The sequence below is a fragment of the Lissotriton helveticus genome, chromosome 4_1, assembly GCF_964261635.1.
Source record: "Lissotriton helveticus chromosome 4_1, aLisHel1.1, whole genome shotgun sequence".
Classification (NCBI taxonomy): domain Eukaryota; kingdom Metazoa; phylum Chordata; class Amphibia; order Caudata; family Salamandridae; genus Lissotriton; species Lissotriton helveticus.
The window spans coordinates 1,942,494,425-1,942,638,603 of NC_136063.1; positions in this window are offsets into that span (position 1 = coordinate 1,942,494,425).

Consider the following 144,179-nt stretch of genomic DNA (forward strand, 5'->3'; position numbering starts at 1 on the left):
TCTTTATTTTTAGGTTGATATCATGTTGGAATTATCTAACTTCTATGTGTAGGATTATTTGTTCATATTGAAATTGTTCTGTCGGTTTTATCGAATCATGCTATAGTAATTAAGACATTAAGCCGTCAATGAAATTAAGTACATACATTGTATTGAGAAAGTGACATAACCGGACTACTCTGTATGTGTGTCTGTTTTCAAGCTTTGTGATAACTTAAAAGAATGTATTTTATGGAAAAAGAGAAACCCCCCCAAAAAATTCTAAAAATAATAAATATGGGTTTATAAAATATTCCAGTTGAGTAAATATTGTGGGGACATGTTTCATACATGAGCCTTAGTGGCCAGCAATTGTAGTGCTACAGGGCAGTTTAGAGGTATTGCAGTTTTTTGTTGTTTCACCCTCCTCTAGGATCTAATATTATTCAGGGGGTACTTTCCTACTTATCAGCAAAAAACATGACTATGCAACAGGTTAAGTGCTGACATTTGTAAAAAGATTCTGCACTCTGCAACAGGAATTGTGTAAAAACAGAAATTTACAAAGCCAGCAATCAGGTGTCAAGATATTCATTATTGACCTGAACATAGACAGGGAGGTTTCAGTGGCTGGAAAAACCAACGGAACAAAATAAGCATGACAAAGAGGGCTTTTTAAAGGTGAATTCTTACTGCTAAAACAGGCTAAAAAACCACAATAGTCAGGAAGAGGAAAGGTCAAATATAGAGAAGGAAAAGGCAACAAAAAAGTAAAACATGTAGCTGAAAGAGAAATAAACAAAACAATCAGTATATCCATAATAACACCTCTGGAAACACAGATTCAGAAGAAATGAAAACTGTGTACGGTAGTCAGCATGTGCTTTAAAACCTTAACTGAGAAATAGACTGATTTTCTTGAACTAGACCTATCCTTTTGCCCCAAAGTGATTTTTTTCAGAAAGATAATGGCCTTTTTTGAAATATCTGGAAACCAAAATTGACAAAAGCACATACAATTAGGAAAGAGAAGATGCCCAATGGACCTATGAGCATGATCACTGAACTACAAAAGGAGTTTTACTTGACAATCAGGGGTGTGGATATTAGACACTCTATAAGAGTTGTAGATAGAGAGTGACTTATCTGAACATTGGGAAATCACTGAGTGGGTGTTTACTGGTACAGGTGGGGATAGTGGCGTTCATGTCAAATCTCAATATATACAAAACATGGAAACAGGTTCAAAGACATTTTCCATCATTCTGTGATTCAAGAATTCAAAAATTAAGAAACAAGAATAGACAATTGAGACACATTATTACATGGACAAAATAGAAAGCTCTACGGGAATTAGAGAGAATGATGACTTAATTGTGATTAAACCATCTGCTAATGGAGAATGTGGTCAAGTGAGCTACAGAATCATAACCAAAGAAAGTGCTGCCTCAGCTCAACGTCCTGTTTGTTATGAATTCATTTTCAAAGATGGATACCAAGCCTTGCTAAAGAAGTAATATGATCTACTCAATGAATGGAAGGACATGGTCTATTCGACCTCGAAAAGTATAGATTGTAAAGCAAGTCCATACAAATCCACTGTGCCCATCAAGTCAGCCAAATGTCTGTCCAGTTGGTGTCTTCTAGAGAACAGCTCAAAGTATGTTGATCATTTTTTCCTTTTTGTAGAAAATCTCAATTCATATATGAAAAATAGTAGGGGTTTTGAAGAAAGATCTTTGATATCAACGGGAAAGAAGGCCTAATTCTGCTGTATGGATGTGGATAATCTATACCAGTAAACAGATTTAGGAAGGTTTTAATACTTGCAAACATTTCCTTAAGACTTGATGTTTTAATTATCTGTATAACACTAACAAGCTACTATCCATAATGACGTCATCAACAGACATAAAAGAGAATCGGCAATTGGCTCTTACTTCACTCCCAACTATGGAAATCTGTTCTTTGGACTCATGGGAGGAGCCGGTGGTCTACAAAACTACGTTAGAACATTGTTGGGAATAAATAGCATGGTGACTAAGGTATATAGATTACCAGTTTGTCATCTGGGCAGGTATGAAGACATTGGCTAAACAGTTTGTGAAAGCTTTGAATCAGAATAGTCACAATATTTGATTGACAGCCCAAATAAGTGATAACAAGATTAAATATTTGGTTATCTTGTTTAATGATACTTCATTCAGAGTCATTTCTGTCAAACTGTTAAGGGTAATTTGATATGTAATCTAATCAGTATGACGATTTGCAACACTTACAATGGAATATTTTTAATTAAAGATGACTGAATGAGCATTACATTGGGTGTGTGAGTTCCCTTAAAATTCTATGTCATAGGAGGTATTTAACAGGCACATCTCATTAAAGTGAATACTAACCAAAGACTGTTTCTGAACATTATTCAAAGTTTAACGCATTGCGGATCTCATTAATGTCTGAAAAGCCAGGGCATTTCTTTCATATCTCAATGGCAGTAAAAAAGAGACAATTCTATGTACTTAATGTGGGTGACTGCAAAGGCAGGCACCATTTTCTGATTGTTCAGCTTGTTGCAATAGGATATGCTTTTTAGTGCTATAAATGTGACTGAAATTGTGGTCTATGTGTATCTTGCTGAATACCTTCCAGTATGAAAATCTTTTAGCAAAACTGTCATATCCATTAGATTATGTCATCCATGATGATATCAGTTTTGTCATTTGATATGTCATGAGTAATGTCATCAATGATGTCGTTTAGCATTTCATGAGTTATTTAATATGTGAGGTCATACGCTGTGCATGATGGGTCATAAGTTATAGTTACCTCAATAAAGTATAACTGGTGAATGTTAGTGGATGTTTGGTTTTTCAAACATTTGTTTTTATATTATTACAACACCTTACTATCAGAGCACTTTACAGATGGTCAGAACCAAAAGGAAAACAAGAACGCAATCAACAACATAATCATGAGTGGTAAAAACAGTGTAGGTGTACAGATTGGGGAAAGTAAAATCTCTAGGACAAATCGACGGGATACTGAACATGGTCCAACAGTCTAGTAGTAATCATGGGTGTAGATCAAAGGTCCAGGTGATCAGGAAAGAAAAGAAAGCAAGAAAGTAAACAAGAACAGAATCAAGTCTAGTACAAACAGTGAAAGTTCTCAAAACGAAAGTAATATTGTTAGGACAGGTGAACTGGATAACTTTAAGCTTTTGTTAGTGAATTTCCTGGTTTTTTTAATGTAAGCTGAAATATTATTACCTTACATAACTGTCGCTTTAAACTTTACTTAAAATGTATTTAGGGAAGTTCTGAGGCTTTTTCAACATTAAGTATTATCTTATTACCATTCCTAACTATAAAGTCAATGTAACCTCTGATAGTCTTTCTAGTTTATTTTAATGTAAGTTAAGATCTTATTATAACCCTTAACTAAAATATCACTTTAATGTTTTATTTTTCAGGTAGTTTCTTGTTTTAAAAAAAATCATATTCACCCAACTCCCTTGCTGAGCATAACTGCAGGGTCGGACCGGCCAAGCCCCCATGGAAGACCAACACCGGGCTGTGCATAGCCTTTGGCCATGCACAGCATGGGGTTGGCCACACACCCTGGCATGGGGCCATGATCTGTATCAAATACCCATGCGAGTGGCCATCCCCGCCATGGGCAGCCAACCCCCCCACCACACAAGGTCTTTGAGCATGCATGGCATGGGGGTGGATGCATGAGGTCAGGGCCTGCAGCCAGTACCCTGTGGGCAGCCAACACCTCGCCACATTTGCCCTTCGGCCATGCATGCCGTAAGGTTGGCTGCAGAGCCTAGCCTGCGGGCAGGCCCTGCAACCTACCTTCTGAGAGTGAGCAATGCACCAACACACATGGCCATCCTTGTGTGGCATGTGGTTGGCTACAGGGTCTGGCCTGTAGCCAAGCCCAGCAGCCAACCTCCCTTTGAGAGGCAAACTCACAACTACACAGGCCTTTGGCTGTGAACGACATGGAGTTCACCACAGGATCAGACCTGGGTCCAGAACCCGTGCTCAATCCCCCACTGACAGCCATGGCTCCCTTGGGAGACCAACCACCCATGGACCCCCCCACACCATATTTTTCTTTTTATAGTTTTTTCGTGGTACCATGGTACTCCAGTGGCACTCCTGTGGTATCGCAGCTCAAGCACCAACTGTGGTACCTCAAGACTACACAAGCTTTACTTGTTGATGCCTGCATGGTCTTGCAGTACCACAGCTTCTGCAAGAATACTGTAGTAGTACACGGAGGCAATGTTGGGTCACATGGGAATTCAGCAAGATCTGCAGCGCAACATATTTTTCAAATTATTTTTTCAAATTATTTTGGACCACCCACAAGTGCCAGGCGGTTAGGGTTACCTTTTTCTTGCCCCCTTGTTTCTCTTTGTTAATATAAACACAGGACAAGGGTTCCTAATCCCCCAAATCCTGCAATGTCAGCTGCATCGTTTCTCTTTACGTTGCAGCCAGCCAATCAAATTGCTTTGTCTCACGGGACTGGCACCCATCCCACTGGACCAAAGGGACCAACAAGAAAAAAAACTCTCAGCCAATCAGAATGCTCTATTTTCTTAAATATGCTGCACTGCAAGAGTCATATGATTCTCCCACAGGCCCAACCAACTAGACATCACTATACTTCTAATACTAATTTCTAAAAAATGGCTTAACGGATATCCACCGTGGTAATCTCAGTGTGGTTATAGTTCGGTCTTTCCTCTGGTCAAGTGTTTTTTTGTTTCACTAATAACTTTATAAATCTACAGAAAACTTTCCTAAACAAATATTAATCCACCTCGGCTTCCTCATGGACATTTTTGTGCCGATTCTAAAAACCGAGACTAAGAAAAAACGGTTTCCCAAGAGTGCAATTTCCCAGGTTTATTTCCATAGGAAACGTGATTCTCGGATACAGAAAAATGGCTGAATAATACCAAATATGTCAAAACCTAGGACTATACTCAGAAAGCATGCTTTTCATGATTTGGTATAAATATGGTAAACTTTTTTTGAGATAATAGCATTTAAAGAAAGGCTCGGATATGGTAAACTTTTTTTGAGATAATAGCATTTAAAGAAAGGCTCGGGTAGGGCATGATGGGGTTAAAAAGGTAAGCATATCAGTACCATGGGTGTTCAGATATGCTTTGATTAGTGAATTTAAAGGGGACTAGTCAGTCCTAATTGATTGACCACAACATGAACAATATGTTGTGGCAGCCATTACAGAACTCAGTCACATGATCCCTGCATCCTAAAAATGATTTAACAAAATATAAGGGGGTGGGATGAGCGCACCCCGACCCTTATGAGTATATGGGGAAATCCCAAACTGACCCCTCTTGATTGGCTGGCCACAACATGGACACCATGTTGCTGTAGCTATTACAGGCCTCCGGGGCATGGTCCTCATTGAAATGGATTGTAGGCAATGCAAGGTTTTCAGGGCCACAAAATGAAGCATGTACAATTGGTAATAACAGATTTTAGTGACAACATAAATCATTTGTTTGTTTGAGGAGGTTTACTCAGTTTAGTGATTCTAGTGAGTTTTCAGGTGATTTTACCTGGGAAAAATGTTGATCCTCTGCTGGGATTTAATGACCCATGTTCAAGAGTAAATTGTTTTCTCTCATGATTTTATCTTAAAGTTTATAGAGTTCATAGAAGCTGCTCCAAAAGCTAAAATGAAAGCACATTTTCTATAAAGTTCACACTATTTTCAGAAGCAATGTGTGAATAAAGTCTGATATTCTGAGCAAAACCTGCACTTCCAACAGCAGCAGCCTGTCTGCTGATTCCCTGGTGTTCTACTGTGGCGTCACCTCAGTGTTTTAATGATCAACTAGACAACTAACATTCTGCATTTATGCGTGGCCCACCTGAATGCCATCTTCATGTAATCAATGCTGTGAAACTGAGAGCATATCCTTTAGAAATGAATACCATGAGGGGGCTCATTTTGTCATAAAAATTGTGAACACTGCTGTGGAAAGGAAAAATGAGTTTGAATTTTTTATAAGTTCACGTTATCTTCTTAAGCCGAGTGAGAATAAAGTCTGACATTCTTGGTAAAAAATGCAATCAACTGCAGCATCACCGCAGAGCTCTAATGAACAACCAGAACACTAACATTTTGTATTCAAGAAGAAGGTGAGGCACTTCTGAAAGGCATTTTGTTGGAATGGGAGCTGTTGCATTACAAACCTATCCTAAGGAGCACTGAGATGTTAATGGAGATATGAACCCGCCAGGTTACAAATGCGAGGGGAGTTGTGGGTTTAAGTAATGTGAGGCATAATGGGACATACTTACAAGAGCTTATCTTCACCAGAATGTCACTTTTTGGGACTTTCTGGAGGTGATAAGCCCTTCGCCTTATTTACAAGGTAGCGATAAGTCACTTATTGTGGTGTAACGCCGCCTTGTGAATAAGGCCCCCTTGCAAGCAGCATTTAGCGTGAAAGGGCCAGGAAATGGATGTTGCGTTTGGGGTTCCGTCGCAATGCCCATTGCTTTTTGACGCTGCCCCCTATTTACAAGGGTTGCTTAAATATGGGCAGCTTAGAAAAAAGACCAGGGAAAACCTGGTCTTAACCTGATGAAACAAGGCAAATTTATTAATTTCTCCTAGTTTTTTCTGTTTCTCTGTGTTGTGAATACTACAGCACACATAAAAACAGCAAATCACCACTAATGATTGTTCATTTGCAGGAAGGTGCCCCTTCTTGCACATAAACAATCATTAAAAAAGGAAGAGTTGCAACTTCTATGTGTGCTGCACAAAGCAGCACACATTGAAGTTACAAATCGCCATTAATTATGGTTTATGTGGAGGAAGGGACACCTTCCTGCACATGAACAATTATTCCCTGCAACGCAGGCACACTTGCACTTTAGTGCTACGGTGCCTACGTTGGCACTAGGCAGCTAAATTTAGCACCAGTGCTAGGGGATTTGCAGGGGTGCACCACATTCTTGTAAATATGGCGTATCCCTGCATTTGCAAACTGTCAGATCGCTGCGTTAGCAATCTTGGTTTAATGTCATGCTCCGACAATTTCCTTCACAATATGTCCCAGTGTATTTTCAAAGGGGCTGAAAATAGTTAAACATAGAGATTTCTGTATAGACACTGTATAACCTTTCCATACTTTACTCAGCCTACCTATTTGCCCAGTACTTAACTATTCTATAATTTAACACTCTTTGACATTTTGGTAGACAACAATATATGTATAAATATATATATTTACTGAAACAGCTATGGATACATTGACTTTATATTTAAGTGCTAAGACCCTAACGAAAGTTAAATGAAAAAAAAATCTAGAAATTAATTGGAAAAAGCAATGTTTAAAGTGATGGTATTATAAGGTGCTGAAATGAGACACAGCCATTGTTAAAAAAAAACTCCAAAACTACTTGAATAAACCTGTTTAGAATTCAGTGAACACTAACTTGCATTCCATCATGCACTGCTAATGATGTCCAATCACATCACTCATGACTTCGCAGTCACAACCCCCAGCTGGTCCAATTGACATCATGAATTGGACGTAGTGCCTAGGCTTCAGTAAAGTCCCTTCACCCAACATTCCTCATGCATCAAACCTCCATTTCACAAAACATTCAGCCATACATGTAGCAAGTTTGAGACAGGACTTAATCGGTGGCCGGGATCTGCACCCACTCCTCTACAAGTGGCTAACTCCCACTGTGCACAGACTTTGTATATCCACAGTGGAGGTCGTCTGCAAGACCTGGTATCACACAAGACTCCAAATTTCTTTCGGAATCAAGCATCGTGACCTTCTCTCACCCCATAAGATGTACAGCTTTCAGCGGTTCTTCCTTCACCAGTTTGACCAGATGTGCTGGCGTTACATGTGTGGTATCCATCCACACAATTTAATGTTCCCATCCAAACATACACCGCTGTGATTGTTTGGCTGCAATTCACTAGAGGTAAGTCCTGGCAGTAGAATCTGTGGATTATCCTCATGGACGGCTGTTTTCCCCAGACTGTTCTGGCTTAGACAGCGGTCCCAAGACTGTCGAGTCATTTATACTATTGTACGATCGATACAGCATAGTCAGTATAGTCCATATCGTTTAATTTTAATTTAGGCCAATACTTGAAACACTCTCTTCTATTGTTTTGCATCACTAGAGGCGCTTTCGGTGCGATTGGCCGTTTAACAGCAGTCTAAACTCACTAAGCATCTGCATATAAAATGTATAGCTAGCATTGACATAATTTTGATATAGCTATAGCTATACTCTGCCCAGCATTTATATTCCTCTATGTGGAAAGCCACTTTAGTCTATCCCGGCGCTCGGGCAGTAGCTTAAGCCTGATTTTGACAACGTCATATGGTTAAAAATGTACCCATACTCCGTACATGTACGATGACTCGCCATCTTTCTGATCTGATAGATACAGTTGACATTTCAGGTATATACTCCTTTATGCCCAATCATCCTGGAGCGCAACAGAAGAACACTTATATCATCTTTCTTGTGGCAGCCATGCCCAGAGTGAGCCTGTATTATTGACATGGTAACTATGTCTACCTTTGGCTTCGTCTATACCCAGTTTTCAATAGCTACCCAATTTTGATATAGTGCTTAGCTTTCTGTTCTAGAAAACAGAACATATATAAATTGAGTGAGACCTCTGCCGGACTCTAGACAGCCATCCATTGTGGGCGGTCCTGACTATCATTTATATTTTAAGCCCATGGATATTCGCATAACTATTAGGAAAGCACCTGAATCATTAAATGAACCACTTCTGGTCATATGGTATATGGATCTTCTGGGCTATAAAAGGCACTACACCTTTGTATGGGTATCTGCGTTTTGCACAATCTCCTATTAATAATCCACTTTGAGAGCATGTATTTTTGAGAGAGCACCCTGGGCTTTTTCGGGTTTTTCTTTATCTTGCCTTTTCTATGAATAGCTAAGCAGTGTCTCTGTGTTTTCAAGATCTAGCCACACTTTTTTCATTCGTCTCACTCATTTTGGGGATGTACTTTACATGAGCATCTTTGTTCAAGTTTAAGGTTTTTAAATGTGGAGCATTTCATTGTGCTTTTTTAACTGGAACATTTATGTTTTGAAACTCTATATATAAAGAGTAGAGACACCTTAAATAGCCAATATGTTTATACCCACAGACCATACCTGCATCTGCGGTGGCTTTCCTGAAGAAGGCATGTATGTGCCGAAACACGCGCAGATGACATGAAACCACCCGGGAACTGCAATCGCTTCATGACACAGATATATTGTACTATGTTGAAAGTCTAATCATGAGACTGAAGTTTGTATAATGCTGAGACAACTATCTATATTATAAAGTGTCAATGTATACACATCTGTCCAGTATATCTCTGTGTAGAGAATCAGTCAGTATGAAAATACACAACATTTTGACTGATTAGTATGAATGAGCAGTTAGATGAATGTGGCATGTATGTGGTTTGCTTTTACGTATGAATATGAATTCTGTTTAAATTATCAATAATAAATGGTATTTGTGTACATTTCTATCTAGGTGTTCTCTCCTCCTCCATTGCTTTTGTGTTCTTTTTGTAAAATGTGTTTGAAGTTCCATAGGAATTTCACAGTATCACACGAAGCTCTAGGACATATTTACGAGAAAATGTTGGCGCACCGAGCTGTGCCAAATTTGGCAGCGCTTCGCTCTAACATTTTCAAAATGCAGGGATGTGTTGTATTCACAAGAATACGACAAACCCCTGTGTTTTCCTTAGCACTCGCGTGAAATGTAGCTGCCGAGCAACAACGCAGGCACCCTTGCATTGTAGTGCAAAAGTGCCTGCATTGCAGGGAATGATTGTTTAGGTACCCAAAGGTGTCCCTTCCTTCACATAAACCATCCTTAATGGCGAATTGTTTCGTCTATGTGTGCTGCAGAATGCAGAACACATAGAAAAAGTAAACATGAGGAGAAATAAAAGTGTTTCTCCTTGTTTTGCCATTCTAACGCCTGCTCTTGCATGGCATTAGTTTTTGGCGCTGCCTCAGATTCGCACCTCCTTGTAAATTTGGGGCAGTGTCGAAAGCAATGGGTGTTGCAGTGGAAGGCCGACAGCAACACCCAGTACATGTTCCTTTCATACTAAGTGATGCATATAAAGGCTCTTGTTTACAAGGCGACGTTAAGCCACAAAAAGTGGCTTAGCGCTAATTTGTAAATATTGAGACGGGCATCTCGCCATCATAACGTCACTAAAAGTGACATTCTGTTGGTGATATCCCCTTGTAAATATGCCCCTCTGTATCCAACATACAATAAGGTTTGGGCAATGACCAGGCCATATTGCCAGACCCTGCGCCCAAAACACTCTGCATGTGGACAACCCATCCTGCGCATGGACATTGAATATACACTGCGGGGTTGGCTGCAGGACATTGCCTGTGGCCAGGTCCAGTGTTTACCCCTCCTTGACCACCTTACCCCCGACTTGCTCAGCTGTCTGCCCTTCACAGCAGTTGATGACCAAAGGGTCTGTTGTACAATGATGTTCAGTGGCCAGCTCTCTGCAAGTGACTTACTCCCACGACACCCATCCTGCTGATGAATACAAGTTCAAAGTCAATGACATCCATCAAAAATAGATCACAATTAAAATATTAAATTCATTTTGCATCTTTTCATAGCTGACAGACACGCTTGTAAGTGTCCAGCCATCAAATTAGGTTGTTGTGGTTCTCCTCATTCACAAAGCCTATAGCACACTGTCAGAATCATTATTTGATCTCATTAGTAATTTTAATCGGTTCGGAACTGAAAAACAAGCAGTGAAGTATCAATGCTGCCATTTAACATGTCATGAGTGCTGTAATATGTGGGGTTATAAGCAGTGCATGATGGGGGTGTAAGTCATAATTAGCTCACTAAAATAAAACTGGCATATTTCAGTGTTTTTTGGGATTCTTACCAAATATTTAAAACCCTTAACTTCTTCGCTCTTGTGGAGGAGTGAGGCCTCAGACCTCTTTTTACCCATTACCCTACATTTTCTCAAAAACCCCAAACCCATGTGAAAAACCCTTAACTTATTTGTAGGGGCGGGAATTAAGACCTCCCTGCACCAATTTTACATCTAAATTCATGACACTACATCAGGCGCAAAAAGCCTTGACCCATTTAAAAAACCCTTAACTGTTTTGTTTTGGGTGCTTTAACAACTGCAGCATCCATTTGAACCCTGAACTTAGCTATGCTTACCTATACTTACTTGTGCATGGAAACGGCTGTATTTTCAATGTGTGGTAACAACTTGTGTTATAACTGGCTGTAGTAGAGCAGAAGAAATAGGTTGTAGGTCCCAGTGCTATCAATCCTAGTTTGATGGGTTACATTTCATAGGAACCAGATGTCCAAAATAGAAGTCCCCTAAAGTATTAAAACAAAGAAATTTAAATGGGATGGAGGACACAGCTAGAAATTAGATCTGTTGGTGAATCTTATTCTTGAATGGGTAACCATTTCAAGTGGTCATGAGACTTTTTAGAGGCTTTTTATTTTGTATTGCTCTGATAGTCCAGAGTAGGAAAGCAAACAAAAATGCAGTCAACACGTGTTTTGCCCCTTCTTGGTGCGCAAGTCGCTGCATTTTCAAGGCTGAGCATAAAGTGTGTACATTAACGAAGCAAGAAAATCGGGGCTGAGGGTAAAGCAGCAGGTAATATATAAAGAGAAAAGAAAAAACAGAAAAAGGTGAAGAAGACCAAAATAGGTAAAATAGCCAGATGCCAAAGTCACCCCATTCAGCATAATGATGAGGAGGCAAGGGGAATAAAGGCAACAAAGGGAACAACACAAATAATATTTCCAATCCATAGGGAAAGAAGTTCCAATCATCAAAATTATCATTTAGAAACATAAGTAAATAGAATGTCAAAATCAGTTCACAGGCAAGTTTGTAAAGTAATAGCATGTAGAAACATGTCAGTGAGAAAAATCAATAATAACAGTCCCCTCTGGAGATGAAGGTGAGTTAATCAACGGTTTGAATCAGCATATTTAGCAACCACCAGCGGTGTCATGCCCCAAAGAATACATAAATAATAATTTCATACAGTACACAGTGTCAATGATAAAGATATCGTGTAATAATTGAAAAACGAACAAATGTTGCACATACAGATCCCAATGCATGTAAATTGTCCAACATGGAATCCAAGGAGGCATCAAGTTATCCATACAAAATATAGACAGTAAAATCAGGTGGAGGAGAACCAAGACAATAATAGTTAAAAGGAAGGGGGGGAAATGGGTTAGTTTTTTTCATTTGAGGTCACACCGTAGAATGCTGGGTTAGTATGGGTGCAAACCATATTTACTGGTGCACCATGATCACAACGGTACATTACTTTATTTTATATCGGAAAGTATTGTGAGATCAGCAAAATAGACATATAGAGAGATGTTAATTAACCGTGAGTAAAATAATTTCTGAAATGAGGTACTCCTACATTTCTAAGCGCTCAAAGTGCCCATGGTTTACATTAACCATACTACCCCCAGGGTACACAGTGAGCATACAGATTTGTAAATGTGCTTGAAATTAGAATATCATAAAATGTGTTACCTGGTAGAATTCACCCCTATAAATATCAAGTTTGTGTCCTGGAAGAAATTAAATAGTGACATTAGCTCATCAGTGGACTATGTAATGGGCTATGGAGTGGACCAGAGGACGAGAGATACTTAGGGCTCAGGGCTGAGATGCCCTGAGCCCTATGCTTAAAATTGCCCTATTAGCCAACGTAACCATAGCCCTAACCAATTGGAACCCTAAGCCTAAAACCTAGAGCCATTGGAATACCTGGCCGTGCTAACCAATCACAGCCCTAGCACTAACACCAAATCAAAGTCAAAGCCCTAATCCCCAAGTCCAATAAGAATTCCTAGCCCTAGTAGCCAGTCAGAACCCAAGCACAAACATCCAATCGGAACTCAAACTCTTAGCCCTTAGTCCTATAGAAGTACAAGTCCTAGCAACCAATCACTGCAGCAGATGGAACAACCCATAGAAAACATATGTAAGAGCCAAGTGATCTTAAGCCCAGACGTCTGAGGCAGGGAAGTGCTCCTCTATTCTGAATCTCCTTGGAAACCTACATGCACAATCCACACTTCTTAGCTTCCAGAATCTATCTACTTTTCAGGTAAGGAACAATTTTGATGCCACTGAAACGCTGCTTTTTGCATATTTAAACTAATCACTTTACAAGCCAAGAGTGCTGCATACACTTTCCGAGCACAGTTTAAATCAACTGAGCAGTCTCCTAAGCACACTCTGGTTAGTCACTGAGGTTTATGGGTGGTGAAGCTTAATACAATCTTTGTGAAAAACTAAGAGGGAAATGCAAACAGTCATGGGTAGAACAAAATAGCAATTTGTAAATGCCAAGTTTGCAGATAGACAAGAGGTAAACTCATATAGACAAGGCTATAACAAAGCATCGGTTTAAAAATACCAAGTTTGCAGAAAAACAAAGAGGCAAATGCAAACATACACGGGCAGAGGAAAAGCACTTTCAAAAACTACAACTGAAAATCTATGCTGCGGTAAGGGGTTTAACTTCCTATGATGATTCAGGCGTGTTAGCCAAAATTGACTTGAACATGCACTGCATGTGGTTTATACATTTGAGAAAGACTTGTTAGGCAACAACATATTGCATTCTTGGATTTTAAGGGTTTTTTTAACTCAAAAATCCCTGCTTGCAAATCCCTCATTTCGCTCATCCACACTAGCAGCTTTGAGCAGTGGTCCACTCATTCCAGTGGGCCCACAACAATTATGGCAAAAAGTTAAAAGGGAGGGTGAGGGTCTGCCGATAATTTTCTTAAGGTGACCTGGGAGGTAGCCACAGTCTTCTAGTCCTGTAATCATTCAGTTCCTTTTGTCAGAAAAATATCTTCCTCACTGCAATTTCGTTTCAAACGTAATAACTCACCCTTTGGGATATTACATATATTGTGATTAGAGTGATAGCTGTCAGTATGAAGTATTGAATTTGCTGCTGTCTATTTCCTATGCAGACATGTATGGAGTTTGTTGTTCTTAATGTATATAGTGAGATCAAAGAACTCTATTTCCATAGTGGAGAACTTTGAAGATGTTTTAATATTCCACACATTATTGTCCAATTGGTTGGAAAAAGGTTTGAGTATTTCTACAACTCATTGTCATATACAGAAGTGTCATCTATGTAACAACCCAAATGTTTATCTGAGATGTGTATTCTGTAAACCTCTCGTCCAACAGCCAGAATCCTTCCACATGTCCTATGAAAATACAGGCATCTGACAGCACAAATTCTGCACCCATCGCAAACCTGCAGAGCTGCTGTCAATAGTGTTTATTAAAACTGAATATATAGTTATTGAGAGGGAAGGTGAGGATATCCAGAACCAATCTGGTTTGTTTCCATATAGTTTGCTGGCTTTGTCCCTAAAGCTTGCCATGTCTCTTCTATGCCATCAGTGAGTCTAATGGGTGTGTATAGACCAATAATGTCAATAAACACCAGGACAAAATCAGGTTCCCATTTGATATTCTTTAAAGAGATTAGTAGATCTTTGGTGTCCTTTATGTATGATTGAAGGTCCTTTAGAAGGGGTTGTAGGTGCTTGTCAATGAATTCACTTATGTTAGAGCAAATTGAATTGATCTCCGCAATTATTGGTCTGTCAGGTGGAGTGTGACATTTCTTGTGGATTTTTGGTAAGAGGTAGAATGTGGGCATAGTCTGGGTCATCACTTATCGGTACTTTTTTCCCATCATCTTCCAAAAAGTCCAGTGTGTGTAAGCCTTCCAGCATGTTTTTGATTTGCGATTGCATCTCATGTAGGGTGATGATTGAGCATTTGATAACATGTGGTGCCAGACAATTGGCAAGTCTCCTCTAAGATGCAGTCGTTGGTTAGTTGTATCACCGCATTTCCCCTTTTGCCCGCTTCTTTAATATTAATATCTTTGTGTTGTTGTAGCGTTCTGACTGCCTTTTGCTTAATTTGCATTCTATGCCTATATCAGAAAGTATTCTGAGATCATTTGATTTGTGAATTGCATGTGCGAGCATGTGAATGGATTTTTACATTCTATTGGCTTATTTTTCTAAATGACAAGTCAAACAATTTGAACTTCTTTTTCTATGGTTTGGAAATTATACTTTTGTTGTTGCCTTTGCTCCCCTTGATTCCCCATGATTATGTTGATTGGGGTGATTTTGGCATCTGGCTGTTGGACCAATTTTGGTCTTCTTTGCCTTTTTTTCATTTTATTCTTTTCTCTTTTTATATTGGCTGCCATTTTATCTTCACCCCCCTTTTATTTGACTCCTTAATATGCTTACTTTATACTCATCCTTACATAAACCCCAGGCCTTGTGCTAAGAATGGGCAAAACACGTGTTGACTGTATTTTTGTTTGCTTCACTATTCTGGACTATCAGAGCAATACAGAATAAAAAGCATCTACAAAAACATATGACAACTTGAAATTGTTACCCATTAGGTAAACAGATTCATCAGAAGCTCTAATTTCCAGCTCTGGTCTCCATCCCCATTCAAATTATAATTCACTGTGCAGTATAACTGCATTGTGGAAAAGGTGATGTAATAATATTACTGTGCTGTAAATCTTATATACTGATTAGAATATTGAGGAAAATGAGAGATAGTTTAAAGATCTTTAGTCATATATAATATTTCCTAAGGAGACCTCTTTTGCTACAACAGCTACCAGTTCCATTTTGTTCAGAACTGTTGGAGGTCACCCAAAGGTTATTAAATTTGATAATTGTGCCATGTCTGAATCAGAAAGCCAAAGACATGTATTATAAATATTTAATAGCTGTAATACGTTCTAAACCTAAAACATATTATTTCAACACATACAATGATGAATTAATAAATGCCTTAATTACTAGGCTCAAATATGTTTAGCCCTCTAAGTTCTTAATTAAATATGCACATTCTGGATCTGAATTGTGAAATAGCACAATTTACACTCAGAAGTATTTGGGTGCCAGAGTGGTGGCAGGTTAAAGTTCTGAAACACAATTTCTAGTTCATATGCTTCCAATCCAAAACTACTTCTTAAGGATTTGCTTCAGAAGAGGATTTTCCTCTACCAATTATTGTCATTTGCCAGATTAGAAATGAGGTTGAAAGTTATCTGCAGCTAAAACGGTAAAGTAACTGAATAATTATACCATTGCTGTGGTTCCTCTGCTGGAGACACTGCCAGTTAAAAAGGGGGCGGAAAGGAAATGACACTTGGGAGCATATTTATTAAAGAGTTGCATTGTCCTTGCACCACACAATAGGGCACCATGGCAATGCAACTCTTAAGTTAGATTTATCAGGCTTGATAAATGGGAAGTAATGCAAAGCAATGCAAGTTCCTGCGTTGCATTATTCTGTGCCAGGGAGGTGTTCCTTAGGTGGAGGGTGTGTGTCCCCATGCGTCCACCCATGGATTTTGTTGCATTCACAGATTTACCAACACTGGTTGATCTGGAAACGTGTCAAAATGCTACGCCCCTCCATGGGAAGCATGACAAGGAGAAATATCTTTATTTCTCCTCATTTTTTCTCTTTCTAAGTGTGCTGCGTTACATGGAAAGAGGAAAATGTATCTGAGGATTGTTTTTCTGCAGGAAGATGTGTCATCCTGCACAAAAAACAATCCTGCCTATAACACAGGCACTCTTGCACTATGAAGTAAGGGTGCCTGCATTGGCATTAGACAGTCGAAAAAGTGCCAATGCTAGGAAAGGACAGGAATGCATCATATAATGTTAAATCCAGAACATTCTTGCCCTTTCCCTGTCATGCCGCACAGAGCAGCTAGGTGGCTGGCTGTGTTACACTGCATGAATAAGTTATACATATTGGCCTGACGGATGTTGTGTTAATAGTGGTTTCAAGATCATTTGGTAAGTTCCATAATAAAACACACTGCCACGCTAAATTAAAATGTGAATAGTATGTTGTTTGTGCGTGGAACAAACAAATATAAAAGGTGCAAAAATTAAATTGTCACTTTAATTGACTTGTCATTGATATGGAAATCTGCATACTTGCAAAGGTAGGCTGTGTGCAAAAGCCTAGATATTCACAGACACAGAGAATATACAAAAAGGAATTACTGTTGTTGATGAAGATAGAAAAATGTTAAAGGAGGGATCATATAACCTGACACCTGAACACATTCTTTGTTTCAACAAGATGCACATACACCCTCATTTCTGCTCAGAAAATTGAAATGTGCATTAAGTGAAATAACAAGTTAAAAATCCTAATGGTTGTTATTTGGTTCATGGTTTTATTAAAGTACCAATAATTACTAGAGAGGAAGGGTGCTGGTTAAAGATTAAAAATCAGGTTGATTTCAAATACTGAAAATAAAACGGTAACATTCAGTTGGAATTATAAATATGACATGCATTGTTTATCTCAAGATAAACCTTTCTCTATCAAAATAGAACAATGTTCTAATGTCCTGAACACTTCACTTAAGTGTCAGCAAACAGCAATGCATGAAGCTTTCAAACCATCCCTTTTGGGGATAGATGCATACTAACTACCACATGTAAGCTGTCATTGTCTGGATTAAATCTTTTTTAACAAATAGGTCACACTAAGTATAAAGTAAACACAATTATTGCAAAATTAAACAAAGCGTAAATTACATTTTAAATGTAAAGTGGTAATATATGTTGTAATCAAACCAATTTTCCAGCAGCAAAGACAATCATTGAAGCTCCTTCTTGGCACCAGACACAGCCAGGCCAACAAGTAGTGTCAACATAAACACACTGGTTACTGTTATTACAGTTTTTACATCTAGGAGTGCCCCACTCAGAAGTTCATAAAACATACTGATTCATGTCACAAATGAAAGTGTATTAAAAGTAAGTCATCTGCTAGAAAAAACCTATCCAAGCAACTTTGCAGGTGTGTTACTCATATTCATGCTTCAAATGCCTTCAGAATTGGATCCCACATAGGAGAGTTTTCATCATATTTTGACAAATCGTATAGTAGGAGGCCTCTTTTGTGGAGTATGTCTATTTTTGGCCCAGGATTGCATATATTCATTGATTGTGTCACTATATGAAAATGAAATACATTCTGTCAGCTGAAGTACGTCAAGACATAGTTAGAAAGCTGCTGACACCATCATAACTGGAATATCTTGCACAATTCTATGCTTTTGAGTTTTCAACTGATAGAACCTAGACAAGTGACACCTATTTTCAATTATTTGAAATATGCTACAATGATAATGCTGAAGTTACCAATCGAGGTGAGATGTGGAATTCACAACAATCTGATGTTAATAATTGGAGCATCAAGATGATTTTTATATGAAGGTGAAACTTTCTGTAGTTGGAAAAGATGATGTCAAACCTGGTATCATTATCCAGAAGGGGAATGATACTGGTGAACCATTGTAAACTTCTATAGAGAAAACAAAAGAGACCAATGCTGAAACAAATTCAGTTTCTGAGTGTGCTCTTAAATCCGTGAGGATTTCTCCAACAACTTCAGTGAGAACTGTATTTTAAAGTGCTACTCACGAATATGCTGCCAATACAGTGGTCACAAGATTAACACAAACTCCTAGTATTGACAATGTGTTTGTTTCAAGATCAGCTAAAGCCATTGGCTGATTCATTGCTTCTTACAACCCGACAAATGCTGAAGTTCAAGACACCATAATTCAAACAATTAGTTATATGACACCATCATTAAATGTGACTGAAACTGTTTTGGTGACTGTCACTGTAGGGGAGGGGAATCAACTGGGACCAAATGCTGATCTGCAGATGCCAAATAATCTGGTCATCACTTCTGCATGAAAGTACTGCCACACGTCTCCAGCAATTTACTAAGTGTCCACGACCACTTTGTGGGGTTCTTTTGTCATCACTTCAAACCCGTGCTTCATTCAATGATGCAGAAGTGTATCTTTTATTTGAATCAACACCTGCATGGATGCATTCAAGTTCACTACATTGGTAAATGCTCATGTGCCATTATCACTGTAATCTCCATAAATAATACCAAGTAGCTGGACCTTTTCTTTAGCTGTATTGTTGTTCACTACACAGTGCTCATTGCTACAGCTCCTTCTCTTAACTGCCTCCTATACAATCTAAAACTCCCTAACCTTCTAATATTGATATACTATTTCAATATTCTTTTCCAATATTACATCATTAAATTTCTCCCCCTCTCCTCTGTTTTTTTAACCAGATGGAAAAAAATTGAGAAAAAAAAGAAAAAGAAGAGAAAAGAGAAAAAAAACCCAATAAGAACAAAATTAGACACATTTCAATAATCAAGATTGAGTGTTAGATCAGCTGTTAAAAGTTGTTGGCATATTCATTTCTTCATGATTTTTTCTCAAATATGAATATATCATAACTATAAATCTTTAAATTTTTTACTGGTCTTATGAAATTTTTTATGGTTTCCTGAAAGAATTCAGCAGCTAAGCATATGCCAAAATTCAATATTTTGTATCTAAATAGACTTAAATGTGTCGAGAATGTCGTTATATAATAAGACTGATCATCACTTCCAACTGATGGTATGCGTTATATAAGTCCAATTCTGAGAAGACAATTGCACCACTAATGCTACTTTTCATGTCATTTAAATGCGGACCCAGATGTCTCTCCCTTTCAATTGCTGTGTTGGCCTCTCTCATATCTACACAAATTCTTATATCTTCTGTATCTTTTATTGGGACTACTACAATTGGAGATATCCATGGTGTTGACCCAGAAACAGGTTCAATAATATTTTGCAAAAGAAGAAGCGATTTTATTTCTTTTTCTACTTTTTTCTCTAAATGTATCAGAACTCCTCTGTGAATTTATGCAACAGGTTTAACAGCTTTGTTAATATGCAAAGCTATTGTTTTGTCTCTGTTTTCCTAGACTTGAACATAATTGTGTATACTGTTTTTAAATAGGATGATCCGCTGTGACATTGCAAGTCATAGATAGCAGATCCATAACCTGGGCTGTGACATTGCTCAACAAACATGGTATAGGAACTTCACCTTCTAATACATATATTTCTTTTCAAATGGATTTCTCTCCATACCGCACAGTTTCCTCAAATATTCCCAAGCGCAGGACAGGGTGTTTTGCTCCCCACTGAAAAATGCTTACAAGTGATGGGGTTAGAGACAGTTGTTTCTCCATGTTTTGATACCCAGTGACACATATTATATTACATGTTGCACCACTATCTAACACAAAAGGAACTTTTTGAGAGCCAACTGTGATATCTAGAGACTTAATTTTTAATTTCCTCTGTTCTGATCGTAATAATTTGTTTGAAATTACCTTCTTCAGACATCATACATAACATTTCTGATTGTTCAGGTTCTTCATCCTCAAAACCATGTTCAACACCTTGCATTTGCCTTAAATATTTAACATTAGTTTCAGGCATAATTTGCTTGTTCCAATTTTTCTTTTTGGTCCACACTTATTCTTTGTCTCTTTTTAATCTGCATACACTTGTAAAATGATTAAGGAAGATACATTTTTGTATGTGGGAAAATTAATCCAAATCTGCACTACTCTCATTTTCCACCTTGAGACACGTGGTCTCAGCCACAATCTTGGCTAGGCTGGACTATGGAAACTCCCTGTATATTGGCTTACCCCAGCGGCTGCTGGATATGCTACAGGGGGTTATGAATGATGCAGCCCGGCTGATTTACAAGAAACCTAGGACTGCCCACTCTTCCCCTCTGATGCAGGAGCTACATTGGCTCCCGATTCGGCAGAGGATCGTATTTAAAGGATTGTGTATCGTTCATAAGACGCTGTACGGTAATGCTCCAAGATACTTGAAATCCCGCCTGTCCCCATATACTCCGAGCAGGACTTTGTGCTCGTCGGACGCTACCCTCTTGTCCCAATCCCGTTTTAAACTGGCCACGGTGGGGGGACGTGCTTTCTCCAACACACTCCCAGCTTTATGGAACAAACTGGCCCCAGAACTACGGAAGGAATGCAATTTGTTATCCTTCAGGAAAAAGTTAAAAACCGCACTGTTCAAGCAAGCATGGAGTAGCCTCTAGGCGCTGTGTTAAGATCAAGTAAATACTGAATCCCACTACGCAATCTGGACAAACAGCGCTTAGAGACCCCGGTGGTTATAACGCGCTATACAAATTAAATAAATAAAATAAATAAATAAATAAATCTTTAACACAATCTTTTTTCTTTATTTTGCACATCTGTTTTTTCTGTATTAGTATCTTTAACATTTGTTGTATTTGTTCTACAGTTTTGTATTATACCCTTTTCTATATTATCAGCATGTTTTGGTGCTTGTGTCTCTGCTCAAGTCATGCATATATTGTTTGCAAATCATACTCTTTTCTAACATCTTTTTCCTGACTTTTATAGAAGAACACCATTGAATTAACCTTAGTCTTATTAGTTTTTCATTATTGAACTTCTCAAACTCACAAAAAGTCACCAGCTTCCTTAATCTTATTACATATTGCTCCATGGATTCGTCCTCATTTTGGAAAGCTACACTGAAATTATATCTTTCAAAATCCAAATTCCTTTGTGGATCAAATTTGTTATTTAGACATTTAATGAGTCATTTGTAAGTTGTTCTTTCGTCTTCTGGAAAAGTGACAATTAAGTCTTCAACATCATCTCCTACTAAGTTAAGTAAGAGATATTTCGCCTTCTCATCTTCTTAATACCATATAGCAGGGCCGTTTCTTTAGATTTTTTGTTGTTACACTATGCAAGGATGTTTGCCACAGCTCCCTTACTTAACTGCCTCCTATAGATACTAAAACTCCCTAACTTTCTATTGCTGACATTCAATCTCAATATTCTATTCTAATATTACATCATTACATTTCCTCTGTTTTTAAGTAGAAAGGAGCAGTACCCTCATTAACAAACAACTAAATTAACTTGTACACTGTGCATCGTTCATTGCCTTGTGGAAATGTGTGAGTGAGGTGTGATCAATTAACCTGGTAAATTGCATGATTAAAACGTTACCAGAAAGCTATTCATCAGAAGAACAAGTAGATTGGAAATTTTAGTCCAGTTCCATTGCTGCTCACTTTGCAGAATTACAGTTAAAGCACATTTATACCATTATTTCTATGGTCCGAGGCTTGCTTTTGGCATTTTTACTGCTTTTCAAGTTTCTTTGGCTGCTTTTCAAAGAGAAGCATTTCCTTATGCCAATGATCCGGTCATGCGCAAAGAGAATCATCAATATAAAAGTATCTCAGCATCCTGGGAAATGTTCCAAGTGTTGACTCAACACTGATGTAACTATTAATCAAAGTTAAACACCAAGACTAACGAAACATAATGTCAGTGTCATGCTTGCATTTTGAACTGTATCGTGATGCAGATGTCTTTACCAGTCATAGAAGGTTTGCGGAATTTCCGGGAACTGCAAACAATTAGACATGAAATCATCAGTGATAGCTCAGACTTAAAGATGAGATCATTGGAATTGGATCACAATTAATGAGAATTTGTGAGGGAAATTCCTGAGGGGTGTCTATCCATAAATAGAAGGAGTGGGTTAATGCCCTATATAAACCCAAGGTTAGGAGGTTTGATTTCAGAACTCTGGGTCTGGAATGTTGCTACACTGAAGTCAAAGAAGCTCTGCGGGTTCTTTCCCTGCAGTCTACAGCTGACTGAGAGTTCAGCTTTGCTCCTTGAGATTCAGATGCATATCTCACATAACAACGAGATACAAGAGAACTGCAATGACCACTCCTGCCAGGCATGCCTGTTTTGCTGTTCCAAATGCTAAAATGCATACATATGTGTATCTTTATGTATCCTATCCATGCTTAGCGCAGAACTACTAAATGAGGAATAGGATAGCTAGAATATGTTCTAGTAAGACTACAATTTAATGTTTCTGGAACTGAATCAATCAGTGAAACATGTTTAATCTATTGATGACAAAATAATGTCCTCAGTCCAATGTATTATTTTAACTGCTCTAAAGCTTTCCAGCAATCATTTAATGCTCACTATTATTCTGATCCAACAAATTCTTCTGACTCACCTATCACTAGCAGTCTCTGACAGTTAAAACTATTTCATGTTCAAAAGTACTTTCTTTCATATAAGTGGGAGTGGGACAAGATACGCTTATAAGCTTCCTTTTCTTGTTGCACGAGTAGATGTCATATAGCAATGCCCGGGCCTCCTGCACTTGTGGGTTATGGATCCAAGCCCTGGTGTGCCCTCCCTGTAATTAAACTATAGAGTTACAACACTGCAATGCTCATCTCTCTCTCAAGTATATTCCTGTGAAAGCATGCTATGACACTCCCACTTATTGAAGGGTGGGTAAACAATTCACAACAATATTGAGGAGAGATATGCTTTTAGGACTGAAGGACTTTGATATGTCCGCTAAAATGAATTAATATTGTTAAAAAACATATATCAAAGCCCCAAAAGATGAAGATATTTCTGCCAGTATAAGCTAATACTCTGAATTGAGTCACAAGCATTGGAGAGCAAATAGGTCTTGCCTTAAAAAGCTGTATGTCAAGCTATTGGTTTTGCCAATCGTTTTCTTTACTTCACCGCCCTAAAACAAGAAACCGCAATGATAGATTGATAAACTAAAAAAGGGAAAATGAATGCCGGTACATTATGGGGTATGTTTTATAATGCAAACATAAGCATACATTGTGAGGCAAAAACAAAATGTTGCTAAACTTCGGATTTTAAAAAACCAACAAAAGATGGCCGCCATGAGGGTACATGTGTTGCATGCATAACAACACCAGTGGCTATTTTGGCAATTTTGCCAGTGGCAATTTTGCTTTACTTTACCATTAGATCAATGCAAATGCCCATTTTAGGACAGTCAATTGAAAATAATAAAATAAAGTACATGTAATAACAAAAATTGTAATGTTCAACTAGGTTGCAGTTTACATCTGCGAGGCATTCAGAAAATAATCTGCAAAATAAAAAACTGAGTGCAGGGCGCGGAGGGGAAGGGAGCAAAGATGAGCATGGGTGAGTGGTGGGCTGCTAATAAATAGAGAGTGTGGTGGAGGAGGCCCCTGGGGATGAATATGGTTATGAATTTTAGTAGTGTCTTGAACTTATTTTATAGTACCTAAACTGCAAAATGCTGTTTGATGGTACTATCAATGAAGAGCAGTTCGCTTGGCCAACGCCTAAAGCCAGCTGAACCACATCCACCAATAGCTGAAAGGGGCTGTCCAAAATTCCCTTTTTAGTATTTATGTGGGTGCATGTGTAGTTTGTGTATTTTGTATTTTGTTGTGTTTTGTGTGATGACATGAGTTCTCGCTAGACTGCTAAAGCTGTCTGTAGGTGATAAAGGAAAGGCTTCTGCATGTGCAGGTATGCAGTAATAGCCTACCTCCACAGAGAAGCACTAGTGCTCAGAAGAAGATACACAACATTTATGATGACTCCTTAAAAGAGACTATAATGCCAAACCCCTAGTCACGGCGGATGAGTCGGGTAGAGGGAAGTGTAGCCATGGGCTCCACAGTACTACATAGGGGCCATGGAAAACCACAGTGACTAAATGACTCCCTAGCATGGCCATATGCTTTGATTTGTGTCATTTTCTATTGCTTTTACCTGATTCCTTTGTTATTTGTTGTATCTGCTATTTTTTGTAGTCTTTGCTGTTTCCCCCCCCACCCAGTCTCTTCCCGACATTTTTTTATCCTATTCAATCAAACTAACAGACTCTTATGTTCACTGCTCAAAATTAAGTCGTATTTCTCTATACAAATCCAACACTTATCCTCTTTGGGTTCTGGAACAGTATTCTACTCACCGAAAAGGGGCAGTAAGTGCTATATAAATACAATTACAATTACAATAGATATGGGAAGGAAGAAGAGGGGCTGATGTGATAGACGACTGTGAAAATAAGTGATCGTCATCAACAACAGCAAACCAATTTCCCGGAAATGGGAAATGTAGGAAATTAAATTTAAATGTAAGTTTAATTTTGTTTTATTTACTTCATTTGCAGTAAATGGGGAAAACTAAATTGAATTCACAATACTTTTATATGCAAGCTGCCTTCCATAGTCTGAAGCTGGAGTAACATCCTGGCTCCACTTAATAACTGGAGATGGTGGAAGGGGGAAAGAAAGGGCTTGGAGATCACAATTCCAGCCTCAGGTACCCAAGCATTTCTTAGAGCAATCTGCATGCACATGCCAAGTAAGGCCTGTCTTTCTCCCTGATTCCTTTGTTATTTGTTGTATCTACAAACATTATCTGCATTCAACAGCATCAGAAAGCCATTGCAATTGACTCTTTCTCAATCAAACCTCAAAAACGGTAGTACGGAACTTGAAGGGAATGCTTGGCCTCATCGTTGGCTTCTTGTGCAATCTCAAAGGAGTCCAATAACTACTCTTCTGTTAAGCGCTTAAAAAGGACTTGGCCTCCCATTCTAAGTCACCTTCTCCTCTGGCTTTGAAGGGTATTATGGAAGAAATCAGAGTTCTGAGACCATTTGCAGTTGAAACCATCTTTGCAATGAATTGAGGCAAAAAAGTGTTCTCTCATGACCAGCAGATTTCAATGCTTGAGCGGCATGTGAGCAATGTGGAGGATTCCACTCCCGATATATCCCAGATGGCAAGAGAAATCAAATAACTCAAGAGATTGACAGAATATTTGGAAAAAAGGATCTGAAGGAAAAACCTTAGACTTTTTGGTATTCCCGAAGGATCGGAAGGCTCCATCATGATCGCTTTTCTACAAAATGTAATCCCTTCAATAGTCCATTAACTAACTCTGTCTCCTCTGGGAGTCCAACAGGCTCATCATCTTGGTCCCAGATCATTCTTCTCATCAAATTCACGTTCCAGCGGTATCATTGTTCTATTCCTTCAGTTCACAGAGCTAATGCAGGTCCTCCTAGCAGCAGAAAAAGCTGTAAGCCTTCAGTAGTCTGGCCACAAGGATATCGATGGAAGCAATTTCTGGCTCTACATCCTCAATAGAGATTTGTGAACATCAGATATAGGTTACTTCATTTTTACATGTAAAAAGTCACCTTCAAGGGCAAATCATACAGCTTTGAAACTCCTGCTGAACCGCAATCCTTCATTAACCAACACAGACCCAAAGAAATGGACTGAGGAGGACTGCCTGGTACTACTTGATCCTTTGTACAATTTATGACTGTTAACTAATGTACTTTCTTCTGTTTTAGGAACTTGTTTTTCTTGTACGCCATTAACTGGGTCTTCTTTTCTTCATTTATCCAGTTTATCATAGATTTGGACCTTGTGTGGATCCCTCGTATTGTTGTCTTACATACATTGTCATGTTATTCAACACCCCAACAAACATTCTCATGACTTCAATGGTAAGTCTCTTATTTCCCATTTTCATAAACAGTTTAATACCTTTAATACCATGTGACTCATATGTCTTATCAGAAAAAACAAATGGGAGAGCTAGAACTGTAAACTGGCCATCCTTGTCCCTTGGTAAGTATTGAAAATCAACTTTGACGGACCAGTCTAGAAGGTTGTCCAATACTGTAGTGCCTGGCACCACAAGGGTTTGTTAAAAGAACCCTCACACACCAACCTAGTTGAAGTTATGCTTCATCGGTGCGGCGACACCTGGTTACAGTGGAGCTGTTTTTTGTTGCATGAATGCGGTGAAGTGGTGGTTTAAAAATACCTCTGGGGCTGTAACTAATAATTAATTTATTCCCAGTGGTCCAGGGTATGTTTAACAACGATGAGTGGATAATGTATAAAGACCCAGTGTTATCCAGGGCACAGTTGGTCCATTACTTTAGGCACCATAACCTATTGTCCCTGCATATGTGCTCTACAGTGGGAAGACTATCAGCTGAGTTTCTTCAAGTAAAATTAGAACCAAAAAAGGAGCACTTTTTAGATCTGATTTACCCCCCATTGGCGAGGAAACTCTATATGCAATTTAGGATTGGTAGTCTCCCGCTTAGGGCATTCACCAGCAAATGGGACACTAGTCAGAACCCCGTGTGCCCAGCGTGTAAATACAATCATGAAGATCAACTCCATGTCCTCTTTTTTTGCCCTGCCTATCAGGCCACACGGAAATGCTGGTTGATACCTATTTGTAGAAACTTAGGTTTCAGACAGTGCACCCAAGCCTTCAGAGTCCTAAAGTATGACACTCATCCCCTCATTATTTTTGCTGTTTCGCGGTTCCTAATTGGTATGTGGCACAGACGTAGTAAATTTACCTAAAAACTCATTGTCAATAGGATATTGTACCAAATGTAATGTCTCGATAACTATTCAATGTTTAATTCACTTTTAGATGTTCTATTTCTCGTTGTATATATGCTATTATTTTTAATCCTTGTGCGATGTATGTATTTTATTTGCAGTTTTATGGTCCTTTGTGACCGAAATAAAGTTATTGATGATGGTATAAAGAGTGGTAATTGTGTCTTAGTTGATCTATGTTTCAGCCCTTGGTAAGAGTTGATAGGGCTTTCTTCAGGACCTCTTTCACAAAGAATTAAATAGTGAAAGTGAAAAAAGTGACAAAAGTGAATGGTAAAAAGTTTAAACCATGGGGTCCATTACGATGTCGGGCGGTTTGCCTCCGCCAGGCTGGCGGTGGGCACCGCCGGCCTGGCGGAGGCAAACCGCCCGACATCGCAAGCCCAAATCCCCTCCGCCAGATTAGGATGGCGGAGGGGAAGGCGGCGGTGAAAAACACCACCCGCCTGTTTTCCGCCCCGGTCGCCTTGCGGCCGGGGCGGAAAACCTGTAACATGGTGGCAGTGTCTGTAAGACACCGCTCGCCATATTACAATGGGCTGTGAGGCAAGCCTTTCCGTGGCGGCAATGCCGCCACAGAAAGGCAGGCGGTCTTCACTCTGGGGGCCCCTTGCGGGCCCCCAGAGTGATGGACAGTAGGGGGGTGCACACGGGGGGTACCTGTGGTACCTCCCTGCATTTGCATAATGAAAGCGGCAGGCACCGCACGGTGCCTGCCGCTTTCATTATGCAAATGGTGAAAAGCATTTTCAACATTGTGGCGGGCGTTGCAGAAAGCACCGCCCGCCACAATGCTGTAAATACAGGATGTGCCCGTCACTGTGGCGGGCACATCCTAATCTCACCCCCGGGACCCCCTCCCTTATGGCGGGCGGTCCCATTCCCCACTATGGTGACGGGCGGACAAAGTCCGCCCATCATCATAATGACCCCCATGTGTATAGGCATTTTCAAGCACACACACTAAGGTGTGCTATATATGCCTTGTGGACTGACCATAATTTGGGTCCGCTACAGTGTATGCTCCTGTAAAAGAAAGCAAGACAATACAATACAGTACAACATATAACACATAAAGTACGCAACCTGGAATACATTGTATGCCACATCCTTGACTCATTTCATATATCAATGTGGTGGTTGCTAAAGCACTCAGTCAGGTAAACATGTAGCGCCAATCATACACATAACATGCATTCAAATACAGTAAAGGAAGTCACATGCATGTGAAAGGGCTAGTCAAGGCACTAAGTTAAGAAATATCGATAAAGTGCTAATCTGCGTGAGGAGTGATGCGAAGAAAAACACGTGGATTATTAGTTGGATGCAGTTATTAGCCCTAAAAGCGGCAATCAAGAAACCACATGTAGCTGGTTGGGATGCGCAGTGCATACTTAGCTATATCACTATTTTTGGTGATAGGCAGGGTTAGTGCGATTTGTATAAACCAATGGGTATGTTGCCCTTGTTAAAAACAGTAATGATGATATTTACGTAATTTACGGAAATACAGTTTCGATCTGGTCCCGGGACAGGTGAGCCCCTATTGTCACACACTATGGAGGAGTAGAGGAAATATTGTTGGTCCCGTAGTATACTGCTGATTCATTGTTATAAAGGAATGGGAGGATTATGAAGAAAGTGGTTACTGCATTACTGCTAGTTACACATATTGTCAAGATCTTACTTCATCAAGGTGCTTGCCCGCATTGCCACCTACTCTGGTCTCCTTGGGAACAGGATGTTTCCCGGGACGGCAACCGGAGTTGGTATTTAAGTTGTATTGCCCCAGGAAGACTTCCTGTTGTCTACGTGACAAGTAGGGACGTCCTCTGATCGTGCGGCGTGAGATGTCTTATCTTCATTCTTTTAATTTTCTGCCATTTATTCTTCTGTCTGTCTTAAATTTCTTGTGTGTTTTTCCTCTGCTCTCTCCGTCCTCTTGTTGGGGCTGCAACGGTGTTCATTTCTCTTAGGTGCTCTGCTGTCCCTTTACCACTTGGGGTATCCTTTTTCTTTTTTTTGCAAAGCCAGCATCCAAGGACCTTAGTCTCTTTGATGCGTCAAATATCCATTCAACTCTATTGGAGAATGCCACCATCTGTTTTTTTTTTATTGTGGTTCTCTAACTTATTCTTCCTTTCTCTTTCCTCTCTGCTTTTCATTTTATCCTCCTGTTTCCTAACTATGTTACCAAATGCATCTTCCAAGAGTCAAAAGTTATTACTTTTTGACTATAACTATGCAACTTAGAGTAGAATGTTATGGCGTTGAAAAACCCAATCAGTCAGAGGTTGCCAAGGTTAAAAAACAATATGTTGGTGAAATCTTCTTTTTTTCTCCTTAAATCTCCAATAAGAATAGTCTGATCATTCCCTGTCATAAGAATCTAAACATTACATTATTTTCTCAACATCATGGCTCAGACGCTCGCTGGATACTAGTAACACTAAAAATCTCTCTCGAACCATTTTTGAACATGCCATTGAAAATTGTATGGTGAGGATACTGAAACCAGATTCTGGATCCGTTCATGTATAGAAACTCTAAATCTAGATTTGCTCCACGCACTTCCCATAAGGCTTTCCAAAGCACCATTTCACAGCACGCTTTCTGACTCTTGAAGGCTCTTTAATCCAGACCTCAATTAATACTCTTTTTATTCAGCTGCTCATTACTCTCACATATTCCTGAGCAAATGTTTACTACAAAACGTGGTCATTTTGGAGATAGGTTCTATTTTAATGTCTAAATCTAAACATTAATGTAATGTTTCAGACTCTCGAGTTGAGCAAATGCTTCCACTCTGTAATCGATTTGCGCCCCTGGCATCCCTGGAGGGAAATGATTAACTGGCAAACAACTTAAGGCTCAACCCACAGTCCTGCAGAATTATGACCTGGAACATTGCCGGGATTAGGGCTAAAGGTGAAAACGAAATTTGGATTGACTTTTTGAAATCGTTTGACATCTTGGCATTTCAGGAGACTTGGGACACATCGAACACTTTTTCTTTTATTGGTTACAGATATTTTTCTATTCCAGCCACAAGTAGCGTGGCAGGTAGAGCAAAAGGAGGTTTACTATCCCTGTTTAAACTTGATTTAAAAGGAGTTCTAACCCAGCTTGACTCAGGCTGTCAAAATTGTTTAATTGTTGAATTGAATTCCCCCGATTCATCAAATGTTTTGTTTATTAGCTTTTATAATGCTAATGCCAATGAAAGTACCAAATATAATTTGGTTTATCTTGATAATTTCTTGTCGGTCTATAGAACCAAAGTAAACTATTTAGAGATAATACTCTTAGGTGACTTTAACATTCACCCCTGTAACCAGCCTTGTGCCAACTCAGTAGAAGAGGGTCCGCCCTGTTCATCAGTTATGCACTTTGAACATTCAAAAAGAGGGGAGGCACTTGAGGATTTCTTGGCAGCGGGGAATCTTTATGAATCTGGTTGCAGTGAGGATGAACTTAGGGTCCCTACTTTTAAAGGATTTGGTGAAGGTACAATCATTGATTTTATTTTCATGTCCTGTTACATATTAGGTAAAGTTGTAAGGTATAAAACAGTGGTTTCAGTTTTTAGCGACCACAACCCAGTAGAGGTGGAGGTATTGTCTAGGGATTTTTTAACCATGAAACTAACGCTACATAAGGGTGGCATAAATGTGACTCCCATAGACCGAGGCCGTAGGTTAAAGTGGTCTAATATTAATCCGGAAATCATTGTTCAGGATGTTCTGGCTAGGGCTGTGGATGATGTAGCTATATGTCTTGGTTTGGGGACATTAAGCACTCAAGTAATTGTGGCGTTCGATAATAGCTGCAAACAGATCAACCATAGTTTAACCGGGGCAAAAGGGCCCCCTAAACATCATGCGAAGAGATGGTTTGATCATTCGTGCTGAAAGGCGCATGCTGACTTACTCAGAGCCTTGAAGACCAGCCCAAAAGATCGCGCCCTAATAGCTAAATTAAGAGTTTGCTATAAAAACACCATGCAAACCAGGAAGAATGAGCTAAAAGAAAAGGCTTGGTTAAAACTACTTGATCCCGAGACATTGAAAAATAGTAGTCAGTTCTGGGAAGTCGTAAACGAGCCACTTTTCTCGAATGAGGAAAATCGCCCACTTGAGTCCAACATCCCTGATGACGCATGGATTAAACATTTCGGGAGTATATATGCTAACACTGCCAATCAGGACCCTCTACAAGACATTACTTATAGAAAGGAGGGTTCTTGTGTTATTTTTGATGTGCAAGAAGTGGAAAGGGCAATAGACCGGACTCTGAAAAATAAGGCACCGGGACCCGATGGGGTCCCTGACGAAATGTTTAAATATGCCCCAAAACTGTGGTCAAAGATCCTATGCAAGGTTTTTAATGCACTTAATTATGATAATATCCCAGCATACTGGAAAGAATCCGTTATCGTTCCAGTCTTTAAAAAAGGTAACAGGGCAGACCCAGCCTGTTACCGACCAATTTCTTTAATAGATTCCTCCGTCAAAATCTTGGGGCGGGTCATTTTGTACAAATTACAGGAGTGGCTTGACGATAAAGGAATACTGTTGAACGCGCAATACGGATTCAGATCCAAAAGAGGCACTCTGGATCAGTGCCTTAATTTACAATTGCTGGTGGATAAATACACTAAGGCTAAGGATGGGTCCCTCTACCTGGGGTTTATGGACCTGTCCTCAGCCTTCGACCTTGTAAATCGCACTAAACTTTGGCTGATTTTAATTGATTTAGGACTTGACCCTGCCCTGGTAAACTTTTTAGCTGATCTACACTCTGGTCTCTTGGCCTCTGTCAGGGTGAATGCTGAGGGGCGTTGTTCTAGTCATTTTAAATCAGAAAGAGGGGTCAGGCAGGGATGCATTATGGCCCCACTTCTGTTTACAGTTTATATAAACGCCCTTGAACCCGTGCTTAGGGAGGCCGCGTCCGACATACCGCATATAGGGGAACTTGGTATACCAGTCCTCCTGTATGCGGACGACGCTGTCCTCCTAGCGCGGACTGGCATCAGCCTTCAACGTATGCTGGATGCTTTTGGCCTTTTTATGACCTCCCTGGACCTTAAAATAAATGTAAAAAAATCTCAAATTATGATTATAGGAAGGGGCAAAAGAAACACAAACCTGAAAACATTCTTCTGTTGCGGGGAAGAACTTAGTAGAGTCCCTACATTCCCGTATCTGGGGATCACCTTCGAGGAGAAGGGGAACTAAGGACCGCAGATTAAAAACAGAAATGCGGCCTTCGCTAGAACCTCCTCTGCAATCATGGGTTTTAGTAGAAAACTGGGGGCTAGGCCCATAAAGGCCTTGTTGAATATTTATAAAGCAAAATGTTTGTGGGTAGCAACATATGGGTGTTCAATATGGGGGTATAGTGTAATAGACTGTTTACAAATCACTGAAAATAAATTTGTGAGAACTATTTTATCAGTGCCACAGTCTACCCCATCCTATACGATTCACTCAGAGCTAGGGGCCGGTTTTATCACAGATGTGATAAGAGTGGCCCCCGTAATATCTTGGTTGTAGACCTGGCTGAATGATGAACTCTCATTGAATCATGTTATTATTAAAGATTGCCTCTTACTAGACAATGTAAATAAAATTAAGTGGTTATCTTATGTTAAACATTGGCTTTATAAATTAGGGAGACCTGAGCTCTTTCTCTCCCCTGACAAAATAACCCGTAAGGACATAGCTCTAATAAAGGGGGCTATGCTACAAATACTGATGTTGAACAGAGAGGAAGTTGAGCTCAGAAAACCAACTGTTAGGGCCAATCTTATTGTTGCTAATCCCCCTGGACCTGAACTTTACCTTGTTTTAGTTAATCGTCCGTTCCACAGGTTTCTTTTAACACGTTTTCGTTTTAATATTATTCATTTGAATCTAGGTCACTTTTCTGAATGGAGTAGTCCTGATCAGGCACCACTGTGTTCCTGCGATAATTTTTCTCCGCAGGACACAATACATTTTTTGATGTTTTGTGGTCATTACACGGCAATAAGGACCAAGTTTCTCGTTCCTATCCTTAAAGATGCAGGGTTCATTCAAGTCAAGCCCGCCCTCCTATATCTTCAATTACTTAACAGCCCCAGGATTATTTTTCATGTCGCTAGCTATTTGGTGGGTGCTGTTAGGGTTAGGAACAAGAGACTGATAAACTGTAAGTGATTGAACCTTTTTGTATTGTATATATTGGTCTTTTATTATAATATGTAAATAATGGTAGTCATATTTTTGTAAAATGTTTTTCTTAACAATTTTATGAATCCTGTTGGGATAATTCTTTGTAAATATATGAATTGAAATTGTTTTTAATGTGTATTTGATTGTATAGTATGCTTCACCATCTTTTTATGATATTGAATTATCGAAATAAAGTATTTGACTGACTGACTGACAGTGATGGTGGAATTCAGTGTGCCATCATCATAGACTGAACAGATGTATTCTCAGTTCTGCACAGTTATTGGTTAAGCGAAATAGGATATGGATGTCACCTACTGTTAGTCTTACATTGCTAAGGCTTCACTCTCAAACAAGTAGTTATAATTTGTATCTTTACTTACCGTATCGTATACATTATCACGTACAATTTGACATAATAGAAATGTTCATGCATAGATTATGTTTTCTTGTTACTTCTTTTTGTGTTTCATACTACAATTTGACTCAATAATTGTACTCATCTTATTTTCTTTTCTCCCCTTCTTTTTCTTTTTGCTCTTTTGTTCATCTTATGCTGACCAAATGTACTGTTTGCCTGCAGCATTGCCTATATTCCATTTTTGTTTATATATTCTGAGACTTGCATAACCCTTATCTTCAAAAAAGTAATAATACAGTGTAAAATTGGCCTTGATTCTTCTACACCCAGAATAAAATATGTGTGGAAAACATTATCCTCTCATAAATATGGTAATTCTGCTCGTATTGACAGCCCATGTCAGGCATTAAAATTTTAAAAGATTCAACCACTTGCAGCACGTTGGGTGGAGGGGGGTTATTTTTTTCAGATGTACACCTTATACTTTTAACCTGTTGTGTGTAATATCTTTGACAAATGTAGTCCAAAACGAACTAGAATTGCACAGAAAAAAAGTTTTCCACCGAGGACATTCCATCACCATATCACGTGCCGTCTGAGGCGAGAGACAAGCCGTCCACGGTAGGTTTGGTTTACCCACTGTCTCATGTTTTTGCATCATTTGAATTCCAAAGTAACTGCAATACTGTGGTAAAGTCCAAACCCCAGCAGTTGTCAAAGGGTTCAGGACTCCGGGGGCTGACCAAACAATTCCTCCTTCCACTCCTCAGTCCTTTCCTCCTGGTGACCAGGTACCAGCTACAAACCATGCACAATAATCTTTATCTGGTCCGTTGCCTTGCTCTTGGAGGACAGGTCCTCTACTGGTGTAGGGGGCACCTCCTTTCTCCTGGCTGACGTCCTGGGGATCCAGGCCAGCAGTGACGCCTCGGGCTCGGGTGTGACGCTCTAACCTGCTGCTTCTGGCCCAGCTAGTGCTGCCTGACCTGATGCCTGTTTGGTGCCAGGCGCTGCTCGATGCACACTGCTATGGGCCACGCTGCCTGGGGTGCAGCTGGCAGATGCTGCTCCTCCATCACTCAGAGCTCTGAGCGTCAATAGGAGCAGAGGGACCCCGGTGGCTGGCATAATGTAGTGTTGCTGCCAGTGGGGCGTACCACTGCAGCCCACGCCCCCTCCCACCTATTCCTGTGTGTTCCCCCCCTGGGACGTGCAGGGTATTGGTTTACCCCTTACGTGAGCGCGGTAGCGCGCCTGGTTGAATAAATAGCCCAGAGCTCTGGGCGTGGTCAGGAGATAACTAACCACCACCTTGAATGCGTGTGTCTCTGTACCTCTGTCCAGCAGGCCCACTCTGGGACACTACATTGGCGACGAGGGTGTCTATCCCCGAACCATCGCGTGCCCGGATACTCTGTGACCCTGCCGGTCACCCTTGCCTGCCCGCAGCCTCAGCGACGCCTCCATCCCTCGCCCTGCCCACCCGTTCCTCGGCGGAGGAGGATTCAGCGTTTGCGGCACCTTCCCTGGCATCAGCCTACCTGCCGGCTGCCGGCGCTGCCTTCCGGTGCCTCCACGTGGCCATCTCTTCACATTCGAGGTACGGGCTGCTGCCTGCCGCTCCACACGGCTGCCCCCACGCCCTGCCTCAGTCTCACTCGCTCTGCCTGGGGCCCGCGCTCCGCTCCGTGCACGCCGCCGGACCCGCACGTCAGCCCGGCAGTCCCGCGCATGCGCGGTTCACACGGGAGCAATACCTCACGCATCTAGCGTGTCTTCGGGATTCCGGGGCTGCAATTCCTCACGCATCTCGCGGAAATAGGCCTGCCTGTGCCCCAGGGGTGCCTGCTCCTGCCTGCTGTGCCTGGGTGGCCCGAGACGACCTGCATCTGCCTGCCAGTGCTGTGGGTGTCCCCCGCCTTGTGTTCCTACTGCCAACATGGCCAATGTGCCCCCCCTGGAGCCATTTTCCGTCACCGGCACGCCGCCTTCTCAAGCATCTCGGTGGAAAAAGTGGGTTGAACGTTTGGAGACCTACTTTATTGCAGCAGACATCGCAGTAGGGAGACGCCGAGCAATGCTCCTGCACCTAGGAGGAGAGGCTATCCACGACATCTCTAAAGACATCACGGAAGGCGACCCGCCGCACACGTACGCCACCCTGCGTGATGCCATCACCAGGTATTTCGAACCTTTCACCAGCGCAGACTACGAACGCTTCCTGCTCCGACAAGCGCGCCAACTCCCGGAAGAGTCTGTCGATGTATTCTACGCGCGTCTGAAGAAATTGGCGAGCACGTGTACACTCCCGGACGCGGAAGACGAAATTCGCGCCCAGTTCATTCAAGGGTGCGCATCTCTGAAACTGAGAGAGAGAGTCCTCGAAACTGATGCCATGCCCATGCGCGACATCCTCACTCTAGGACGGTCCAAGGAGCTCTCCAAAGCCCGAGCGGCCCACATGGAGCCAGGTCCTGCTGTCAAGGTCAAATCAGAACCCGTGTGCGCACTCAAGACACAACGACAGGATAGCAGGCCGAGGCCTCTGAAGCCCGCTCAGTCCCAGCAATCACAGTCCACCCGGGATCGACCCTGCATGTGGTGTGGTGGCGCCACTCCGCACAAAGGAGCCTGCCCTGCTCAAGGTAAAATCTGCAGTGCGTGCGGCAAAGCCAACCATTTTGCGAGCGTCTGTATGTCGTCTCAACGGAAGAAGCCCAGCGGCCCACCCAGGAGGGCGCGACAGGTGGCGCCGCTCCCAGACACGTCACCCAGCAGCGACATGGACGACGACGAAGATGATACCGCGTCTGTCCACGTGGTGCGCATGCTCAACACCCTGACTGCCGCATCATCATCCGAGCCGATGTGCACTGTCCAAGTCCATGACCAAGCGATCAGAGCCCTCATCGACACCGGTGCTACGATAAACCTCATGGCGGCCAGCGTGTACCGGGACCTAGTGGACGCTCCCGCCCTTCACCCCACCAGAGTGCAGGTGTTTGCCTACGGGACTCGGCGGCCCCTACGCCTGTGCGGGGTATTCAGAACAACCATCTCCCACGACGCCAGGCAACTACAGACGAAAGTCTATGTGTCCCAAGAAGGGTCTGGATTCCTCCTTGGCTGCAAGACGGCACGTGAACTCGGACTCATCCACTTTGCCCTTACCGTGCAAGCCCAAAGCCTAGACCATCTGGTCACCGAACACTCCTCGCTGTTCGAGGGCATCGGATGCCTCCGTGGGCCTCCTGTCCAGCTCCACATTGACCAATCCGTAGCCCCTGTTGCTCTGCGACACAGGCGGATCGCATTCCACCTCAGACCCAAGGTAGAAGCCGAGCTGAGAATGTTAGAACAAGCAGGAATCATCGAGCGAGTGACTGGGCCCACCCCGTGGGTGTCCCCCATCGTGGTGGCGAAGAAGCCGAAGCAGCCCGATGCAGTACGGATATGTGTGGATATGCGACTTCCCAACCTGGCCATCAAGAGGGAACGTCACCTGACGCCGACCATTGACGACATCATTGGGGAACTCGCCGGGTCCAAGTGGTTCTCCAAAATGGACCTGAGATCGGGATACCACCAGATCCCGCTTCACCCAGACTCGCGCCCAATCACAACGTTCTCCACACATGCCGGCTTGTGGAGGTACACGAGGCTCAATTTCGGCATCTCCAGCGCCGCCGAAGTGTTTCAGAACATTATCCACAATGTCCTTCAAGGCCTCGACGGGGTGCTAAACGTGAGTGACGACATCCTGGTGCATGCCCCAACTTTGGATGAGCACATCCGGCGCGTCCACGCAGTATTCGACCGCCTGAAGGAGAGAGGGCTGACTCTTCACAAGGACAAGTGCGAGTTCCTGCGGAGAGACATAAGTTTCTTCGGGTACAAGTTCTCCGATCAAGGAGTAGGCCCAGACCCGGAGAAAGTACAAGACATCCACAACGCGCCCGCACCCACCTCAGTAACCGCAGTCCGCAGCTTCTTAGGCATGGTGACCTACTGCGGGAGTTTCATAAAGGACCTGTCTGACCTAACTGGACCACTCCGGGATCTCACGAAGTCCAACACTGCCTGGACGTGGGGTCCGGACCAACAGGAGTCGTTTGTGAACACGAAAGCAGCTCTCTCAGCCGACACGACACTGGTATACTTCAACCCTCAGAATGAATCCCAACTGCTTGTAGACGCCAGCCCCACCGGCCTGGGCCCCGTCCTGTCACAGCGTCAACCATGTGGGGAGTGGACCCCTGTTGCCTACGCCAGCCGCACCCTCACACCCACGGAACAACGCTACTCCCAAATAGAGCGGGAGGCCATCGCAATCCTGTGGGGGTGCCGCCATTTCCACATTTACCTCTATGGACATCCCTTCTCAGTAGTCACTGATCACAAGCCTCTGATACCCCTCTTCCAAGGCTCTTCCTCTCGCCCTCCCCCACGGATCGAGAAGTGGGTGCTGCAGTTGCAGGAGTTCCAATTCACAGTGGAGTACCGGCCAGGCTCGCGCAATCCTGCGGACTACTTGTCGAGACATGCCCGACCTGTTTCTGAGGCAGAGGCAGCTGAAGCAGCAGACACCGAAGAATACGTTCGACTGATCGTCGAAAGGTCAAGACCACGTCCCATGTCTCTGGACGAGGTGTCAAGTGCCACCAAGGACGATGATTGCCTCCAGATCGTGATCCATGCCATAGAGAGTGGAGACTGGAAAGCGCTCCAGAGCCCTGCATCATTCCGCACATCGGATGCCCAAGCCGTCCTGAAGGCCCTGTATCAAGTTCGGCACGAACTGTCCGTATCCACAGAAGGGTGCCTCCTGCGAGGCCCTCGCCTAGTGCTGCCCAGCAGTTTGACCCAACAAGCCGCGGTCCTAGCACACGGATCGCACCAAGGCATCGTCAAATCCAAGAACAGGCTCCGAAGCAAAGTGTGGTTTCCGGGGCTAGACAAAGCAGTGGAAGAAGTGATCCACAGGTGTCCGGTGTGTCTAGCGACAAGCCTCCCAAACCCTCCGGCGCCAATAGTGACCGAGGATGGCCCCACGTCCCCGTGGGTAAGAGTGAGTGCGGATTTCGGTAGCCTCCCTGGGGGCAAGTACATGCTCGTAGTGGTGGATGACTTCTCCCGATACCCGGAAGTAGAGATTGTGTCGTCAATCGCAACGTGGGAAGTGATACCAAAATTCGAAAAGATACTGGCCACCCATGGGCTCGTGAAAGAAATCCGCACCGATAATGGACCACCCTTTAACGGCAGCGAATTCACGGAGTACCTCCACGGCCAAGGCATCAAGCACAGACGGATCACGCCCAGGTGGCCTCAGGCAAATGGAGAGGTCGAACGCCTAATGAGGACTTTGAACAAGACTATACAAATTGCGGTCGCAGACGGCCAATGTCTGGAGCTTGCAATCTACCAGTTCCTCAGAGAGTATCGTTTGACCCCACATTGCACTACAGGAGTCTCTCCAAGCCGACTCTCTTTCAATAGAGTCGTAGTAGACACCATCCCGCACCATCCTGCGTGGGAAAGCGCCCCGCACCCAAAGAACCGGTCCATGGAACAGCGCACCAAAACCAATCAAGAAGCGTCCCGACGACGGCGAGCAATGGACAGTCCAATTCAAGTCGGAGATAGGGTCCTAGTGAAAGACCGTCACCCCGGAGGGAAATTCCGCATGCCTTTTGAACTTGATCCATGGACAGTGACAGAAGTAAATGGAACTATGATCACAGCTACCAGGAACGGCGAGTCTGTCACCAGAAATATCTCGTTTTTCAAGCAAGTGCCTGAAGAGAACATAGACTATGACCAGGATGAGTGGTACCCGACCACTCCTCAGCGGCCCTCAAGTTCCGAGGACATCAGCACTGCAGCAAGCCAAGTAGGGGACAATGCCCCGGGCATCCAGGTCACGCAGAGACCTGTGGATGACTCCACTACTCAGGAAATCAGAGACTCGGAAGAATCACCTGCAGCCTCCGGGGAGAGTCGACGCCAGACAAGATACAGCCTACGTCCGTGCCCAAAGCCTTCCCAGAGGTATCGCGACTTCGTGGCACAGTGCTGGCGCTGAAGTGATCGAGATGGCTGACCCCGCCGAGATCTGAAGTAAGACTGTTCTGTTTTTGCAGTTAAAGTGTTATATTATGTTGCCTGTTGATCAGAGACTGAACCAGAGACAGTTGGTGAACTATCACATGGATGTCACCGCCCCATGCCTCCACACGGTCGCTGACCGGATAGACTTTGGAGAGATAGACTTTGAACATTTTGAATGTTTTGCATACTTCTGTTTTTATCCCTAGGTAAAGGAGGAATGTAGTGTTGCTGCCAGTGGGGCGTACCACTGCAGCCCACGCCCCCTCCCACCTATTCCTGTGTGTTCCCCCCCTGGGACGTGCAGGGTCTTGGTTTCCCCCTTACGTGAGCGCGGTAGCGCGCCTGGTTGAATAAATAGCCCAGAGCTCTGGGCGTGGTCAGGAGATAACTAACCACCACCTTGAATGCGTGTGTCTCTGTACCTCTGTCCAGCAGGCCCACTCTGGGACACTACACATGACACATTAGTCCTTTTCCCACCACGCAGCACTCAACTAAAACCTCATTAGGAAACAGCTGGCGGTTAAAAGTCAGCAGGCACTCTGCACTACTCATCCATGCTTTTCAATGGAAAAAAAAACACCAGCATACAAATCAAGGTTTCATGTTTAACTGCACATGGAAACCTCAAACTTTAACCAATTGTACATGCATTCCGACTCAACCCTGAGACAGAATTTTATTGGAGTACATGCATGGTCATAACTTCATCAGCATGCACACACATGCATGGCCGGTAATTCACAGTGCTTCACCCTCCCTTTTCTCTCAGCCCATGTGCAGCATTGTGCTAAGATGGAAAACAAAAAAGTGATTGTTGGAGTGCTTACTCAATGACGCAGCCCACTCCATCATTTTTTTGCACAAAGTGCCACCACAGACAGACCCCAGTAATATGCAAATGAGTTTTCTTCATGCTTCAGTAATAACAATCTGTCCTGAGCTGTCCAGAGAAGTCCCCACTGAACCCCAGAATGGTTTATACCTAGTTATATCTCATCAGTCAGGTATGGTTTGAGTTAATTGGCACAAGGTGAGGCCCACGTCTGGGGATACCTGTAGCATTTAGGATGCTGCATTGAGGGGACAAAAGTGATGGGTGGAATGCTTTAATGATTCTCAACCAGTGGTAAATACTAGGGGGTCCATTAGGATGACGGGCGGACTTTGACCGCCCGTCATCCTAGCGGGGATTGGGACTACCCGCCATAAGGGCGGGGGTCCCGTGGGGGGCATTAGGATGTGCCCGCCACAGTGGCGTGCAAATGCATTTCAGCATTTGCATAAACAAAGCGGCAGGCACCGTGAGGTGCCTGCCTCTTTGTTTATGCAAATGTGGGGGGTACCACAGGTACCCCCCATGTGCAGCCCCCACCACTCCTTCACTCTGGGGGCCCACAGGGTGGGGGGCTACCGCCAGCCTGGCGGGGGCAATGCGCCCGACATCCTAATGGGCCCCTTGGTGTCACATTTGAGCATGCCCATTGTCGAAAACTATCCACACATTAATACTATGGTGGATGCCAGCAGCCTGTTCTCTGCCTCTAAAGATGCAAAAGTTCTAAGTATCTCGTAGTATGAACAAAAAAGTATGTTTCAGACCTAGGGGAAACAGAGAAGAGAGCATTCAAAAGGAAGAAACAATGCAACACCCGTAGGCAATCCCATCATCTAGAAGAAAAAAAACACAGATTTGAGTAACATTAAGTTCAGATGTTGTGTATTCATATAGAAGCACACAACAGTTGGCTCAATACTAAACCTATTACTCTAGGTTAAAGGGACGCTTGACCCACATCAATAACCAGACTGGGCTCTAGGTAGCACAGGCGAGGAGGCAAAGAAGTACAGCAGAAGGAAAGTCTAGGTGTGAGTAACATCACGTTCAGATGGTGTGTATACATATAGAAGCACACAGCACTTGGCTCAATACTAACTCTATTACTCTAGGTTAAAGGGGCTCTTGACCCACAGCAATACAGACTGGGCTCTAGGCAGCACCGACTAGGAGGTGAAGAAGACCAGCAGAGGGAAAGTCTTCACTCATTTGCAACTGTTAGGATAAACAGAAAGGAACCCAAAAGGGAACAACAAAATAACAAAGTGGTCTGTTGGAAAGAAGGCCATTCATTGATGGACTGCACTAATGAGAGGATCCCAAGACGCACAGTTGGAAGGTAACTTCTGCTGTAAGTGCTTGTTCTTTTATCACTGGCCTGACAGGTCTGATTCGGAAATTCCTTTAAGGGGCGGAGGTGGCATCTTTATTTGGGGAAAGTATAGCACAGGAAGTCGCCATCTTGGTCTGGGAAGAGTGCCATTTAGACACCGCAACTGGGAATCTGGACACCTCACACACCACCTTCGTGTTATTTTGTTCCTGGGTCCCTTCTGATCTAGTTGCCAGAATCTCGTTGCAACTCGGTGAGACCGATTCTTGGCACCCACCTCCTTACTGTGCGGGGTGGTGCCTGTACTACGCTACTGTCTGTGCTTCTTACCTCTGCACAATAGAGGAGAGATTCAGCACTGCGGCGCGATTTGCAGCCAGACACAGTGGAAAATGGATCTTAAGTGAAAGATCACAGCTTTCATTAAGTTAATTTGATCCATTGGTCAATATTACTGCTTTGAACGAAATTAAGTTACTAAGGCCGTGATCATTGTCATCCTTTTCAATTGTGGAATTCGACACGTGACTAAAAGAAGACAGGGAGATTCAGTTATTTAGATCAGTCTCGCATGTCATATTACATTCTTATGTCATTTTTAAGCCTGATTCCTTGATGATGGCTTTTTTGTCAACGGCCTTTTCTCAGCTACTTTAGATGTATCCATTACTTTCTGGATGAGCCTATTCTTGCTGGACCAAGAAAGATAGACCTAAGACCGAGCGGATTTGGCGCAAAAGCATGTTTGATTCCTCCTTTCACGGTTACTCTAGTCACATTAATTATTCTTGGTCAGAATTACATAGATACCACTTCTTATGCTTGTGATATTTTGCAGAAACATTCGGGCTGGCTAATCAATGAAATATAAATTGCACTGGTCTGCTAGTCAAAATATTTTTGTTTTTGTATTTATTTAATTTATTTATTTATTATTTATTTATGCGATTTTATATAGCGCGAACTTTACCCGAAGGTGTCAGAGCGCTTTACATAGGACCCAGTTACAACCATAAGGACTGAAGGTTACATTCGGAAAAACAAAATTGCAAATTTTTGACTTACATAAGAACCAGTTGAAAACATACGGACTTAGGATTACATGCGTTATAAAAAGGTACAAACAGAAAAAAATTGCAAATGTACAAGAGATAAACAGCCTGATTCATCAAGCTGATTTGCGCTCGCAAAGGGCCAGATTCTGAGAATCTGGCCCTTTGCGAGTGCGATTTTTGCATTTGGTATTCATCATCCCAAATGCAAAAATCACTATTAGCGAAATCGCATATTTGCGAGGAATTGGATTTGAGGAATCTCTAATAGAGATTCCTTAAATGCAATTCATCAACCAAATAGAAATAGCGAAATCGCAATATTTGGTCTCAATTTACCACCAGGTCTGACTTGGTGGTAAATTGCGTAAATAGTGTAAAAAGCACTTTAGTGCATTTTTTTCTTTTGCATGTTACACACACACATGTCCTTTGGACATGTGTGTGCGCAACACCTGTTCAAATGTGCATTTTAGGGGTGCTACAGGGTGTCCTTTGGACACCCCTGGCACCCTTAAAATCGCTATCTGATTTGCGAGTAGCAAATTGCTACTCGCAAATAAGGGATACTCCCCATTCATTCCTATGGGCCTTTTGGCCCATAGGAATGAATGGGGAGTTATTCCTTTTTTTGCGAGTAGCAAATTGCTACTCGCAAATAGAGAACATGTAGGAATCGCTATTTATTTTGCAATTCCTACATGAATACCGTTTTGCGAGTCCTCAATAGCGAGTCGCTATGATTCGCTATTAGGGCCACGCAAAACGGCCCGTTGATGAATCAGGCTGAAAGTCCGTATGGCAGTGCTAATGTTGGCGCAGAACTGCAGTGGGCTCTATATCTATGTAAACCGACATTTTGTGTTTAGTTGTGGTTGAATTTAAACTTTTCATGAGCAATTTCTGAGATTGACGGATTAAAAGATTAGACCTTCATAACAGTCGCTTTTTATAAAGCTCCCGTTAACCACCAACACGCTATCGAAACAAGCTGATTATTCACAGCCAACCTAGCGGTACTCGTCTTTTCATCCTAAGCAGGGTGAAAGGCTAAGTGCACACATGAGGAGTCGTGCGTGTTACCTTCGGGTTTACACATGTATCTACATTAGATTCATTACTCCACTGAGCTATCTTACATCTGACTTCGACTCAGAGCCGGCTTTAGCGCTGGTGGCGCCAGGTGCGACAACGTTTGTTTGCGCCCTTGCAATGACCCCCTCCATCACAGGTTCCTTCATTACCACCCTGTACTGTGCCCCTCAAGTCTCCATAACCACTCTCTCAGATGCATTGAATTCGTTTTATAGTGCGCTGGTACCTTTGTAGGGTGCCACAGCACTTTACATCACACACATATTACACAGAGACAATCAATCATGGGTGTGTAAATCAGTGTATAGGAAATGTTACATTGAACAGAAGACTACAATGTGCCGGAGTCACATGTGATCTATACTGATAGGCAGAATAGGCAGAATAGTGCTTGTTCTGGAGAAGCACAAACTTGGAATTTAAAACATAATACCATGGTGAGGATGTGGCCTATTGGCGAAGGCGGTCGACCTTAAATCTGGGGAACCAAGTTCGAGTCTCAGCAACTACGATCAACATCCAGTGAATCTAGGCAAATCTCTTAGTCTCCCCGTGCTGAACAAAAATTGATGCGTCCTTCTGTAACGCAACTGGTGTTCATGTAAAGTGCTCTGATACCCGATACTTTCGGGTCAAGTTTGCGCTATATATACCATTGGAACAAAAAAAATGGTTGGGTGTTCTCTTTAATAATAAAAAGTAATTTGTACCCAAATGAACCAATTTTGCAACCTTAGGATAATCAAGGACTGGGGAAAAAAATCAAAACGCTGTAACCTATACCTTGCAGTTTCAATGGAGCATTTTGATGACAGTTAGTTGCTTACTGTTCTATATTAGTTTAGTTATTTTCATTCGCGGCCTGTTCAGGTAAGATCGGTGGGGCGGGGTGGGGTGGGAGGAGTCAACAAACAACGACTTAAAGAACATTTACCTTGGGCTCGCCGCATCACTGAGCCGGCAATGCGGCGAGTGCAAGGGACGTGTTTCTTTTATTTTTCATTTAATTTTACTTTGTCGTCGTCTGTCGACTTCCACCCTGCCCTACCTCTCTTTCCTGCACAGGCCGCACCAGGCTCTTTTAACTTATACACTGCAAATAACAACCTATTTTCATTATATGCACTTGGTGGTCTGCATGGTACATGTTATTTGCAGCAGGCATCTTAACCATCTGAGTTACCTTACTGTGAGTCAAAACGTCCTTGCCACAAACCTCTGATCTTTCTCTCTATGGGAAGAGCATTAATCACTATGGTTAACTTGGCATTTTTTTTGCTGCCTGAACATTTCTGGAGGCAAAGAATGCAGCAGCAATTGCATTTAAAACCATAATTTATGGTGCCCCTACCCAAAGTCAGCACCCAGTGTGGTGGCACCAGTCGCACCCAACTAGCGTCGGCCCTGCTTTCACTATAATATGCAGCTGGATTCAGGACCACTGGAATCATGTGGCAGAGGGGGGCAACATAATGCACCAGGGTTGAATACATTATGTGGCAAAAAAGGCATATATTTGCGTTGTAATGCGGCACATTTTGTGATAGTATTACTTCATCTTGTTGCCATTTTTTAAAACTTAGTAACACTTTGTACCTCAGTAGTACCAGTTTAACACCCAAATACAGAAATAAGCAACTGAAAGATGACTAGTCAACCTTTGAGATGGTCCTTCTACTGCACAGGTACACGTGTCACTCCATATTTATGCTGAAAACACAGAGGCAGCTGAATCACATAATTATAGTAGCCTTGGCTATATCAATTGGATCCTTTTGCGTACTTGTAATAGGAAATTTTTTATTGCATTCCATCGTATCTATGACCACCGTACATTAACTTACATTCTTACCCCTGGCTTAACAAATAGTGAACAGTCTCTGGACATAATGACCAAATCAGATAGTTTTTATTTCCATGCCTGAAAGATAATATTACCCTTTACACTTGCTGAACAGCCTATGATCTGCAACACTGAATTATTGGATATGAAACAGCATTACTGGTGGGCACTTCAAGACTGCACTTAACCCTCTCAAGATTGTCTTTCACTCAGCAGCCGAACATGCATTGTAAAAGGAAATATGACATCACATCAGCACTTAGGAGATCCTCAAGAACAATTAAAAAATAGTTGAAGTTGCCCCTGCCTCTTCTCAGGGCACCATCAGGAATGAAAGATAAATGCAAAAAGCGTTTGAAGGGCATTATGGTTTGCTCCTAGAAGGAGCAGTAAAAATGAAATTAGCAGGGGGCTGTTGGACAATTGACTGAGTGTTGTGCTGGAAACACTCACCCTTGGGAGACTGCTGCTGCTGCTGGGCGCTGGGCTGCTGACGCCGTCAGTGATCCCTGTGGACGGCGCCAATCACCATCTCGGCTGCCGAGGGGAGGAACTACGGTTCCCAGCGTCCCTAGCGGCCGTGCACCACCACTTCCTGTCCCGCGCACCAGGAGCTGCTTAAAACCACGGAGCTCCCTCGGTGGAGCGGGGGCTGTTGGACAATTGACTGAGTGTTGTGCTGGAAACACTCACCCTTGGGAGACTGCTGCTGCTGCTGGGCGCTGGGCTGCTGACGCCGTCAGTGATCCCTGTGGACGGCGCCAATCACCATCTCGGCTGCCGAGGGGAGGAACTACGGTTCCCAGCGTCCCTAGCGGCCGTGCACCACCACTTCCTGTCCCGCGCACCAGGAGCTGCTTAAAACCACGGAGCTCCCTCGGTGGAGCGGGGGCTGTTGGACAATTGACTGAGTGTTGTGCTGGAAACACTCACCCTTGGGAGACTGCTGCTGCTGCTGGGCGCTGGGCTGCTGACGCCGTCAGTGATCCCTGTGGACGGCGCCAATCACCATCTCGGCTGCCGAGGGGAGGAACTACGGTTCCCAGCGTCCCTAGCGGCCGTGCACCACCACTTCCTGTCCCGCGCACCAGGAGGTGCTTAAAACCACGGAACTCCCTCCGCATCGCGGATGCGCGCGGACGGCGCCGGGCGGAGCCCGGGCAGAGGGCGGGCCGTCTGTGGCCGTCAGTGGACTGCAGTGGTCGGGCGGGCCACCTCCCCAACATTGTATACCAAAGGTGAGCTCACTATCAGATCATTAAAATGGGCGATTGTCCTGATACCCAGGGTGTTGATACCTTCGTCTCCCTTTGTACATCTTTTGAGACACTGATAGATACAGCCTTTAATGAGATTGTGGAGACCGAGAGGAGGTTCTCCATGGGTCCATTTACTTTCAATACTAAATCGAGTGATACAAGCAGCACAAGCTGTACAAATGGGAATATACACATAACCCCTGCAGTTATTGTGGTCAAACCGTCTCATCCTCCTGTTAAAGTGCCCACCGTCTTGGACGACGAAAATACTGTCACTTATATAGCACCAGACTCTGCCTCCTTAACACCAGCTGTTGTTATCCCAAACACGGTATCGATACCAACACCTCCTCTATCTTCATTGATTGATATCGTTCCTACTAGTACTATTGCTTCCCAGGCCGACGTTATCATCGTGGATAGCATGGAAGAAAGCAACAATCAGGGAGGGGGAAAACGCAAAAGAGGTTCTACTAAGCACGGTGCCAATAAAAGGAAACAACCTATAACCCATAAGAATCAGCCGACACCACAAAGCCTGTGGAACAAACAAAAAATCTTGGGGGCTGAAACTGGTGTTATTACGGAGGACAAAGATTTATCAGACACGGACAGCACTGCTGCAGTTTCCATTATCCACTCGAGTGGGAACTATAATTCTGTATGGACCCAAACTACAATAATGGGAGATAATTATAATCTCTCAAAACAAAATGTGAATCTCATAGAAACTATAGTGGACACTGTTTTTAATCGGTTAGAAAAGCAAATGATCGGCAAATTTAATGACGTTTTTAAAAGACTTGACAGACTAGATAACCTGGTTAAAAATGGAGAAACAAAAAGGAAGGGGTCCGTCATTCTGGATCAAATTAGAGCCGACCGTCTCCTAAAAGAATTGGAATCTGTAAATAACATACTGTCATTAAAGAAACAGGAAACTACCACCATTTTGGGTGGGGCTATGAGTAATCTTGGAACTTTACTGCCGCCTATTGCATTATCTACTACTCAACCCCGACCCTCTAATGGAGGGTTAAACGCGACAACATCCAATTTACCTATTAAACCTACACCTACACCTGCTCCAAGGAAAAATATCACCCCCACTATTAGCAACAACATCGCTGCCAACGGTAGTAATGGTCCAACTCAACCTACTATAGCATCAAGACCAAAGGTTGCTAATAACAATGAGGGTAACGGCCAACAAGGGTCAAGCAAACCTCTTAAACACCAAGGGCCTGCCTTACATCTGCCCCCGGATGCATGCCCTTTTGTTTTGGTCCTTGCAGGTGTACCGCCTTTGAGGGAGGACCAGGGGGAATCATGGGTGCAACTGCGTAATAAAAGCATAGACTGGCTGACCAAGCATAAAGGCGTTGGATATGAGATCTCCAGAGAGATTCTATCAGTCCGCAGGGTGTCGTGGGTCGGGCCCCTGATTAAAGATAAAGAAGGTGATTGTATAGTCCTCAATTTTCAAAATCCAGGGACTGTGAGAAACCTCCTTAGCAGGGATAGTAACTGTTCCGCCATTTCTACTGTTGTTACTATGTTACCTCTGAGTTATTTCTACAGACAAATGGCAACACAATCCCGGCCCCCTTTCATGCGACCTCAACCTTACTCAAAGCAGTTTCAACCATCACCTATGTACTGTCAGCAACCGCCCATGCAATTTCAACCTGCCCCATTCCAATTTAAGATGTTTAACAGATTTGCACCCTTGTCGTATCTGGATATGCAAGATTGACCTTCCCTGACTAACCTTGCTGCATCATTCTTGTTACCAAACCCAGAACCGCAGGTTGCTCCACAAGCTTTGCCACGGACTGTTCCGAGTCAAAAACCTTCGACTCATAGACAGCCGTCCTTGGATTCGGAACTATCCCTTGTCAGCTGGAATATAGCAGGACTAAAATCCAAGCTGAAAATTGGAGAATGGATAAATTGGGTTGATAGTAACTGTGACATACTAATGCTACAAGAAACCTGGTGTTTAACGGAACCAATAATGGAGGGATTTTGTTGTTACAACGTAAAGGCTTCCCCCTCTAATATGGGTCGGCCTAGTGGGGGCCTATCCATTTGGTCCAAAATAAAATCCGGGGTGCAAACTAAATTGATCCCCACACCGGGTAACCATTTTATGGCTATGAAGTACATTAACAGAATGAAATTGTGCATTATCAATTTTTATAATAATGATTTTGTAACTTGGCCTAATGTTCATTTTATTTTATTGTTTACTTTTATTGACGATATTATGGAAGGCCATAAGTACGGGCCTTTTGATGGTATCTGCATCGGAGGGGATTTTAATGCCCATATGTATCGCAGGAGCCCACCGTGTAAAAACGGTGAGGAGCTGAAAAACCATCTAGCATCCCGTGACCTAGTAAACGTAATGGAAATTGCAGGTTCCAGTGCAAATAGCATAATAACACCTACTTTTATAGGTCATGGTTGTGCTTCTACGATAGACTACATTTTCACATGCCCAACATTAAGTGATATAATCATAAAGGCAGAAGTCATCTGTTCCGCTTACAGCGATCATTATCCGCTCAGAATATACCTACATATTCCACAGACCTTGAAGGTTGTAGCAAAGCTAGAGACTGGACTACAAAATCTGGCATTGTCCACCGACAGGTTAAGACTAGTATGGAAAGGGGTGGATAATAAAGATATTCTAGCAGGAGTAATTAGAAAACAACCGGAGATAGTAGAGACCTGTCTGTCACACACGAGTTCTGGTAGAGATGTGGTTGATGCTTTTGGCAATCTATGTGGGGCAATTAAAAGAGAATCTTCAAAACCATTTAGGCAGAACACAGCTCGTGGTCCCCGCTGGTTTGATTTGTCCTGTTCTAAGGCCAATAGGGACCTGAGGACTGCTTTAAAAACTAATCCTAGGGATGTTTTAATTGTGAGGGAACTAAGATTAAAATACAAAATTGCCCTACATATTAGATCTGAGGCTTTAGTGATTAATCACTGGGAATCTCTCACGCGTACTGCCTCATTAAAGGACACCACAGGTTTTTGGAGAGAGGTTAAGTCCTTAAGATCTTTTGGCTCTAGCATCAACCCAATTAATTGTAACATAACGGGTGAGGCATGGGTAGAACATTTTTCTCAAATTTATGCTACATCAGATACTCTTTTAGACATTGTTCCCCTACCCAATAGCGCTGAACCTCTGGCCTTCACATTAATGGAGGTCGAGGATGCTATAACTGATAGCGCCAGCAACAAAGCCCCCGGCCCTGATGGTCTTTCTATTGACCAGATTAAATCAGAAATTAACTTTTGGGCCCCCCTGTTATGTAACCTATTCAATAATTTGTGTAACAGTTCAATCCCCGAATCTTGGTCTAACAGTGTCATCGTTCCGATATTTAAAAAAAAGGCGACAGGTCGGACCCCGCCTGTTACCGTACGATCTCATTGATCGATAACACGTTAAAGGTTCTTGGAAGGGTAATTTTTAAACGGATAAGGAATTGGGCAGAGGACAATAATGTGCTCCATTGTAGTCAATTGGGTTTTAGAAGCCAAGTAGGCACAGTCGAACAATGCCTAAACTTAAATTTAATCATGGCCAAATACATTATTGTAAAAAAATCCCCTCTTTATCTAGGTTTTATGGATTTGAGTTCCGCTTTTGATTTTGTTAATCGTTCTAGGTTGTGGTCACTTTTGCTTGATTATGGTTTGGATGACTCACTGGTGTATTTTCTTTCTGACTTACATCGCGATTTAAAGGCGAGAGTACGAATTAATAATGATGGCGATTTGTCCAATTGTGTTTTAATTAGCAGAGGAGTTAGACAGGGCTGCGTACTCGCCCCACTGCTTTTTATTTTATATATTAATGGGCTGAGTAGCACTCTGTGTAAGATCTGTAAGGATGTCCCAATTATAAATGGCTCCCCCATTACTACCTTACTTTATGCGGACGACGCAGTATTAATGGGGCGCACACCGAATGCTTTACGCATTTTAATATCTGGGTTTGTAGCCTTTATGTCAGATCTTGGTTTAAATACCAATTTTAAAAAATCCTTTATCATGAATTGCGGACCAAAAAAGTACAATATTACCTCAATTAAATCTGGCAATAATATTTTAAAATGTACCAACACTTTCCCCTATTTAGGGCTGTTGTTTTCCAACTCAGGCTCATGGCAGCCTCATGCTGCCCATGCGAGGAATAAAATTAGTAAGTCAATTAATTCAATTTTATCTCTCCGACAACCCAAATTGGCTGATGTTGTGACACCCTTGCTTAACATTTACCGTACTCAATGCCGGCCAACTGGGACATATGGAGCAGAAGTGTGGGGTTATTCTAACACCTCGACTCTCCAGTTGGAGGAAAATAGATTTTGCAGGAGGGTGTTGGGGGGAGTTCCCAGTGCCCCTACTTTCATTTGTCACAACGAACTGAGGTTGCCATATATTGTTGATTTCATAAGGTCCAGGCCTGCTCTTTTCTGGATCAAAATATGGTTAAATCCGGCAGCATCCTTAACGCGCAGCATTATATCTGACTGTTTGTTAAGTGATAGATCCCATCACATTCCCTGGTTAAATGCAGTCAAAACTAGCCTGCAGAGTGTGGGTCAAGGTTCTTTATTTAGTTCCCCCAATTCTATTGTACCCGCCCACAAGAATAATATCAAACGGGCATTGTTTGCCTCATATAAAGAGGAACGTATGAGCTTAGAATCCAGTAAACCTGCTGTCATTAGATATCTGCGTATTATTGACCCAGGTAGTGATAATCTGGATAGTTTTTACAGATACCTATCAACACCATTAGGGAAGTGGAATCGGAGCCTTTTGTTTAGGTTTCGGGATGGAAGCATAGTAAATTTGCTTAGCTTCCCCCTTGGCTATAACAAAGGACTCGAAGAATTGGACTGCCCCTGTCCTCATGGTGGGAAACAAAGTCTGTTGCATTATTTTTTCTTTTGCGGCCATTACAAACTGTATACTTGTAAATATTTAATCCCGATTCTCCGCAAATATAACCTCAGAGACTACAATCTTGCATTAAAATTTTTCCAAATGTTGCACATTGATGATGTTATATATACTGTAAGCTGCTTTATAAAAGCTTGTGTGAGATCGAGGGCCACTATGGAATATGGATAATGGATAACAGTATTGTGTAACCTGACGCATCCCTTGCACTTTATTAATCTGCTGCAAATTGACTTTAGATTTAATTGTATATGTGTTCGCATATAAACGATCATTTTTGGAAAACATAAACTGAATTTGGTTATTATGTATCCCAGAGATTATTGTCCCTATTTTTAATATGTATTTTGCACTTTATATTGGTACATTGCACTTTATGATATATATGCTGCTTAGGCCCTATTTTATAATCTGTTTTTAATTTTTTAAACATGTTTTTAATTTGTTTTTAATTGTATTCATTCTGTATGTACTTTTATGGATGTACTAAAATCCGAATAAAGATCATTTGACTTGACTTGACTTGAAATTAGCAGTTACTCCACTCATTCCATATTCTCAACTTGCTGGGATCTTTTTTTCTGTGTGTCGCAGTTCCACCCCGGACACCCACAACATTTCCATCGATTGGTGGTTACAGAGGGATGACCTGATGGCCCTCACATCCCTTCTGGCTCCATGTACACTGCCCATGTTCTAAGCGGCTGAGGGGGAGTAGGCCACGCTATATTTGTTTTTATTTATTTTACAATTGGATGTCCAGGTCCCATGTGCTCACCCAACAACTATACAAAACATTGGGGTCCGCTGAGGAAAGCCATGGCCCCCATTAACCAGTCTTCTTCCCTGCCAGCATCCATCCTGGGTGGGGCAGGAATAAGCTTGGTTTTCTTCCTCCTGCCGGGTGGGACTGTTTCCCTTTCCACAAGAGTGCGGGCAGTAAAATATAGAAAGGAAGGCTTCCCTGCCCGCACTCTCTAGTGGGCAAGGAAATATGTCCAGGGGGACACCAAGAGTGAATCTGCCCGGGGGGTTGGGGTTCCTGGGGTCATAATATGGCTTGGGAGTCGGGGTCTCATGCCCTGCCCCAAATAAATGCAGTTGGCCAGGGGTTGTGGGGTTTTCAGGGCTAAAACATGGATCAGGGAGGGATGCCCCCACACCCACTTCCCCAAACAGATGTGTCAGACCCTAAAAGGATTGGGTCTTCAGGGCCACTGGATGACCCAGGGAGATGGCCACACATGCACCCCCTCTCCTTTGTCAGCAGTGATATCTCTGACCATGTCATGAGTGATGTAATATATGAGGTTATAAGCAGCACTTTGCAGGGATACACATTCTAGTTAACTCAGCTAACTATAACCCCTGAATTTCTCTGGTTTTGTATGAGTGAAATCTGATCCTAACTATAACATCCCTGTAACCTTTGGTTTTTTAGTGAATTTCTAAGGTTTTTTAAATTCTATTTTCTAACTATAACGTACTTGTAACCTTTGTGTTTTCCCGTGAATTTCTAAGGTTTTTCAAAGCTAATTCTTAACTATAACATCCCTGTAACCTTTGTCTTTTTAGTGAATTTCTAAGGTATTTTAACTCTCAGTTACATTTGCAGAGTGGTACAGAAAGGGGGCAGGGCCTCCGACCAGCACTCAGGCATTCTGCTGTGTAGGGCATACAGGAGGTACCAGGAGGGCTTCTTGGCCACCAAGGACGTCCTTGGGGGCCAACTACCCTCCTAATACCTCCAGTAAGCCCCATACAGCAGGATTGTTGAGCGCTAATAGCAGGCCACGCCCGCTTTCTCCAGCACTCTACAAACGCACCTCCAGACACACTACTAGTAGGGAGATGAAGTCCCCTTGGCTATTGAGGGTCCTTGGGGCCAACTACCCCACCTGTTACCTCCAGCAAGTCCCACACAGTGGGTTTGCTGAGAGGTTTTTGGTGGTCATGCCCTCTTTCTCCTCCACTCTGAAATTGCTCCTCCTGACACACTACTATTTGGGGGATTAAGTCCCCTTGACTCTTGAGGGCTCCTGTGGGCTATCTAGTCCTCGTGTTACCTCCTGTAAGCCCCACACAGCTGGATTGCTGAGAGGTAGTCAGTGGCCATGCCCCATTTCTCCACCACTCTGCCAATACACCTCCTGGTGCCCTGTTGCTTGGGAGATGAAGTCCACTTTATTCCTGAGGGCCTCAGGAGGCAAGGGTACCTCATCCCCCACCAGCACTGCACCAAGAGGCTAGTTTGCAGAGTGGTGAGAAAAGGGGCATGACCTCTGACCACCTCTCAGCAATCTCACTGTGTGGGGCTTACAGGAGTTATTAGGTGGGCTAGTTGGCCCCTAAGCACCCTCAGCAAGGAAGGGGACTTCATCCCCTGCCAAGACCGTGCCAGGAGGTGCATTTACAGAGCAGTGGAAAAAGGGAGCAGGGCCTTCAGCGAGTATCTGGCTTTTGATTATTTTTGTCTTTTAAGGAGTGGGGGGCTGAATTGCCCCCATTCCCTTGACCATGTTGGGTCCCGGGGACCCCATCCCCTGGGGCCGACCTATTCTTTTTACATAAAAAAATAAAGCAGGAGTTGGGCTGCAAGGTCCCATTCCTTTGGCTGATTTCTGCCCTGGGGATCCCATCTCCCAGGGCTAAGGCTTTATGTATTTACCATACAAATAGGGAGGGTGCCACATAACCCACCCTCCCAGGCCATTTTCAGCCCCGGGGACCCCATCCCCAGGGGGCATGTCATTGCAAGCCACAAGATTTTGTTGCTCTGGTCTGATGGATTGATCCGGAGATAACTATGCTGTTTAAAAACCAGCATAAAATAAGAAGAATTGATAGAAGGTAACAAGCTTGCGCTCTATTGTCAGCAGTAATGAGTAGAACTTATTTGAATTGCTACTAGGGATAAAAATGACGTCTATCACTCGTCATCAACAATGTAGTAAAAAACCACATCAACAAATTGCATACAGTGTATCCCGAGCAAAATCACAAAAATTATTTAAAGCACATGTCAAAGTAAGACATCACGTTCCAATTCAGGTGTCAATCTTCTTCTTTAATGTTCGTTACAGCATCACTTTGTTAGCTAACAATCAAAGTGATGCTGTAACGAACATTAAAGAAGAAGATTGACACCTGAATTGGAATGTTAACGTTATTTGAATTGCTACTAGGGATAAAAATGACGTCTATCATTCGTCATCAACAATGTAGTAAAAAACCACATCAACAAATTGCATACAGCGTATCCCGAGCAAAATCACAAAAATTATATAAAGCACATGTCAAAGTAAGACATCACGTTCCAATTCAGGTGTCAATCTTCTTCTTTAATGTTCGTTACAGCATCACTTTGATTGTTAGATAACAATCAAAGTGATTTAAACATTTAAACATTTATTCTTCCATCGACCTTTACATATACATATATAAAACATATTTATTTTTCAGAAAGACACACATTCACTGGATGGTGTCATCAGTGATGTCATGAGTGATGTCACTGACCATGTCATGAGTGATGTAATATGTGACGTCATCAGCAGTGCATTGCAGGCGCGCAAGTTATAGTGAGTCCAACTACCTATAACGTGGGAATTTCAATGGCTTTATGTCAGTAAAATTTCCAGCTAACTATAACTGGTGTCAAACCTATTGTTTTTTCAGTGAATTTAATAGTTTTTTTAAATGCTAATTCCTAACTATAAGTGGTGTGAAACCTATGGTTTTTTCAGTGAATTTCATAGGTTTTTTAAATGCTAATTCCTAACTATATAAGGCCTGAAACCTATGTTTTTTTCAGTGAATTTCAAATGTTTTTTTAATGGTAATTCCTAACTATATAAGACATGTAAGCCCACCAGGAATCTCCAGTATGCGCCAGGGGACTGCTTTGCAGAGAGATGTAATGAAGCCACGCCCCTTTTTACACCTCTCTGCAACGCAGCCCCCGTGCATGTTTGAAGAGGGGGAACTAATTCCCCTTGCATACTGGGGGCCCCTGGGGGCCAACTAGCCCCCCTGGAACCTCCAGTATGCGCCAGGGGGCTGCATTGCAGAGGTGTGATGAGGCTATGCCCCTTGTTACACCTCTCTGCAACGCAGCCCCCTGCCGCGTTTGCAGAGGGGGAACTAATTCCCCTTGCATACTGGGGGTCCCTGGGGGCCAACTAGCCCACCAGGAGCCTCCAGTATGCGCCAGGTGGCTGCATTGCAGAGAGGTGTAATGAGGCCACACCCTTTTTTACACCTCTCTGCAACGCAGCCCCTGTGCATGTTTGAAGAGTCGGAACTAATTCCCCTTGCATACTAGGGGTCCCTGGGGGCCAACTAGCCCACCTGGAACCTCCAGTATGCGCCAGGCGGCTGCATTGCACAGAGGTGTAATGAGGCGATGCCCCTTTTTACACCTCTCTGCAACGCAGGCCACTGGCGCGTTTGCAGAGGGGGGACTAATTCCCCTTGCATACTGGGGGTCCCTGGGTCATATCTGCCCAAACACCGATATTCCGAACGATTGAAAATGACTTTTCTTGAGAAGCGTTTGGATTTGGATTATCATGTCCTATACTTTGGAATTTTTGAAAGACTGACTTTGAGGATGCTATAAATTACTCAAGTCTGCCCGAATTGTGTGGGTAAAATTGATACCTAGTCACTTTGAATAAGAATGTACTTACGTCTCGTCTAACATTTGGAAGAAATATCTAGTTATATGACAACAGGATACCGACATAACTTGAAGGAAATAAGAACTCCCTGAAGAAGTTCTGTTGTACAGAACGAAACGTTTCGGCTGGCTGTGGTACATAAACTTAAGGAAAATAAAAGCATTTGAATATACACCAAGATTCAGCGCTTCAATAAGGACTCTAAGTGATATGATTTGATTGGACTTATTGTGCAAGTGGTGCTGTGCCAAACGTTGGAATATTCTCCACTACTCTCTACTACTTACTCTCTCCTACTCCACTACTCTCAAATACTCACTCTCTACTACTCATTCTCTGCTACTCTACTACTTTCTCTCTACTACTCACTCCCTACTACTCACTATCTACTACTCTCTACTACTCACTCTCTACTACTCACTCTCTACTACTCTCTCTCTACTACTCACGCTTTACTACTCACTCTCTACTACTCTCTACTACTCACTCTCTACTTCTCACTCTCTACTACTCTCTACTACTCACTCTCTACTACTCTCTCTCTACTACTCACTCTCTACTACTCACTCTACTACTCACTCTCTACTACTCTCTACTACTCACTCTCTACTACTCTCTCTCTAATAGTCTCTACTACTCACTCTACTACTCACTCTCTACTACTCTCTACTATTCCCTCTCTCTGCTACTCACTCTCTACTACTCTCTACTACTCACTCTCTAGTACTCACTCTCTACTACTCACTCTCTACTACTCTCTACTACTCTCTACTACTCCCTCTCTACTGCTCTCTACTACTCACTCCACTACTTACTCTCTACTACTCTCTACTACTCAGTCTGTACTACTCTCTACTACTCACTCTACTATTCACTCTACTACTCTACTACTCACTGTCTGCTACACTCTCTACTGCTCTCTACTACTATACTAATCACTCTCTACTCTCTATTACTCACTCTCTACTCTCTACCTCTTTACCTCTCTCTACTTCTTTCTCTACTAGTCTCTACCTCTCTACCGCTACCTCTCTACTCCTACCTCTCTACCTCTACACCTCTACCTCTCTACCTCTCTCTACACGCACACATATACACATATATATGCATATATATGCATATGCAAATATATATGTGTATGTGTATGTATATATATATATATCGCTACACAATCCAACCTGTCCAGGTCAAGAAAAAACAGCAAGCACTCCGATGTCGTGATGGATCAAAGTTTATTCGTATCCAAACCCTCCTTCACCCCTGACAGACGCGTTTCGCCAGTTAGCTTCGTCAGTGTCAGTTTGTGCAAAAACTCCATAGCCATTTTAAACTCACCGCTAGATTTCATTTCATAGACATAGATGATGGTATTTGGTCATAGCTGCGGCGGCCATCTTGTAGTGTACTATTTACACCTATTTACATCAGGTTTAAACATGGCATTTGAATAAAGTGCTTTAGTGCAAAATTAAAAACGGTTGACTTTGACAAACTTTCTATGTTTCTTGTGCATACTGAAATTCCTTGATATATTTACAATTCCTATGTACATTATTGGAACCGGAGATCTTTTCCTAGTTACATCGTTTTTTATAACGGGGTGTATCCCCTACTTTTACATTAAGGGTTCCTCTTTTCCCTTTTTTCCCCTTTTCCTTAGCTTTCAACATTAATGATGTTGTGTTGTTTTGAGGCCCTGTATGGGCTTTGGTCTTAGGTTCCCATATTGTACAAAAATCTACATACTGATTCTGCTCACACCTGGTTTTCTGCCTGTATTAGCCAATATATACACATATGTACACACATTCCTACGACCTTCATTTTCTTCAGTGATATGATGTACTAGTTTCATCTTGTATATATATACATGTCTAACTCTATTTCCAAAGTAAACCCTAAAGGTATAGCCTCATCCTCTTCTACAGGTGCACCCACATTTCTGCATCATTGTTCAAACCCCACGGTACCATAGTTTTTAGGTCCAGAATGTATTTAGACTCTGTAATCCTCAGTCTCTTTTCTCTATCTCCCCCGCGTTCTGATTTTGTGATTTGGTCGATGCAGTAAAATTTAAGTAAATCCCTATCACTTTTGTGAAACTCAGCAAAGTGCCGGGCTACCGGGTAGGTCTTATCATTATTCGCGATAGCCCTCATATGCTCCAGTATTCTTAGTTTTGTGGGTTTAATGGTGCTACCTATATACCGCTTGTTACAAGGGCATTCGAGGCAGTATATTGTAAAATCAGAATTACAGTTAAGATGTTTCATGAATTTCCTATTGGGTTTACTTTCCCCTGTTCTTCCTGGATATTCTTTAACTTTTTGACTATGCTTGCAGGCTTTACATCGTAAGCACGGGAAAAAGCCAGTGACCTTATTTGCTGACTCAGATGTTTTAGGGGGAACAAAGTGACTGTGAATCAGGTGATCTGATAGTGTCTGGCATTTCCGATATGTAATCATGGGTCTATCGGAGATGTATCTTTTCAAGGTATTATCTGTTTTTAATATATGCCAGTTCTTTTTAAAGGATTGTTCTAAATCTCCTGATTTCACATTAAATGTGGTTATCATTCTGACCTGATCATTCTCACCCTGCTTTTCTTTCACCAACAGAAGATCCCCTCTGTTGATGGTGTCTGCTTTAGCGGCTGCTTGCTTTAATACATCTTTTGCATAGCCTCTAGCCTGAAACCTATAAGTAGCATCAAGCTGGGCATTTCTAAAATCTATTTCCGCTGAGCAGTTTCTTTTTAAGCGTAGGTATTCGCCATAGGGTACGTTTCTAACTAGACTTTTCGGATGATGGCTTGCCGCGTGTAGTATGGCGTTCCCCGCCGTCGGCTTCCTGTATAGTCTAGTGTGCAGATGGTTATTCTTCACAAATACTTCTAGATCAAGAAAGATAACATACACTAGTATCACTTATTGTACTTGTGAATTTCAGGTTCAGATTGTTACTGTTTAGCGCAGAGATGTACTTCTCAGCCGAGATCTTGTCACCGCGCCAAACAATAAAAAGATCATCGATGTATCTAGTCCACATCAGTATGTTTTCTTGCCATCTTTCGTTCTCTTCTCCCCAGGCCTCGTTGCTTCTCCCACCAGCCAACAAATAAATTCGCATAGCTGGGGGAGAGGCACGATCCCATCGAAGTTCCCCTTGTTTGTCTGTATAATTGACCAGAAAAAAGGAAAAAATTGTTGTATAGGCAAAAACGCATCATGCATAAAATCATTTCACTATGTGTCCGAAATTTCTCATGTTTCCTATCTAGGAACCACTTTGTCGCACTCAGTCCTTGCTCATGATCTATGCATGTATACAGATTAACAACATCTAGTGTTATTAACAAAATGTCCTCTTTCCAGATGATGTTGTCCATGATCCGAAGGAAATCCTGCGTGTCTCTTACGTAAGAGGGTAAATCCTTCACAATTGGAGCCAAATAAGGATCTATGAAGCGAGAAGTGTTCTCCAAAAGGCTGCCGATTGCCGAAACAATCGGCCTCCCTGGTGGTCTTTTGGCATTCTTGTGGATCTTTGGCAGGTGATAGAAAGTGGGGAGGACCGGGGAATCACATGATAGAAAAGAATGTTCTTCCTGGCTGATCATACCATCCTTTTTCCATTGTTCTAATAGTCTGCTGAATTCTATGGTACTTTTTACATATTGTTCTCTTTTCACCATAGCATAGCAGTCTTTATCTCCCAATTATCTCAGTGATTCCTGTTCATAATTTTCTTTGCTAAAGACAACAATATTCCCGCCTTTATCTGAAGGCTTGATCTCAATTTTCTTGTCGTCTCGCAGGGTTTTTATCGCTTCCCATTCCTTCCTAGTAATGTTGGATGTCTTTATGTTCATTTTTTTGTTTGCCATTCTCTCCAAGTCTGCCGTTATGGCTTCACTAAAAACATCAATAGCATCATGTGATGTATTTGGCAGTTTTTTTTATTTATTCCTGAGATTACTTGGATCTCTGACCTGTGTGTTCTGTTCTCTTTGTTCTTGGTCCAGTAACTCTTGTGTTGGGGTTAGCAGGATATTTACAAGACTGTCCTCTCCTGTCTCTACCCTTGTTCCTTCCACTATTTCTGGGTTTGTCACATTTTGTTTGTTACTTGGATGTTGCAGAAATATTTTCTTAAACTTCAGTTTCCTTATATATTTAAAAAGATCTATTTTGGTGTCCACCAAGTTAAACTCACTTGTCGGGCAGAAGCTCAAGCCTTTCTGAAGTACTTTGATCTCATTTATAGACAGGTCCCTTTTTGATAAATTAATGATGTTGTTACCCTGGATTTCAGTTATCTTCTCCTTCGATTGGAGACACTTCGGGTCACCATCGGTGTGGTTCTCTCTTGTGTATCTCCCCTTGTGCCTCTTCCTCCTCCTCGTCCTCCGCTTGGATTTTGTTGGGGGGGGTGGTTCCTCTGCTGTGGTCTCTGGCGAGTTTCCTTCATAACTTGGAACTCGTCGAAAAAAGTTTTCTGTTTTTCATGTTCTTTTTCTTTTTTTCTGCCTGCAGTGGCATTCTGCTCCCCATCAGACACTTCCACTTCAGATTCTTCCGTGTCTATTGGCGTTGTTTTTTCATTTCCTTGAGCGAGTCTTTTTCTTGTGGCATCATATTTCCGGGCGAACGTTAAAATCCTCCCCGATAGATAGTCTTGTTCGTCCCTTTGTAACTTAGTTTGCTTTCTTCTGCGTATGCCCATTTCATAGTCCTTCAATCTCTTAGCCATAGCTGTTCTCAATTCCTCACTGGCTCTTGTATCTTTCTCTTTTGCAATAGTGTTTTCTAGGTCTGCCATGTCTTTTATACACTTGTCCCGGTCGCTCCAAGCATACTTAATGAGCATTCTAACCATTCCCTTGGCTGACTCCACGGTGTATTCTGCCCAGTCTTTTAATAGGGCCGGGTCCGGGTTTTCATATGATGGGATTGTATAAATTTGCAGTCCTCTGGGAATTCTATTGCAGTCAATGTATCTTTCCAGCGAGGTGCCCTCCCACCACTTCCTTATTTCCCGTTCCTGTAATCTCTCCAGTTGTTGAAACAGGCTTTTCAGGCTGGATACTTGTGCTGTTGGTGTGATGGCATTATTTGAGCTTGTCGGTCTCTCTGTTGCCGACATAAACATTAAGTCAGCGGCCGCCTTTCTTTCCCCCGTGAGTTCCCCCAGGGTGGCCATTTTCAGTATTATAGTTTCTCAAGTATGCACTCTATTAAATTTCAGTTCATTTCGGGGCGGTGGTAAGCCACTTCTGTCTTTTCGGGGTTTTGGAAAAGTTTGTTATGACATCGTGCGGGACCGAGGTGGAGCATACATTTCTACAGTGGTCATGTCGGCAACACGCTGAAATCACTCACCGCACACGTTGTTGTCGTTCGTTGGGTTCCGACTCTCCGTCGGCGCCCTCCGTTCGTGCAGCGCGGAGTGCGGGTGATCAGCGGTTCTCCAAACTGTTCCAATCTTTCCTCGTCGTCGGAGGTGGATCGTCCTCCTTGCTCCTTGCTCAGTTAGATTCCGGCTCCATATTCTCGGGTCAGACGGCCAAAAAATGTTTAATGCACAGGTCCTTCACCGCCGCCGCTCCAGATGTCCCGGGTGCTTTAAGCCGGCGCTGATAAGGCGCTTCGATATCGCTACACAATCCAACCTGTCCAGGTCAAGAAAAAACGGCAAGCACTCCGATATCGTGATGGATCAAAGTTTATTCGTATCCAAACCCCCCTTCACCCCTGACAGACGCGTTTCGCCAGTTAGCTTCGTCAGTGTCAGTTTGTGCAAAAACTCCACCGCTAGATTTCATTTCATAGACATAGATGATGGTATTTGGTCATAGCTGTGGCGGCCATCTTGTAGTGTACTATTTACACCTATTTACATCAGGTTTAAACATGGCATTTGAATAAAGTGCTTTAGTGCAAAATTAAAAACGGTTGACTTTGACAAACTTTCTATGTTTCTTGTGCATACTGAAATTCCTTGCTATATTTACAATTCCTATGTACATTATTGGAACCGGAGATCTTTTCCTATTTACATCGTTTTTTATAACGGGGTGTATCCCCTACTTTTACATTAAGGGTTTCTCTTTTCCCTTTTTTCCCCTTTTCCTTAGCTTTCAACATTAATGATGTTGTGTTGTTTTGAGCTAAAAAGCCACCTCATTACGAACAGAATGGCTTTAACTTAAATGAGGGCGAGATCTATTGCATTTTCAATGCTTGTTTACTTTGGTTCCATCAAGAAGGCATTCAGATGTGTCACACATTTGCCATAAATTCTGAATGTTAGCACTCTAGTTGCTCATTAGATCACTGTAGTAAAGCTACTGCTCACCAGGGAAGTCTGCTGCTGGTATTCAAAGTGCATGTTTCAGTCTGCATGTCAGAATTTTTTTAATGAAATAGAAGAGGATTTGAGAAGTCACTCAAAATGATCCCTAATTTTTCTTTCTGAAGCACTAATCATACTTTCTATGGCAAAATGAACCCCCTCATTTTGTTCCTTTTTAAATTAAATGTTTTTAGACTTACCACTTCATTCCAATCAAGATGGCTTCTGGTGTGCCATACTTTTGTCATAAGTAAGACTGTTAGCGCTCGAGTTGTTCTTTAGAACACTCTGGGACATTCTGTCATTGGGCTATACTTGGGCTACATCTGGGTGATATTTGGGCTACATTTAGGCTCTTTTGTCTCTGGTGGCCATCTTGGGACACTGTATGTCAGAATTTTTTAATGAAATTGAAGAGGATTTGAGAAGTCACTCAATATGTGCCCTAATTTTTCTTTCTGCAGCACTAATCATACTTTTTATGGCAAAATATACCCCCTCATTTTGTTCCTTTTTAAATTAAATGTTTTAAGAGTTACCACTTTATTCCAATCAAGATGGCTTCAGGAGTGCCATACCTTTGTAATAAGTAGGACTGTTAGCGCTCTAGTTGTTCTTTAGAACACTCTGGGACATTCTGTCATTGGGCTATACTTGGGCTACATCTGGGTGATATTTGGGCTACATTTGGGCTCTTTTGTCTCTGGTGGCCATCTTGGGAGACTGCATGTCAGAATTTTTTTATGAAATTGAAGAGGATTTGAGAAGTCACTCAAAATGTGCCCTAATTTTTCTTTCTGCAGCACTAATAATACTTTCTATGGCATAATATACCCCCTCATTGTGTTCCTTTTAAAATTAAATGTTTTAAGAGTTACCACTTTATTCCCATCACGATGGCTTCAGGTGTGCTATACCTTTGTAATAAGTAGGACTGTTAGCGCTCTAGTTGTTCTTTAGAACACTCTAGGAGGCTGCAGTAGAACACAAAGGAATCAACTGACAGTCTCTGTCCTTGATGGATGTACATGTTTTACTGAGAATGTCAGACTTCATTCTCACATGACTGAGAAAGATAATGTGAATTTACAGAAAATATGCTTTCAGTTTAGCTTATAGATCCCCTTCCAAACCACTGTGGGAAAATCATGAGATATTAGTTTTCTTTCAAACATGATTCATGATATCACAGCAGAAGGCTTTTTCACATGGTAAAATCACCTTAGAACACACCACAATTCCTAAAATGAGTATGGTACCATCAACAAATGATTTATAATGTAACTAAAGTCCTAAAACCCTCTATTAACTACAATGCTTTTAATGAGGTGCTATCATGTATATTGGTCCCAAGATGGCTGCCAACACTTCTTGGATGAAGTGCTGACAGCCAATCAGATCAGATGTGTGGTTAGGCTCCGCCCAGATATATATATTTTTTTGAACCTAAATTACTCAAAATCCACTGGAGCACATATCTTGAGACATAGCAAAGGCACATCGGGCTACCAGTCCCTACAATTTTGCCAAGTTTTGTGGAAATCCATTCAGCCGTTCGGGCTAAAAGTGAGTCCAACCGCCCTATGGAAATTAACATGGGGAAAACACGTTTTGGGACCCACCTTTTATCTCGGCCCCCTCTTTACGAATCCCCCCAAACTTTCAGGGAAGGAGCGGAGCGCAGCGAGGCAAATTTAAGGAAAATTACAGGCAGATTTCTCAACCGGCGCCAAAGTTATTTCCAATAGAATGTTGCGGATTTCCTATAGAAAACAATCCTAACTATAACTACCTACTGGCGACCGCCAGTAGGTATATATATATATATATATATATATATATATATATATATATATATATATATATATATATATATATATATATATATATATATATATATATATATATATATATATCCAAAAGAAAAGGGTTGCCCACATTGAGGAAGCCACACGCATGGGGTAAGTATTCACCGCTTTTATTTGAAGAAGGCTGCAACATGTAATCAGGACACCTCCAAAGTCTATGTACCCGACGCGTTTCGTGCACCCTTGCACTTAGTCATGGGTAATGAAGTCAATTGAGCAGCCCCTCGCATTTTAACCAGCACCTGATATTCATGATGAGGCACGCCTCAAAGGGAGTTCCCAGGCGCACTGCATGCTGGCTCCTGTAGTGCTCGTGTCATCCTACTCAAGTGAGCTGCGGGGCACTGCCACCATTATGACTAAATAAAATCCCAAGTGGGCTTGGAACGAGTCTGCTGAAAACCCTGCAGCACCGTAGAACCTTCTCAGCGCATCCCCATGCCTCTTCACAGCAAGGCGCCCCCAGGCGCCGGCATGAGACCAACTGCCCTGCCAACTGCCTTACCCATGACTAAGTGCAAGGGTGCACGAAACGCGTCGGGTACATAGACTTTGGAGGTGTCCTGATTACATGTTGCAGCCTTCTTCAAATAAAAGCGGTGAATACTTACCCCATGCGTGTGGCTTCCTCAATGTGGGCAACCCTTTTCTTTTGGATGTATACGGCCGGTCCGGTCGGGAGGAGGCTCCGCCACGCAGTTGGTCAGATGCCGGCGCCTGGGGGCGCCTTGCTGTGAAGAGGCATGGGGATGCGCTGAGAAGGTTCTATGGTGCTGCAGGGTTTTCAGCAGACTCGTTCCAAGCCCACTTGGGATTTTATTTGGTCGGAATGGTGGCAGTGCCCCGCAGCTCACTTGAGTAGGATGACACGAGCACTACAGGAGCCAGCATGCAGTGCGCTTGGGAACTCCCTTTGAGGCGTGCCTCATCATGAATATCAGGTGCTGGTTAAAATGCGAGGGGCTGCTCAATTGACTTCATTACCCATGACTAAGTGCAAGGGTGCACGAAACGCGTCGGGTACATAGACTTTTGAGGTGTCCTGATTACATGTTGCAGCCTTCTTCAAATAAAAGCGGTGAATACTTACCCCATGCGTGTGGCTTCCTCAATGTGGGCAACCCTTTTCTTTTGTATATATATATATATATATATATATATGTCAAAAAACTTCTCCACAGGCAAGAAGAAGGGGCCACAAGCGGGGAAACAGAGGAGTTGCCTTTAATGCTAAAAACAACCTAGTAACAGGGCGAATGCATTTCGGCTTGATGTGTAGCCTCTTCAGCGCCAGAAGGTTACAGCAGGATGCGGATGTAGTTCACCGGTATAAATACCAACTCCGCACCTGCTAGGTGACAAATAGGCTCCGCCCCCGAACAGCGAGAAAGTTGAGTGGCTGTAAGTTCTTAAAGTTGTAGGACGCACAATGCGCCCACACTGCAGGTCCCAGGATGCTATGGGCAGATGTAATGCAGAAACGGGAGAAATAAGTTTTACGAGCCAAAGTCACCTCTGTAATAACACTGCTGGCATCCCCTCGTCTCCCCAAACCACACCAACCATAGATTCCCGGCATTGATGTCAGCAGGGGCAAGTCCGGAAATCCAGTCCGCCCGGCGTGGAGCGAAATCACTCCAACACTGCTCTTGTCGTTTGCCGAGTCTGAAGGTGGGCGCCAGTCCTCCCAATCACTTGGGTGCGAAAAACTCCACAACAGCAGAAGGACCAGCGTGACCGGGGCCAGCTTGCAATGTGGGGGCCTCCTGCAGCGTGATGCTGGTTGTCACGCAAATTAAATGTCAAAAAACTTCTCCACAGGCAAGAAGGAAGGGCCACAAGCAAGGAAACAGAGGAGTTGCCTTTAATGCTAAAAACAACCTAGTAACAAGGCGAATGCATTTCGGCTTGATGTGTAGCCTCTTCAGCGCTAGAAGGTTGCAGCAGGATGCGGATGTAGTTCACCGGTATAAATACCAACTCCGCACCTGCTAGGTGACAAATAGGCTCCGCCCCCGAACAGCGAGAAAGTTGAGTGGCTGTAAGTTCTTAAAGTTGTAGGACGCACAATGCGCCCACACTGCAGGTCCCAGGATGCTATGGGCAGATGTAATGCAGAAACGGGAGAAATAAGTTTTACGAGCCAAAGTCACCTCTGTAATAACACTGCTGGCATCCCCTTGTCTCCCCAAACCGCACCAACCATAGAGTCCCGGCATTGATGTCAGCAGAGGCAGGTCTGGAAATCCAGTCCGCCTGGCGTGGAGCAAAATCAGTCCAACACTGCTCTCGTTGTTTGCCGAGTCTGAAGGTGGGCCCCAGTCCTCCCAATCACTTGGGTGTGAAAAACTCCACAACAGCAGAAGGACCAGCGTGACCGGGGCTAGCTTGCAGTGCGGGGGCCTCCTGCAGCGTGATGCTGGTTGTCACGCGAATTAAATGTCAAAAAACTTCTCCACAGGCAAGAAGGAAGGGCCACAAGCGAGGAAACAGAGGAGTTGCCTTTAATGCTAAAAACAACCTAGTAACAGGGCGAATGCATTTCGGCTTGATAGGTAGCCTCTTCAGCGCCAGAAGGTTGCAGCAGGATGCGGCTGTAGTTCACCGGTATAAATACCAACTCCGCACCTGCTAGGTGACAAATAGGCTCCGCCCCCCGAACAGCGAGAAAGTTGAGTGGCTGTAAGTTCTTAAAGTTGTAGGACGCCCAATGCGCCCACACTGCAGGTCCCAGGATGCTATGAGCAGATGTAATGCAGAAACGGGGGAAATAAGTTTTACGAGCAAAAGTCACCTCTGTAATAACACTGCTGGCATCCCCTCGTCTCCCCAAACCACACCAACCATAGATTCCCGGCATTGATGTCAGCAGGGGCAGGTCCGGAAATCCAGTCCGCCCGGCGTGGAGCGAAATCACTCCAACACTGCTCTCGTCGTTTGCCGAGTCTGAAGGTGGGCGCCAGTCCTCCCAATCACTTGGGTGCGAAAAGCTCCACAACAGCAGAAGGACCAGCGTGACCGGGGCCAGCTTGCAGTGTGGGGGCCTCCTGCAGCGTGATGCTGGTTGTCACGCAAATTAAATGTAAAAAAACGTCTCCACAGGCAAGAAGAAGGGGCCACAAGCGGGCAAACAGAGGAGTTGCCTTTAATGCTAAAAACAACCCAGTAACAGGGCGAATGCATTTGGGCTTGATGTGTAGCCTCTTCAGTGCCAGAAGGTTGCAGCAGGATGTGGATGTAGTTCACCGGTATAAATACCAACTCCGCACCTGCTAGGTGACAAATAGGCTCCGCCCCACCAAACAGCGAGAAAGTTGAGTGGCTGTAAGTTCTTAAAGTTGTAGGACGCTCAATGCGCCCACACTGCAAGTCCCAGGATCCTATGGGCAGATGTAATGCAGAAACGGGGTTAATAAGTTTTACGAGCCAAAGTCACCTCTGTAATAACACTGCTGGCATCCCCTCGTCTCCCCAAACCGCACCAACCATAGAGTCCCGGCATTGATGTTAGCAGGGGCAGGTCCGGAAATCCAGTCCGCCTGGCGTGGAGCGAAATCAGTCCAACACTGCTCTCGTTGTTTGCCGAGTCTGAAGGTGGGCCCCAGTCCTCCCAATCACTTGGGTGTGAAAAACTCCACAACAGCAGAAGGACCAGCGTGACCGGGGCTAGCTTGCAGTGCGGGGGCCTCCTGCAGCGTGATGCTGGTTGTCACGCGAATTAAATGTCAAAAAACTTCTCCACTGGCAAGAAGGAAGGGCCACAAGCGAGGAAACAGAGGAGTTGCCTTTAATGCTAAAAACAACCTAGTAACAGGGCGAATGCATTTCGGCTTGATGTGTAGCCTCTTCAGCGCCAGAAGGTTGCAGCAGGATGCGGATGTAGTTCACCGGTATAAATACCAACTCCGCACCTGCTAGGTGACAAATAGGCTCCGCCCCCGAACAGCGAGAAAGTTGAGTGGCTGTAAGTTCTTAAAGTTGTAGGACGCACAATGCGCCCACACTGCAGGTCCCAGGATGCTATGGGCAGATATAATGCAGAAACGGGAGAAATAAGTTTTACGAGCCAAAGTCACCTCTGTAATAACACTGCTGGCATCCCCTTGTCTCCCCAAACCGCACCAACCATAGAGTCCCGGCATTGATGTCAGCAGAGGCAGGTCTGGAAATCCAGTCCGCCTGGCGTGGAGCAAAATCAGTCCAACACTGCTCTCGTTGTTTGCCGAGTCTGAAGGTGGGCCCCAGTCCTCCCAATCACTTGGGTGTGAAAAACTCCACAACAGCAGAAGGACCAGCGTCACCGGGGCTAGCTTGCAGTGCGGGGGCCTCCTGCAGCGTGATGCTGGTTGTCACGCGAATTAAATGTCAAAAAACTTCTCCACAGGCAAGAAGGAAGGGCCACAAGCGAGGAAACAGAGGAGTTGCCTTTAATGCTAAAAACAACCTAGTAACAGGGCGAATGCATTTCGGCTTGATAGGTAGCCTCTTCAGCGCCAGAAGGTTGCAGCAGGATGCGGCTGTAGTTCACCGGTATAAATACCAACTCCGCACCTGCTAGGTGACAAATAGGCTCCGCCCCCCGAACAGCGAGAAAGTTGGGTGGCTGTAAGTTCTTAAAGTTGTAGGACGCCCAATGCGCCCACACTGCAGGTCCCAGGATGCTATGAGCAGATGTAATGCATAAACGGGGGAAATAAGTTTTACGAGCAAAAGTCACCTCTGTAATAACACTGCTGGCATCCCCTCGTCTCCCCAAACCACACCAACCATAGATTCCCGGCATTGATGTCAGCAGGGGCAGGTCCGGAAATCCAGTCCGCCCGGCGTGGAGCGAAATCACTCCAACACTGCTCTCGTCGTTTGCCGAGTCTGAAGGTGGGCGCCAGTCCTCCCAATCACTTGGGTGCGAAAAACTCCACAACAGCAGAAGGACCAGCGTGACCGGGGCCAGCTTGCAGTGCGGGGGCCTCCTGCAGCGTGATGCTGGTTGTCACGCAAATTAAATGTCAAAAAACTTCTCCACAGGCAAGAAGAAGGGGCCACAAGCGGGCAAACAGAGGAGTTGCCTTTAATGCTAAAAACAACCCAGTAACAGGGCGAATGCATTTGGGCTTGATGTGTAGCCTCTTCAGTGCCAGAAGGTTGCAGCAGGATGGGGATGTAGTTCACCGGTATAAATACCAACTCCGCACCTGCTAGGTGACAAATAGGCTCCGCCCCCAAACAGCAAGCAAGTTGAGTGGCTGTAAGTTCTTAAAGTTGTAGGACGCCCAATGCGCCCACACTGCAAGTCCCAGGATGCTATGGGCAGATGTAATGCAGAAACGGGGTTAATAAGTTTTACGAGCCAAAGTCACCTCTGTAATAACACTGCTGGCATCCCCTCGTCTCCCCAAACCGCACCAACCATAGAGTCCCGGCATTGATGTTAGCAGGGGCAGGTCCGGAAATCCAGTCCGCCCGGCGTGGAGCAAAATCACTCCAACACTGTTCTCTTCGTTTGCCGAGTCGGCAGGTGGGCCCCAGTCCTCCCAATCACTTGGGTGCGAAAAACTCCACAACAGCAGAAGGACCAGCGTGACCGGGGCCAGCTTGCAGTGCGGGGGCCTCCTGCAGCGTGATGCTGGTTGTCACGCGAATATATATGCCTATATGTATTGAAGAATGAGTGGGTGTATAAGTGTCTGGATTGAGGATTTAGTAGGTGCGTGACTGACTGTACAAGTGAGTGATTAAATGTATCTTTCTTAATGCATGGGTTAGTGAGTAAAGTGTGTGAATGCCTGTATCAGTCTATCTATTGCTGTGTAAGAGGCTGCATTCGTTGTTGAGTACCTACATGAGTATCTATATGGATTATTGATTGGTTGCATGAGTATTTATAGGGGTGCCTGGCTGTGTGTGTGGGCGGATGGGAGGTGTGTGGCTCTGTACATAGATGTGTGAGTGCTTCATTCACTTGGTGTATGGGTTCAAGAATGCATGTGGGGACAGCTGTATGAGTGGGTGAGTGTGTGTATGGGTGTGTTGGTGAGTGAATGCATATCTCAGTGCTACATGTCCAAGTAACTGCATATGTAAAACAGAGTGCATGTGAGAGTTGGAGTATATAAATGACTATACATGAGAGCCAATGATTGTGAGAGTGGCTGTATTTTATCAGTGTGTACTTGTATCACTGTTTGTATAAGAGAGTAAGTATATGTTAGTATCTGTATGAATAAGTGAGGCTGTGTGTGTATAACTGTATAGGTGAGCAAATAGAAGAGTGATTGAATCATTGCATGACTGACTAGGTGTTTGAGAACCTCTGGATGAGTGATGGTGAGGTGAGTGTTTGTATAGTTGTATGAGTGCCTATTATAGTATGTATTGATGAGTCACTTTATCTATGAGTAACTGTATGAATGAATGAGAGGATGTGTGTGTAGACTTAGGAATCCGTGAGTGCATACTTAATAACTGGTATTGGTATCTCTATCCTTTCGAAAATGGTAGTCTGTATGTTAGAGTTGGTGTATCAAAGATTGTATTAAGGTATGAGGAGATGCATTAGATTTTCATGTGGAGGATGTCATCAGTGATGCCATCAATGATGTCACTAACTATGTCATGAATGATGTAATATGTGACGTCATCAGTAGTGCATTACGGGGGCGGGAGTTATAGTTAGCTCAACTAATTATAACAGCGGAATTTCTATGGTTTTGTATGAGTGAAATGTCCAACTAACTATAACATCCCTGAAACCTATGGTTTTTTCAGTGAATTTCAAAGGTTTTTTAAATGCTAATTTGTAACTATAACGTCCATGAAACCTATGGTTTTTTCAGTGAATTTCAGTGTTTTTTTAAATGTTAATTTCTAATTATAATCTTCTTTAAAGCTATAGTTTTTTCCGTGATTTTAAATGATCACTTTATTATGAACCTAGTAACAGCTGATATCTAACCCTGGGCGGGCGGCTACGTTCCGTGCACGGAGTGTGCGTAGTGCCGGCTTCTACGCATTTTGCGTAGCAGGCGTAGAATCCGGCACTATGCACGCTCCGCAGACGGAGCGTAGCTGGCCGCCACCCGCCTCCCTCCCGCCCTCCCTAAATACTTTAAATTAATAGTGTAAAAGAATTAAAAGGCACTTACCTTGCCCGCCGCTGCCTGCCGCGTCCCCGGGGCTCGCTATCTTCATTGCTTCCGTCTTGTGTATCTAATGCGCATGCGCGAGCGGCCGCGCATGCGCATTTCTCACGAGAAATGCGCATGCGCGGTCGCCCGCGCATGCGCATTAGTACACAAGACGGCAGCCATGAAGATAGCGAGCCCCGGGGACGCGGCGGGCAGCGGCGGGCAGCGGCGGGCAAGGTAAGTGCGTTTTAATTCTTTTCCACTTTTAATTTAAAGTATTTAGGGAGGGCGGGATGGAGGCCTGCGGTGCGTAGTGGGGCTACGCGGAGTGCGGAGGTGGGCGTAGTTTCTCGCCCACTTCACGTAGCTCCACGAAGCCCCACTACGCCCACTACGCCCAGGGTTACTGATATCCCCAGTTTTCCAACAATAGCTTCCACAAATTTTTTTTTTGTCACAAATGAGAACAACAACTAACAGTAATAAACGCTGAGCGCCAAGGGTACTACTAACTCAGTGCACCATAAGTCATCGCCACGTGGCGTTATTGAGGCAGAATTCAATAGACAAAAAAAATTGATCCAAGTGCGGCCCCCCCGGGCCACACATCATCGCAGGGTATGTACACGCTGAGCGCCAAAAGTACTATTAACTCAGTGCACTATTAGTCATCGCAAAGAAGAGTGAACAGTGTTATGTCAGCAGTGAGGCATACTGTCACTTGAAAATCACCCAAAAATACTTATAATATAACAGAAGAATCGAAGTACATTAATGATTACAATCCGGTGATTTTGAAGATGTGGACATACTATATGTTACAGATAACTCAATTGCTGTTGCTCGCTATGTCACGTCATATATTGCTAAGTCTGAGAAGACAGAATTGAAAGAAATGTGGGAGAAGGTAAGATCCCGGCACCGGACTTCACCTTGATTTATACAATGTTTGTTTACGTTTTAGCACTACGCTAAGACACTGTTACGGTACATATTGTTTAACCGCATGCTGCACAATGTTTTATCAACTAAGTCCCGCTTCAACCAAACACACCTTTGCATGGCACTATTTTTTTGATATCCATAACGTGAAGCATGGTAATCCATTCTTGATCGACATGTAATTGCACCTGCACTTTTCATGTTCAACACTGCGTCACTCATGAGATTTTTAACAACAAACACACCGAACACCATTTTTCACATTTTTTGCACCTTTTGATAATCATTTGGCAAGTCATGAGATACAACCATAGTGCACGGCGTGCACAATCTTTTCTTTTGTAAATTAATGTGACAGATATTGTTTGAACATGTAATCATATGTATATTAGGGTGTGAACCCTCATTTAGGCAATTTTCATTTTCATTTAGACTTCCCCTGATGAAATGGTTATGAAAGCACAAAATGCATTGTGAACAACTATTCAAATGTTTTACAGACATCAGAAGATGAATTAATCATTGTATATATACATGGATACACACATGGAGTGAATAAATATTAATAAATATTTATATTCATTGAACAACTTGCATCATTAAATCATTGGATATATATTCATTGAACTAAAACAGTCGCATACGCCATTCAAATTGCAGTGCCCAGAGGGTCGTCATCTAAGATTAGAGAACGCTTGTTATGGTTCATATAAACACTCTGTAGTCCAGAGAGTGATACCTCTGTGGCACGCAACAATAATTTTAAACTGAATACAAGAGCTTGTAAGCAGACAAACTCCTCATAGTTTTCATTAATAGATGTTTTATTTATTACAGAGAGAATTGTACTCTTTGTGCTCGAACTTTGTTAGGAGGAAGTGACTAAAAACATTCCACGATGTCTGTGCTGACTACTGCACCTGAGAGTTGGAGAACGTTTACGATACCAGATGTGATGTGGCAGAGATCATACTTGCACCTTTCTTTATAGCTGGACGAAGTTACCAATAAATTATCACTGAAATTACAAATACATCTGTGTAGTGGTCACTACAACCCTTTATGATAAAATATTTTGTGTATAATTTCACATCTGCTGTCCTACCTCTGTGTACCACAAGTCATGAACCCTTTACTACAGAATCTTTTCTGTATTATTTCCTATCTGGTGCACGTACCTTAGTGCAGCACAAATCATTGACCCTTTACAATTGAATCTCTGTGTCTGATCCAATGATTACTGTTGTACTTGTTGCCAGCACCAATTATTCCCGGAGGGTTGGCTTACAATCACCACACACTCATCCACCACAGACGTCCCTGGACATGTGACCCTGGTAATAAAAAGGAGTCGAGGGCACGTGCCTGTACCCAGTTCCACTATCTATCTGTGTCTGTGTGTTCATCATGTGTGCAACATGCTGCCCCTGGGCCCTAACACATTACATAGTGCTCTGGACAGCGTATGCAACCATCTTACCTTTGACAGTGGGGGAAAACTTTAGTTATGTAACTTTGTCTCGGTCATTGTACAAGTACGTATGTAGAGACTGCATAACTAGAGTACTGCAAGCAGAGTGTATAGTGAATTTATCAGTGCGTGAGGATTGTCGAAGTGATTGTATAAGTATGTATGTTGTGGCCACCTAACTCCGACAACGAGCTTGTCTCTAATTGGCTGCCCTCCATGTGCCAAAAACTTAAACTTCAAATTTCCATGGCCCTGTATTGCTACAGTTGCAACACTTCACTGAATGTGCAATAAACATTCATATCCACACAGATGTCTCATGTTGTTGTATAGCGTTTTAGAACCCTAGTGTAATTTTCCCGATTCATGCCCTTATATAGGTATAAAATACCGTATCCTTATATAGGCATGGAAATCATAACCATATTAAGACACAGCTCAAGTAGTCCTAATACGGCTTGGCTACTTCCACTAGTTCCGAAAATCTACAACGATTTCTTGGAAAAACCCACCTTCAGCAGTCAGGGACTTCCCCCTGCACGAATATTGATTTATCCAAGAACTCTTGAAGTTTTCAGAGAATTAAGTCTCTAATGACGTTATTCTGTCCAATCTTATGCCAAACTCGGCACCTTCAAGGTATGAATATGCCCACACTTGTCCAAACAAACACAGAGTGGTTTGGAGCAGTTCGACTATCTACTTGCCCGACGGGCCCTGCTGTAGCAAGTCCCGAAGGAAGCCGACCCTCCAGCTGCGCACACTGAGAGACGCTGTACTTTCTCCTGCCAAGAAATCCAGCTCCAGTGTTTCCATGCTACCCATGCGGGTTGCTGGGAAATCGAGTACTGAGAGAGAGATACCAGACCTCCTACATTCTAAAAACCAAGGTACGGAGCTGATTAGACCCTAAGAGAATTCAGAAAGAACTCCGGTATGTTTTCAGAAATGCCTCAGACAGATGCCAGCTGATGGACTGAATCACAAAATGGCTTTTCTAAGCTCATGTCATCCGACTTATGAACAGTTTGCACCCAGGCTCGCAGAGAGACAACTGCGGCCCATCCGCTCAACTCACAGACGCAGAACTACAAGCCGTCTGCTCCCAAAGGAACAGCAGCGTAGTAGCTCGCAGAGGTACAGGTACAGCAGGGTACTAGCTCGCAAAGGTAGAGAGCTGCGATCCGACAGACTGGCTTCTAACGGCATAGCTGCGAAGTTGTGATGTTGGGCACAAGAAGCGTGAAAGGGTTATCTTCCTACTGGTGTCCTTGAGTTGAAATCGTGTTGCCTGGTGCTCACCTGTTTCTCTTTTACCGTTAATAAATCTTAAAACTTCACTGCATCCAAATCATTATTACACAGAGCTCCGCTATATTAAATTGCCCCTGGAACCTTTATTTTATATTTTCACTGGATGCGAGACACAAGATGGCTGCTAACACTTCCTGGTTTGAAGTGTTAGCAGCCAATCAGAGGCAAGCTTGTGCTCAGCAGTTAGGCATATCCAGATATATATATATTTTTCCTTTAATATCTCGAAACACTACTGAACGGATTTACACCATTTCTACAAAAGCGCGCTTTCTGGACCAAGACCTTTCCCCCTGCCAAATTTGGCATAATTAGTTAAGCAGTTTAACCTGTAGCCTAGCCTAAAGTTTCATATGGAAAATGCATTGAGAAAACACGTTTTTGGACTCCCCTTTTTTCTCAACCCCCCCTTGACCAATCACTCCTAAACTTTTAAGATAGGAGCTGATCAAAAAGAGAAGCTTTTTCATAAATTTCGTAAACATTCTTCAAACGACGCCAAAGTTATAAGCACAAGGAGGGCTCCAGGAGAGGGGATGCGCAACACCCCTCCCAACATGAGTGAAGCCCCGGGTCTGCGGGGACTCCAGCAGGCCCCTGCAGCCCCAGCAAGCCCCCGCTATTGAAAAAAAAAAATCCCCGAGACCTAGCTTACCCCGGGGTCTCATGAAAATAACACGCAGGAACCCACGAAAAGTTATAAGCAGATGGAGAGGAGTTGGCCTAACGGCTAGGGTGCTCGACCTCGGACCTGGGGATCTGGGTTCGTGTCTCGGTAACGACGCCAAAACCTTCCTGTGATTCTGGGCAAATCACTTAATCTCCCCGTGCCTAAAATGGATGTGTGTCTGTCCTCATGTAACGTAACTGGTGCTATGTAAGCGCTCTGATACCCGATTCGGTTTGGGTCTATATAAAACTCTGCAAAAAAAATAAAAAATGGAGGGCTCCAAGAGAGGGGCCGTGCAACACCCCTCCCAACATAAGTAAAGCCTCGGGACTGCGGGGACCCCAGTAAGCCCCGGGACTGGGGTGACCACAGCGGGCCCCCGCAGCCCCAGCGAGCCCCCGCTATTTTTTTTTAAAAAGCCCCCCCTAGACCTAGCCCACCCCGTGGTCTCAAAACAATAAAACGCAGGAACCCGCAACCCCAGCGCGAATTGCACCAATTTTATTTTATTTCTTTATGTTTTTTTTGGGCCCTGGGGGTCCTTCTGGGACCCCCTGGGCAGGCGTAGGCGGTCAGCCTGTTTCTACCCTGCCTCCTTCTCATGTTTTCTACCTTATTTCTCTGTTATCTGGTGACTCGCTTCTACCGACACACAAGATGGCTGCCAACACTTCCTGGTTTGGAGTGTTGGCAGCTGATCACAGTGAAGCTCGTGCACAGAACTTAGGCTCTGCCCAGCTATCAAAACTTTTATTTGTCTAATTTCTCAGCAACTACTGAATGGTTTACACCATTTAAACAAAAGGTCGCTTTCTGACCCATGCACTACCTTTGTACCAAATTTGGGGTAATTCTGTTCAGCAGTTCGGTCTGTAGCTCATCGCAAAATTGGGGGAAATGCGTTTCGGGACCCCCCTTTTTTCTCAGCCCCCCCTTAATGAATCAATCCCAAACTTTCAAGATAGGAGCTGATTTAAAAAGTCCAAAGTTTTGGAAAATTTCATAAAGATTCGTTCAATCAATAAATGCTTTTCCAATGGAAACCAGGATGTAACTATTACTTTCGCCAGTAGGTAATATGTATATATATATCTAACAGCAAACAACAAGGAATTCAGATGAGCCCACAAGGTAGTTGCAGCAGGTGAGTTTATTACTGGCAAAAAAGACGACGCGTTTCAACCACGTCCGTGGTCTTGGTCACATGACCCACGTCTCCACAGTGCAGGTATGTAAAGGTGCATTACAACTAGTCATTCACATGGGCATAGAAAAAAGAGTCTTTTCCAACATGTTAATGGTCACAGTTTTGGAAGTAGTGTTAACAGTGCATTACATAAAGTTTTTTTGTATCAATCAAAAAAAGAGATTTTTTCCAATATGTTAGATTGTCACATAGAGGAAATATCGTTTCTAGTAAGGTGATGACATTTGTGCAATAATTAAAACAGGGGCACTGCAGGTTGATTTGAAATATTTCAGTCAGGGTATAACATGTTGAGAGTACATTGGTATACAGTCATGGTCGGGCAGCATGGTTTACAGTGTTTCCAAAGTTTAAACAAGTCGAACAAAGCATTGTAAAAGGTTTTACATAAATCAAAGTGCAACACAAGTTCTCAGTGCGGGAGTGCTAATGTGATAAGGAATAGTTACTCCTAGTGCAGGTATAGTACCTGGGTGTGCTGTCCTATTTATGTGACTGTCCTTGTCGGCGGGTCTAATCTCTCCTAGTATCTCCACCCGGCATTTTACTTCTACTCTGGTTTCTGCCTGATGTATACCCTTTCTTGAATACCCTCTTTCCTTGAACCTGAGTTTCATGTCATTCTTGGTTTGCCTGTAGGCCTCTTCAGAGCTACAGTTGCGTTTGGCTCTAAGGAATTCGCTGTACGGGATACCCCATCTGAAACTAGGGGGATGTGCGCTAGTAGAATGTAGGATGGAGTTCCCTGCAGTAGCTTTGCAGAAAAGATTGGTGCTTATTTTTCCTTTTTCTACTGTCAATTTGAGGTCAAGAAAATCAATGGATGCTTGGCTATAGTGTCTAGTGAATCGCAGGTTCAAATTGTTACAATTCAGACAATCAATGAACATGTTCAGCTCTGTTTCTGATCCTCTCCATACAAAAAAGATATCATCAATATATCTTAGCCATTTGGTAACATTCAATGCCCATTTTTCTGTTTGTTCATTCAACAGAGCACTTGCTTTTCCCACCAGCCAACCATGAGGTTGGCATAGCTGGGACAAAGGAAGTGCCCATGGAAGTGCCCTGCAGTTGTTTAAAATGCGCATTTTCAAACATAAAACATTTTCTTTGAGACATGTGGAAACCATTTCGAGCAGTATGTTAGTGTGTTGCAAAAACCCCACTTTGCGATCTCTGAGAAAGAACTGGCACGCTTTAAGGCCATCCTCATGCCATATGCTCGTATAGAGCGCCTCCACATCCAGACATACCAGCCAATCATCGTCACCCATTTGGATGTTCCTAGTTTTATCTAGGAAATCTGTTGTGTCTCGTATGTACGTTTTCAATTCTTTAACATAGGGAAATAGGAAGTGATCTACAAAGGTGCTGGTTTTTTTCATGAGGCTGTTTTATTAGGAAACTATTGGTCATCCCGGCGGGTTGGTTTCGCTCTTGTGGACTTTGGGCAGGAGGTATAGCATTGGTGTGGCGGGTTTAGTGTTGGTGAGGTATTGTTTTTCATCCCAGCTCAGAAGACCTTGTTCATGCCATATCTTGAGTTTCTCATGGTATGTGTCCTTAAGGGTTACAAGGTATTTCCTATCTACTTTGGCATAACAGGTTTTGTCATTAAGTTGGTGGTAAGCCTCTTTAAGGTACATTTCCCAAGTAAGCAGGACAATGTTTCCGCCCTTGTCTGAGGGTTTGGTAATTATGTTTCGATCTTTTTGGAGATTATTTATCGCTGCCCACTGACCCTTGGTAAGATTGTTTCTGGTGTTATGGTTCCCCATAAGGGAGAGGAGATCATGAGCCACTAGTTCGCTGAACACATCTATGTTGTCCCTGGGTAGTATCGGGATATATTTGGATTGGGCCCTGAAGTTAGTTCTAGGCGTTTGCCCTGTTTCTACCCCTAAATGGTCTGGGATTTCACTAGCACTTGTGGAATCGAATGGATCAATGATAGCAATGGTAGCGTTGTTAGGAGTCTGTTCAGCTAGGTCAGTCATAGCTTGTAGTGCTGGGACATCCCTGATTCTTAAGCCTGTTTCCTCATCAGAGGTACCATCTGGGTTTGCCCCTGTTTTGTTTTTCTTGGAAGCATGAAATTTACAGAGTTTCAATTTGCGTTCAAATTTGTAGAGGCTACCCTTGTTTGCGCATAATCTAAGCCTTTATCAGGACAAAATGATAGACCTAGGCTAAGTACATCATTCTCTGCATCAGATAAAATTCTATTGCTTAAGTTCATTACCGTAAGTTTTCATATTTGTCGTATTTTCTAGCAAATGTTAGTATGCGACCAGCCGCATAGTCTCATTCGTCACGTATGAACTTCCTTTGTTTTCTGGCCACCACATCATTTTCGAAGGCTTGCATTTTGTCCTCCACTGTTTTGATGATTTTGTTGACTTCTTGTTGGTCTTTCTCCTGTTTGAGATCGTCAAGGACCTCATGTATCTGAGATATCAGCAGCTTCTGCTCTTCCCACGCGTTGTCGATAAGTATTTCCAACATGCGCTTTGAGCATGCCGTGGTATTGTCCACCCAATCCTGTAATACTTTAGGTTTTGGTCTCGCAAGTGTAGGGGTGATAAAAATACAGAGCCCTCTTGGGATACGGTTAATTTCAAGGTAGTTCTGTAAGGAGGTGGCCTCCCACCACCTGCTGATTTAACGGCATCTCAGACATTCAAGGTTATTCACCTTTTGGCGTAGATTGGATGCGGGCATTATGGTTTCTGTGCTTCCTGTTGGTTGAGGGTCTCTTTGTGCCCTTGAGAAAATTGCCTTCGCTGACTCCTCACGTCCTCATAAGTATTCATCTCCCATATTGTTTGTGGATTAATTTGCGTTTACCAGAGATTTTTGCGCACTGTGTGCTGTCTCACACTACCTCGCGTTTTGAGACAGCTGGCTCACGCATACTCTGGGCGGCTGCACAGTTCAGTCGGTGTTTCACTTTAAAACCGGACAGGTCAGGCGGAAATGCACCAGTGTATTGCTTCCGCGCTCCTGTCTGTTTCTGGTGGGTTTTCGGAAAGTTCCTTACACTCCGTGTCGGCTGGCGATGCCAGGTCGAGACAGCTGGCGTCGGGGGGAGACTTGCCGCACTCGGGGCTTTGCCACACTTACTGAGGAGATCAGTTCTCTGGACCGGGAGCCGACAGCTCCGGTTTCGCCGTGTTGGACCCTCTGTGTTTTCAGCTGTCCGGCGGGTACTCCTGACGACAAGGAAGCCAGATGCAAGGTGGACGGAGAACGGAGTACCCTTCCAGATGAGTCGGGGCTTCGCCAGCGGACGCCGCCGCCAGTATATCGCGATGCAGACATCCAATATATATATAAATACCCTTTGAGGCATGGAGTGCTGCATAAATTATGAAAAAAGAATTAGAGAACTCTGTGTAGTTCCCAAATTTGGGCAGACAGCAGCTCCTGTGTAGAGCACCCTAGTACACCAGTGACACACTGAATTTGCTCACCTCAAATGTCTGCTTTTCTATTAAAGTTTGTAAGCATAGGATTAGTACAATGCCATCCCTGCTGAGATAGAAAGTGAAACGTCTTGTACCATTTCTACAGCAAAGTCTTTATACACAGGGTCAGCACAGTGCCATCCACTTCCAGCTGTAAAATGACAAAAGCCTTTTACCACTCCAGCCACAGTATTACAGCTTTGGATTGGTAAAATACCATCCATGCCAACCTGGAAGGAATGAAAGCAACCCCTTACATGTGGTTCGCTATCATTATAGCTCCTCAGAGAGGTTTGGCTTTGGCATACACAAGGGAGCACCCAGTATAAGCAAAAACAATACCCTTTGAGGCATAGAGTGGTGCATAAAGTATGCAAAAAAGCAGAGAACTCTGGGTGGTTGCCAAGTTTAGATGGAGAGCCACTCCTGTATAAAGCACCGTGCAACACCAGCAACACTAAATTTACTCACCTCAAATGTCTGCTTTCCTATCAAAGGTTTTTAAGCATAGGATTTTTTATTTTGCCACAAACTTTGGTGCTGTTTGACGAATCCTCGTGACATTTTCAAAACTAGTTTGCCTCTCACTTCCGCTGCTGCATTGAAGGTTTTGAGGTGATCTGTGAAGCAGGGGCCGTGAAGAAGAGGGTCCAAAACACATATTCCCCATGCAGGTATTTTAGACACAGCTACAGCCCAAACCACTGAACGGAATTGTGGTAAATTTGGCGGAAAGGTAGCTGTTGGTCCAGAAAGCGCCCGTTTTATAAATTGGTGCAAATCCATTTAGTACTTTCAGAAATCTAATTTTGTACATTTAGGGGTACCCATCCTCTGAGGATCCAACAGTCACATTCCTGAAATCTGTTAGTCTTCATTGGCAGCCATCATGGGGCTCGACTTCAGCCGAGAACCACCCTCATTTTGTTTAAAAAGAAAAGGTGGCAGGGTAGTAATACCCAGACCTTCTCACTGTGGCCCTGGGGTTCCCCATTGACACTGACAGGGCTAAAAAGCACTGTAATGTGACAGAACCATGAATCTAGGGCAAAATTAGAAAATAATCAAAGCTTGGTCTTCCATGTTGGTTTGCATTATGGCCCTCGGGTGGGCCAGGACCTGGGGATTGCAGGCTTTTTTTTTTAAAAACGGAGGGGGGAAGATGGGGCCACACTCCATTAGCTTAATTTTCCCCTGGAAACTGCCACCTCATGGGTGCTTATTTTAAATATTGCAGAGGGGCGCTCGGACCCCCACTCGAGCCCCACTGACCAACGCTGCCATGGGGTTAAATACAGAGAAATGGGCAGGGCCTTGTGGACTCCGAGTCCCGGGGACCACCACCACCACCGTAGAGCTAAGGTAAATGTGGAGCAGAGGACTGTGCAGAATCCCAAGCCCTGGGGACCACCACCTCACAGGGGCTTTCTTTTTTTTTAAAGGAGGGGGTGTGTGGCCCCCATCATGGGCCTTTCTTGGATCCAGGGACCACACAGCCCTTTTTCTGGGGACTACCACCCCCTAGAGTTGGTTCTTGCTAGGTTCCATGGTGCCCACCCGGGGACATAGCAGACTAATTTAGCTTGGTGGGAGCTCACCTCTCCCACCAAGCTAAAGCAGACACTGTGGTTCAGGCGGGCAGGTGCTGTCAAAGTGCTCATGCTCTCTGGAAGCAGAGGATTCATCTCTTTGCCTGCCCGCAGACATGCAGGAGGGGAAAGAGATGAAACAATTGCTCATACCTGAAGGGAGATGCCATTCAGCAGCACCCTCCATGCAACATCAATGCAAGCTTTTGCAGGAGGTGAGGAGCTGGCTAAAACTGCGGGGCTTGAGGCTCCCCGCTTGTGCCAGGGTAAAAGAGAAGAAAGAGGCAAATAAAGGTCAGCAAAGAGCAGAAACAGTCAGAATAAAGATGATCAGAAATGAGCAGAAAAAGGCAAAATAAAAGTCAGCACTGAGCTGAAGGAGGCACAATAAAGGTCAACAACAAGCAGAAAGAGTAAAGTAAAGGTGAGAAATTAGCAGAAAGAGGCAGAATAAAGGTAGGAATGAGCATAAAGAGGCACAACAAGGTGAGAAAAGAGCATAAAGGGACAAAAAATGAGCAGCAACAATCAGAGGGAGGCAAAATAGAGATGGGAAACAAGCAGAAAGTGGCAAAATAGAAGACAGAAACGAGCAGCAAGTGGCAGAATAAAGGCCAGAAAGAAGCAGAAAGAAGTAGAATAAAGGTCAGTAGGAAGCAGAAGGAGTCTGAATAAGGGTCAGAAATGAGCAGACTGATGCAGAATAAAATTCAGAAATTAGGAGAAAGAGGCAAAATTGAGGTCAGAAATTAGCAGAAAGGGGCAGAATAAAGGTGAGAAAGGAGCAAAAAGAGATAAAATAAAGGTCAGCAACGAGAAGAAAGGGGCAGAAAGGTGAAAACGAGTGGAAAGAGGCAGAAAATGAGCAGCAGCAAACAGAGAGAGGCAAAATAAAGGTAAACAACAATCAGAAAGAGGCAAAACAAAGGTGGGAAACACGCAGAAAGTGGCAAAATATAGGTCCGGCGGGAGCACAAAGAGGCAGCATAAAGATTAGAAATGAGCAGAAGGAGGCGAAACAAAGGATGAGCAGAAAGAGGCAAAAATAAAGATTAGAAATGAACAGAGGAGGCAAAAAAGGTAAGAAACAAGCAAAAAGAAGCAAAGCAAAGGTGAGAAACAAGCAGGAAGAGACAAAATAAAGGTGAATAATGGGCCGAAAGAGGCAAAATAAATGTCAGAAGCTAGCACCAAGAGGCAAAATAAAGTTGAGAAATTAGTGGAAAGAGGCAAAACAAGGGTCAGAAACGAACAATAAGAGGCAAAATAGAGGACAGAAACAAGCAGCAAGAGGCCAAATAAAGGTCAGACATGAGCAGAAACAGGCGGAATAAAGGTCAGAAATGAGGAGAAAGAGGCAAAATAGAGGACAGAAACTAGCAGAAAGGGGCAGAATAAAGGTCAAAAGGCAGTAGAAAGAGGCAGAATAGAGGTCAGAAACCAGCAGCAGGAGGCACAATAGAGGTCAGAACGAGCAGAAAGGGGCAAAAAAGAGGTCAGAAGGTAGCAGCAGGAGGCAAAATAAGGGTCAGAAAGAAGCTGCAAGACGCAGAATAAAAGTAAGGAGCTAGCGGAGTGAGAAAAAATAACGAGCACAATGACCCAAAAAATGCAAAATAGGGAAAGGAGCGAGGAGAGAATAAGAAGATAAATGAGCAGAAAACGAGCAGAGGAGGCACAAAACCAAAAGCAGAAAAGGGTGGCAGACTGCAAGCAAGCTGTCAGGAGGACCATCACAGGGGGAACTGGCATGACAACCTGCTCCTGTGTACCCCCATTTATTTACCATGTACCCTGTGACAGACCCACTCATACACTCATGTACCCACTCACAGACACACATGCTCACTCATGAACCCCCTAACAGACCTACTTAGAATTTAGAGACTCATGCACCCCTGGCAGACACACTTAGACACTCATGCACACACATACACACAGATTAATTCAAACACTCATTCACCCACTTACATATCCACTGAGAAACTCACACACAGACTCACAGACTCACTCAGATACTCATGTTCCCATTCACTGACCCACTCAGAGACTCCCACCCATGCAAAGATTCATTTAGAAATTCAAACACCCACTGGCTGAACTTCTCAGGCACTCCTTCACCAACTCACAGACCAACTCCTTGTTCTCTATTTGCGAGTAGCAATTTGCTACTCGCAAAAAAAGGAATAACTCCCCATTCATTCCTATGGGCCAAAAGGCCCATAGGAATGAATGGGGAGTATCCCTTATTTGCTACTCGCAAATCAGATAGCGATTTTAAGGGTGCCAGGGGTGTCCAAAGGACACCCTGTAGCACCCCTAAAATGCACATTTGAACAGGTGTTGCGCACACACATGTCCAAAGGACATGTGTGTGTGTAACATGCAAAAGAAAAAAATGCACTAAAGTGCTTTTTACACTATTTACGCAATTTACCACCAAGTCAGACCTGGTGGTAAATTGAGACCAAATATTGCGATTTCGCTATTTCTATTTGGTTGATGAATTGCATTTAAGGAATCTCTATTAGAGATTCCTCAAATCCAATTCCTCGCAAATATGCGATTTCGCTAATAGTGATTTTTGCATTTGGGATGATGAATACCAAATGCAAAAATCGCACTCGCAAAGGGCCAGATTCTCAGAATCTGGCCCTTTGCGAGCGCAAATCAGCTTGATGAATCAGGCTGTTTATCTCTTGTACATTTGCAATTTTTTTCTGTTTGTACCTTTTTATAACGCATGTAATCCTAAGTCCGTATGTTTTCAACTGGTTCTTATGTAAGTCAAAAATTTGCAATTTTGTTTTTCCGAATGTAACCTTCAGTCCTTATGGTTGTAACTGGGTCCTATGTAAAGCGCTCTGACACCTTCGGGTAAAGTTCGCGCTATATAAAATCGCATAAATAAATAATAAATAAATAAATTAAATAACTACAAAAACAAAAATATTTTGACTAGCAGACCAGTGCAATTTATATTTCATTGATTAGCCAGCCCGAATGTTTCTGCAAAATATCACAAGCATAAGAAGTGGTATCTATGTAATTCTGACCAAGAATAATTAATGTGACTAGAGTAACCGTGAAAGGAGGAATCAAACATGCTTTTGCGCCAAATCCGCTCGGTCTTAGGTCTATCTTTCTTGGTCCAGCAAGAATAGACTTAAGATCCATTTTCCACTGTGTCTGGCTGCAAATCGCGCCGCAGTGCTGAATCTCTCCTCTATTGTGCAGAGGTAAGAAGCACAGACAGTAGCGTAGTACAGGCACCACCCCGCACAGTAAGGAGGTGGGTGCCAAGAATCGGTCTCACCGAGTTGCAACGAGATTCTGGCAACTAGATCAGAAGGGACCCAGGAACAAAATAACACGAAGGTGGTGTGTGAGGTGTCCAGATTCCCAGAGAGACTCACATCACCACTTATAGACCCACTCAAACACTTAGGCATCCCCTCTGAGACTCATACACTTACTCACAGACCTTCAAAGACAATCTTGCACCTACTCACAGACCTAGTGAGAGATGCACACACCAACTCACAGACCCACTCAGACACTCATGCACTCACTCACGGACCCACTCAGAAACTCATGTACTCACTCAAAGACCCACTCAGTGACTCATGCACTCACTCACAGACCCACTCAGAGACTCATGCATTCGCTCACAGACTCACTCATGCACTCAGACACTCTAACACCCACTCACGTACATACTGAGACACTTATACACCACTTCAGACACTCACTGTCAAAGGTTAGGGGTTACATTTAGGAAATAAAACTAAAAAAACGTAGAATCCACTTAAATTCAAGTTACAGAAAATTATTAATTTAGACTTTTTAAATGTATTTTGTTATATTAATATACTAAAATATGATTCCTATAGGAGGCATTAGAATAATAGTGAGTACATTTCCAGCTTATAGTTTCTGATGATGCACTTTCCTGGTTTTAGGTATAGCCCACATGATTTAGTAACTGCTTTCCTTCCTGTGAAGTGCTACATTTGGCGTCCTCCTATCATGGTAAGTATTGTAATAGTATAAATATTGAATATCTTTAAAGCTTGTTATTAACATGTTTGAAAATGCATTTACTTCTATTTTGTATACTTACATGTATGTTCTGGTGAGATGCTTCACCCAGCTTTGTAACTTTTCCCTCTGAGGTGTTCTTTTATGTGCAGCATGTGCTTTCATTTCTGCTGAATGAAAAAGAGAGCCTAAGTTACATTTTAAATGATACTTGATAGTTTGTATGGGTTGAGGTCATTAAGATTGTTTTGTTTGCTATTTGTGTGAATTTATCATTAGTTATTTATTTATGTACGCTCACTTTTGTATTTCATTTTGCTGCTATGTCAAAGTTGTTATTTTCTGGAAGTTTATCGACTTTCAAGTTGCAGTTTTGTCTTTTTGAAGATCTGGTGTAAAAAAGGCAAACGTTGAAAAGTGTGTTAATATTTATTTGCTATTTTATATTTTGATGTTTCTTAACAGTTATGTTTCAGTTTGAATATGTGTTACTTACTCTGTTTAAAGGTGGTAAGATGTATAAGTTTTTTCTTTAATGGTTTGAAAAAATAATTTGTTAGAGTTTTCTCGTCTTGCAACGTTTGTCATTTTTGAAATATGTAGTTGTTCTAATAAGGGTGAATTTATAATGTTGATTTAATTGTTTGTTTGGTTTTATTTGTTAAAGTTGTTTATAGTTTAATTTTATTTGTTGGTTTACTATAGTTAGATTTTTTTTATCAATTGAACCCTTCTATGGTAATTGCTAACTTGTGTTTTACTATTTGTGTATAATATATAGTTTCATATTTTTGTTTAAAAAATAATTTATATATATATATATATATATATATATATATATTACCTACTGGCGGTCGCCAGTAGGTATATATAGTTAGGATTTTTTCTCTATGGGTTTTTTGAAAATTCTATGTCTAATAACTTTGGCGTTTGTGGACGGAATTGGCTGAAATTTTCAGGAAAATGGCACATTTTGTTTCTGAGCAGCCCTTGAAAATTTGGGGGGGGTTCGTCAAGGGGGGGCCGAGAAAAAAGGGGGGTCCCAAAACGTGTTTTTAACATTGAGTTTTCCATAGGGCGGTTGGCCTCACTTTTAGCCCGAACGGCTGAATGGATTTGCACGAAACTTGGCAAAATTGTAGGGACTGGTAGCCCGATGTGCCTTTTGTAGGTCTCAATATATGTGCTCCAGTGGATTTTGAGAAATTAACGTTTAAAAAAAGATATATATCTGTAACAGCGGACCGGGCAGCGCTCTGGTTCGCGGGCTTTTCGCGCAACGGAGCTTTGTGAAGCGAAGCTGATTGGTTCTCCGGCGTCTGTCAACATTCCAAACAGTCCGTAGCGGCCGCCATCTTGTCTCTCGGTAGGATCGAGAGACAAGAGGAGGTCAAAACAAAGGGGGAAATAACTATAAGGGGGCATAGTAGATCCTCGCTGACCCCCTAGGTTTGATGTGGAGGTTTTAAAAGGGCCCCGCGGGGCAAAAAAAAAACAAAATAATAATAATCGAACGGCTGAATGGATTTGCACGAAACTTGGCAAAATATTAGGGACTGGTAGCCCGATGTGCCTTTGCTAGGTCTAAATATATGTGCTCCAGTGGATTTTGAGAAATTAACGTTGAAAAAAAGATATATATCTGTAACAGCGCTCCGCTTCGCGTACTTTTCGCGTTACGGAGCTTTGCGAAGCTGATTGGTTCTCCGGCGTCTGTCAACATTCCAAACAGTCCGTAGCGGCCGCCATCTTGTCCCTCGGTAGGATTGAGAGACAAGAGGAGGCCAAAGCGAAGGGGGAAATGACCATAAGGGGGCATAGTAGATCCTTCCTGACCTCTTAGGTTTGATGTACCATTTTGCCAAGTTTGGTGTAATTCCGTTCAGCCATTCAGGCTGTAGACGTATGTAAATGTCCTATGGAAAATTGCATGGGGAAAACACATTTGAAAGTGTTGAAATTTAGAACCAATTAAAATGTTACTTTGGTTTTGTATTTGTGTGTGATGAAAGTTAATTGGTTATGTATATATGTGAAATGAGAGGAAACCACAGCCATTTTGTGATACTACTGTCTGAGGTACATTTGTGAGGAATTTTTGGTGGTGAATTTCTGGTGTTTGATTTACACAGTACTAACACTTCTGCTACTTTTAAAAAGGTGAGTTGTTAATTTGTATGGGGAACTATGTTGTACACTTGAAGATAATTTGAAAAATGTTTTCTGTTATTTATTTGCAGTCCTTCTGTTATACTAAATACTTGATAAAGTTAGTTTTATATTATGTATTACTAAAGACGATAAATGAAAGTGATTATTTTTTTCTGCAATTTACAGCAAGCAATTTCAAAATAAAATGGCTCACAATGAAGAGACCGTGGCAATTTCTTTTGAATTGTCCAACACATTGATTGAAATTGAGAGCACCAATAATGAAATATTGTCACAAGGAGGACATGACTTGTATGATTCCATTAGATTGATTGAAATGGACAGCACCAAGAATGAAATATTGTCACAAGGAGATGACTTGAATGATTCCACTACATTGATTGAAATTGAGAGCACCAATAATGAAATATTGTCACAAGGAGGAGATGGCTTGTATGATTCCATTAGATTGATTGAAATGGACAGCACCAATAATGAAATATTGTCACAAGGAGGAGATGACTTGAATGATTCCACTACATTGATTGAAATTGAGAGCATCAATAATGAAATATTGTCACGAGGAGATGACTTGAATGATTCCACTACATTGATTGAAATTGACAGCACCAATAATGAAATATTGTCAGAAGGAGGAGATGACTTGAATGATTTTTTTGATCAATCTCTTGATGGCGAATTTATCGAGTGTTTGGAGACCATAGAGTTACAAGAATCATCATTGGAGACTTTTAATGAGGACATTGCTGATGAGGACATGTTACTAGTTCTTTCAAATTTAGAAAATTCTGAAGAATAAATTTATATTTAGAAATCAAAAATTGTTTGAGACATTATTCATTTTTATTTTTAATTTATGAGGTTGTAGCGAAGTGATTGTAGTATAAAATGAGACTTATATTATAGAGTGCAACATGTTTATGTTACATGGTAAGTTTACTCATATTTACTTCCCTTCTGCCACTATATTATCTCCAATGTGTATTTGACATGTCTTCTTCATCTCCGGCCTCCTTTCTCTCACTGTGTGTCTCCGATGCATCTTATCGCTGCTATTTTGTGTAATTACAGAAGAGAGTAAAATAAAATAGTTCGGAACGTGAAAAGGGGGCAAAGTAGAGTACTCCTCACCCCCTAGGCCTTTTTAGGCGGTCCCAAAAGGATCAGTTTCTGCTTTCCTGAGAGATTATGGTATGAGTTCCATATACCACAATAACTTGCATTACAACATGCAAGATATCTATCTCCTATTACCAACTTTTGGAGATATTCGCGCTAAGCGCGAATATCTCCAAAAAGTAACACCTGCCCTGAGCAGTTCTTAGCCATGTTATCCAATGGGAGGTGGATAACATGGCTAAGAGTATTAGCTCGGTAATGCATGAATATCGCTGAGTTTTTAGCGATATTCATGCATTGCGGCCGTTTATTATCGCATTTGCGATAAACCTTGATAATAGTAAGGTTTATCTTCGATAATTTCTGACGATGCTTAGTGGTAAAAAATTGGTTGGTAAGCATCGTTAGCGATAAATATCGCTTAACTTTGGTAATATGCCCCAACGTCTGTTAACGTTCGATTCGAAGGAAATGAGGAAGTGTTGAAAAACATTGTCTGCGCCATCTTGCCTTTTTTGAAATGCCACACTTTTGTCGTGCACGGCAGCCATTTTAGATGTCTTGACCAGACCCACTCTCTGCACGCTGTCGATTCGTAGCATGGCTCCTCACCCTCGTAAGCATCTCCCCCAGGCACTGGTCACCACCGCTCTCTGTCTTATGCATGGGCAATAAACCTCCCCCCATCTGCGCTGCTCTTCCCTGAGAATCACACTCTGTGCCCGCCCGACACCTCCCTTTCGCCCTATTCACTACCGCACCCTCTGACACTCCTCTTTCTCTGTGTCCGATTGTCCAGGCTATCAGCTAGCCCTGCAGATGTAGTTTATGGCCCCAGCTGTAAAGAATCACCCCTCTTCAAAGGAGTTATAGTAGATCAAGGCCCACACTCGATGAGATCCGTCACACCACACGTGTTCCTACTATCTGAAAACCATCCTGTATTGTGATTGGGGAGGGGACCGAGCCTGAAGCGGAAGATTCCAGGAATGACTCTTTGTACATCAAAGTTTTTACAATTATGTGTCACATTAAAAATATATAGCACTCCAACAAAGTAGTAGGAATATAAAACTTTAATAACATATAAATATATACAACAAAACAAAAACAGTAAAAACATTTAAACAACGAAGAGACCGTGGCAATTTCTTTTTAATTATCCAATAGATTTATTGAAATTGACAGCACCAATAATGAAATATTCTTGTCAGTAGCGGTCTGTTGTGCGAATAGTTCCAAGGCAGCAGAACGCGCTGAAATCTAGATGGCACGAAAGTGATGTCTAGTAAGTTGCCGCCCAGCAAAAAACGACGTGGGGCGCTGCGGGGGTGAGTGAGTCCAGTAGGCACCACAGCTATTCTTACCGGCATTGCAGAATTACTGCTGGGGACAATGCCTGTGCTGTAGCAGGGTCACAGCAGAAACAAAAAGGATTCTGTTGAAGATGTTGTTGGTTTTCAATTTGAAAACAGTTCTGGTGTCAACTGCTATGCTAATGTAGTGGTTAATGTTTTGTTTTCTCTAGAAAATGTAAAAGAGGGGGAGGCAGTCCAAAGTTCCGTTAAAAGGGCAAAGGAAAGGATCGGTGGTTTGAACTATCAGTCAAAAAGGGGAGGGGGTGCAATAATTTTTCCTACCGGGTCACACTGTGCTTTCACCGGAAGTGAGGTCTGCAGGATTGTAGTAATTCAAAGTGAGGCTGGCGCCAGCATGGGAGCGCCGACGTCCCGCGGATACAGTTTCGTCACTCCACGGGCGATCATGGCAGTCATTCCCCATCGGGGGTCGGAGACTCCCGCGGCTCCTCTAGAATCTTCAAGGTCGTGGAGGACTACGGTGGTGGAGTCAACCAGTGACCGGGCCATTTCTTTATGTTGGGCCCGCTCTTGCCAGGTCGACCGCCATTTTGAGAGTTCGGCAGCTACCGGCGATCGCGGGGTCACATGAGCGGACGAGCTCCACCCTGCCGGGCGAGACGTTGCAGCATGGCCACAGTGGAAGAACCGTTATCTAGGTCGTTCCGAAACTGTGCAGCACTGTAGTTGTTAGGATGCCACCGCCTGGAGCGCTGAGGGTGCAGCTGGGAAGTCTCCACCTGGGGAGGCGGGAGAGGCCTGTTCGCACCGTCTCTCCCTCCCAGTGCACCCCACGGCGTCTCGCTTGAGATTTGTTATGGCCGGACCAGGCGATGAGGACGAGGGGGGGGTCGGAGGCATGTGCAAGACATCCCCCCCCAGTGTTGTCGCAGCCATTATAAAAGAAAGAAGTGTCCCGTCCGTCTTCGGGCCGGGCTTCCGGTGGATGTCGGCCGGACGCCCCTGGCTCTGGCCCCATGAACGGGTTTCTTGGTTTATCGGCTGCAGCCGGATCCCGTCGGCCTCGGCCCCCCGACCGTTGGTGGTCGGACCGGAAGAGCATGTGGCGGGACTACCTGCAACTCTCAAGGGCCACCGCGGCCGGACTGGGAGAGAGAGGGGAGGGTCGAGGAGACATTCCCCCCCCCTGCAACTGTTCAGCGTTGTAAAGGCAATCCCCTGGCCGGGTCCCGCTGGTCTCGGCCTCTCCTCCGGCTACAACCTACGTTAGGATCTCCTGGCCGAGGCGTGGCAGCAGGACCTGCCTTATATGGGCTGCTCCCGGCTGGGCGTAGCCGGAACCCTGCCCCACCTTGGAAGTTTCCAGAGTGGGGGTGGATGTTCTACTGACTTGCATTTTCCCTAGTCTATCGATTTTTTTGGCGTGGCAGGCGGTGGGACAGCGAGGGGTGATTTGGTTTCTCTTACTGTTTTTCTGGTCTCTCACCACTGGCATATTTTAACGTTTTCTTGTTTCTAGGACATTAATAGGTTTTATCATTACGTTATGTTATCGTTTCTTTGTTCGTTGTTTAATAAAAGTTCATGTTCATCAGTGGCCTACTGATTTTCGTTTTCCTATTTTTTTCTTTCCAGGTTGTTTCATGGTAAAGTTTCTGTTAACAGGATACAGTGATCACTTCGTTATTATTGCATATGTCCTTTTCACTAGGGGTGCTCTCTGGTCGGGCCAGATGACGTATCTCTAGTAAATGGTCCGGGTGAAAAAGGTGCATCAATCAGTGGGGAGTAGATAGGCATGACAGATTACAACGGGGGAGAACGGTCCGCATTACGTACCCTTTCACTACTTGCAAAGATTTTCCTACGTTTATTTGCAAACAGGGAATACCTCCAAAAAGAACTAATTCCCAAACAGTCAATGTTCGGACAATCAATCAATCAATGAGGAATGAAATAGGTACGACGTGTTAAAGGCTTGCGTTACCTACCCTTCACTATCTGCAAAGGGAGATAGAATATTCCTATTCTTCCTCGTTTGCAGGTAGAGAAGATCGTTAAGAGAATTAACTTCGAACAATTCAATGCTCGATTGAAACAATCAACAAGGGGTACTGTGAACACAAATGAACGCCGCTTATATACATACGCATTGCTATTTTCAACAGGTTGTTCCTAATGTTTCTATTTTAGCGAGGTCAAAAGAGATCCCATTAGTGGCCTACTGATTTTGCTCGATTCCTTTTGTTTTTTTACACGATTTTTCGCTATCTGCAAAGACTAAACAGAGTATTGCGACTCTGTGCTTGTTTGTAAATAGAGAATGAACCAAAGAGAACAATCAATCAAATGGAGAGAGAAGCAGGCACGACGGATTACAAAGGGGGAAAGGGCTGCGTTAACTACCCTTCACTATCTGCAAAGAGAGAGTACTCCTAATAGAAATGAGGGGTGGGGGGCAGCAATCAAAGCAGATCAGTGTGCATAAACACGAAAAAAAAAATTCTTACCACGTACTTGACATTCGACAGCTTATGATATTTGCTATTAAAAAAACATTGAAATTCACTGAAAAAACCATAGGTTATAGACCATATATAGTTAGGAATTAGCATTTACAAAACCTTGAAAATTCACTGAAAAAACCATAGGTTATAGACCATATATAGTTAGGAATTAGCATTTACAAAACCTTGAAAATTCACTGAAAAAACCATAGGTTATAGACCATATATAGTTAGGAATTAGCATTTAAAAAACCTTATTTTACTCACACAAAACCATTGAAATTCCATATATAGTTAGTTGCACTAACTATATATCGCGCACCCGCAATCCACTGCTGATGATGTCACATATTACATCATTCATGACATGGTCAGTGACATCACTGATGACATCACTGATGACATCTCAAATGACATCACTGATGACATCACTGATGACATCTCATTTGACATCAATGACCACATCACTGATGATATCATTCATGTGACAATACAATGCATCTCTTCACACTTTAATATAACCTCTGTTACACCCAGTGTTAAATACAGAGTATAATTTTTGAAACCATTGACACACCAATACTAGTTACTACATACACACTCAGTGATTCCTATGTTTACACACACATTCACTCATTTACCCATACAATCATTCATACATACAATCACTCATCTTTACAACACTATCATATGCACTCATACACCTATACAGACTCTCACACTCTGTCACTCATCCATGGAGTTACTCACACACCTAGTCAGTCCTGTAAAGAATCAATCACACTTCCATTTTCTAATCTATACAGTTAAACATAGAGCACCTTACATTTTGAAACATATACTAACACATAATTACTCTCTTATACAATCATTGATACAAGTACACATTGATCTGCACAGAGTCACACACCTCCCAGCCAGCCACACACACACTCAGTCTCCCATACAAATATTTGGGCAATCAATCAATAACCCATATAGTTACTCATATAGCTACTGATCAACACATGCAGCAGTTTACAGAACAACAGACATAATGATGCACAAATTAAGACAGTTTAGTCACTAACCCATGCACTCAGTGAGACACATTTAATCACTCACTCATACAGTCAGTCACGCACCTACTAAATCCTTCATCCAGACACTTCTACATCTACTCATTCTTCAATATGTAAAACATATTTAAACTTTACAGAAACACACAGTCACTGGATGATGTCATCAGTGATGTCATCAGTGATGTCATTTGAGATGTCATCAGTGATGTCATCAGTGATGTCACTGACCATGTCATGAATGATGTAATATGTGACATCATCAGCAGTGGATTGCGGGTGCGCGATATATAGTTAGTGCAACTAACTATATATGGAATTTCAATGGTTTTGTGTGAGTAAAATAAGGTTTTTTAAATGCTAATTCCTAACTATATATGGTCTATAACCTATGGTTTTTTCAGTGAATTTTCAAGGTTTTGTAAATGCTAATTCCTAACTATATATGGTCTATAACCTATGGTTTTTTCAGTGAATATATATATATATATATATATATATTACCTACTGGCGGTCGCCAGTAGGTATATATAGTTAGGATTTTTTCTCTATGGGTTTTTTGAAAATTCTATGTCTAATAACTTTGCCGTTTGTGGACGGAATTGGCTGAAATTGTCAGGAAAATGGCACATTTTGTTTCTGAGCAGCCTTTGAAAATTTGGGGGGGGTTCGTCAAGGGGGGGCCGAGAAAAAAGGGGGGTCCCAAAACGCGTTTTTCCCATGTTAATTTCCATAGGGCGGTTGGCCTCACTTTTAGCCCGAACGGCTGAATGGATTTGCACGAAACTTGGCAAAATTGTAGGGACTGGTAGCCCGATGTGCCTTTTGTAGGTCTCAATATATGTGCTCCAGTGGATTTGGAGAAATTAACGTTTAAAAAAAGATATATATCTGTAACAGCGGACCGGTTAGCGCTCTGGTTCGCGGACTTTTCGCGCAACGGAGGTTTGTGAAGCGAAGCTGATTGGTTCTCCGGCGTCTGTCAACATTCCAAACAGTCCGTAGCGGCCGCCATCTTGTCTCTCGGTAGGATCGAGAGACAAGAGGAGGTCAAAACAAAGGGGGAAATAACTATAAGGGGGCATAGTAGATCCTCGCTGACCCCCTAGGTTTGATGTGGAGGTTTTAAAAGGGCCCCGCGGGGCAAAAAAAAATAATAAAAATAATAATTGAACGGCTGAATGGATTTGCACGAAACTTGGCAAAATATTAGGGACTGGTAGCCCGATGTGCCTTTGCTAGGTCTCAATATATGTGCTCCAGTGGATTTTGAGAAATTAACGTTCAAAAAAAGATATATATCTGTAACAGCGCTCCGCTTCGCGTAACGGAGGTTTGCGAAGCTGATTGGTCATTCTGTCACTGGGCTATAGTTGGGCTACATCTGGCTGATATTTGGGTTACATTTGTTTTTTTGTGTGTCTGGCGGCCATCTTTGGGCTACATTGGGCTACATTGGGCTTCATTGGGCTACATTCGGCTAATTAGCAAATAGCTCATCGCAAACTAGGAATGGTAAAGAATCGCTATTTATTCCTTAAAGTTCGCTATTTAGGAAATGCAAATAACTTTGATGATACATATGGCGGTTCATCTCTAACAAGATAAGAAGCATAGGGATAGATTTATGATGACTGGCGCATCACCAGGGATGTGTTAGTCATTCTGTGCCGCTGTTCCGTCACCTATGGTGTGCTGCATTTACAATGCGGCGCATCACGGGGCAAAAACAGCACAGATGCGTGATGTATCTGTGCCGTAAAGGTGGCGCATTGCTGGAGTTGTATCGCAAGTGTGATGAAGGTCCAGCAAGGGTCGGGGGTGCCCCTGTCGCAGGGTTTCTGTTCTCACACAGAACTGTGGACAGAGGATTGGAACCTCGGCGAATTAGGGTGTCCCAAAACTCACGTTAGTAATCAAAAACTATTTAGCAAGCTAGGTACAGTGTCACATTGGATATAACAAACTCTCAATGTTTAGACAATCCAGAATATGAACTTATAGTACCTCAGGATACGTGGAACTCATGAACAGTCGGTCGTTATATATTTCTTAGAAACCAGAACATGGAGTTAAGAAGAACACATGTGTATTTGAAATGTTTATTTACTAATGCCGTCTTCTCAGGCGTAGTACCTTAGATAATAAAAGTACACATATTATCAGTAGCAAAATTACCAGCATAGTTACTAGTACATAAAAAGTGAATGGTGATAGTATGTTAACATGCTGTAAATGAATAAGAGTTAGCAACACTTATAAGCAGCCGCGGGCCGTGGAGGGAGTTACGGTGAGGCAGGGAGGCGGGGAGGGGGAGAAGCAGGGTGGAGAATACAAGTACACATATTATCAGTAGCAAAATTACCAGCATAGTTACTAGTACATAAAAAGCGAATGGTGACAGTATGTTAACATGCTGTAAATGAATAAGAGTTAGCAACACTTATAAGCAGCCGCGGGCCGTGGAGGGAGTTACGGTGGGGCAGGGAGGCGGGGAGGGGGAGGGGCAAGGTAGAGAGGGCTCCACCCTGCTTCTCCCCCTCCCCGCCTCCCTGCCTCACCGTAACTCCCTCCACGGCCCGCGGCTGCTTATATCTCACCCTCCCTAATACACATATTATATTATTTGCTAAGAAGGTCTCTTTGTGTTGGTTTAGGGCGTGCCCATACTTTAGTGTCTTAGATTTGAAGGAATCACATCAGCATACACCAGCTCTCTCTTCATGTGAACCGCATCAACTGTTGTGTATGTGTGTTCGGCAAAGCAATATAAAACCCGCCTCATGCCCAGAATTGGCAGAAGTTGCACTTATGTTATGAGTATGAAGTCGTGGAGATCAGACCTCATAACAATTCTGTATCGTGTTGTTCTTGAAACTTTAGCACTCGCTGTACAGATATAGTTTAACAAGTAAAGCAGATAGTAGACCAATAACATATTATTCTCATGTAAACCACGATGAACTACTAGGTGGAAAGCTAAAGCAACAACTAAATGTCGTGTGCAGAAGTTGCAAAAAAGGAAAAATGGCGTTTAAACCGGTAATGAGCCCATGCTAACTTAACACGGTGTAAAGATATCCAGGACCTAGATGACACCTCCTCATGATCCGGAAACGAACTGAATAAGATAATAGAAGTGCCATCTCATGAGAGCAGATTGCAAGTTTATATGTGGACGGTCCGCAAGGTAAAGCATTAAAAACTAGGAAAATTCAATGCTAAAGAAAAATAAAACAGCCAAGTACTTTATCGAGTCTTAAGCCAATAGGCAAGGTAAATAATAAAAACTTGACAATTAAGTCAATGAATTGTCAATGAAATGCTAGTACTCAGCATATGAAACATGAAAAAGGTCTATGACATAACTGTGTATGCAAAATAAGCTGCAACAGCCTCCAACAGGAAGTCACCGTCTTCATCCGAAAACAGTTCAGCCATCCAATTTAAAAGCGGAAAAGAACATACGTGCTCTCCCAGCACCGGATCCTCTATCACCATCAGAGGACAGCTCGGTGGGTTTTCAAGAAAGCTGTGTTCCAAGAAAGACTGTGCTGCCGCCAGTAAATTCCAGGGACCAAGTAGTCCATGCATCAATGCCACAGCCATAATCCTTTCGCCAGGACAAATCAACTCGTGAGTAATGATAGGAGTCATCAGCTGATTAAAGTCGACGTCAGGAGAAACCGGTCCGCAGAGACACAAATCAATGGCCCAATCGAAATCACAGGTCAGGCAGTGAAATACAGGCTGGACACAGGTGAAGTAGGAGAACCCGAAAAGATAATCCATATGCCGTGCTTAATATCGCCAACGGCATTGTGCCATAATATTCTAGCATGCGATTGCGGAACAGTGTCAGCAGCTGCAGGGTCGGAGGTTGCATAGGAGGGACATCCATATTTAAAAATGTAAAAAAGCACAAGAGCGTCCGCTGGTAATGCAAGTAAAAATGCAATCCACGAACCAGAGTGGAGAAAATGGAATGAAAGGGAGCAGGGATGACTCCAAAGATTTTCTCAAATGAAGTCACGAGACCACTGGTAACAACTTTAAAAAAGTGTGCCAGGGATTTTGTGGAGGATGCGTTAAAGATAGTCGGAAACATGTTGCTGAAATTGAAAGGCAAACCTGTGTACGGGTGTTCGCTATGTGAAGTACGAAAGTTTCACGGGCCGAACTCAAGGCCACCTCTCTCTGAGACAAAAGAGCTCTTATTCTTGTCATGCCGTTGAAACGTGTCCCAAGGTTGGTATTTGTGGCCAGATTGAAAACTCCCTATGTTCATGTGTGGGAGGAAATAGAACATTTCTGCAGCAAATAACCCGTTCACTTACTGTTACGATAAAAGGAATACTTTTAATTAACTCAGAACAATCTTCATTATTGAGCATCAAATAACTACCATTTTCCAACAACTTGAACGTGGGGATGATAGCAGGAACTGGCGTGCCTTGCAACACGCAAGCCATATTTGGTCGGTGTTTGTTGCATGAATCGTGTAACTGTATGTGCCTACACATTAGTGAATGATCTGGCGTCTCAGTGCATTCCTCTCCATTCAGATAAACTTCTTGATCATCTTTGAAACATCTGTATGTGTATGGAAGCGACCAGACCTCATGAACAAAAGCACTACCTAAAGGTTCATAAAGACCTATTGGTATATATTTCATACAATTTGAAAACTTATATAAAGCAAAAGGCAGCGTTATTAAACCGTGGATAAGGCATGTTGCCAAAAAACCCGCAATCCTCTGCTGATGATGTCACTGAGCATGTCATGAATGATGTAATATGTGACATCATCAGTAGTGGATTATGGGTAATAGTATCTCTAGTTTACTCCCCTATAGCTGTCTTTCTTTTAACATAAGTGTGTGTTTCCTTCCCTTATACTTACTGTTTTTGGTTCGCTTCCAGTTCGCGTACCAGCGAGCGAACTAGGAAGCGAACTAAGAGAAATAGAGGTTGGCACAGTTCCAAATATTGTACCAATTTTTTAATAACGGGGAGGTAGTTCTGAAAAGAACTTTTTTTTTTATTTTTCTGAACATTTTTTTAATGTTTTTGAATTTTTCGGAACAGTTTTATATTTTTTGGGGTTTTTCTTGGAGGGGGCAATGAAAACGATTCATTGTAAAGGGCTCAACAGGAGCAACAAAACAAAAAAAAGAAGTATTTATTATTTTGGGCGTTTCGGACAAACTTGCATATGATAGTCAATAGCTCTGTTGATCAGAGTGATGCTTCTTTCTCCGTAGGAAATGAATCCATCGCAAAATACGCAGGTGTGTTTTACTTCACCAAATCTCATTTGTATATTTGGCACCATCTCCCTGCCCTCTGGTCCCGTTACTTCCGGTACAACAGATCTTCTGGCCATAATAGGGAGATTATCTAGGTCGTTCCGAAACTGTGCAGCACTGTAGTTGTTAGGATGCCACCTAGTCATATGGCGATGCATTGTGTAGTTTCCGAAACTGTATTTTTTGTCGGTCCCTCTGGACAGTCTATCTTGACATATAAGGCAAGTAACGTATCTTGCATTTACTTTTTTCTGACCTTTGGGAATTTTAAAAAATTGCCAAATGAAGTTTTCTTTCCGGTGAGACGTCTTGGGCTGCTCAGGCAAAAACTGCCTCTCTTCGTGCTCGTCCTCCTGTTCCTCTTCTTCTTCTTCTTGTTGAATTACAACTTGAGCAGGTGGTCCACTCTTCCTTGGATGTGGTGGAGGTGGTGGGGAAGCACCAGCTGAAGCTACTAAAGAAGCCATTGCTCAGTGATCACAAAGGGTCTTTCTCTCACAATGATGAAAGTCAGAGTGAGGAAAGAAGGAGGGATTTTCATCATTTGGGAAAAACAAGAGTTCTCAACCAATCAAAAGTGTTCATTTTAGATTATATGACCTAGTCTTACATCATTAGGAAACCAAAAGTGAAATGAACCAATGAAAAGTGTTATTACCAAGTCACATGACTTGCTGTGTTTACGTTAAGCGCTTTGCAGGGCCTCCCGGTTTGCTTCCAGAAACCTGCGCTTTGGCACTCGCTTCGCGTACCAGTTCGCTAACGTAGCACGTCATATGACGTATCACGCGACAACGTGGAACGTCATGCGGACGGGAGGCGTCACGATGTTGTTTTCTAACGCGGCACTTGCGGTAAAGAAACGTTTACCGGCTCGCGGTCTATTTCGCGGCATCAAGGTCAGCTAACGGGAAGCTTCCCGATTCGCGAAGCGGGAACGAAGAAAAAAAAATATTTTAAAAAAAAATTATTCATAAACATATAAAATATATTTTTGGATTTAAAGAAGAATACATTTTACAGCTACAGATATTAGCTGTTAAAAAAACAATGAAATTCACAGAAAAAACCATAGGTTATAGACCATATATAGTTAGGAATTAGCATTTACAAAACCTTGAAAATTCACTGAAAAAACCATAGGTTATAGACCATATATAGTTAGGAATTAGCATTTAGAAAACCTTATTTTACTCACACAAAACCATTGAAATTCCATATATAGTTAGTTGCACTAACTATATATCGCGCACCCGCAATCCACTGCTGATGATGTCACATATTACATCATTCATGACATGGTCAGTGACATCACTGATGACATCACTGATGACAACATCCAGTGATTATGTGTTTCTGTAAAGTTTAAATATGTTTTACATATTGAAGAATGAGTGGATGTATAAGTGTCTGAATGAAGGTTTTAGTAGGTGCGTGATTGACTGTATGAGTGAGTGATTAAATGCGTCTTACTGAATGCACGGGTTAGTGACTAAACTGTCTTAATTTGTGCATCATTATGTCTGTTGTGATGTAAACTGCTGCATGTGTTGATCATTAGCTATACGAGAGGCTATATGTGTTATTAATTGGTTGCCCAAGTATTTCTATGGGAGATTGAGTTTGTGTGGGGGTGGCTGGAAGGTGTGTGACTCTGTGCATAGATGTGTGAGCAGTTTATTCACTAGGTGTATGAGTTCAAGAGTGCATGTGGAAACAGCTACATGGGCAGTTGACTGTGTGCATGAGTGTATTGATGAGTGAATGGATATCTCAATGCTACATGTCATAGTAAGTACATATGTCAAACACAGTACATGTGAGAGTTGGCATATATAAATAACTGTGCATGAGAGCCACTGAGTGAGTGGTTGTATCGATCATTGTGAACTTGTATCAGGGATTGTATAAGAGAGTAAATATGTGTTAGTATATGTTTCAATAAGTAAGGTGTGTATAACTGTATAGTTGAAGAAATGGAGGTGAGATTGTTTCTTTGCATGACTGACTGGGTGTGTGAGTAACTCCATGGATGAGTGGCAGTGTGTGAGTGTCTGTATACACTGAGTGTATCTAAGGTTATATTAGAGTCTGAAGAAGTTTATCGTATTAGCACAAGAATGATGCCAAATGAGACGTCATCAGTGATGTCATCAGTGATGTCATTTGAGATGTCATCAGTGATGTCATCAGTGATGTCACTGACCATGTCATGAATGATGTAATATGTGACATCATCAGCAGTGGATTGCGGGTGCGCGATATATAGTTAGTGCAACTAACTATATATGGAATTTCAATGGTTTTGTGTGAGTAAAATAAGGTTTTCTAAATGCTAATTCCTAACTATATATGGTCTATAACCTATGGTTTTTTCAGTGAATATATATATATATATATATATATATATATATATATATATATATATATATATATTAATATTTAGTTTGGTGTTCACTTGTTTATAGTGAATAGTAATTTTTGGGGGGTCTTTTATTGTGTATATTTTAGAACTGTAAAGTTCTGGGATGAAAGGTAAATATGTTTTGTTGTAATATGTTTTTATTTAAATACAATATGACTACATCATGTTTTGGATTTGTTTAAAGTAAATGTTATATGTGAAAAGTGTTTTTAGCATTTTATTAATGATTACTCAATTATTTTTGCAATAATATTGTGTGGATCGATATTTTTGCATACTGTATGTTTATTGAAAAGTGACAATATATTTGTTTCCAATATTTGTGCTTTCGATCTATACAAAAATGTATATTTTCAACAATGATATTAGTGTTCTTGATATTTGTGGTATTTATAGTTAAGTACGTGGAGTCAATATTTTGTTATCAATATTTAATTTCTGATATTTTTGTCTTTTGATAATTCTTGGGTTGACATCATGTCAGTGATCCACTCACAAGGGGATGGGTATAAGAACTGGCCTCAGGCCAGTCCTTGTGGTGAATCCGCACTTTGCACAGCTGAATAAAAGACATCCAAACCCTAACTCTTATACCAGCTATAATGTTTATGACCTCAGAATATTTAGCCCAATAAGTGGCAACACCCAAAAGCACAACATAATTTAATGGCAATACATACTCAAACCACTAAATAATACTGCATGATTTCATAGGTAAAATGATATATAATCTCATCTGTAAGATTATTTACGACTTTTGTAATTACAACTGTCACATCAAGGGTGCGGTCAAGATCGTTTCTTCTGGTGTGCAAGTTATGGTTTGTATGTCTGTTGTGCAAGTTATGGATTGCTGTCCTAAATGTAACTTACACATTTCAGTGGTATTTTGTAACCATAACTCCAATTTAACTGTGATTTTTCAGGGACTTTGTAAGTTTTTTTGTAAACATACTTAACGTGTTATTACTAAAGCTTACCATAACTTCACTTTGAGTTTTCTTCTGTGAATACAGAGGCTCAGAGAAAAGTTCCATTGGAGCAATTGGTAGCTTGATCCTAAGAGCACGTCAATTGTAGTACATAGATGGAAGTCCTAGACCACACATTAGTTTATAGTGGAATTTGGAGTGATGTTGCTAATGACTCAGGGGACAGAGTTTGGTGGCATTATTTGTTTATTAATTAAGGACAATGCAAGACACGGATATTCACAGAGGGCCTGATTCACAAAGGTAAACGTATATATTTGTGTAAGTTTACTATTTTTTAGAGTTCAAAAATTCTGAGTTAACAGTAAGTTTACGACTGCAGAGACTCCACAGTTGGGGTGCAGAACTCTGGAAATAAAAAGATAGCACTGAAAAAATTTGTAAGTTTACCTTTGTGAATGAGGCCCAGAATGTCTTTCTGCTTTGTCACTTAGAGAAGCAGTAAGTCCGGAGCACACTGTCCTCCACTCCATTTCTGCCTTTTGGATGTGGTGACAATAGCTCAGATTACAGCAAGATAAATAATATGTTAAGCACTAGTAGTAACCAGAAGCAATGATTTCAACTTAAAGGTCAAGCTTTTACCTGTTCTTTTTGTTTATGTGTAATCCATATTGTCCCCTGACTGACCACAATCAGCCACAAACAGATAGTGCCATTTCATGAATAGCAGTCAGTTTGAATAATAATTATCGCCTGTTCTGATAAATTTACCCTATTTCAAGGGTTCAAGGAGAACTAATGTCTTTCTTCAGGCTCTATGTTGCTAAATCTGAAGCTATCTATGAAAATAATTGTAGGAGATTGGATTCTAATATGAAGACTAAGCGAGGTTTTGGTCTGGATATGAGCTGTAGATGGCATGGTTGAAATAATCACCCACCTAAAAGTAGGTGGTCAACAATGCAAAATAATTAAAGAGAATATAAAGCAATGATCAAAATGACAGAGCAATGAAGTTAATCTGATGAAGGTATAAGAAGAAATTAAAGAAATACATTTTGATGATTGTGTACTTAAAGCAGAGCACAGGTGTGGAAATTTAAACCTACCACTGCTTGGGTTGTGATTCTCATAAACGTTACTAGTGGGTTAAAGCACATTGGTTTTTTGTACTTAAATAAAGCAATGCCCCGGTTTAAGAAAATAATACTTCTTGGAACAATGTTGTGCTTTTAAACAGACTGAAACTCATGTGCTGCTGTTGTCCATGGTTAAAAATAAGCAGTGAAAACAAATGCCCACATTTTGTGAACTTAAAAAAAATATATATCTCATGGTCTAGTGCACCACAGGTAGCAAAATAGTCTGTCCCCAAGGGTTCCCGTTGAAACAAGTGTCTTCAAACTTACAGCCAAAACCATGGATACAAGTACAGTTATCACAGATTTTTCTTGTTTTGTTTCAGACTTGCCACTGTCTCTGTTTCTTTAACCTTTTGTTTCCAAGAATATAAAACCACCACAGAAAGGCTCATCCTGAAGGAATATTGGATCCTCTTCTGTTTCTTGTGAGTCAAAAGAAGTCCACCGTTCCTCATCCGGAGATGAGCGTTTCAAAGTCAGAGATTCAAAAAGGAGGCACATATAATACTCCTTAGTTTGCAAATGATTTTTTCCCAAGAGTTTTCCTTCTCTTATGGAACCTCTTTAGTGGAAACTTGCTGGCAGTTGTATCAGATTTAGTGCAGCTACATAGCCACATACATGATGCAAAGCAACAAAAGTCTTTTGTGTTGGAAAAATGCCCTTTCTTAGTACAAATCAATCAATCAAGGTGATTGTTATGCGCTACTACTCACCTGTAAGGGTCTGAAGGAGCTGGCACATTGTGCTGCTTTGTTCCACTTTGCATCATGGGGGCATTAATATGGTGGTACATGGGTGTCCAGTACAAGCACTATAACTTCTTATGCAAAGCTCTGCAAAAATTACAAAAAAGGCTTTGCATCAAAACATAATGCCTTCTCGAGGCAGGCACAAAGGTTCAGAAATATATTTATTTATTTCAGACAGTTCACACATTACATGTGTGCTGTAGTGCGCAACACAACATCAGATGTGTGACATGTGTTAAGAATTTACTCTTAATCAGAAGGGTGGAGAAAGAATCAGAAGTTGACTCAGCTTGCCGTTACAATATCCGTAATAATAATAATAATAATAATAATAATAATAATTCTTTATTGTTTAATTACTTAAAATCTTACAATATAACATATACATATACATATACTATAATATAAAAACCACTAAAACAAGATAAAAACGATGCAGCACCAACTACTAAGCCAGTTACAATAGATATCATGTAATTTAAAAACGGTTTCAAACTGCGCAAAACGTTTTTATAATCTTAATCTCGCAGTTTTGCTTTTACTCTCAATAAAAACTTTACAAAAGCAGAATTCATACTTATGTCGTTAGAATGCAGACACCTTATCAAAGCTTGCCTACATATCCTTATTCCTCGCATATTAAAAGATGATTTAAGTATAGTTTTTCTTTCAATCTGAAGTCCAGGACAAATACATAGCAAATGGACAGTATTCTCCTCACCGGTTTTACACAATCTGCATAGTGTAGGCCCCTCCATTTTCATCCAAGGGGGAAGGTGACTAAGTCCCGGGAGTACACCAAATCTTGCTTTAATAAAAATGTGCCTTTTTTTTCTGACCATGGTATTTCCAAATATACTTATACCTGCTTTTTTGTGAACCAATTTATTATTGGTCATGCATGTTTTCTTTTTGCCAATATATCTTTATCTTGTACGAGCGACAGTTGATTTTTTGTTCGGTTAATTACCTTTTTGAATCATGCCGTGTTTATTGTGTTGTTCCAAATTGGCATAACATCAAATTCTTCTAACGCCATTTTAAGATAATTCCAGGCTTGTGATTTCGTATTGTTATTTATTTCTTGCCATAATAACTGAGACAGCTGATTATCATGGTCATTTTGTATCCTATTCCATGTTTTAATAAATTGGCCCTTTCTTGCATAGAGCTGGTTATTTAGGCCGAACTCCAATCTTATTTGTGTGGGCGATGCATTATTTGGGAGATAGAAAAGGGATTTGAAAGTTTTTGAGAGTGCATTATTTATTATTGCAGAATCTTTCCCGATTAATGATTCGCTACCGTATGTTTGAGTGGGGAGGAGTTTTGCCGCTTTAACCTTTAAAAGGGGACGATAAGTGAGATTTCCAAGTGATTTCTGCAGTATCCTGAATGCCGCCGTCAAAGCATTTGCCTTCCTTTGTATGTCCAATTTTTGTGGGGGATAGTTTCCTTTTTCATCGAATATTACTCCCAAGTACCTGTATATTTCAACTTGTTCTAGGTGGGTGTTCCCCATATACCACTTGTGTTTATGTTTTAATCTTAAATTTTTAGTGACAACCATGATTTTAGTCTTGGTTTCATTTATCACCATTTCATTTTCTTTTGAGTATGTGAATATTCGGTTTATTAGACGTTGTAATCCCACTTTAGTTTGGCTTAAAAGGATGGCATCATCTGCGTATAGCAGATTAGAAATTTGTTTGGAGGCTAATTTTGGTGGATGCGCGTTTATTTCATTTAGGGACACCGTAAAATCTGCTAGAAATAAATTAAAAGGAAGGGGGGCCAGTACACATCCCTGCTTAAGGCCGACTGTTGTTGGTATTTTCTTTGTTAGTGTATGGCCATCCCCCATCCTCACTCTGACCCATGTTTTGCTGTACAGAAGTTGAATCAGTTTTAGCAATTGAGCTGGAATATTTTTTTGCTGTAGTTTCTTCCATAGGAGGCTTATTTGGACACAATCAAAAGCAGATCTGAAATCTACAAAACATAAGTACAATGCCTGCTTAGTTCTAATTGATTTCTCAATTATAAGTGATAAAGCTAAGATGTTTGTTGTTGTTCCGAGTCCTTTAATAAATCCGGTCTGATTCGGAGGTAATACCTTATTATCCATTGCCCATTCAGTAAGGTTGGTAAGCAAGATCCCTGCAAACAATTTAGCGTCTGTGTCTTGTAAGGTAATGAGCCTATAATTTTCAGTGCCCAGTTTCCTTTTTTATAGCTAGGCAAAATTAAAGACCCTCTCCATGATTCAGGTATTGCGCCTGTCCGTACTATTTCTTTGAAAACTTCTGCAAGGTATTGTGACCATAAATCTGGGTTTTCTTTATAGAGGGCAAACAGAATTTCATTTGGTCCTGGCGCCCCATCTTGTTGTTTCCTGATTAATTTAATTAATTGAGTTTTTGATATATCAATTTGACCATCAGTATCATACTCTGGTATGTGTTTTATGATCTGGGTCTTCTTTATTTTTTATTTATTTTTCTCAAGGAATCTAACCCATTCTTGCTCCGATAATGTTGATGACACCACCAATTTGTTTGGTCACACTAAGCCATTTATGGTTTTCCAAAATTCCCTTGAATTTGTTTGATTTCTTGCAAAGAATAGTTTGGCCAAAAAACTTGCTTAGCTTGATTTCCTTCATTCCATTTAAATTTTTTAGTTTACTTATTGTTTCGTCGTTATCCGTGAGGTTTGAAATTTGTCTTCTTAACTTATTACGAGTTCTTTTCAGTTTAGTTATTGTATATGTTAGATTTATATATGGTTTCATTTCCTCTCCTTGCTTAGTTTGGTTCTTCTTAATTATTGGTATAGGGACTTGGGGTTTAACCAACTTACGAGTAAAGTTTACCCATTGTTCAATTGGTGACACCAAACTTTTATTGTTAATGCAATCTTCGATGAATTTTTCTGCACCAGTTCATTCATCTCCTCGTTGTTATGTTCAGTTCAGATAAGTTTCTTGTAATTGATAATTCCCGTCTGACCATGCATTTGCTCCAATACAAAACTATTAAGGGTGGCACACATTGTTTCTTTACTACTTTGTGTTGGATGTATATATACATTATTCAAAATTAAGGTATTTGGTTTATTATGATTATTTGTTTTGTATTCCAACTTGACTATTAGGATATTAGGACTGATTGTGTCCAATTGTTCATGCTCTGCTAGTAGGTCAATAGATATAAATGTTGCTAGCCCCCCATTCGGACGGCCATATTTATGTATTTTATTTGCAGGTTCAAAATACCCTTTACATCCCTGTAGTATAATTGGATTGGTTTCCCATGTTTCCTGCAGTAGAATAATTTGACATGTGTTACAGATAGAATTTATGTGGTCATTGTTAATCTTACTTCCTACTCCGTTTATGTTCCATGAACACATCATACATTTTTCGGAATCTTTTTCGTCCTCTGTCGGAACAGTGACTGTATTCCATCATGGGTCCTTATTGCTGTGTAATGCCAGAGTGTAGGACCTGGAATCAACAGTTCCCCGGGGGTAGCCTGGCTCGAGCGGGTAGGCATCCGAAGCTTAGGTGTTAAGTGACTACACAGCACACACATCCACCGAGACAATAAATGCACGCAAAGACTGAGACCACACCAGAATGTTTAATTCAAATAAATACGTTTTATCTAAGTTCAAGATCAGGGCAATCAAAAATCACAGTGGTAATCACGCATTAACTTTCCTTAAAAGAGCATTTCTTGCATTATTCAGTCATAGATACATAAATAATTAAATATTAAATATTAAATAACTGTAGGCCTTTCGGGTAATACTGCATTAAACAGGATTAAAGCATTTCATTTAGCAGTGGTAAAATCTTCCAATGAGCAACTGCATAACATTCCATTAGGTATGAATCAACATCTCATCAGGCAAGAAGAACCACCAACTGATTAAGTAAGGATGGGCATGTTGTTAGGTGAAACACTTCAGGAAGAATAGGTAAAACATTTCATCATTCAGGCCTGGCTACAAGTACCACTATCTCTTAGGACTTAGGCAACAGGCTCTGACTAATTCGGCTCTCCTACAGTCTCCTTACGGGGGGGGGCAACTACAACAGGGCCCAGTTTGGCAACACCCGGCTCCTTAAACACAAGCCCCTATGCGAGGGGGCAACAGAGTAGGCTGGCTGTACCCTACCAGGTCTCGCCCAGTCCAGAGGACCTCCTACATACAACTCAGGCCAATGGGGCCCAACAACAGTTTCTCCAGGAGAGGGGCGGTCACGGGGCTTCCTCTCCATTCATGGGAGGCCCCGCTCTTCTCCAGACCTCCGCCCTCCTCTCCCGGGGGTTACCTGGTGCTTCGGCTCCTGGGGGAGCCCTTGCGGAGATCTCGGGTGCTGATGACGCCCGGGGCGCGCGCTGACTTCATCGCCTTCCCCGGCGATGTCTGGGCCTTCGGTGGATGGGACGCCCCTTCGGGGCTGGTGACGGCTGGTGGGGGGCTCCTCCTGAGCCTCCACACGGATTCTGTTCAGGTCCCGGGCCTCCAAGCTCTTCTTGGGCCCAGGACCAATCAGTTGCGAGGGCGGGGGAGCAGCCGATGACGTGGCCGGGCGCCACTATCACGTTGTGATGGTGGGGTGGCTTCAGGCCTAGCGCGGCCGACTGGAGATCACGGCGGCCTACCTCAGGCTCCGGAGGCCGCCGCAGAGACTCGTCACTCGGGGGCCGGGCTGCGGTGGTGATATGTTGAGGGCAGCGCCGTTGAGGGGGCCGTGCTTGCCGGTATCCCACAGCACTCAAACCGCACAGCGCCTCGCGGGTCCAAGGAGTGCTTGGAAGTTCCTCACAGGTTTCGGCAGGTGAGCGCTTGAGGGGCAATTACAGCGCTTCTCTGAAGGCACACACGAGAGCGCTTGAGGCGTGATTGTAGCGCTTGATGGCCTGTTAGCGCCACAACCAAATTAGGCAGTTCTTGGGGCCACAGCGCTCAGCAGAGATAGCGCTTGGGGGGAACTACAGCGCTTCAGGCAGCAACAGTCTCTCGGCTCACAGCGCTTCTCAGGGCACAGCAGGGGAGCGCTGAGGAGCAGCCCAGTTCAGTTTCAGCAGAGGAGATAAGGCAGGACAGCGCTGGGGCCACAGGGCAGACAGAGGGGCAGAATTGGCATAGCCCAGTACCTGGCTGATCCCCAGAAGCCCTGATTGGCGCAGGGGAGTTTCTTCTTGGCGCTTGTTGGTTCTGGCACCCTTGGGTTGAAGTTACTTGAAGAGAAGGGGGGGAGGTTTGGAGTTGAAGGCTGGTCAGGCTTCCTCAGCAGGTCACTTCAGGTGGTCCCTGGGTTCCCCTCTCGCCAGGCCAGATCAGTGGGCTAGTTCAGTGTTCCTTACTCAGCTTGGTGGGCAGCGCCTAAACCCTGTCACCCCCAGTGGTATAGGTTCCTGACTAGGCCCTACCGCCTAAGTCTCCTGCGTGGGCCCCCCAGGTCAGTGATGCCCCAACTGCTAGAAAGTTTCCCTCCCTTTTCTTTTATAGTGGCAGTTGGCAGTTGGTGACCACTCTCCTATTCTGGAAGGTTCCAGGAGCTCCCTCACTCTAGTTATGGGCAGGCAGGCAGGCTGGCATTGCTACAATGTTTAGGGGTTCCAGCCAGCTCCTGGATACTAGAGTGCGTCTAACAAGACCACGCTGCAGTAGCAGGGGTCAGTGGCAGCCATGTTGGGGGCTGTGAGCACCTGCACCTTAGCATTGATTAGCAATGGGAAGGTGCGCAGAGACCTAAGCCATCAAAAAGAGGGTGGAAAAAAATAAGGCAAGGGCGAAAAAAACAGAAAAAGTCCACCCTAAGGCTGACAGGTCTAACACAGAGCAATCCATTTTTCATTTATTCCTGCTGGTTTTTCTATTTTTCTTTGCGTAGGTGTTACCTCTATATTATGGGCAGATCCACCAAGGCATTTTTTAATACGGTGGAACTTTGCTTGATACACTTTACCTTCTGTGCCAGATCTTCATCAACAATAAGTGGTGTTGGGTAAATCTTTGGTACTGGCTTACTAATTATTATACCCCAGTTGTTAAATATCCCCAATCAAAAGGAGAGTTAACCACAAATATTTGATAGGTTCTCCAAGAAGATTGTCTCAAAGACACTCAACCACGGCTTCACAACCAATGGTGTATGTCATCACCCTAGGTGTGATATGGTGGATAGAAATATCATTGCGAAAATCTCTTGAGTGTCCTGTCTGCAAGTGACAACGTCCTTTACTACAAGGAAGACTGCCTGAGTGGTGACAGTGTCAAGATATGGTAAGTGGATCATAAAATTATCTCCTGTCTCTGAAGAGGAAACTTTAATAGAATATAGGGACAGGGATAAGGTTAAAAACAGAGTGAGTAGTGAAGATGGGTTATTGGTCCAGAACACCCAGTGGTTTTTTCAACATGTTTTAGCCAATCAATAATACCTATAGGTCTGAGACCTTCATCAGTGTATATGGTAAAAACGTAAACTTTAGGGATTCCCTCGTGTTGATGTGTGTAACACAACTAACGTACAGGTGTTCATCCAGGATTAGTACTTTGCCTGGAGTTTGATCTTTTGTTATAGGTGCAGTCTTTAGTATATACCAGGAAAACACGATAAAGGGTTAATCTTCTAGAAAGAGCGCAACTCGCAGATCGAGATCACACTCTGTTTTCCTGTTTTGAGGGTGGAAAAAAAATAAGGCAAGGGTGAAAAAAACAGGGAAAGACCACCCTAAGGCTGACAGGTCTAACATGCATCCCCCCAGCTGAAAGTGGGGAGAGCTACCCAACCTCTAGGGAGTTCTCGTCACTAAGGCAGAAAAACCGGGAGAGACCGCCAGCGTTGGCATGGTCAACTCCGGGCCGATGTTCCACCCTAAAGTCTATCCCCTGTAGGGAAATGGACCACCTTAGCAACTTGGGGTTTTCGCCTCTCATCTGCATGAGGCAGCGAAGGGGTCGGTGGTTGGTTTGAATCAGGAAGTGAGAGCCAAAAAGGTATGGCCTCAACTTCTTCAGGGCCCAGACCACAGCGAAGGCTTCTCGCTCGATGGTACTCCATCGCCGTTCCCGAGGGAGGAGTCTTCTAGAGATGAAGGCCACAGGTTGGTCTTGACCATCGTGTTGAGTTGAGAAAGCACCGCACCTACGCCGTGCTCAGAGGCGTCCGTCTGCACGATGAACTCTTTCAAGAAGTCAGGTGTTGCAAGCACCGGAGCGGTGCACATCGCGTGCTTCAGTGTTTCGAATGCCTCTTGGCAAGCAGCCGTCCAGATCACTTTTCGTGGCTGCTTCCTGGACGTCAACTCAGTCAAGGGTGCTACGATGGTACCATATCCCTTGACGGACCGGCGGTAGTATCCAGTGAGGCCGAGGAAAGCTCGGACCTTAGTTTGGGTTTTGGGGGGCTCCCAGGCCATGATGGTCTCAATTTTGGCCTGGAGGGGTTGCACCTTACCCCCGCCCACCAGGTGTCCCAGGTAGATGACAGATCCCTGTCCAATCTGGCACTTGCTAGCCTTGATGGTCAGGCCAGCACGTTGCAAAGCCTGCAGCACCTCCTGGAGATGCTGCAGATGGTCTTCCCAGGTGCTACTGAAGACAGCTATGTCATCCAGGTACGCCACTGAGAAGGACTCCAGGCCAGACAGCACCTGGTTCACCAACCGCTGGAAGGTGGCCGGAGCATTCTTGAGCCCAAAGGGCATCACTCTAAATTGAAAGTGGCCCTCGGGGATGGAGAACGCTGTTTTCTCCTTTGCTCCATCGGCCATGGCAATCTGTCAGTACCCCGATGTTAGATCAATGGTGCTGAGGCACCGGGCTGCTCCCAGCCGGTCAATCAGCTCATCTGCCCGTGGGATCGGGTGAGCGTCTGTCTTGGTGACATAGTTCAACCCCGATAGTCCACACAGAACCGAAGTTCTGGTGTGGTGCCCGGGGGGCCGCTTTCGGCACCAGCACAACCGGACAAGCCCACGGGCTGCTGGAAGGTTCAATCACCCCCAGCTCCAGCATTTTAGCCACCTCACCCTGGATGCTGTTCTTCACTTTCTCGGGCAGCCGGTAAGACTTGGTTTTTACAGGCGGACTGTCCCCTGTGTCCACATCAAGGGTACAAAGATGTGTGATTCCAGGTGTGAGGGAGAACAACGAGGCGTGCTACTCCAGCACCTGGCGGCAGTCCCTCTGTTGCTCTGGGTTCAAGGATGGGGAGAGGACAACTCCCTCCACTGAACCATCCTTCTCCCGGGCCGCCAGAAGGTCAGGAAGAGGCTCACTCTCTTCCTCCTCGCTCCCATCCGTCACCATGAGGAGAGCAAGCTCAGATCGCCCATGGTGAGGCTTCAGGCGGTTGACGTGGAGCACCCGATGGGACTGACGGGGGGTCTTTAAGTCAACGACATAGGTAGACTGGCCTCGACGCTCCACAATTTCGTATGGACCAGTCCACCGGTCCTGGAGGGCACTAAGCTCCCCAGGCTCCGTGACCCACACCTTCTGTCCAGCGTCCAACTCCACCATCCGAGCGTTGCGGTCATACCAGTCCTTCATGACAGCTTGGCTAGCCTCCAAGTTGTCTGAGGCTTCCTTCCACAGCTTGGCCATCTGGCTGCGGAATGCCAGCATGTAGCTGACGACATCACGGGGAAGCTTCTTCAAAGTCTTCTCCCAACCCTCCTTGACAAGGCTGAGGGGCCCCCTAACGGGATGGCCATAGAGCAGTTCAAAAGGGCTGAACCCGACTCCCTTCTGTGGTACCTCGCGGTACGTAAACAGCAGGCAAGGGAGGGGGATGTCCCATTTCCGCCTCAAGTCCTCTGGCAGGCTCCGGTTCATCCCCTTCACCGTCTTGTTGAAGCGCTCTACGAGCCCGTTAGTCTGGGGGCGGTAAGGAGTGGAGAACCGATAGGTCACTCTGCACTCCTTCCACATGGCCTGCTTGTAGGCCGACATGAAGTTCATGCCCCTGTCTGACACCACGACCTTGGGGAATCCCACTCGGGTAAAAATCCCCATCAAGGCCCGCGCCACCACAGGTGCAGGGACGGTCCTCCGAGGAATAGCCTCCGGGTACCGAGTGGCGTGGCATCTAACACCAAGATGAACCGTGTCCCGAAGAGGTCGGAGGGTCCAACGGCCCAACAATGTCAATTCCGACCCGCTCAAAAGGGGTCCCGACCACCAGAAGCGGTTCCAAAGGGACCTTCACTTTAGTCCCAGTCTTGCCACTTGCCTGGCAAGTCTTGCAGGTCTTGCAATAGCTGTCAGAGGCAACTCTCATCCTGGGCCAATAAAAATGTGGGACTAGCCGCGCAAAGGTCTTGTCCTGGCCCAGGTGTCCAGCCAAAGGTATTGCATGCGCCAATTCTAATAAAAAGGCCTGGTAGCATTGGGGGACCACTAAGGCCCTCGAGGATCCATGCACCGGAAGCTTAGGCTCACCGTAAAGGAAGCCATCCTCCCAGTACACGTGAAAACTGCCGGTCTCCTGATCGGTTGCTTGGGCTTCGGCCTGTCGCCGCATGCCTTCAAGCGTGGGGCACTCCTTCTGTGCCCGACAGAATTCCTCCCGGGTAGGCCCCCCTTCCACATGCCACTCGGCAAGGGTCAGCAAGTCCCCCACGGGAACAACATCCACCACCACGGACTCCGGGGGTACCTTCCCAGGCTCCCCATCCATCACATGGGGTGTGGTCTCCTCTTCATGACCAGCATTGGGTTGGGCCGTTGTCTCAGGTTCCAACCCGGGTTGAGTTTCTTGCTGGGCAGCCATGGACCGTGTGACCATGCAAGTCTACCCTGGTAACCCCAGCATCTCAGTGTGGGCCTTAAACTCCACTTCCTTCCAGGCGGTATGTTCCAGGTCGTTGCCTAGCAGACAGTCCACAGGCAAGGCAGGACTTATCGCAACTTTCAACGGGCCTCTCACTCCTCCCCACTCAAAGGGAACCTGAGCTACGGGATAGTAGCTCAGACGGCCGTCAGCCAACACGGCCGGATGGAATACGTCAGGGATCACCCCTCTGGCGGCGCTGGTGGAGTCGTTGGGCGCCCGGATCGTATCCTACGCGGATGACACCCAGCTCCTCTTCTCTTGTACGAGAGGAGGTGACTTTGATGGGGAGAGTATTCGGGATTGCCTTGGGGCTGTTTTTCACTGGTTCCATCTGAACAGCCTCCAGTGCAATTCCGATAAGTCCGAGGTGCTTTTCTTTGGGTGTGATACAGAGCCAGACTGGCAGGCCTGGTGGCCACCGAATATGTTCCCCCCGTCTTGTTCCTCTCAGGTTGCCAAGAATCTGGGGGTCAAGATGGACAATAGGCTAACCTTGAAATCCCAGATCTTGGGGGTGTCGGGCACTTGCTTCGGCATCCTTAGGATGCTGCGGAGGTTTCTGCCCCTGCTTTCCGAGGAGCATAGGAGATTGACAGTCCAGGCTCTGATTGGGTCCAGGTTGGATTATTCCAACATTCTTTACCTGGGCCTACCAGAGTACTTGCTGCAGCGGCTTCAAGTGGTGCAGAATGCCGCTGCTAGGGCAATCTATGGTTTGAACAGGCGTTCCAGTGCGTCGGGCTTGCTAGAAACTCTGCACTGGCTCCCCATCCGCAAGCGGATTGCCTTTAAGGCTCTAACTTTGGCCTATAAAGCTCTTCACAAGGGGGGAGCCAAGTACCTCAAAAAGAGACTGGTCTTTTATCAACCGACCAGGTCTCTGAGGTCGGAATCCCTGTACTTGGCAGTTGTTCCTCGTGTAAAGAAAGCGCGCCTTGGAGGCCGCTCTTTCGGATTGCTGGCGCCACGGCTGTGGAATTCTTTGCCGCTTGCTCTGCGGGGAGCCACTAGCTTGTTGGCCTTTAGAAAAGGCCTTAAAACTTGGCTGTTTACTCAGTAGCCTGTTTATTGTGAGTTTTTGTCTGGCATCTTTGTTTTCTTTCTTTTTATCTGGTGTTATGTTATTATGTTGCAGCGTTTCCTTTCTCCAATAAAGCGCCGGGACACTCTTTTTGAGTAGCCGAGCGCTATATAAATAAATAAATAACATAACATAACATAACATCACCTGCTCAGGGGACACCAGCGGCCTCACTACGGTGGTCATGCTGGCACCTGTGTCCCTCCCTGTTGACCTTCACCCTCTGCTGGTACTTAGCAGTGTTAGATGGTAAGGGCTTCACTGGGACCATCTCTCTATCCCCAAGTGAAACCAGGGTCAGGCTTGTCCACTCCCCTTCCCTATCTAGGGGCAGCTCCACCCTAAGCGCTACACTAGCCTCCCCAGGACTCTTGCCACCTGTGGGGGCTGAAGGTAGTTTGCGACACTGGGCATCTCCCTTGTAGTGTCCAACCTCCCCGCATTCATAGCAGCGGACAACTTTTGGCTGTTGACTCTAGTCAGGGTAAGTGGGCTTTGGGGAACTGGACTGAGGTGGGATACCTACTCCTATCCCAAGCTGTCTAGTTTGTGGGCCTCGTGAGAACTCCTTTTTTTTATCTTTCCCCTCTTTCTTCTGGGGGGCGCCCTGTCCACCTTTCGGGCCATCTCTCCCGGGGCCCTTGTGTGACACCTGGGTGCTAACCCAAGTATCCGCCTCCTCCGCAAGCTCGCGGGGATCAGTTAGCTTGCGGTCCACCAGATGTTGCCGCGCTCCGGAAAACACTTATCCAAGAGGTGCTCTCTCAAAAATAGATTGTACAGGCCCTCATAATCATGCACCTTGCTGCCAAGCACCCAATCATCCAGAGCCTTATGGGCATAATCAAAGAAATCCACCCAATTCTGCGTGGACAGCTTATGGCTGCCACGGAACCTTTGGCGATACCTTTCGGGGTTGAGGCCAAAGTTTTTAAGAAGCGCCTCCTTCATGGGCGGTTATCTGAACTGATCCGCCTTATCAAGGTACAGGAGGGCGTCCCTGACATTGGGAGGTATGTAACGATACAGGCCACTTCCCCAGTGTTTCTCGGGCACCCCATGGGCTGTTAAGGCCACTTCATACGCCTCCAACCACTTGGAGATGTCATCCCCCTGAGTGTAGCTTGCTATCACCTCCTTGGGTAACCAAAACCTAGGCTCGTGTTGAGCCCCGGATACGCTGCCACCATTGGGACTTGCTGGCACACTCAATTGCAATGATCGCAGCTCCAGCTCCTTAACCTGAAGCTCGTGCGCCAGCTTCTTTTCTTCCAATGCAAAATGTTTATCTTCCTTTTCTCTCTCCCTCTCGTGCTCTAACTTGGCAAGCTCCCACTTCAATTGCCTCTCCTACCTCCTGTCCTCATACTCCTGCGACGACATACTCCCTCTAGACCCACTACTACTTGCCCTGGAACGTCATCCTGGCAACACATTTTCAGTAACATCAATACCCAGTAGGTCTAGCACTTCTTGGGTGGCCGCTTCCCCTGGTGTGCCCTGCCCCTCCTTTCCCCCAACCCCTCTCCCCTCTGGGTGGGCTCCTACCCATGCCCTCAAGGCGGTACAGAGTTCCTCCTTTGCGGCTCTCCGCCCAACCAGCACCCCATCCCCTGACAAAATTCCCTTAACTGCACCACCGTATACTCTTCAAGGTTGGCCAGCTGGAACTCCATTTTGACAGGTGAGGACCCAGATAAATTAAAGAGAAAGCACTAGGACGTCGGTAACAGGCTTGGGTCAAAACAGGACTCTACACACTCAGGTTAGACAGTGAGGCCAATTGAGTAGACTTGCATGCACGATAGGTGTCTAGTCTGCTTCCAGCGCACTCTGTCCACTGGAGGGTGCTGTATAGTCACAGGTCCTGATCCCACCGCTCTGCACTAAATGTAGGACCTGGAATCAACAGTTCCCCGGGGGTAGCCTGGCTCGAGCGGGTAGGCATCCGAAGCTTAGGTGTTAAGTGAATACACAGCACACACATCCACCGAGACAATAAATGCACGCAAAGACTGAGACCACACCAGAATATTTGATTCAAAGAAATACGTTTTATCTAAGTTCAAGATCAGGGCAATCAAAAATCACAGTGGTAATCACTCATTAACTTTCCTTAAAAGAGCATATCTTGATTTATTCAGTCATAGATACATAAATAATTAAATATCAAATATTAAATAACTGTAGGCCTTTCGGGTAACACTGCATTAAAAAGGATTAAAGCATTTGATTTAGCAGTGGTAAAATCTTCCAATGAGCAACTGCATAACATTCCATTAGGTATGAATCAACATCTCATCAGGCAAGAAGAACCACCAACTCATTAAGTAAGGATGGGCATATTGTTAGGTGAAACACTTCAGGAAGAATAAGTAAAGCATTTCATCATTCCGGCCTGGCTACAAGTACCACTATCTCTTAGGACTTAGGCAACAGGCTCTGACTAATTTGGCTCTCCTACAGTCTCTTTTTGGGGGGGGCAACTACAACAGGGCCCAGTTCGGCAGCACCCGGCTCCTTAAACACAAGCCCCTATGCGAGGGGGCAACAGAGTAGGCCTGCTGTACCCTTCGGGCTCTCGCCCAGTCCAGAGGAACTCCTACATACAACTCGGGCCAACGGGGCCCAACAACAGTTTCTCCAGGAGAGGGGCGGTCACGGGGCTTCCTCTCCGTTCATGGGAGGCCCCACTCTTTTCCAGACCTCTATAAAAAATAAATAATAATAGGGAGTCTTATAAAGCGCCTGGTTACGCGCCCCGGCGTGTCCCCGCGCTATGGTGAGATGGCTACAACAGGATCCAAAAAGAAGGGAGGACGGAACCAGCTACTGGACATATAAGTGGGTCTTGAGTTTAGACCGGAACCTGGTCTCAGAGGGCTCAAGACGCAGTTCGAGCGGTAATTTGTTCCATTTGAACGCTGCCAGGTACCTAAATGATCTTCCCCCAATGCGCGCTTTTTTTACCTTGGGAATTTTCACCAATCCCGACCCCGCAGATCTTAAGGCACGGGACGGTTGATAGCGCGCTATCAAGCTCTGTAACGGTTGTGGCGCCCTGCCATTCAGAATGCGATGGCAGGTACAGAGTGCCTTATACTCCACTCTGCTCCTCACCGGGAGCCAGTGGAGAGTCTGAAGTGCCATTTTTGAAGATGCTCTCCTGGGTAGCCTCAGGATCAGGCGTGCCGCAGCATTCTGCAATACCTGAAGGCGACCAATGCTCTTCTCAGGCGCCCCCAGATACAGCAGATTCCCATAATCTAGTCTAGCGGTCACCAATGCATGCACCAGTGTCTTGCGTGCTTCAGTTGGTAGAAGCTCCAGTACTTTCCTCAATGTTTTCAAGACACCGAAGCAGACACCGACCACGCGACTGATTTGGGATCCAAAGCTGAGACCTCTGCCCTCCTCTCCCGGGGGTTACCTGGTGCTTCGATTCCTGGGGGATCCCTTGCGGAGATGTCCGGCGCTGATGACACTCAGGGCGCACGCTCACTTCAGCGCCTTCCCCGGCGTTGTCTGGGCCTTCGGTGGATGGGATGCCCGTTCGGGGCTGGTGACGGCTGGTGGGGGGGCTCCTCCTGAGCCTCCGCACGGATTCTGTTCAGGTCCCGGGCCTCCAAGCTCTTCTCGGGCCCAGGGCCAATCAGTGGCGAGGGCGGGGGCGCGGCTGTTGACGCGGCCGATGACGCGGCCAGGCGCCCCTGTCTCGTGGTCATGGTGGGGGTGGCTTCAGGCCTAGCGCGGCCGACTGGAGATCACGGCGGCCTACCACAGGCTCCGGAGGCAGCCGCGGAGACTCGTCACTCGGGGGATGGGCTGCGGCGGTGATATGTTGAGGGCAGCGCAGTTGAGGGAGCCGCGCTGCCAGGTATCCCACAGCGCTCAAACCGCACAGCGCCTCGCGGGTCCAAGGAGCGCTTGGAAGTTCCTCACAGGTTTCGGCAGGTGAGCGCTGGAGGAGCCATTACAGCCCTTCTCTGAAGGTACACACGAGAGCGCTTGAGGAGCGATTACAGCGCTTGATGGCCTGTTAGCGGCACAACCAAATTAGGCAGTTCTTGGGGCCACAGCGCTCAGCAGAGATAGCGCTTGGGGGGGAACTACAGCGCTTCAGGCAGCAACAGTCTCTCGGCTCACATCGCTTCTCAGGGCATAGCAGGGGAGTGCTGAGGAGCAGCACAGTTCCGTTTCAGCAGAAGAGAAAAGGCAGCGCTGGGGCCACAGGGCAGACAGAGGGTCAGAATTGGCATAGCCCCGTACCTGGCTGATCCCCAGAAGTCTTGATTGGCGCAGGGGAGTTTCTTCTTGGCGCTTGTTGGTTCTGGCACCCTTGGGTTGAAGTTACTTGAAGAGAAGGGGGGTGTTTTGAGTTGAAGGCCGGTCAGGCTTCCTCAGCAGGTCACTTCAGGCAGTCCCTGGGTTCCCCTCCCCCCGGGCCAGATCAGTGGGATAGTTCAGTGTTCCTTACTCAGCTTGGTGGGCAGCGCCTAAACCCTGTCACCCTCAGTGGTATAGGTTCCTGAATAGGCCCTACAACCTAAGTCTCCTGCGTGGGTCCCCCAGGTCAGTGATGCCCCAACTGACTAGAAAGTTTCCCTCCCTTTTCTTTTATATTGGCAGTTGGTGACCACTCCCCTATTCTGGAAGGTTCCAGGAGCTCCCTCACTCTAGCTATGGGCAGGCAGGCAGGCTGGCATTGCTACAATGTTTAGGGGTTCCAGCCAGCTCCTGGCTACTAGAGTGCGTCTTACAAGACCACGCTGCAGTAGCAGGGGTCAGTGGCAGCCATGTTGGGGGAAGAGAGCACCTGCACCTTAGCATTGATTAGCAATGGGAAGGTGCCCAAAGACCTAAGCCAACAAAAAGAGGGTGGAAAAAAATAAGGCAAGGGCGAAAAAACAGGGAAAGACCACCCTAAGGCTCACAGGTGTAATACAGAGCAATCCATTTTTCATTTATTCCTGCTGTTTTTTCTATTTTTCTTTGCGTAGGTGTTACCTCTATATTATGGGCAGATCCACCAAGGGCATTTTTTAATACGGTGCAACTTTGCTTGATGCACTTTACCTTCTGTGCCAGATCTTCCTCAACAATAAGTGGTGTTGGGTAAACCTTTGGTACTGGCTTACTAATTATTATACCCCAGTTGTTAAATATCCCCAATCAAAAGGAAATTTAACCACAAATATTTGATAGGTTCTCTAAGAGGATTGTCTCAAAGACACTCAACCACGGCTTCACAACCAATGGTGTATGTCATCACCCTAGGTGTGATATGGTGGATAGAAATATCATTGGGAAAATCTCTTGAGTGTCCTGTCTGCAAGTGACAACGTCCTCTACTACAAGGAAGACTGCCTGAGTGGTGACAGTGTCAAGATATGGTAAGTGGATCATAAACTTTATCTCCTGTCTCTGAAGAGGAAACTTTAATAGAATATAGGGACAGGGATAAGGTTAAAAACAGAGTGGGTAGTGAAGATGGGTTATTGGTCCAGGACATCCAGTGGTCTGGTCAACATGTTTTAGCCAATCAATAATCCCTATAGGTCTGAGACCTTCATCAGGACCGTGTATATGGTAAAAACGTAAACTTAAGGGATTCCCTCGTGTTGATGTGTGTAACACAACTAACATACAGGTGTTCATCCAGGGTTAGTACTTTGCCTGGAGTTTGATCTTTTGTTATAGGTGCAGTCTTTAGCATATACCAGGAAAATACGAGAAAGGGTAATCTTCTAGAAAGAGTGCAACTCGCAGATCAAGATCACACACTGTTTTCCTTGATGCCCAATGATATGCCCAAAAATTGATGCAGCTCATCTGTTCTTGTTCTAGAAGAAATATGAGTGCTAAGAGGGAAGGAGGTAGTGAAGGAGACTTGGTGCACTGAGATGCAGAGATTATTAAATATGTATCTATCAGAGTTACCATTTTGTTTATATGTGTGCTCGGTGGTGTAACAGGGTGCTGGGTGAAGCACTCATCAGTGTTTGTATAAGTTGGCCAAGGCATTAGTATACTATATGCTTGTTTATACATAAACCTTAAAAGGTAAAATAAAGAGAATAATTCTTTAGAAAACATATAAGGAGCATGGACCTGTATCCAATGGGGCCCATCTACAATCCCCATAAGATATTTAAACATTGCACAGAAATCTCATCCTTAAACCCATTCTATTTGTTGTGTAGTGTTTCTAAATTAAAGCCTTGTGACAGCCTATATAACTTTTACAGTAGCAAGCACTGTACCTAACATTAATGTACCATGTTCCTTATATTCATGTAATTTTCTTTAGAGCAATTAGGAAAAATGTCTACAAAATTGCTAGGCTCAGGCAGCATTATACTTCCACTAGCAGAATTGGTGGAATTTGGAAAGTTGATAACGTGGAGTTCTTGCCAGATTCTGCCAATCAGCTTGTGGTGGAAATATTCTCCAATTAAAGCAGCATGACATTCATGGGAGCAACAAAAGGCTCCATCAAGCATGCTTGTCAACATGAGCGAGATTTGATGGCCCCGGAGTTATTTCCGCCCACCAGGGAGCCTTTTGGCACTATTCTATTAAGACCTGTAGTCGGAAGCGGACGGGTTACTTCTCAAGTAGATTTTCTACTTGCGAATCATCTAAATCCTTTCAAGTGAATATTGTACCTAGACGCAGGTTTCAGGTAGTATTTGTAGCATGAATCATACATTTTTAATTTCACATTTTTAACAGAAAGGGAGTGCCACAGAGACTCAAGCTAACTCTACCTGTCCAGAAGGTTCCTCCCGGTGCTTTGTCCATTTCCTGGTCACTTTTCATCTGTATTTCGAGGTGAAAGGATTACTCTTTTTCTCTGCAGTTCCTGCTGCATATGCTTTTGGATTTAAGAAAACTTTTGAATAAGGGTGTTATTTGATAAAAGTCATGCGCCAGTATATATATGTGCCTTTTTCATTTTTTATCACATTTTTAAATTTGATTGTGACTGGCTTTGGGTTGCAGTAAGATCCTATTTTTTTGCATTCACTTTTCTTAGTTTTTATAATGGAAAAGATTTGCACAGATAAGTACTTTTTCTCCGTGTTCGTGAAATGTGCACTATTCATTTATTTTACCATGTATGATTTTGTTTTGTATTTCATTTGTTTTGCAAAGTGTCAAAGTATATTTTGTTTTAGAAATTGTTTTTTTGATTTCTTGGGAGGATGTGTGTTGTTGGAAATTGTTTATATGTGACTTAAATTTTGTTTTTGGTATCGCTGGATTGATTGTAGTGTTTTTTTAAAGTTTGCAGTGCACACTAAATTCTTCCATTTAAATTACATTTTCTGTCTTTAGTATTGTTAGCTAATCTTTATTTTTTACTCATGTCTCCTTTGCTTACAGGCCTAGTGGCCATGATTTTTTCCTGGCCAGTGCGTGCAAGTGTGTCTGCTACAGGCTACCATTTTGTCTTTGTACTCGATGTCCTGTGGCAGATGGCCAGTTTGTGTAGTCAGTATCCAAATAGGCTTGCATGTGTCCTTTCTTTGTTGTCCATGCCACCTTGCTTGTTGTTGTTTGAACATGTAGCCAGTGCGTCTTTTGTTAGCCAGCCAGTGTGCTTTTGTCATAGGCATGCATGTGTTCATTGTTGTCCATGCCTCCTTGCTTGTTGCATTGAGTCTCCACTGCCATACAGGGAAGGAGGAAAATGTGTGTTTTTTTGTTAAAGTTTGCAATTACAATGGCTTCTGGGTAGGCAACCCTGATGACAGCCATGCAATTTACCCCATTCTGGATTCCTCTGGGTTGCTAGTTTTGAAAAATGTGTAGGTTTGCTAGATGTTTCTTTGGTGCTGGCTGAGCTAGGGCCCCAAATCCACAAGTACCCAATTTACATAAAGAGAGGCAAGTTTTCTGTGGAAAAATGGATGTGTCTATGTTGGGTTTTATGCCCTTTCCTGTTGAGGGCACTCGATGTTTCTACACAAGTGAGAACATTTTTTTATCAGGAAACTTGGGGAAATGCCTGTCCATAGGAAATGTGTGGCTCCCAACAGATTCCACATATTTTCCATGCAAAAATGTTTTTGCCAGTTTGAGGTTTACAAGGGCTTCTCAGTAGGAATATCAGATGAAACCATGCATGTTACCCCACCCTGATTCTCCTGGGTGTCCAGTTTTCAGAAATGTGCATGTTTCCTAGGTTTCCTTTGGTGCCAGCTAAATTGGGCCTAAAATCCTCAAATACCCACTTTGCAAAAAAAAGGTCCGCTTTCAGTGGAACAACTTCATGTGTCCATGTTGGGTTTTGGCCCCTTCCCTGCAGCAGGCACTAGGCCTAATCACAGAAACGAGGTACCATTTTTATTGGGAGACTTATGGAAATACTGGTAGATAGAAAGTTTGTAGTTTTCAACAGATTTCAGAAGTTTTCCTCACAGAAACATTTAGGAAAATATGTGCTTTTCATCAAAGTTTAAGGTTTACAAGGGTTTCTGGTAGGAAAACCTGGTAAGCCATGTAAGTCACCCCACCCTGGCTTTAAAAAATATGCAGGTTTGCTTTGTTTCCCTAGGTGCCAGCTGAGCTGGGGCCCAAAGTCTACGCCTACCCACTTTGGAAAAACAGATCAGTTTTCAGTGGTAATTGTTCATTTGTTGATTAATTAAAATCATTACAAAAACGAAAATACATAACAAGCACAAAGTCTGATTGAACATATATGAATACAATGCCAAAATATAAAATGCACGACAATTGTTTAACCATTTTCCAGTTAGAGATTAAAGGCATGATGCTAACAAGACATATTATCCAAATTTTGATAACAGCCTATAATGTCTATAAAGTGCGATGTGCTCATATGATAAAGATTAAGGATCGATGTTTTAGCAGCAAATATTCCATTATAGTTAGCAGCAGAGTAAAAGAACAAATTTGCAGATTATCTATAACTATTAGCAGCAAAGATACTATAGTATCTCAACATCAATGCTGAAGTGACTTATGCTATCAGCAGCAGAATAAAAAGTGCAGTAAAATGTTCACCCACAAAGCTAAAGTGCCTTATACTAGCAGCAACAAGTTATTGATTGATTTTAAAACTAATCTTTAAAACATAGCACCTTTCAAGTCTTTAAAATCATAAAATAAATGGACATGATGCCTAACAACATACAAACATTCCACAGTTTTTAAAAAGGATTAAAGATGTCTAGAAATTGCCCATCTACTCCCTAAAAACAGTAAAATTGTTATTTCGCAGCCGTAACGGGTTTATCATTTACTTTGGATGTCAACCTTAGATAATTTCTTTTCCGCTTTAAAAATGAATTGAACAAATTGCTGTATACTATGAACAGTGACACCACTTAAACAGGATAGTAATGCCGATCTACAAGTTCTGACTCCCATTTCTTTAAAGATAGGTTTTAAAATTGTCAACATTTCCTGCCACATTATTGGGCATAGTGTTACAATGTGCAGCAAAGTTTCCTCATACAGCCCACAAAGCCTAAAAAAAATTTATGACAATTTATACTCCTACCCAGGAGTTCCATCTTTGGTTGGATATATGCCAAACCTTAAAAGCATACTTTTTTTTAAACAAAGGTTTTAGATGAAAAAGTAAATAAGGTTGGACAGATAGTTTCTCAAAGGAGTTTGCTATAGACCAGAAGTGTTTTTTTTCTCAGATCATCTTAATCCATTAGTTCTGACAACAGAGCAACGGTTGAATTAATAATTTTTTTATAAACCAAGTTGCTCCTCACTTCATCAACCAGATTAGGGCATTTGAAATTTAAAAGACACTCAGAAAGGTAATCCTGCCAGCTTCTCGAATATTGGCCAATCGAGATCTCTCGCCAGCACAAATTTGCTAACGTGCCCTCAGCTGCTTGAAATTGTGCCAATAATGTATTTAAAAAGGTAGCTTGGCGGACCAAGAGCTGATTCCTTAAACCATATTCCAGTCTTAAATTAGCGCGAGAAATCTGTCTAGGAATCCTAAAAACTGATTTATAAGTCCTTACTACTATGCCCTCTAGCAGTTTTGCATCCCTACCCCTGAACATTATTGATCCATAGTCCAGGGAGGGAATAAGCTTTGCTCTCATGACTTTGAGTAAGTGATCGTAATTAGGACATAATACCTTATCTCTCAGTTTTCGAAATGCAAAGGCAAGAGAGGTCCCTTTAGCCTCTAAGTTATTAAAATGCTGTCTAAATGTCAATCCATCATCAAATGTGATTCCCAAAAACTTATAGGATTTTACACAGTCAATAGTCAAACCATTAATATTCAAATCCTTTACCCCTAATTTGCCTTTCCCTATTGACATCATTTTTGTTTTCTTTGTATTAATTGTCAAACCATTTTGAGTAATGTATATATTAAATGAATGTATTAGTCTCTTTAAGCCTATGATAGTTTGGCTGAGTAAAATGGTATCGTCTGAGTACTGTAAGTATTTAATTTCTTTACCCATCACAGCCGGGGAGTGTGCAATTACATCATTAAAATGGACTGGGAGATTGGACATAAATAAATTAAAAAGGCAAGGAGCGAGCACACAACCCTGTTTTAAGCCGATATTTGTATCAATGCGACGGGTGATGTGACTACCGTCGCCAATTTTGATCTGAACCCAAGTATTGGAGTGCAATAATTTTATCATTTTAAGAAGTGTTTCTGATGTGCCCCAATTAAATAACTTAATCCAAAGAATATTTCTGGGGACAGAATCAAAAGTGGCTTTTAAGTCAATAAAACAGATGTACAATTTTCGTTACTTACATTTTGCTATGTCGCCTAGTAATGTCAATAAAATCAAGTTAGTGAGAGTTGACTCACCCTTCCTAAAACCCGCTTGGAAAATTGGAATCAATTCTTCTCTTAATGCCCAAGATTCCAACTCCTCTAACAGACAACTTGCAAATATTTTCGCCTCTACGTCTGTGAGGGTTATTAGGCGATAATTTGCAGGGTTGTCTTGGGGGCCACTTTTATAGATCGGCTGTATAATGCTACCCCGCCATGATTCCGGGATATGACCAGATTTGAGAACGTCATTAAAAAGGAGCTTTAATAACTCTGGCCAAGTTTAGCTTTAAAAATACCATTCGGCAGTCAATTAGGGCCAGGTGCTCCATTAGATCTGACCTTAAGTAAAACTTTTTTAACTGTCTCAACCGACCATGGCTCAATATCGTGGGAGCATAGTGAGTCACTAATACTTAGGGGAACACACCCTCCTACTGGTTCCAAAATACGGTCATGGTCGAACCGATCAACATCGTCGATCGACTGACTTTGATGAGCTGTTTTCATTTTGAAAAAAAATTTCCAACTTAATTCACCTATATTGGCACTATTACTTCTAAATTGCCATTTTCTAAATTATTAATAATGCCCCAGAACAGTCGCAAGTCCTTAGATTTGCATGCGAAATAGAGTTTGGCCCAAGTTTCTTCATAATATGATTGTTTAGCCCTCCAGATTTCATTCTTATAACCCCTCTTTAAGTCTCTGATTATAAGTGACATTAAAAAGTAGGAAGTCCCTTTTGCTTTTCTATACAAGGATCTTATTGTTTTATTAAGGGTTCTTTTCAAGTACAATAAGCGATTGGAAAACCAACGGGGTTCTTCGGGTTCAAAATAACACCCCCAGAAGGATCCTTCTTTGAAAATGTATCCAAAAGGGAATCACATAGGTAGGGCCAAAGAGCAACCATCGAATTCCCATTGGATTTGGAAGCCAGGGCTTTAGGAATTAAATGAGAAAGAAATTAATTAATATCCTTCTCAGTTTTAACACTCCATATTAGCCTTTTGAGATTAAAAGCAACGGGGCAGATCTTAATATTCTGGCTTCTGGTAGATACTCAAAGGGGAAACTAAAGGCGATCACTTGGGGATTGTGGTCACTCTCAATCCTTGGAACAACCTTGTTGCTTTGAACTAGATCAGAGAGTTTATCTGACAATATAGTGTAGTCAATTAAAGATGAACTATCAGTTTTATTAAAAGTTGGAGTATGTTCTCTATCATACAAAATCTTTAGGTTATATTTAATAAACTCACAATTACACCATTGGGCCAAAAGATCTGATTGAATATTTCGCTTTTTATAACTTACAAGATGAGTATTAAAATCCCAGGAATGATCACCTGTGAGTCCATATGATCATAATATAGCACTTTCACCATTTCCCATAACTGGATAAGTTGTAACAATCTAACCTTTTTTTCTAACTTAAATAAACATTTAAAAATATTAGCAATCAATTTAACGCACTGCATCCATTTAACTTGATGGTCAATCTCGTAGTGTTTAACATCAAGACTTAAAGAAACATATATAGAGAGACCGCCACTCGGTCGACCAAAAGCGGCATCCCTAAATGCCGCATTCAAGTATTCATAGTAGCCGATCAGTGGAGAGCTACACATATTCCATATTTCTTGCAAAATTATCATATCAAAAGATTTTAAAAAGCCTACAACATTAACATCCTCTATAAGTGATTAAAACATTAACTAGGGTACCCCAATATCAATCTGTCTTTACTGTGTTTTTATAGTGTAGATGGGAGCCAACTCCAATCATCAACCGCCTCGGGGGCCCTATTTAATTCCTCACAAACACGTGATCATGGCTGGTAACTTTTGATTTTAATGCCGCATAACTTTTTTAAATCTAATGATGGGCCTGAGGTGCCTTTCAACACTCTAAATTGATTAACCTCAATTAATTTTAGAGCATCCTTCTTCACTATTGGATCACACAGCAATTTAGTCGGGATTAATGGGGTCGGGTATTGCAGACCTTGGAGTCTCCCTACCTTAATCCCCCAACTTTCAAAGTTGTTAGCATTGGCTAATATTTTTCTTACAATGTCATCATTTAGCCAAGTAGTGGTGGTTGTCTCCCTATTACCACCATCTGTCTTAAACTCCACAGAATCCAGATCACCCAATACTACATCCTTTAGATCTGGGATTTCTTTGAGTAATTTTAGGATGTTACCCCTATTCAAAATATCATGGGTACCTCAAGTAGAATATTGGGGACAAAAAAACACTTTTCTCTTTTCAACCAAAACTTCGGGGGGTTCTATATCGCCCCTTACCCTTGAATCAGTAAATACCATCGACCCAGCATTCATTGGCAGAGCCGAAACCCGCAGGTTTGTTCGTTCACTCTGCTCTGAGGGTGATTGGATCAGAATGCGAAACTGATCTTCCTGTTCATTCGTATTACATTTTGGTTAATCTGGATTTACAAATTTCCCATTAGGAAGATTTTGATCTTGGCTGCAGCGCTGTTCGCTCTGACTGATCTGGTTACATTGTAAACAGATGGAATTTACACTTTTCTCGTTAGCCATAAGTTGGACTCCCTGTGGGATAATTCAATCGTCTCTATATCGAACTTGCACTGATTCTGCTGGATTTTTTGCATATTATCTTTAGGCCCTACAATTACTTGAATGGTAGCATTTGGATTCTGCTTAGTAAAATGTTGCTTACCATACTGGGAATCTGATTCATAAAGTGATAGGACTAGCCCTCCTACAGGCCCCGAAATTACTTGGGCCTGGGGTTTGATCCCCACATTAAGTTCGGACTCCTCCCTTGTCCCATTACTCCCGTCTTTACTAGATTGTTTTTTCCTTTATATCGACTTGAGAGTCTTTCGTTGGTCTAAAAATAGGGAAGAGAGCCACAGATTTAGAATTAGTGGTTAAAGAGGGACTATTATTTACTACCCCACTATGGACTTTTTTGTCCTGGAATACTTTATTATGTGTTTTTCTTAGCCTTTTTATCGCCTCTTTCGATAAAACCTCGGGCTCAAATCTTCTTAGGTTCCGGAAACTTCTGAAAACTTCCCTATTCCCAGAATAAGTGTAGCTCTTTCTGCTCTGTTTTAGCAGCTTTGCTCTAGGTCTCTATAGGCGCTGGGATGCCCCTGGGTAACCGTGCGCGGTACAAAATTCGTTAATAATAATAATAATAATAATAATAATACGCTAACTTTCGTAGCCCTACTTGCTTTGATACAGATCTTATTCGATTCCAATTTTGGGGATTGATCAGGCTCGGAGGTACACAGATGTTACCAGCTACCGTCCGGGGGGGGCATTATTTTTGACAATATTGGTCAACGAGTGGGTAAGAATTAAAACTTGGGGGTTATTGACTCCATTTCCTGAGTTTGCTGATTCATCACACGCCTCAAGTTTTCTACCAGACATCAGTTTTACTTCGTGGACCATAGAGCTAACAATTGAAGGCAAATCAGCAATCAATCAATTGAGCACATGTGCAAGATATTAGCTGATTCTCTTTATCTGCTTGTACCTTAGAGATCAGTTTAGTTAACTGAAAGAGCTTTGCATCAATTCCTACAACAGTGAAGGCACTGGGTCTTGCCTGAAAGTTTCCATCAAATTTTGTTAACAAAGATAAATCAGCTGCGTTAAAAGATTGATATTGCTCATTTGTGTTGGCCTTAGGGTTATTGCGCCTACAAGCCACACCGGGAATTAAAATGGACTTATTGATAGAAAAACTATTCTCCAAAATTATACTGGACTGGTCCAAGTTAAAAAGACGAGCATCACCAGTTGATAAAGGTTGATTATTAGGGTTTGATACTAAATCACCCACACCACCTTTATTATTTAAATTGTCTGCATTATAATCCGACACTGCGGCCACGTCACTCACATTATGGATCGAGCCAGAGGAGATATTGATTACTGAGCCGACAGCATTTACGCTCTCAGTGTTTTTTTTGCAGGGCTCCTCTGGTCCGGTACTGTGTGAGTCCTCCACCAGGATTGACCCTGTAGGGTGATCCACCTTGTTTTGGCAATGAAAACTTGAGCTTGCTTCTGCGGCCTGCTAGACTGCCCCAATAAACATACGGGCAGTAAGAGCGCTGAATCCAGTACCACTACGTCAGACTTTAGACTCCTCTCCTTAAGACCAGCCACTTCATGCGACTTGAATGAACCCGGGGCGGATTTAAACTCTTTTACTGTACTGAATTGATCAGATTTTACACTCCTTTCTGGAGGATCAGAATCTTTGCATGACTTTACTACTTTCTAGCCAGTTTTAGACTCAATTGATTCACAAGGCTGAGCACTTTTTAGACTTAATACCGGAGATGATGCGTCAAATATTCTACATTCAGTAATAGAATCAATATTCTTAGTTGTGTTTCATTTTTGTTTATAAGTAAGACTGTGGTGGTACTTAAAAAAGAAACTCTTAATCGACGGTTGGGCGTCGGTCTTGGAGATCTTTTGAATCTTCCCGGAGTTTATGGGGGATAAAGATAAGGAGCTCAACTCATTCTGGAGCTCCGTTGATAAAGAGCAGCCTCTACTTGCGTGGCTTGGTCCACTGACCCCCTCATTTTCTTCCTGCTTTTCCCAGGACCCCATATTAATTGATGTATCAGGCTTCTGGCGTTGTTTTAGTTTAGGCAAAGCCCCGGGCTGACAACCAGATCTCATCATCAACCGTCTCCCGGCTAGGGCTACAAATTATAACAGAAACAATAACTAATAGAAAATACCAACACCAAATAAAATCAAAACAAACTATGTAAAGCTGGCTTCAAGTCTCACAGTTCAATGTTCAATGTTCATTGGATAATGTTCAGTGGTCAGTGAGCAACTGAACTCGGGTTTCCGAGTACTTAGTCGGACTTAGACAGACCACTGTCGGGGGCTTTTTTTCCAATCACATTGGTAAAAAACACAGGCAGTGTGTACTCAGCTCGATGGTATTAAACCGAGGGCTCCCGTCCAGCTGCCTTGACTCCACGAGCCTTATATCAATGAGGCTCCTACGGCTCACTGCTCACTGCCCTTGGCACTCGTCCCGCAACTGTTGCTCCTCCGGTAATTGCTCGGCAGATTTTAGGTGTTTCAGAAACCACACCCAAGCCACTCGCCTCTCACAATACGTGGCTCAATAGTCAATAGTCAATAGTTCTAGCGCTACCTTTGTAATTCAATAGCGTCCCGAGCATAGGTTAATGCTGGGTGGTAGAAAATGTGTGGCTCTGTACAGATTCCAGAAGTTTTCCTCCCAGAATTGTGGGTGCAATGTATGGTTTTTGTCAATGTTTGAGGTTCGAAAGGGCTTCTTGGTAGGAGAGGTTGGTGTGAACCACATGGGTCACCTCAATCTTGATTTGCCCTGGTGTCTTTAGTTTAAAAATGTGCAGTGGTGCTGGTGTTCCTAGGTGCTGACTGATCTAAGGCATAAAATCCACAGGTACCCACGCTGCAAAAAAGGATCAGTTTTCAGTGCAAAAAATGTAATGTGTCCAAGTTGCAATTTGGATTCTTTCCTATTGCGGGCACTTGGCCTACCCACACAAGTGAGAAAGCATTTTTATCAGGAGACGTTGTAACACAGAATAGTAGGACATTTGGAATTACTATTTGGAATTTTGTGCATCTCTGCCTTCCAAATGTAAGTCACTGTGTAAGAAAGAACATATTTTGAAAAATGCCCTCTGAATCACATGCTAGTATGGATACCTACAAATTCAGAGATGTACAAATAACTGGTGGTCCTAAACAAAGTATCTGGTGAAAATTACATAAATACATAGGATTCCTTCATATCCATTTCTCCCTCTTTGTATTTTACCATATGAATTGCTCTGTACTTGGAACACAATGAAAAACCATTGTAAGGTGCAGCTCAGTTGTTGGCTTTGGGGACCCTTGGTTCCTTAACACCTATAAACACTATATATCCCCACAACCAGAAGAGTCTAACAGATGTAACAGTATGTTGCTTTTGTAGATCGCCATCATGACAAGAAGCTACAGATTAAATGTTGTTATAAATGGCCATTTTTCTTTTGCATTTTCAATTTCTTTTTATTTTAAGAGTTCCATTCTTTGATAAAATCTTGAGAAATCTACAGAAATGGCTGCTTGCTGACTCCAGAATGTTGTCTACTTTTCACAAATCTACATCATTCTGGGATCAGCCAGGGGTTTCATACTGGTTTTCACCACAAATTGGAAGTAGCTTAAAAGTATACAAATTCTGAAAAATGAGCTACCTCTTAGAACAATGCCAACAACTGAGGAATCAAAATGGTTCCCCCATACAATTCTGAACGTTCCTGAAATATGTAAAGATAGTGACACAGCAAACCTTTAATTTATACCCTTTTTGTAACTAAAATTTTATTTTTTATACAGAGCACTTTTTACCTATTTTACCGTAAAAATTAAAATGTAGCTACATTTTGCCTGTTTTCTTGGTCCCCTGCAAGAGACTCCACTAACCATGGGTAACTTTGGAAACCTCTGGATGCAAATTTAGTTTGGATACCTTATGTGAAAAAGGTTTTGTAGGCCTGAGTGTGATGGGCCCCTCATAGTTAAAAAATGCCTCAGCACTGAGGTGAATAAGCCTTGGCAGTTAAGGAGTAAACAGTGAGGTGGGTATAGGTTATTTCTGGCAAACAGTAGTGTCTTCAGTTCTGAACTACAGAAGGGTATGTGCAGTTCTGATAATGATGGCCATGTTGTCCCAGAGAATTTTCATTCCTGCAGTTCTTTGCTCCCAGTTTGGTGATGTCTTAGGGGTCGATTGTGAGTTTGGTGTTCTCATCGCAGTACTGCCGTGATGGCGGTCGCAACAAGACCGCTGAGCTGGTCTTCTGCTTGCCATATTACAAGTTTCCCACAGGGCTGGCTGTGTATGGGCAGCGCAGTCTTGGCCGCAGCATGCTTCGACTATGGAAATGAGCCGGAAGCCAATGCCAGCCATACTGTGGTGCCACCAGCAACTGTTTCATTGCATCCTATTGTGCAAGTGAAACATTGCATGCACCGACCTGGAGGCATTAGAGGGCACTACAAGAGCGCCAGCTACATTGCATATGGGCATATTCAACCTTCGAGGAATTAGTTTGGCTCATTACATGCCTTCTGCATGTCGGTGTCCCTGCCAAGATTAGGTTAGTGCAAAGGCAGACCGTAATTGGGCTGGCGGTGAGCTGCACTCAACTGCCTCCATGGGCCGCCTCTGCCTCTACCAATGTGGTAGCAGAAATGTTAGCAGTAGTAGAAGTCTTGTGGTGGTCTCACCACACAGATCATAATCAGGCGGTTGGACCGCCAAGAAGGCGGCAGTTAGACTTCCAAAAAAGCAACACGGTCCCAAAACTACAGTAATTTTAATCAGGCCCTATGTGGCTTGTGTGTAAAACAGTGACTGAACTTGCTAGTTTCCTGACTAGGTATGCTGTTTTTTTGTGGGCATTAAGACAATGTAATGATTTTGAAGATGATGCAGGCCTGGAGGGGAAGTAGTGAGGTTTCTTCAGTGTTGTGATGGGGCACTTGAATTTCTGCAAGCCCTTCATGAGACGAACCATAGCATGTTGGATGCCGTGCAGGGTTTTTGCGTAAATCTAGGGAGCTGTTGAGCAAGAATGTTGGGGCATGGAGAGCAGCAGAAAGGCCCAGTGAGGGCAGCACCAACACTAACTCTAGGGCAGCCTGCCAGACAGAGGCCTGGTTGGTTTTCTCATCAACCAGGCATCTAATTAGCACCTGGTTCTCCCTGCTCCCACAGCCCCTGTCTGTTTGTGGTGGTTTGTCAGGGAACAACGGAGGGTGGATTGGGATCTATACCAATGCAATTAGCTGGGTGGGGTCGGAGCGATGGTGAAGTGCATCTGATCATGATGCCATTTGGATACACCCCTTCTACTTTATGTTTTAGATGTGGGAACTAGGCAGGCAGGTATCTTTATAACAGGTGTTTGAGTTAAAAATATGAGAAATGCAGATGAAGCATTTAATCAGAGTGAGTAGGAACAGGGAATAGATGCTGTTCAGGAAAGAAGTACCATGGGAAGAGGTGAGTTGTGAGGTCTTTTTTTAAATTGGAATACTGATGGAGAGAGTCTGGTATGCAAAGGGAATTCATTCTAGCATATTGGACCATAAATTGAAAAAGCCTGTTGTCACATACATTATTTGTAGGTGTTCTGGATTTCCAATCTCTCAAGGGATATGCGTCTGCATGCCACATAAAATAATGTAGGTTTTCAGAGCAAATGTAATTATCGATTTCAACTAAAGTATTTTTTAAATCACACAATGGGCCAGATGTATCAACATTGCATTTTGCGAGTCTATAATAGCGAATTTTACAGATTCACTATTATGGACTCGCAAAATGAAATGTATGTAGGTTTCGCAAAAAATAAATTGCGATTCCTACCCATTCCTTATTTGAGACTTGCAAATTGCAAATCACAAGTAAGGAATGACTTCCCATTCATTCCTTAGGGCCTAGAGGCCCAGAGGAAGGAATGGAAATTGCATGCGAAATTTGCGAGTACCCAATAGTTACTCACATATTGCACACGCAATTTCAAGGGGGCCAAATGGACACCCTTTTTTACCCCTGAAATATGCATGTGTTCACATGTAGTGCACATACATGCCCTAAGGGCATGCACGGACGCCACATGGCACCTTGAAAAATGCAAAAAAGGGAATTTTTCTTTGAATTCGCATATTACCACCAACTTGAAGTTGCTGGTAATTTGTGATTTCTAAAAGCTGGGTCGCAATTTGTTTTTGCTTACTTGCAGTTCATTTGAGGAATAGCAAATTGCAATTCCTTAAATACATTTTCAAAATAGGGAATCACAATTTTTGTGTTTCCCTAATCTGTGAATGCCTTTTGAGATGATACATCCCAAAAGGTTTTTTCCTGTTCGCAAACTGGCCGATTCTGCAAATCGGCCCATTTGCGAACGAAAAAAACATTTGATACATATGGCCCAATAATTTTAAACTAAATTCTAGTCAGCAAAGGGAACAATGAAGATACTTTGAGGTAAGGGAAATACACTCAAATGTCCTTTGGCCGGTGATTAACTGAGGTGCCTCATAAAAACTGCTTTAAGTGGTTGTCATGATGCATTTGGACAGCCATTGAGCAAAATGCTACCTCAATCAGTGTGTGACAGTATGCATGCCTGTTCTGTGGATTGAGTTTTAAAACATTGGAGCAAGGATTTAATTTAGCAAACTAATGAGAGCAGGAAACAAGCTGTCTATGTCTTTATTCTTTAAATACAATGTAAAGGATAAAAAAAATCAATGGGTATGACCAATGATTTATCAGATTATGCAAGTTGCCACTTAGGTCCATATTTTTGAGGCACACCTCAGTACAAAGCTAGGTGATTACTGTTTATAAGAATGAACCCAGGCAAAATGAAGACATTCAGATTTAAATTAGGCATGGGCAAGATCTGAAATTAACAATGGCTCTGACAACACTTTAAGAAAAACATGAGTGATGAATGTCAATACCTTGTTTGCTAAGAAGTAATTGGCGGCAGTTTAGAGAATTTCAGCATCCCGAATTTTTCTCTTCCTGTAATGTGCTAAGTGAATTAACTTAAAACAGTGTGAGTGATGCCCATGAATAAATAAAGAGTATCAAGTAATACCTGGCGGTTAATGTTATCAAAGGCCATCTGCACCCCCATCTAATTATTGGGTACAATTAGAAAGTATATTCCTTACCTTGGATTACATGCCTATGGAAAGATCTGCCAATGTTCAAACCTGGGTGGAGTTCTGGACCTACCAGAGTAATCGGACGTCACCAAATTGCTTTTGTCAAGAAACATAGCTGGGAGCAAGTCAGCATTAAAACAGATTAAAATATCATGTACATCTCCATGTCTAAGAATACATGGCCAAAATGCTTTAGAGGACAGGAACACGAGGCTAATAGGTGCTGTCACTACCCACTACTTTCCTACACAAACATTTTCTCCTCTACTTTGCACTCTCTGATGATATAAAGAGGAATTGAAAGGCAAAACTATACAAAGAAGGGAGTCTACTGAGTGCTATCCCATAAGAGTTCAATAAGTACACAAAACAGTGATGGATGGAATGCTTGGATTATTCTCAGCCACTGTTAATCAGTCGGCCTACATCCAAATCCATTTTGCACTCCATGCCACCTCAGTTTGGAACCAGCTCTATGCAAACCACTGGAACCAAAAGAGCGGATAACAAAGGTGAAACTGGCCCTGGGATGTTTGTGTTCCAGTTCAGGTTTCTGATTTGCATATGGTTGGGTCCAAACTGAGGCTTCATGGTGTGCTAAAATAATGCATTGGGATGCGGCCCATGTAATTGCCAGTGGCTGAGATTGAAACAAGAATTCCATCCATCACCTTGTTGTTTTTGTGTCTCATAAGAGGTAGCATGGCCTACTGTTATCGTCTTTTACTTCTATGTTGTTTTAACAATATGTAATTTTTGCAAGCTCTGCAGGTGACACTCTGGAATGGCCTCAGAATTTCTACACATACTCTAAACACTAAATAATTAATGGGTACCTTTAAGTGTAGAGTAAGTAGGACCACAGTCCTGATGAATGCTTGAGACCTGCAAGGGCTATTTGTGAGGCAGAAAGATGTTGATGATACATATACAGGCGGTCTTAATATACCCACTTTTTTGTAACCTTTTGACAAGGACTACTAACTAGCTGCACCCTGCTGTTGGGCTCTCGCTGTTCGCCCAGGACCTCGCCGCACTCGGTCCAGGGCACCACAACTCCCATAGGGCATGGCGTGGATACACCACAAAAGGAGGATGCCGGCCCATAGCACCTCGTAGCTGCTCCCTGCTGTTGGTCTCTCACTGTTCACCCAGGACTGCGCTGCACTCGGTCCAGGGGACCACAACTCCCGTGGGGCAATGCGCATGGCACGCCACAAAAGGAGGACACTGGCCTGCGGCATCTCGTAGCTGCTCCCTGCTGTTGACCTCTCGCTGTTCGCCCAGGACTACTCTGCAGTCAGTCCAGGGGACCACAACTCCCGTGGGGCATAGCGCATGGATATGCCACAAAAGGAAGATTCCGGCCTGCTGCACCTCATAGCTGCTCCCTGCATGTTGGTCTCTCGCTGTTTGCCCAGGACTTCACCACACTCAGTGCAAGGGACCACAACTCCCATGGGGCATAGCGCATGGATGAACCACAAAAGGAAGACGCCAGCCGGTGGCACCTCTTAGCTGTTCCCTGCTGTTGGTGTCTCGCTGTTAGCCCAGGACTTCACCACACTCAGTCCAGGGGACCACAACTCCCGTGGGGTATAGCTCGTGGATGTGCCACAAAATGAGGATGGCGGCCCGTCCCCTCGTAGTTGTTCCTTGCTGTTGGTCTCGGTCCAGGGGACCACAACTCCCATGGGGCATAGCCTGTGGACGCTCCACATAAGGTGGACGTTGGGCAGCAGCACCTCGTAGCTGCTCCCTGCTGTTAGTCTCTCGCTATTTGCCCAGGACTTCGCTGCACTCGGTGCGGGAGACCACAACTGCTGTGTGGCATAGCACATGGATGTGCCACAAAAGCAGGAAGCTGGCCTGGAGCACCTCGTAGCTACTCCCTGCTGTTGGTCTCTCACTGTTAGCCCAGGACTTCGCCGCACTCATTCCAGGGGATCACAATTCCAGTGGGGCATAGCGCATAGATGTGCCACAAACGGAGGATGCCAGCCTGCGGAGTGGGCCACACGTGTGGAAGCTCCGGGGCTGCGCCTCGGCGTAGAATGGGCCCACGGGAGTCTGCTTGAAGGTACTGCTGGCATGCTCTTACTTACTTTAAAAACATCGTATTATGATGAGCAAATGCAATTGCCATCAGGATCAACCGGGGGGGGGGGGTAGTGGGAATACTTGATGCTTTAGTATTGAGGGCTGAGACTGTCCTTCTGCAAGAGACTAAGCTAACGGAGAAGAGGCTCTCTCTGGACCCTTTACTTTTTCAGAAGTGCTCCTCTCTTGGCACGATTTTGAAGAACAACTCCCCAGTAACAACCCTCGCAAAGTCACCACCACTATACTTGGCACCAGAGACAAGTGCTGTCACTCCTCCCGCTCTAGCAAATAGGCCTCACAGAGTGACCAGGGGGAAGGCCACAAACTCTCTTTTAGATAACACCAGCAATGAGCCCCCAGTGAAAAAAGAAGGGCTGGAGGTTCGCTAAAACCAAAATGTGGAATGTGGAAGCCGGGCTTGGGCCATCCCCTCAAGTGAACTCTACTGACTCTCTCATCCTGTCTCTCCAGGCATTTGACGACGACTTCTGGAAAAGAGTTGAGACTTTGGTCACTGTTCTCCTAAACCCCCTTTTATTGAAACTCAGTCATATTGAGGATACACTGACAAGCAATCCTCCAGAGTGTATTTGTTCAAGAATAGACACAGGCTTAGCAACTCACCTTTGGGAGGAGGTCTTAAGGAACCAAAATATTGAGAAAACCCATCCATCCCAAACATCCATACAGCCTAATATCATCCTAATGACTGACCCCTCAAGAGCAGTTACTTGTCCGCAAAGCCAGAAGCCGGTTTCACAACAAAGTGAGCACTCAGACAACATGAGGGAACCCATAAGTATTCCCTGTTTACACTCTAACATCAGTATAAGTAGATCTGATACTCACCCATGGGCAACAACCATGGGGGTGGACGAAACAATGAAGCTCTACGACAGAATCAGCCTGCCTCAACATATCAGCCCTTGCACCTTCCACCACTGCAGCCCCTCTTGTTATAGTGTTGGGTAATGTTACCATTTTGAGGAAGGGGCAGGTTGAATCAACTTCACCATTGATGGATAAAGCCATTTTACTGGTTATTCTAGCACACTAGTGGTATGTCTAGTCAAATTATAATGGCCAGGAGAGTAGAATGGTTGGGGTCATCGCCTAAATCACTGGAGGGAGATTGCGTGGTAATACATTTTAATAACTGCCCAGCATCAAGTTCCATCTTAGCTAAACTACATAGAGTCCCTACAAAAGGCACCCAGATTATAAGACTGTCATTAGACTATTTCTACAGGTCATCCTTATTGTCAGCCCTAGAGCCCAGGGCTTACCCAAGTGGAATTAGATCAAGGCCTAGGATTTCAAGTGAGGTAGGGTTATCCTATGAGAACAGATTTGCTCCACTATCTGATTTGGAATTATGTGACTGACTACACCACCAGTACACTAAAGGGCAGGTCACTGTGGGAGCTCAAACACCTGATACCCCACTAGCAACTGCTAACATCGAGGCAAGAAAGGGAAACGTTTATAAACTCAAAATAGCATCCTGGAATGTGGCAGGTATCACAAGTAAACTCGCCGATGTAAATTGGAAAAAACTTTGGCAGGGCCAGGATATTTCCTGTCTACAGGAGACATGGGCCACAGAACCGATTTTTATAAATGGGTACCACTCATTTCAGACTAGGGCAACCCCATCAGGAAAGGCAAAAGGGGGCCTTCTAACCTTGATCCCCAACACAGCCGCAATAAAAATAAAAAAGTTTGAAGGGGAACGCCCATATTACCATCCTCTTACTTTTAAGTTCCCTAGTCAAGACACCTGTCTATTAATAAATTACTATAACAACAACTTTGGGAGTAATATGCACCAAGTAGTTGACCAGGTAAACAAGTCAATTGATCAGGCAACAAAGTTAATAAGGAATAATGAGCCTTTAAATATTACCTGAATGGGGGACTTTAGCATGTGTCCATGCAAATGAACCCATGAGCGAGTCTGCGGACTGGAGGATCTGATGGGTAACCCAGCCTACCACTTCTCCCATAGTACCTATGGAACTAGTTTGAACCAGACCCTTTTCTCTAGAAATATGGTAATAATTAGTGAGGTCCCTATCACGTTGGATTTCACCCCAAAAAACTTTTAGGGAAGAAACACAAGAATCATTAATAGATTTTATATTGATTTCGAATCACCTTAGAGATAGCTGCAAGTTTATAGATGCAAAATTTACGACCTACAGCGATCATGCTATTTTAACCTATGAGATTCCCCTTACTTTCAGTGAAGTAGTTAAACAACAGGAAATAGGTCTCCCAGGAGAATGGTTAACAACTAAAATGGGCCAAAATAGATAAGCTCAAACTTATCCCTGAAATAATAAGAATTACCTATGATAACATCATAAGCTGCCTGGATCAAGGTAATTCCCCTTTTAGCCTTGGTTTCATCCTTAACGGAACTGTTAGCACAAATAAATGTGGTACTCACCCAGAGCAAAAAAGACAAAGCTGTAAAGGCTAAGGGTTGGTTTGATTCACGATGTTGGAAAACTGGAAGGTTGTCCCCACATCTTTGAGAACACAACCCAGAAATCCCTCCGTAATCACCTCACTTTGAAGTGAATATAAATTCGCAAGAAGGAAAAGGGAGAGGACTATGAGGGAGGAGGCCTGGAACAAACTTTAACAGGCAACAACTACTGGTAGAAGTAATGCAGTTTGGGAGATAATTAACACACCCTACTTTAAAACTCAAAGCGATCCTACTTTAGATATAAACGTGGGAGAAGAGGCTTGGGTGGCACATTTTGCACACATCTTTTCACCCAGTACTTCGACTGTCTTATCTCCCAAAACCATATTTCATACTACTCAGGTCAACTTAACATTTATGTTGGAGGAAGTAATAAGTGGGCTGGAGGCCTGCAGTACTGGGAAAGCCCCAGACCCCGATGGGGTCCCGATAGACCTTTCTCAGGCAAATGAAAATTTTGTCAGTCCCCCTATTAACCAACGCCTTTAATAAAATAGCGATAACGGGCCCGTCCCCCTCCTCGACAACCAGTGTAATAGTCCCGATACATAAAGAGGGTGATAAGGGTAACCCCAAGAATTATATACCAATATCTCTCAATGATACAACAGCGAAACCAATGGGTCACCTCCTTTTAGCGAGACTAGAGACCTGGGCACAAGACATACAAATCTTAATGCAAACCCAATATGGGTTTTGGCGAGGAATGGGGACTGTAGATCAGTGCCTGAACCTTTCTTTAATCATGGACAAATACACCAGGGCAAAGAGAGGGAAAATGTATCTTGCTTTTATGGATTTATCAGCAGGATTTGACTGCGTTTCCCACTCAAAGCTCTGGTGTATAATGGAAGCAATGGAGATTGATCGGGCTATAATTGACTTTATCCGTCAGTTGTACTCGGACGCCTCGGCATGCGTCTGCTATGGGAAAAATTGAGAATGTACCCGCCATTTTAAGATCTCAAGGGGGGTAAGGCAAGGCTGTGTGCTTGTGTCTTTCCTTTTCTCCATTTATACTAATGGGCTAGAGAGGGTTTTTTGTGGACTCAACCCTGGATGTCCCTGTTTCAGGTTCCAAGCAGCTGCCGATTCTTGCCTACGCAGATGATGCCGTCCTGATGGCCAGGACAGGGCTAGGCCTGCAGCACCTTATAACAGCCTATGCAGAATTTATGTATTCATTGGATTTAAAAGTTAACCAGTCAAAGTCATTCGTAATGGTTTTAGGGGCCGGTAAAAGAGAGAATTCAGCAAGTTTTCATATGCATTCTGGGGAAATTGCAGTGGTTGTATAATTTCCTTATCTGGGGGTACTTCCTGATAACAAGCAAGCATGGTCACAGCTTGTCAAAGGAAGGCCCATGGGTATGGAGAGGAGTCTAGGGGCAATAAAAGCCTTTTCCAAGCAGTTGGGTGCTCAACCTTTAATACCGATAAAAAAGATACATTATGCTAAGACAAAGTCGGAAGCTACCTATGGGGCATGGGTATGGGGTATTACAGCTATTGATGCATTACAAATCATCGAGAATAGATTCTTTAAATCAGTGGTTTCCCATCCGCAATCATTTTCGAACAATGTAACCTACATAGAATTAGGCCTAAAATACATCACAGACCCCGCTCCAGTTGTGGCTCTCCATATGGCGTGGGGACACAGTAACCCTAACCCAAAATATAATAAGAGACATCTTAAAGATGGAGTGCCACAGCAGGATTAGGTGGCTGAATTACGTAGGTAGAATGGGAACTGGCAACTCTGGGCTTGTCTGAGCTTTAGGAAGATGTCCAAACAGAAGCTGGCAGTTAAATTAACTTTGCGGGCTCAATATGTCCGTAGGGAAAGGAATTACTGTAAGCAAGCAGCTCTCACCTACCAAATAACACCATCTATGTTAGAGGGAGGGTATTTTTATTTAGAAGACATTCCCATCTCACAACATAAATATATCCTTCTGAGATTTCTTCTGAATTTATTACCTTTATTGCTAGGGTTCCCTGAGAGGACCTTCAAACACTCTGAA